At 37.2% G+C, this 117,970-nt stretch overlaps 5 protein-coding genes, 3 long non-coding RNA genes and 4 pseudogenes across 13 annotated transcripts; 4 read left to right on the forward strand and 8 right to left on the reverse strand.

Annotated features, from left to right (window-relative positions):
- The first annotated feature begins 6,200 nt into the window (after window positions 1-6,200).
- Window positions 6,201-8,649, forward strand: LOC125591547. Its single transcript, XR_007327605.1, has 5 exons — window positions 6,201-6,565; window positions 6,641-6,818; window positions 6,914-7,027; window positions 7,128-7,394; window positions 8,073-8,649. It is a non-coding gene; the product is annotated as an uncharacterized LOC125591547 (long non-coding RNA).
- LOC125591551 lies at window positions 8,002-12,533 on the reverse strand. 2 transcript variants are annotated; one of them, XR_007327612.1, is made up of 2 exons: window positions 10,173-12,533; window positions 8,002-9,783 (listed from the first exon to the last, which is right to left on the reverse strand). It is a non-coding gene; the product is annotated as an uncharacterized LOC125591551 (long non-coding RNA). The 2 variants fall into 2 exon arrangements; XR_007327611.1 differs by having other exon boundaries at window positions 8,002-10,042.
- A 1,107-nt stretch (window positions 12,534-13,640) lies between these two features.
- Window positions 13,641-14,066, reverse strand: LOC106442065. Its single transcript, XM_013883797.2, has one exon. It carries the CDS (start codon window positions 14,064-14,066, stop codon window positions 13,641-13,643), a length of 426 nt encoding a protein of 141 aa, XP_013739251.1.
- Window positions 14,067-14,546: 480 nt separating this feature from the next.
- LOC106442064 lies at window positions 14,547-23,139 on the reverse strand. Of its 4 annotated transcripts, none has more exons than XM_022711338.2 (8): window positions 18,668-23,139; window positions 16,921-18,576; window positions 16,206-16,831; window positions 15,848-16,132; window positions 15,655-15,760; window positions 15,156-15,581; window positions 14,785-15,075; window positions 14,547-14,708 (listed from the first exon to the last, which is right to left on the reverse strand). In XM_022711338.2, exons 3-7 carry the CDS (start codon window positions 16,220-16,222, stop codon window positions 14,791-14,793), a joined length of 1,119 nt encoding a protein of 372 aa, XP_022567059.1. In that variant the 5' UTR covers window positions 16,223-16,831; window positions 16,921-18,576; window positions 18,668-23,139; the 3' UTR covers window positions 14,547-14,708; window positions 14,785-14,790. The 4 variants fall into 4 exon arrangements, with proteins under 4 accessions (XP_022567059.1, XP_022567058.1, XP_048621902.1 ...); XM_022711337.2 differs by having other exon boundaries at window positions 14,547-14,711; XM_048765945.1 differs by having other exon boundaries at window positions 14,547-15,075.
- Window positions 23,140-62,952: 39,813 nt separating this feature from the next.
- LOC125591906 (60S ribosomal protein L7a-1-like) lies at window positions 62,953-64,425 on the reverse strand. The gene is made up of 4 exons (XM_048766826.1): window positions 64,333-64,425; window positions 63,397-63,450; window positions 63,165-63,314; window positions 62,953-63,066 (listed from the first exon to the last, which is right to left on the reverse strand). The coding sequence occupies exons 1-4, from the start codon at window positions 64,423-64,425 to the stop codon at window positions 62,953-62,955; spliced, it is 411 nt and encodes a 136-aa protein (XP_048622783.1).
- A 58-nt stretch (window positions 64,426-64,483) lies between these two features.
- Window positions 64,484-67,154, reverse strand: LOC125575499 (annotated as a pseudogene).
- On the reverse strand, window positions 67,035-69,041 carry LOC125591907 (26S proteasome non-ATPase regulatory subunit 6 homolog). Its single transcript, XM_048766827.1, has 6 exons — window positions 68,792-69,041; window positions 68,584-68,698; window positions 67,734-67,845; window positions 67,527-67,672; window positions 67,224-67,443; window positions 67,035-67,148 (listed from the first exon to the last, which is right to left on the reverse strand). The coding sequence occupies exons 1-6, from the start codon at window positions 68,928-68,930 to the stop codon at window positions 67,035-67,037; spliced, it is 846 nt and encodes a 281-aa protein (XP_048622784.1). The 5' UTR covers window positions 68,931-69,041.
- Window positions 69,042-75,508: 6,467 nt separating this feature from the next.
- Window positions 75,509-79,715, reverse strand: LOC106438847. Its single transcript, XM_048765948.1, has 3 exons — window positions 79,539-79,715; window positions 79,338-79,450; window positions 75,509-79,128 (listed from the first exon to the last, which is right to left on the reverse strand). Exon 3 carries the CDS (start codon window positions 77,032-77,034, stop codon window positions 76,147-76,149), a length of 888 nt encoding a protein of 295 aa, XP_048621905.1. The 5' UTR covers window positions 77,035-79,128; window positions 79,338-79,450; window positions 79,539-79,715; the 3' UTR covers window positions 75,509-76,146.
- Window positions 79,716-79,796: 81 nt separating this feature from the next.
- LOC106438846 lies at window positions 79,797-81,692 on the reverse strand. Of its 2 annotated transcripts, XR_007327614.1 has the most exons (7): window positions 81,533-81,690; window positions 80,961-81,157; window positions 80,721-80,849; window positions 80,432-80,601; window positions 80,170-80,346; window positions 79,979-80,078; window positions 79,797-79,884 (listed from the first exon to the last, which is right to left on the reverse strand). It is a non-coding gene; the product is annotated as an uncharacterized LOC106438846 (long non-coding RNA). The 2 variants fall into 2 exon arrangements; XR_007327613.1 differs by lacking the exon at window positions 80,721-80,849 and having other exon boundaries at window positions 81,533-81,692.
- An 8,825-nt stretch (window positions 81,693-90,517) lies between these two features.
- On the forward strand, window positions 90,518-92,183 carry LOC111210757 (annotated as a pseudogene).
- Window positions 92,184-111,114: 18,931 nt separating this feature from the next.
- On the forward strand, window positions 111,115-112,618 carry LOC106442063 (annotated as a pseudogene).
- A 1,484-nt stretch (window positions 112,619-114,102) lies between these two features.
- The window catches only part of LOC106442062, a 9,659-nt pseudogene continuing 5,791 nt past the window's right edge, over window positions 114,103-117,970 (forward strand).

The following is a 117,970-nucleotide window of genomic DNA, read 5'->3' on the forward strand; positions in this document are numbered from 1 at the left end:
TAATTATTAAGCATTTGTTATCATAAATACTATTGTATTTTAAAAGTCAGTTTTTTTAGTGACAAATGAAAGACAGTGAGAATAATTGAAGAGTGTAGAGTTGTGTATATTTTAACATTAGATATATTTGCTAAATATTATTCTTTTTACAAACCTATTCTGAAAATATACATATTTTGAAAATATCTCAAAGTTCTGAACGTTATTATTTATTTTGAAATAAAAAATCAAACAAAACTTAAATCACATTGTAAATCCTAAGTTACTTAACAATTCAATATACCTTCTCCTGTAAGTGTCATATCATAATATAAAAAGGCAAATAAAATATAATATAATATAGGTACACAGGGGTTTAGGATTTGCATGGTTAGTATTTATTATTTTCAACCGGAATGTAATATAGGGTCATTGTTTAGTAACTTAGGATAATATCATTGCTATATAAGTATTTATTTATCGGATAGATAGTTATGGAATAATATCTAAAAGGTTAATTTATTTAATAAAATTTATTTAAGGGCTATTTTCCTAAATAATCATTTTTAAGTTTTTGTCTCAAATGTATCCTCTCAAATTGGAAATCAGAATAATAGCCTTCATTAATAGAACTAAAGACTATAATGCCCTTCTTTCAACTGTAATATTGTCTCCACCAAAAAAATATGAAGTAATCTCCGGCGACGAGTCACTTCCGGCGACGAGCTGTTGAAGTCCGGCGAGGAACGAAGCGGTGATTATCCCTCCATGTCGACGAAACGAGCTGTGTATCGGTATGTTTCAATCAATATTGACAATGGTTTACAAAGAAAAATTTCAATCTCAATTCAAAAATTTCGGGTCGAATTGAAATTTGGGGGTTTCAATTTGTAGTTCTTCATATAATAGATTTGAGCTTGTTTGTTGTTCAAATCAAACCGAGAGAACATAGTCAAAATTACAAAGAAAGAATCTCAGGAAGTTTCATTTACAGAACTTGGCTTATGGAAGAAGACGAGTTCGTGACCTTACTTTTTGGTAAGCCATTTTGAATCTTTGATGTTCCTAGTTCTTCTTTGACCAATGCTTTATTTCTCTCAGATTCAAATTTTTGGTCTGATTGTGTCATCCAGGTAGATTGGGTGATATGATATTGTTTCAAACATGTGTGTGTCGATGTTGTAGTTCTCTTGTTCCTCTAAAATTTATAGCTTTTTCTTGTTAGGAACATACATAAAAATAAGTTAGCATTCAGAACATAGTATCTTAAGCTGAGTCGTATAGAGAATTAGTCGATAAGGCTTGAAATTTCATATTTGCACTTCTCTGGTACTATCTGAACATAGAAACAAAAACTCAATACAATTTGTTCAACTCATAACATTGATTTCGTCAGAACAAAACGTTTTGGAAGCATTTATACATTATCATGATAGCCTTCCTGATTTTTTTTTGCAGAATGAGACAGAGCCATCGAATGAAACACTTGCCTTTCCATTGTCTCCACAGACTGGGACTCAAGTTTTTTCTCCTAATATGACACAACACATATATGCTCAAATCTTGTTTTACACTTGGAGTTTCAAGTAGTTTTTAAGCTTTTGTACATAATCATGACAGCCTTCTTGATTTTGTTTTTGTAGAAAGACAGAGTCATCGAATGCGACACTTGGCTCTCCATTGTCTCCACAGACTAGGACTCAAGTTTCTTCCCCCTAATGAGACACAACACGTATAAGCTCAAATCTTATTTTACACTTAGAGTTTTTATGTAGTTCTGGAAGCTTTTGTATATAATCATGATATCCTTTTTGATTTTTCCAGAATGAGACAGAGTCATCGAATGAGGCCCCATCCAATCCAAAACAAGCAGAAAAATAACTTGACAATGAGGTAAGATTTATTCTGAAAAAAACTTTTATAGTTTTCTTTTGCCTTATAGGCTGAAAAATGAATATTTTTCACCTAATGTGCTTATTCTTGTTTTACAATTGGAGTTTTCAAGTAGTTTTGGAAGCTTTTGTACATAATCATGATAGTCTTCCTGATTTTCGCAGACTGACACAGAGCCATCAAAGGAGACGTCATTCAAGCCGAATCAAGCAGAAGTAAAGATTTCAAGGAAGGTTAGAGAAAGTGAACATTTCATACTCATTCCTGACCGCCTCGGAAATAGATACAACTGCTTGGTGATCCTCGGGGGCGGGCATAAGCAGCATTAAATTTCTTGTTTAGCTTAGACTATGTTTTTAAACTTTGTTTACTATTAATGTTGACTTGGGCAAGTACGAAATGTTCCTACGCAGTTTGTAATGAATTATGACGACTTTTGTTTCATTTAGGCTGTTATTGAAGAAAATTCAGGATTTAACACTTTTTTAATAAAATTACTGAAAATGCTTCAAAAAATTCGGAAATTTCTTTAATAACAGCCTAAATGAAACAAAAGTCTTCATAATTCGTTATAACATCGAACTGTGAATCGGTATATTTCAATCATTTTTATCAATGGTGTACAAAGAAAAGCCCAAGTTTACTTAGGGTTTTCAAATTGAGATTTGGGACTTTCGTGTTGTTGTTCTTTGGATGATACATTTAAGCTTGTTTTGTTGTTTGAATTGAACAGAGAGAGCATAATCAGAGTTACAAATAATGAATTTCAGAAAGCTTCATCTACAGACAATTTTGGCTTACATAGGAAGATGAGCTCGTGATTTTGCTTTTATGTAAGAAATTTTGAATTTTTGATATTCATGTTTCTTATATGATCAAGGAATCTAGTGAGAAGAGACCTTTGATTCTTAGAGTTGGTCTTCAGATACTGCAATATGTAATGCTTTTTATTTTTGGAAAGTAAAAAAATGATAACAAGTAAAGGAGAGGACGCATGTTTTAAGTTTACATGAATAAATGGAGTATTATATATCTTAAATACTGGAAGAGACAAGTGTGTCTAGTCTTTTGACAAACCTTGGAATAAATGGAATATTATATATCTTAAATATTGATATTTTTGGTAGGTTCGTGAATTTGCTTATGAAATTGTTAGTCGCTTGCTTGTGCTTGTGAAACTGTGTGGTTTTATTAATTTCAGGAATGATTTGTGTAGTTTCAAGATAGCTTTCCAGAAAATCTGATATTAATAAATTTGAAAAACGTTTTGCTTGGTTACTTGTTTGGCTTACGCATATTGATATCTTTGGTAGGCTCGTGAATTTGCTTATGACATTGTTAATCGCTTGTGGCTTGCTTGTGCTTGTGAAACTGTGTGGTTTTGTTAATTTTAAGAAGTATTTGTTTAGGTCAGGAAAGCTTTCTAGAAAATCCGATATTAACGAATTTGAGAAACTTTTTGCTTGGTTACTTGTTTGGCTTACACATATTAATATCTTTGGTATGCTCGTGAATTTGCTTATGACATTGTTAATCTCTTGCTTGTGGCTGTGAAACTGTGTTGTTTTGTTAATTTTAGGAAGGATTTGTTTAGTTTCAGGAAAGCTTTCCAGAAAATCAGATATTAACAAATTTGAGAAACTTTGTGCTTGATTACTTGTTTGGCTTACGCATATTGATATCTTTTGGTAGGCTCGTGAATTTGCTTATGACATTTCTAGACAATTTCTTGTGCCTGTGATACTATGTCATTTTTTTTTAATTTTCAGCAGGGATTTGTATAGTTTCAGAAAATTTTCTAAAAAATTCGATGTTAACAAATTTGAATTTTTTTTTACTTGTTTACGCAGGATAGTAACACGCTGGGAAATCATTACTTTTCAGAATAACACGGAAAACTTTCTAAAAAATTCGATGTTAACAAATTTGAATTTTTTTTACTTGTTTACGCAGGATAGTAACACGCTGGGAAATCATTATCTCTCAGACTAACACGGCCTGAGCTGAAGTATCAGAAGACCCAAGGCAAAACAGTTGGAGATTTATGTTGCTTATTGATATTTTTTAGATTTCTGAATGTAACAAGAAAGCATTTTACATATTCTGGATGACTTTACAAAACAAAAAAAAAATAGAAAAAATGTTATAGATGATTGGAAAGCATTTGGTAATTTTTGGATCTAGCAATGTTTAAACTTAAAAATGAACTTAGATAAAAAAAACTTAGTGACTTTAAGGTTTAGTAAGAATATTGGTTTAGACGCTAGGCTGAGGAGAATCATTTGTTAAGTCAAACACATAAATTTACTTAAACCTAAATTATATACGATAAAATTGGAAAACATGTGATAATTTCTGGATATGCTTCCAGAAATAATAACTTGCATGATTCAAATTGTTTTGGAAGGTTTAGTATATAATTAGGACAACTATCCTTAATAGTACTTAGTTGATATAAAATAACAAACCTTAACACACAACCAACATATTCCATGAAAAGCTCTAATCTTGTCGATGAAACTTTTGAGTTTACGAGTATTTTCTATGGAGATTGGGAGAAAATCTTCAACAATACTTTTTAACTCTAAAAAAATTCCATAGATCAAAGTTATAGCTTCCTCTTGAATACGGAAATCTTCAGAAACCATCTTCAGCAAATCTTCATACTGAAGATCTTCTTCTAAGTGAATAAAGGATGTAGTCATATTCTTATCAACCGAGAACTCCCACTGGAAATATTCCTTTAAACTCCATTCTCCACAAACACAAAAAAAACTTCAACCATATTTCGAAAATCTGTTAAAAATATCAAAACCAAATCTCAAAATGATCAACCACAAAGACATTTAACTAAATATTCCAAAAAAATACTGAAGATCTTCTTCTAAGTGAATAAACGATGCAGTCATATTCTTATCAACATAGAACTCCCACTGAAAAGATTCCTTTGAACTCTATTCCCCACAAACACAAAAAACTTCAACCATATTTCGAAAATCTGTTAAAAATATCAAAACCAAATCTCAAAATAATCAACCACAGAGACATTTAACTAAATATTCCAAAACAACTCAAAAAATTGTGAGTCTAGAAGATGAAGATGACGACAATCCAATTTTAAATTTCAAAACAACTAGAAATCTAATCACAGTAACAAATCATCAAGTTATAATGAACATGAAATGATGATACCTTGATCCGATGCGGAGACACGAAATAATGAGATGTGGAGACGGCGGCAGATCGGAGATGATGAGGAGACGATGAGGGATCGGAGATGACGATGGCGCGATACGGAAACGACGATGGCGCAATTCGGAGACGACGATGCGGAGACGACGATGGCGCGATGCAGAGACGACGATGGCGCGATGCGGAGACTGGAGACGACGACGGAGACACAACGGAGATGACGATGGAGGCGATGCGGAGAAGACGGCACAACTTTGTCTTCGTGGAAATCTTTATCAAGTTTTCAAAATATTTTGATTTTGTTATTATATAATTTAAGTTAAATTAACATTGTTGGTAATATAGTAATTGACCATCATTAAATGAAACATTTCTGTGAATTTTGGGCCTTGGGTCTATATTTGGAAGGAAAACTTGGTTTTGAGCTCTCTAGGGCATTTCTATTTATTTAAGAGAAAATGACTATGATAGCACTAAAATTTTTTTTGTCACAAATATAGCATCTAAGAATAAAAATGACCAAAATAGCACTTAATGTTTTATCAAAAGAGATAAATATACACTTATACCCCAATGGTAAATTAATTTAGACATTAGGATTTAGAGTTAAGAGGTGGGGTTTATGATTTAGGGTTTAAGATTTAGGGTTTAGGGTTTAGAGTTTAGGGTTTAGGGTTTAGAGTTTAGGGGTGGGGTTTAGGGTTTAGGGTTTAGAGTTAAGGGGTGGGGTTTAGGATTTAGGGTTTAGGGTTTAGAATTTAGGATTTAGGGTTTAGAGTTTAGGTTTTAGGGTTTAGTGTTGGGGAGTGGGGTTTTGGGATAAGATTTCAAATTTTGAAAAATAAAAAAAATTAAATTTTTCAAAAGATAAAATGCTATTTTGGTCATTTTAGTTTTTGATGGCTATTTTTGTGACATAAACTTAGAAATGTGCTATTTTGGAGATTTGTCGTTTATTTACTGCTGCAATACGTTAGTTTATTTTTTGGATCAAAATAATTAATATTATCTTATTATACTTAGAGGCTGCCACATCACTAATTGATCTCTTCTAAGCATGACATTTGTCCAGATAAATATATTGCAGCTTATCATTTGTTTATATTTTGGACTTTAACTTTAAAATGGGTTTGAGCCGTTCATTAAGTTGGCTGATGAAAATATTATTCGAGCCCGATAGTAACAGTAGTCGTCTTAAAAAATTGCAAGCTTCTGTTTCTAGGGTTTATGATGTTTTCAACTTCTGATTTCTTAGACCGGCCTTGAATTTTTGGGAAGGTGATAGGAGACAAATATTTACAACTAATTTCTGGCGAATTCCGCCGTTCGTGCCGATTCTGTTGGAGTTCTTCTCACCAACAAAGGGAAACCGAAACCATTACAGGCTGTATTCATCGTCGTCTTTAACGTCCTTCTTTACTCCTTCTCTCCACTCCTTCAACGATCTATCATTAAATGCACCTCTTCTTCTTCCTACCCGTGAATCTGCAGCTATAAATAGGTTAGTCTTGACCCTGTAAACTTCATCATTTCAATCCTCACAATAATAATAATCTTTAAAACTTTCTGTGAGTAGAATAGAATACGCCTCTCTCCTCCTTCAAGACTCCAAAGCCGGTCGCTGTACACGGACGAGGTGTAGCTGCTGAGGTTTTGGGAGACCGATAATGTAAAAGGGGCGGCTAGGTTATGGGTTTTCATGGCGGACAGTTTCAGCTTTCATCATCATCCTCGATTCTTATTAATGGCAATCAGTAAGTGAACTTTTCCTTTTCGTTCTTCCTGTGCACATGGAATTTACATTTGCTCAATCTTTTTTTGGCATCTGTGTTTGACGATTGAAAATCAGAATCCGATTTCAAGTCATAGATCTGAAAATTAATGATGCGCTGGCTATGGAAATTTTGTCTTGATACCAACATAATTTCACAAGTCGAAGGCTTGGTGATGTTTACGACCGCAGGTTAGCGTTTTGCATTTAATCCTTCTAACATTTTATATGTTTCCTCATACGTTTTTTATTCTTCGTTGATTTGGATTGGGTTGGTGATTTACATGTGAAGTTGTGGCTGATGCTGAGAACCAGAAGAAGTGGACTAAGTCTCCTTTTACTGGTTTCGCATAGGGTGTGGCGTGGTGTCTCTGGCTCTTTCAAGGTGATGTTAGATTAATGTCAGTGTTTGGTGGAACTCCATTATGTTATCTATAGAAGATATGATCCCACATTCTTTATGGGCGTGTGTCAAATACACAATTCTTTGTTATAACAATAAGCTGAGGAAGAAGACTTGAGAAGGATCAAAAGAAAATGGTCTATTTAAGAATCAGTGGTATCAGCTTCTAAAACTTTTCTTCTCTTTTATTTTTATAATAATTGGATATAATTTGAACTTTTTATTGACACGCCAAAGTAAAACAAACAGAGTCGATAGGCAGAGGAAAGAAAGAATAACAGAATTAAGGATTTTTCAAAGATCCTCTCATTCTCCTCTCATTCTTCTACATGTTTGTTCACAAATTTTAAATTTATTGTTTTTTTTTAAATGGGGTTGAAGTATATTCACGGCTCTGCTAAGAAATGTTCAGACTTGGTATTATATTGAATATTGTTTTTTACTTTCACGTTTCAAATCTCAAATGATGTACATCTTAAGGGTTTGATGTCATCTGCTAAATACAAATTTAGAACAAAAAAAAAACATTTAAGAATCTATGACCAATTAAGTTTGTCCTCTTCTCTTTTATGAAGGTCTTGAAGATATACATGGATCAACATCCCAGTTATAAATGTTGATGCATTCTCTTATGTATACATAAAGTTCTTACAGATGATTTCTCTTTTTTTTTATAATAAAAGGATAAAAGATTGAATCTTTTTCATTTGATTTCAGACAAGAACATAAATATATATATATATATATATATGGTGTGGTTGTCTTATCATTGTTCTTTCTTTATATCTTGATTTTTGCAACAGATTCCTCTAAAAGCTTTTTGTTTTTTTTCAGCTATTAGCTGGTGTATGTACTAGAAACTCTCCAAAAAAGAAAGACAGAGGTGGTTGCGTTTCTTCACAGATAAAACTCAGCAACAAGATTCATCAGAAGAAGCATAAACATGGTGGTAGACCTGGAAAATGCGGGGCCAAAAACTCAGCTACGATGCCCGATAAATGATTATAATGAAGGAAATCTCGGTTCCGGATCAGTGTCTTCTGTGAGCACTTCTGTGTGCTCAGGCCGAGACAACACAACATTTGTTCTTCAATTGCACTTACAGTACTCAGCATTCCAAGCTGAAATATATTTTATTTGGAAAGAGAGGAATGCTATACTTCATAACAATACTTCTCGACGGCCAGTGCTCTAACTGAAGACATCTCTCGACAGCTTAGAGCAAAACTTGACATTCTCTCTCCACGGCAACTGGCGCGTTTTGCTCCTGTTTCCTTTCTTGCCACTTGGATTTCTTTATTCTAGAGCTTCGGTTTATTCATGATTGAAGCTAGGAAACTATTTTTGTATGCAGATCCTTAGGGACTGAGAATTTGTGATGTAATCATGTATGGATGTTGGTTGAAATGAATGAAGTACTTCAAAAAAAAAAAAAAAAAAAAAACAAAAAACAAGGACACTACTTTGCTTTGGACATTGCTTTCACATGAAGCATAAAGGGAAGCCGAGACAGAAATCATTCTTCCAACGCCACCGGAGACATCTCAGTGACGACTCGAAGCGAGGAAAGAAAACGATGCAGCTTCAACGCTTACTTATATAATCAGCCTACTGGATCTGCGACCTATGTTAGACAAACTGAGTTTTCTCTGATCGCAGGATTATTTAGACTTTTCTGATGTGTCACTGTTCTCTGGCGTTCATCACAAGAAATCAGAAGAAGCTATGGTGAGTCCATTAGGCTTTAACGAAGGCTGAGACGAAGCCAAAGATTTTTCACACAAATGGGATGAATGAGGTATTACAGAGGACTGAGAGTGATACCAGAGTCGGTGTTCGAAGACTATCAAGAACAGAAAGAGTTAAAAATGAGAGAAAAAGAACTAACATTAGTTTTAGCCAGTCATACACTTCTTACCATATCTAAATTACAAATTTGTCTCAGTTGTGTGTTATGTTCTAATGTGAAGTTTAATTTGTGATATTATTCCTGCTAGAAATAAAAAAAATTGTGCACAAGTTAAAGAAAAGTTTTGAAAACAAAGAGGAAAAGGAACAACTACAACTTACAAAGAAACAAACAAAGTTTGAACATAGTCGGAAATACGGAAACTCCAAATTAGAACAAAAACACAAAATTTATAACAAGAGAAATGTTCACCATTATCGAATTATACTGTAGAGAAGATAATCTTTCTCCTTCTTAACCGATTTTTTTTTTTTTCAATTTATTCCTTCACTCTTACATTTTATATTATTCTTTTGAATTCGTAACATAAAGTAACAAAATGTAGTCGGCCAGAAGGAATGAATAAAATGTAGTTACGAGATTAGATGGTCTTTGATTAGATTTTATTTTTAACATTGGTTTTACTAAGGTAGAATAGGACTACAACTCCAAACTCAGAAGAGCACATATGAGTTCAATACTAAAGATTTAGAGAAAAGGCCTTTACCATAGGCAAACCAGAAATCTAAATGAAAACACCAGTAGGTGCTGTTGATATAGCCATCCTCAACAAAGGGTAGAGGAGATCTGCATAGACTGACAAACCAAGGAGTTGAAACAGCCGAACAATCAACTAAGATTCATGTAAATATTCGATGGAGATAAATCTTGATGAATGAGAGCACGAAGCCGCTGCTTTTGTTAGATTGTTGATTCACTTTTTCATTTTTAAGTATTGCAAAATAAATATTTCTTCAATTGAGGAGAAGATTCAGAAGCATCATATGAAATGGCTTTAAAGAAAGATAGAGCAGCCTTGCAATGCTTTTTTCCGACATAAGCACAAGCCTCATATCTAAGACAATTTGAATACATATATGTAGTTTTCGTACTCATTAGTCTTTAAATAGATGAATAAATTATGAATATGTGAATAAACAACAATGATTTATGTAACTACTATGTAAGTGAAACACAATGAGTACCTTAAGAACTAGAAACATTAGATGACGTCTTCTTGGCTACGATGAGGAACCTCTCCAGATAACTTATGCTACAAGAACAAATAAATTTAGAACTTTGAGAGACTGGGGAGAAACTTGAGACAACTCCACCAATTTTAACATAAAAGGCCGTAGAATATAAAGGTGAAAAAAGTGTAAGAACTTTTCCAAAACCCACCGAGCAGAAGACCTAATCCATAAAATCTAATAAGACTGTCAAGACAGACCAGCCTCCATCAATTGTCAAGGAATTTGTATCTGAAAAAGAGGAGTAGAGAAGCCAAAGGAAGAAGATCCAAAAAGAAGAAGAACCAACAAAATTAACAAAAAGGAAGAGGAGTTGATTAAGAAAAAAGAGGAGAAAAGAAAACAAAAGGAAGTGGCAGAGATGAAGGAGTAACATCGGTTGCAAGAAATATCAAAAGCTACAAAAGCAAGGGAGAGAGAAGGAATAATAGAGAAGAAAAGACAAAAACAAGGTCACTGAAGGGAAGCTAAAAGGCATGTACAAGAAACATAAATTACTAACTTCCGTAACACTTCTACAAAAATATATGAAATATGAAACAAGCAGAGGCTTGCAGTAGACTTAACAACATTTTCAAAATTTGACAGAATATTGCTTAGCAAATGGAATTTGAAGGCCTTCCATATTATCTTCGTTCAAACATATGTTTATTCTAAATAAAAAAAATTATGTTAGAACCAAGAAAGAAATAACTCAGGTATCTTTTAATTAACAACAAACGAATGAATTAATCTTTCTAAATTAAAATGAAGATCTATTATGTGTTTAAATTTGGATAAATGTTACGCTCAGTTTGTCTATTTAAAGTAATACATTTGTTACTTTTTTGCCATTTCTTTTTATTTTCTTTTTATTTTTTCCCTTTTCTGCCTTACTAATAACTTGTTAGTACGATTAATTACATACTCTCTCCGTTTCAAAATGATGCATATTATAGAGAAAAAATTTGTTTCTAAAAGATACATTTTTATATTTCCAATGCAATTTTTGCAACTTATAATGAAAAATTGTGAATTTCAAAAACATTAAATGCATTTTAAAAATCTTATTTTTTTTTAAATATAGGAAATATAAAATTACAAAAAAAAACTATGCATTTATGACTACATTTCAATATGTTTTATTAAAAAAATGTGAAAATTCTAAAATATGTATAATTTTGAAACGAAAGGGTAATTCATAAGCAAATTTAAGCAAAAATATCAAACAAAAGAAACAAAGAAAGACTAAGAAATTTATTTTGTAAGTCAAATATTCAACGTAATTAATCATATATAACAATACATTCAGAAACCACAATAACCCATTATAACATAGATACCAAAAAACCAACAACAATTGTTAATAATAGCAATTATTAATATTGTCCAAAACAACTATAATCGATAGGACAAAAAAAACTATAATCGACAGAGAGTTCATGTAAATTAAAACCTATTTTTTCACTTTTTTATAAACCCTCACAAAAAAAGATACAATGGTATTTGAAAACTCAATATCATTCTTTATTGATCGATTTCGGTTGATTTATGTATTTTATAGTGTTATAATACTTAAAACACTATAAAATCTTATAACTCTTAATTAAATCAGCAACAATACTAAGTATCCGGTTATCTTTAGTTATATTAAATTGGAATTCAGTGTAGACAACATATTTATACTCGTACCAAACTTAAACGGAAAATAAAATATACACAAAATTATATATTTTATAAAAATCGATATCAACTCCCACACGTAGCGTGGACCTGCCCTAGTTAGGTATAAATAAGGAAATTTTACTATAAAATTTTTATTTAATGAAATTTTTACATATTCCAGTTCCTCCGATATGTTATTGTAAATCTTTTGGTTGTGACTTCATTTAACAGATGTTATTTTGGTTATAGAACCCGTAGATTTGGTGAAACACGTTTTTAGCCATCTGGTTAATTATGCTATTTTAAATAATGTAAAATATTTCATAGCCGATTTTACCGCCGACAACGATAATTCTAATGAGAATTATAATATTTTTTTGGTGAAACACGTTAAGATATATTTTTTGCGATGATATATCGTAATGGTATAGTTTGAATTTATAATTGGTGTGGGTGTGACAAATTGTAAAGTTAACTAGAGTTTATCCCGCACATAGTGCGGGTATATTTTCATTTTATAAATATTTAATTTTAATATTATTATATAAATTTAAATATACAATTTATATTTTAGTGTTTAGTATTTTATAACTTTTTAATTTTATTGTTTAAGTTTCTTATTACTTTATTAATATAGGGGTTTGTTTTATACATTTTACCTTTTTTATTACGTTTTCGAGTTTTCATAATTTGAAATCATCAAATAAAAAATATTCTTCAACATATGATTTTTGAAAATATATAGCTGTAGAAATAAAATTTTAACATATGTTAATAACTTCATTTGTATAAAACAAATCTGACATGATTAACAAATTTGAACCCGTTTTAGTGGTAGATGATAATTTATTTAAATGAAAGCATTATATTATTTAATTACGAAATTAATTAAACAAATATTAAATAAAAATTATTAATCTATAGTTAAAATTAATTTATTATTAATATTCCTATTAATTATTATATCATATTATGTGATTAATGAAATGGTCCTAGTAGACTTCTAAATAGTAGATAAAAATGATACTTCTCTTTTAATAGAGAAGATATATTCAGAATATACTGAGGTATATAATATATTGATAAATGTGTCGTTTGTTGTAACAATTCAAATCTTCTTAAAATAGGACCATATGATATTGGTAAAGAATTTTTTCACACTTAACAATATGGAAAGTTTTTATTGTTGGCCAAGTCCTAATCTTTTCAAAAATGCAAAAATGCAGTGCGATTTGTAATTCATTATGTTTTTTTTTTTGAAAAAAATTGTAATTTATAATTTAATAATTTGTAATTTATTATGTTGGTCGCATAAATAAACCAATAAGAGTTTTTTTATTTCCTTTTAAAACAAAAACAAAAATATTTTTTTGTTAAAAAAAACTCTAGCTTACATTGCATATCAAATATATACACATTTCAGGCTTGGTTTAGCTTGTTGGTTATGTTTAAAGTACTTGGAGTAACAGAATCCTCATCGGAGAATCCAGAAGGTATTCCATGACGGCGAGTGTAGCTACGAAAAAGCAGCAGAATCTCTAAACAGACTGAGCTATTTCTTCCTCTGTTACTTTTTTATCTCCTGCTTCTTCTTCGTAAAATCTTATGAAGTTTTGTCCTAGAGAGCAAGCTTTTTTTTTTCCTTTTTTATTAAACTGTAAATATCATAAATGAAAAGAAGATTTTACAAAGTAATATCTTAAGTTTTGAGCCATCTTGGCAAAAAGAAATAAAAAACAAGATGGATCATTAATTTAAACTTACAAGAAACCAATTATCTCAGCCACAAGGCCATGAGGGAACAAACTTCTTTCTTTGTCTTCTTCCTGAGATAATGTTCCTTATCTCTTTATCAATGCCTCGGAAACAGCAGCAGCCGGGATTGATGTCTGGTTGTGAATGAGATTGTTCCTCTGCTTCTAGAGGTGGTAGACCACAGTTTGGGTCGCTAGTTTCCTTAATAGAACGATCTTGCTCGACGGTGCTCCTCTGATCCAAGACAATAGCTCCGCCCAGTTTGTGAGCATACTTGGTGGTGGCTGACATCGAAAAAGAACCTCCCTCTTGACTGTAATCACAGGACAGAAGGAGATGGTCCATGGTTTCGTCAGAGCGAGAGCAGAGAGGACAGGTAGGTGAGATATGCAAGCCCCACGCCGCAAGCCTTGACCTTGTTGGCAGGCGATCGTAATTTGCGATCCACATTGCACTACAAGAAAAATGTTCATTGTTAGCGCCGGTTATATGAAATGTTAGAGTTTTGATAGCGAATTCACAACTGCTGTGTATACGGCAGCCATCATATGTAGCCCCCTTATAATAGCGTTTTTCTTTGATGCTATGAAATGTTCGTTTACGATAGAATTAATTAGCTGATGTTATTAATGAATCTACGGCACAATTATTTTTTGTTACAAATTGATTATGATACATATTGCGTGCCATGGTAGCGACGTCTACAATAGCAATAGCTTATTTTGGTAATTGCTGTGGATAAGTGCTTTACTAAAGTTTTTAATAGCTTAGAAATATATTATGATAGTTTACATTATATGAAATATTTAATGCTATGCTTTACAAGCATAACTGTTTTTTTTTAGCTATTGTTATTTGTCCACGAGCTATGAATTTGCATTTTCGAAAATTTGTAATAAAAAAAGCAGAAACTTCATAACAAACTAACCCTTTCATAAAATAAGTTTGACATACATAAGTCATTACACATAAGTGTTACTGATGCAGTTCTAAAACACAAACCAAAGTCATAAGCAATAATATCATACATCAAGTTCATTAGCCTAGCTTAAACACTAGCTAAATCTGGACCTAAGTTCTTCATTCCCTCAGCTGCTGCAACAATGAAAACTCTGATCAGTTATGCAATTACATATGCAGGTTTAAACACACAAAACAGAATACTTACAGCAGCTTAAAATATGACCAATTTATCAATTGGCCATGCAATTGATGAACCGTGTGCATCTTTCAAACTCTCTATTTCATCTGATTTCCTCCAAACTTCTGCATCATCTACGAGCACTGCATCTACCCACACTCTAGCTGCTTTCGGACCCAAGCGCACAAAGTGGACCAGTTGAGTTGGGTCTGTTGAATGGATACGACCTTCAGCAACAACTTGTTTCCTCTCACCAATGTCCATCAATTTGCACTTCTGATTCTGTTTCATTGTCTGAGATCCATGCTTAAGCTGACACTTTACAATAGACATGCACACAATTCAAAACACAGATATTAATCTGAGCAGATGATTGAACATATAAGTTAAAAATTTACCTGATCAATTGCAGGAGACTCCTCAGTATGAATTGATGTTGTTGCTCCTGATTTTGCACCTTTTCTACCACTTGTATCAGTAGGCGACTTATAACCAACCGATGTAACTTTCATACCCGTAGGAGATTGTTCTCTTGTTGCTTCTGGTGGATTGTCAAAGACAACTTTGCTAGCAGGCCATGACATAAAAGAATGTAAGCAGTCCTCCAGGTAGGAATCTACCACCTGTGATGTATCTTTTGCACTAGCTCTACACACTGCTGTAGCCTCATAATAGACCCCACTATTCTGACTTTTCCTATCAACTGAAACTGTGTGAAACCTCTGCCCATTAACAATGAATCCTGTATATGATCTCGCAGAACAACGTGGACCATAAGCTATCCACTTAAGTGTGTCGTCATGTTCTGCAGAATCAAGAGGCACCTGATAAAGAAATAACAAGTCAATAACAAGTAGGCAGTCTATAAGAGGAGAATTGTATAATGTAATTCAGTACCTTCTCTTTTAGCCAGGAAGCAAAATTCTTAGTATGCATACTCCATAACGTTGATGCATCTCGCCGACACCTTCCATCTGTGTCTTGTAAATATTGTAGATGCTCACTAGTAGCAGATCAAAATAGAAATAAATTAGAAAAAGTTGTTGATTGTAAATAAAAACTATGTAATGAAAGATAAATTTATACTTACTCTACATAAGGTTCAACCAGAGCCATGTTTTGGATGATAGCAAGATGAGCAATCCTCTTTTCCGTTTCAGTGAGAGTTACTGAAGTAGCAGTGGTTATTGGACGACCCTCTAAGAAAGAATTGTTCTCATACTCTGTGTTTCTATCCTGTTTCTCTTGAACATTTGTTGTTTTCTTCAGGAACTCACTGCAAAACCGGATACATTCCTCAGCAAGGTAGCACTCAGCTATGCAGCCCTCTGGTCTTGCAGGATTTCTAACAAAGTCTTTGAGGACTTTCATGTACCTGAATCAAATCAATAAATGTCAGTTTTGGATATGTTTGTAACAGAATGAAAAAAAAAATCATATCTATATACCTTTCAAACGGGTACATCCATCTAAAGTGGACTGGTCCACCAAGCCGAGCTTATCTTCCTAGATGGACAGTCAAATGAAGCATGATATCAAACAAACTTGGAGGAAAGTATCTTTCAAACAAGCAAAGAGTCTCAACAATCTCAGCTTCCATAACCAGAAGCTTCTCCATGTCAATCACTCTCTGACACAACAGATTGAAGAAAGAGCATAATCTAAAAATTGCAAGCCTCGGTCCTTTTGGCAGCAACCCTTTAAGTGCAATCGGCAGAAGTTGTTGCATCAAAACATGGTAGTCATGTGATTTCAGACCAGAGACTTTACAGTCATCCAACGAGACACCTCTTGATATGTTAGAACAATATCCATCTGGCCCTTTGAAGTCAAATAGACGCCTGCAAAATATCTTCTTTTCTTGCTTGGACAGAGACCACGGTGCTGGAGGGAGATAGGTTCTTTTTTCTTGCACTCTAGGGTGCAAATCCGGCCTAATACCAAGCTCCTCCAGATCCTTACGAGCGGCAAGACCATCCTTAGATTTCCCACAGTGCAACAACGTTGAAACTAAGCTTGCAGCAACATTTCTCTCCACATGCATTACATCTAAGTTGTGCCTCACCGGGAGTTCCTACACATGAGAAATAAAACATCATATTTAAGTTAAGAAAATAACAGTGATGAGGAAAAAAAAATTAAGCAAATGAAATAATAATCTACCTCCCAATAAGGTAGCTTGAAGAATATTGACCTCTTCTTCCATCTAGATAACTCATCCTCATCTACTAGTACTTCTTCCTCTTCATCTGATTCACTCGACATACCCTCAATATCAGACCCTAAATCAGTTGAACCCTGCATCATTTTTCTCTTACTGGCAGACCGTTTAAAATTTCCAAAATCATTGTGAAAATTTCTCAGATTTTGAGAAATATCACGCCCAGTAAGTATTCTTCCCCTTCTCCCTTGTTCTACTTTTCCATCAAACCATTTCTTCTTTCCTCTAAAACTGTGAGTTGGTGGCAGACCCTTTCTATGACCCATATACACATGCTTTCTGCTGAACTTCAACCACATGCTCTCTGTATTTTTTCCACATAACGGACATCCCATTTTTCCCTTTACTTTGCAGCCTGCTAGATTCCCAAAAGCTGGTAAATCGCTGATTGTCCAAAGCAGCATCGCCTTTAGTGTAAAAGCTGATCGAGTAAGAGCGTCGTATGTTACCTCTCCAATGCTCCACAGAGTGTTAAGATCGTCGATTAGGGGTTCTAAATACACGTCTATGCTATTACCAGGCTGATGTGGACCAGGAATCAGCAAAGAAAGCATGATGTTCTCCTTCTTCATGCACAGGTCTGGAGGTAAGTTGTAGTTAACTAGCAGGACAGGCCAGCAACTGTACATCGAGTTCTTCATGTTGAATGGATTGAATCCATCTGTTGAAAGTCCCAGCCTCAGGTTCCTTGCTTCATCTGCAAACGTAGGGTATTTGGCATTCATATGATCCCATGTCACAGAATCAACAGGATGACGCAGCTTTCCATCACTGCTTTTGTTGGTAAAGTGCCACCTCAAATCCTTGGCCATTTCTTCAGACCGGAACATTCTCTTCAGTCTTGGTATTACAGGGAAGTAACGGAGAACTTTCTGTGGGACGCCTTTCTTCGTCTCACCCGTGTGGACATTAGTCTTTTACCTTGAAGCCTTGCATTTAGGACACTTATCGAGTTTCTTGAACCTCTTTCTGAATAGGCAGCAGTCGTTGCCACAAGCATGGATCTTCTCGTAGCCCATGTCAAATGATTTCAAGAACTTCTTCACGTCATAGAGTGATGTGTGCAAGACATTTTCTTCAGGTAACATGTCTGGCAAGGTCTCTAGCAAATCATTGAAGCTCTTGTCAGACCATCCATTCTGAGTCTTCAATCTGAACAACGAAACAATTGAAGATAATTTGCTATGGCTTGAACAGCTCGGATACAATGGTGTTTCAGCGTCAGCTAGCTTTGCCAAGAACTCATCTTCTTTCTTGTCCTCTCCCTCTGACATATCAGATAGATTCCCCATACCAGCTAACTCTTCATCAAAACACTCAGCAGCTCTGAACAACCCATAGATCTCATCGTTCCACTCACTTCCTTTGCTTTCATCAGCAACCTTTGCGTTCAACTCTCCATGTAGATACCAATCAGCCCGCATCTTATAACCCTCCTCCATACCCTAGTAACAAGATGATCAAGTACCACACTTGCTGAATGTCGAACTATGTTACGGCAGTCAATACACGGACATACAATAACATCAACCCCTCCCATTGCTGAAGCCACATCCCGGACAAACTTTGAAGCCCCTCTCTCATATCCAGGATCAACTCTACCATTAACAATCAAAAGAAAAACAAAATTAAACAAGTTAAGTCAGTAATCACCAAATGAAACATGAGATACACGCTTAAGCTCATTACCTGTTTAGATGTACCCAAGCTTTGTCCATAACGCTGTGTTCGAACCTAAGTTGAAACCTTTTGTAACAAAACGAACTTATAACATAACACATAAGAGTCAGAGGATGTAATGATATAGCAAAAATATTCAGAGCATGAAACGATACCAACCAAATAAAAAGATAACTGGAATAAAACAGGAAATCAAAGCAACCAACATATCAAAGCAACCAAGAAATTAAAGCAAAAAAATAAAACTTCGATTTCAGCTTAACACTGACAGAGATATCGAAATTGTGACTTCCTATACCTAAGAGATGTAGAACAGGAGTTGAATCGGAGCTGGGAGAAGCGGCGATGAAGGAGAGTGATGGAGAATCGAGGGGGAGATGGAGAATCGAGGAGGAGATGGAGAATCAGAGATGGATAATCGATGCGGAGATGGAGAATCGAGGCGGAGATGGAGAACCAGAGATGGAGAATCGAGACAGAGATGGAAATAGAGAGAGAACGATAGAGAAGGAGATGGAGAATCCAGATTGATTTCTCTTAGAGTTTTGTCGAGAAAGGGGGAAAATGAGAGAGAAGAGAGGGAACCCCGATTAGAGAGAGGGAAAACAGAAAATATTAGCTATTTTTTACTAAGTGTTTCGTGGAAAAGCTAATTTTAGCTTCCCGCTTAGAAAAACTCTATCATAGCATTTATATAATGCTAACCTATACTAGAAAAAAAATTCACTCATCAACGACAGCAGTTCAGTGAAACGTGCTATAACAATGTGCTATGAATAGCAACTTTTTTTGTAGTGTTGTGAAGCTGTGCTTAGGAATGGCTCCTTTAAACCAAACCACATCGACCCAATCTTGGATATCATTGCGCGGTCTAAGCACTTCCCAGGTTGTGGATGACCTGAAAACACGTATAGGGGAATTACCAGCAACCCATTCATATTCATCAATAACATCAACATCTAAGGGAAGGTTAATCGTTGTAAGGTGAGCATGTAAATCAACTTCCTGTTGTGATCTAGGGTGTGGTAGAGACCAAACCGAGTTTCTGATAGCGTCTGCCACTACAGCTTGCTTCCTGACTTGAGGGGATCTAGGTCCCGAAGGACCAATGTGCGTTATGAGCTGGCCCACTGGAGTCCATACATCATACCAGAAACTGGTCGCGAGTCCGTTACCAAGGCGAGTTCTGATGAATTGAAGGGTGAGCGGTCTCAGGTCAAGTAGTTTCCTCCAGGCTAAAGAGTCTGTAGCTGAAGCTGTAATGTTCCAAAAGGACTGGCCATTCAGGTGAGCGCTCCAATGCCAGTCTACCCACAGCGAGGGAGATTTAGATAATAAGGTCCATATAAACTTTAAGCATAGCACCTGGTTCCATGTCGAGAAGCTTCTAAGGCCGAGACCACCTTCTTCCTTTGGGAGACAGACAGTAGTCCAAGCAATTTTTGAATTTTCTATACTTCCTGACCACAAGAACCGGGAGCATAACGATTCAATGTTCTCGATACAGCCCTTAGGAAGAATGAAAGCTAAGATCCAGAGTTGACTGTGCCAAAGATGACAGTCTTGAGGAGATGCAATCTGCCCGCAAAGGACATGAGCTTTGCTGACCACGACTAGAAGCGCGCGGTGATCTTGGTCATCAGTGGAGCATACTCTGAGATTTTGAGCTTTCTGGCTATGAGCGGTAGGACAAGGTATCTAATTGGGAATTGACCGGAGGGGAAACCGTAGCTATTGATTACTGCTGTTTCAGATTGGCAACTCCAGAGGTGAACATGTCAGTTTTGGTTGTATTCATGTGGAGACCAGACCAAGAAGCAAAATCATCTAGGCATTTGATAGGCCATGGATTTTACCCATTATTAGCCATGGTTTATACGTGTTTTAAGATATATTTACTATTATATAGTGTCTATTTAGAGTAATTACAGGTTCAGGTACTAACTGGAAGAAAATGATGTATTTGGAGCTATTTGGAGATCTTTTGAGCTTTGCTGGAAATAGGAGATGGTCGACGGTTACCAAGAAATATCGACCGACGGTTACCAACAAATATCGATCGATGTTGAGCTCTTCTCATTGATCGACGACGAAGCCACACGAGAGTTAATGACAAATTAGAAGTTTCAAGTCTCACAAAAGTTTCAATAATTACATCTTAAGTCCCTGGCCGCCTGTTAGGCTATTTATTAGTGTTTTGTATCATTTTAGAGGCAGACTTGCCTAGAGACCTTTTAGACCTAATTTGGAAGAAGCAAGAAGCCACCATTGAAAGGAGAGAGTTTAGGATTAGAGAGATAGATCAATACTGCAAAACAAAGAAGATCTTGAACTCCCTTGCTTTCACTTATTTTGTTGCTTACTTTTATTGTTTATTTTATTTAAGTATTACTCAGACCATCATAACTATGTATTTCATGAATATGTCTGAGTAGTCCTTACTGTTAGATTTAGGTTTCTCAATAGGTTGATAAATGTATTACTGATACAAACAATTGTTAGGGTGTTTAAAAATATAGTTCTTCATAAGTTTAGGATTGATCACCATTTAAACTTAGATCTTAGGATTAATTGAGATCAAGTCATTGCTTGACTCAATACCTGAAAATAAACTAGTATGATCTAACTGACTAGATACAGACGAGAGTTGATCTAGTGAGTTAGAGAATATAAATTAAACCTGTCCGTAAAGCTTTCTGGAAGAAGCATCGATCGACGCAGCGATAGCCCTGTCGATCAATATTTTGAAAGGTGTATCGATTGATATTTGTAATGAATCATCGATTGACACTTTCTCGTGATTGACATACGAGAATTGAAATCCGAGATCTAGATTAGATAATCAGATTGATTATATCTTATTTTGAATTCAAGAACAATTAATATCAATAAACCCTAAAAACCCAATTTAAGTTTTACTTGTCGTACCTGAGAATATACATGAATCTAGCTATTCTCCCAACTGTTAACAACCTCAAAACAAATCAATCGAGCAATAAACTTGCTCACAAATCCATTTTCTGCTTTAAAACTTATAAACCAATTAATCTAGATTTATTTCAAGACCATAATCTATTGTGTAATCCTAGAGTCTCTGTTGATTTGATCCCTAAGTACTACATCTGAACCTCTTATTTGAGAGAGTAATTCACTCCTTAGGGTAATTTGAGTGATATCAAATTTGGCGCCGTTGCCTGGGACTCTTTCTTATTACCATTATATTACGTTTAGAATTCAGTCTAGATTTTGTTACTAAATTTGCTAAAAGTCTTCCCTCTTTTCCTGCCGACACAGTAACTTAAAGATGGAAGATATGAATTTCGGACGGATATCGATCAACGAAACAACAACAACATCGAGCAACAAGTCGACGGCAAAATCGATCGACGGCGCACATCAAACATCGATCGACACCCTGCCGGAAGCAGGTAAGTTTTCTCTTACCTATAATACTAATGAGGGAGTAGTCCTAGGAGAACCTAAAGGTAAACTAAGCAATGTAATTAACTCAATCATGAATGAACAGGGGACTGCAATCCCTGTTAAAATTAATTTGATCTCAAAACGAGATCATGAAATAAAATTACCTCTGCAAGACTACTTAAACCCTGGGAGGACCTATTCCAATAGGTCCGCCATTAAATTACCAAAAGATGGTACCAAGAAATCCGGGGTCAGCCTCGAATACTTAGTCTTGGTACGTCAAAACCCTTTCCGTGGAACCGTCACAGAACACCCACACGATCACATCGAATACTTAGAAGATATGATGGATGACGAGTACAATCGCTGTAAAATCTTTCCATTCTTCTTAGAAGGCGATGCCAGAAAATGGCTAGACCAACTACCTACGGGTTCTCTAACCTGCTGGAAGGAGATGAGGAATACCTTCATTAATCAATTCTTCGATGAGGCGTGTTACTGGGATGTAAGGAAGAAAATCTCCACATTCCGTCAAGGTCCACGGGAATCATTCAGAAACGCATGGGAGAGATTCAAGAGCTATCAACTTGAATGTCCCCACCATGGTTATTCAAAACCACAACTCATTAATACCTTTTACGGAGGTATTAACTTGCACTACCAAATCACGCTTGATACAGCCAGTGAAGGGAGCTTCAGTACCAGGAACCCTGAAAATACAAAGCGTTTGATAAAGAATGTAGCTACAGGTAGATCCTACGAAATGATGGACGTAGAGCGAGGAAGGAGAGTTGACTCGATGGATGGGCCACCTTTTGCAAAAATCAAAGAATCTCTAGATTCGCTTCATTCTGTTCTAGCGGGACAAAACCAATTTGGGATTTACCAAATTGACGATGATACCCTTTCTGAATTAGAACAACAAGTAAACTTCGTAGATATCCCAACCTTGAAAGATAGGTACCATATCCCTAATCCCAATAGCTTTACCCAAAATTACGATGCTACTGTTGGATCACGCCGAGGCAGAGCGAAATTTAGAATAAACTAAGCTTTCACGGGAAATCGCAAAATGGCCACTGATCTGAACGGAAAGATAGACATAATCTACAGTGAGCTAATGAGGAAGTTCGACGCTTTAAGTGAACACATTAAGAGACTGGACGGTCAAGTCGCGGAAAACGCGACCGCCATCAAAAGGGAGACAGGACGTCTCCCTGGGCGGACTAACGCGAATCCGAAACGTCAAGTTAATGCTGTTTTACTAAGGACGGAAAATGCCTCATCCCGAGCACAATAGAGATCAACAACGCAGAAAAACGTGCTAAAGTTGAGAAAACCGGTGAAAATAGGTCACGACCAATAATCCTCGATAGTCCCAATCCCGAATCAGATACACCTCGGGAGAAAGAGCAGTCCAATACTGAGGAAGTAGCCATTGACCTCGAGGAGGAAGAAGAGGAGTCGGAAGAAGATGTAGAAATCGATTGACAAGAAGGAACCAACGTCGATCGACCCACTACGGTAAATATCGATCGACAAACTGGGAACAATGTCGATCGACGCTCGGCTCCTGCTGAACCAGCCATAGAGAGAGTGTATAGGACTCTACCACCCTTTGCTCCTAAAAAGACACAGACTAAGCAAGAATTAGACAAGGTGATCTGCAAGAAAGCATTCGATAATATCACGTTGGAGATGCCATTGAGTGATGCCATAAAAGTTTCATCATCAATAAAGAAATATGTAAAGGACATGGTATCCAACAGCTTCCCAACTGCTGAACGCAGCGTCATGATGGTTTCTGAGGAAGTAAGTGTTGGGGTCAAAATCAGTCGCGACGGAATCAATGTTTAAAAGTCCCCGGAAAATATTTCTCCCAATATAAATTTCGTCTAATTTTTATTGAAAAGGTTATACGACGAGTTATTGATATATTTTATCGACAACAAGACGCAAACATTGTTGGGGTCAAAAACGGTTATCTCGAAATAAACATCCCAAAATTGCGTTTCGGTACGAAAGCTTTCTCAACACACTCTCGACAAAAGCTCTTGAGAAAAAGATTCGAGAGAAATGGATCACAGAACCAAACACGCAGTCCAACTCGTTCGTTCGGACCTTTTGAGGTGCAGAACTACACAGACGCGTCAGATGGTTAGCTATATATGAAGACCTTCCCATGGTTTTATTGAGTCTATATTTTGACACAAGATATATCTTTGAGTTAGCTTTCCAATTCCACCGGTCTGAGGTCAATCAGCATCATGTTGCATAAGTTATGCCCGTTTTATTGAAGGGTGGACATAGCACACCGTCCAGCTCGGCGGATGCCCGAGCTGGATCAACCAAAATGACCAGCTCGGTGTTACAGGCTGGAATCTGGGTCGCCCAAATGGTTGTTGGGGGTTCAAATCGGATCAACCAAAGATCTGACCGGTTGGTCGATATGGTCTGAAATCGATTGTAAAACCTGAAACAAATGAAAGATTAATGAGATTTGAATGTTATGAAGAATAAACTATGATAAATAAACAAAGGTAAATGATAGATATGGCGGAATCAAGCTGCTGGATGTGTATCACTCTCAGCTTGATCAAAAGATGGATGGAAGTGGATTTGCTGATGAATGTTTGATTGAATCTCTCAATCTGATGGATGATGCAAACGATGTGATTGACTCTCTCAATCTGTGTACTGAGCTTGTTTAATTTTCACAAACAAACTAGACTCACAAAATCAATAGAACAACAAAGAATCTCTCTTTGAATCCTAAAGACCAATATTTTATACAAAGAACAATCTTTGATAAAAACTGAATAAACTTCTTATTAACTTGGTGATTGAGGGTGTTATTTACAATAGACGTCTAGGAGCTTATATAATGCTCAGATACAAAGGTCCTAACGTTCTAAAAAGATAAAAAAGAAACAAATCAAAGACAAATTAAGAAATCGAAAAACTAGCCGTTGGAGCCTTTTGTTGGATTTTGGCTCCAAGTAAGAAACTTTTCCTTGTTTGAACCTGGACGGTTTTGAGGGATAAGAGAGCTGCCTTGGGACCTTCTTGGATGCTTGATAGGTGCTGATCTCGTCCACAGCTTGATAGGAAAAGAGCTGTTGGACATTAATGTCGGTTTGCTCCATATAAGGCAGGTTGGTGTAAATGAGGATCCTCCTGATCCAATGTTGGCTGGTGCATGGTATGAACTTGTTGAACTCCTTTTGGATGCCTATGATGTCTTCTGAAAGCCTTGGTTTAGTCTGGATGTCTTCTGGTCGGAATTGGTTGGGTTGGAAAGGATTAAACCGAAAGATTGTCCAATCTTTCCATAAATAGCTACGGTGGGTTTTATAACTTCTTCAAGGATCCGCCTGATCCTATGGGTTCTGGTGCAGATAAGGACTTCTGAAATACCTCCTGATTGGTTAAAATAATCTCCTGGTTCCCATAAATAGCTCTGGGTCGAACCAAACTGAATTGGTTGAAGACTTTCCATAGATGACGTCGGTTTGGCCGGTTCTGGGGAATTGATAATAACTCCTAATTTTCGTGGCCATTTCTCCTGATATTGGGCTTTATTTAAAGCTGATAAACTCCTATTGACTCCTATGATGGGCTTTTCTTCAGGCCGCTCCTTACTTGAGCTTGAATCTCCTTCTAAAGTCGGGTACTCGCAGATGGACGGGCTGAGAATCCTCTGATTGTAAAACTCATAACTTCTGTCTCCGTGAATATTTTGGCCCGATTCCAATTGGCATAGACTCCTTCTTGAGTGTAGAATCCATAAAAATTAGCCTCGTAATTTTGGCTCGTTCGCTGAGCTGGACCCGAGACGGATTCAGCTCGGCCATTTGCCGAGCTGGACCGGTCCAGTTCGGCGAATGGCCGAGCTGGATCGATCGGAGTCCGTTTTCGCCTCGTCCCCATAATTCCTCTCCCAAAGATTGCATTGAACTCATTCTTGTTTCTTTTCGATCGGAGTCACCGTTGGAACTTTACCATTTAAAAACCGCAAGAACTCGTTCTCTCGAATAACATTTGGATTGATCGTATAAAATGGCAACGGTTAGCTGAACACCTCGAATTGCCTAAGCTATACGGGGAATTGGATGTTCTTTGGAATCAACGTTGTTTCGAAAGCGCTTTTTTTATAAAATCGTAAAAATGCATGTCGGAAAACTGTCCGAAAGGGCCCAGAACGCGGCTAAGAGCCCACTTACGATTTTACACCAAATCAAGTCCAATCTTTATGACGGTTTATCTTTTGTTATGCAGGAGAAGATAAATGTCAAGTTCGGAGGATAAATGTGAAGTTTCCAAAGATAAACACGAAGATCGAAGGAAAATGTAATATTTCCGCGAAGTGATAAACTCGACCATGGGCAGAAAGGAAAAGAGTAAACCGCCTCAAGGAGGAGTATATAAGGATGTCGAGGTTGAAGAGGCAAGTGGACAATTCTTTTAAACTTAGAGCTCTCTGCACTTAGAAACTCTTAGGCATTATTCTCGACATGCTTTATTTCTATGACTGGCACCCGATTACCAGTCAAACGCGCACAACCAGTTCGATCTCTTGGTTCACTCTTGAACTACGTTTGGCTTGATCCTTGAAAGGGGTACGTAGGCAGCCTTTCATAAGGTTCAGTCCAAAATCAATCAAAACCTTGTTCGTATATTTTCCGTCTTCTGTTATCGAGCTGCGACTCAACTAGGTTTAAGGTTTTAGGTTGCTAGAACTAGGTAATTCGCTGACAGCTCTTGCGGCTGAAGCTTTTATGATCTCTTGTAATGATCGCAATGCTCTTACACGGATTCGAAATAAGATCTACCTTTTCTATAAATTTGTTTTGTTATCTTTTCATATATTCCACATTTATTTGGTCACTTTTCGTTGGCTCTCGCAGAGAATCCGGGACCTCAGGGAAAGTTAGGGTTTCCTGACTTTCCTCCCATTACGGAAATCGACGGTGTGAATTTAGATTCCCACAGTAAGTGCAATAATCCAAGGCCAAACCCTGGTCAAGAGACCTGATCCGGGCAGTTTTGTTCTAGATTGCAATATACGAAATAAAAGTTTTCCTCGATCCCTCTGTGATTTAGGTTCCAGCGTAAACCTCATGCCACACTCTGTCGCGACATCCCTGGGATACGATGAGTTCAAACCTACCAAAATAACTTTGGTTCTTGCCGATAGATTCGTTAGAGTACTTGAGGGAGTACTTGATGACGTGCCAATAAAGATTAACGACTGTCATGTACCTACGGATTTCGTGTGCTAAAATATCAGAATGAACCGAAAGATCCCCTCATTTTGGGTAGACCATTTCTAGCTACAGCTGGTGCGATCATCGATGTCAAGGAAGGTAGGATATGTATAAACATTGGAAACATTCCGATGATCTTAGACATGAAAAAGCTGATAAGACGACCCTTAATCGATAAACAAACTTCCTACGTTGACGATATCTTTGAGTTGGCTGAAGAATCTTTCATAGACATGTGCTTAGACGATCCCCTGGAAAAAGTACTCACGTCCAGTGAGGAAGAAACAATTAGTGTTGACTGCAGAGCTGAGGAATACACACGATTGATGGACGCAAGTTTGGAAGTAGCGAATGTTGATGACATGGAGGATGACACTTCGGAAATAAACGTCGATCGATATTTGGAAAAAGCTGCCGATCGACAACCATCTCCTTTAGAAGATTGGGATCCTGAAAAAGCACCAAAGATTTAGTTAAATCAACTATCCGCTGGACTCAAATATGCTTTCTCTATAAAAATTCCTACCCCGTAATCGTGAACGCCAACCTGACCAATAGAGAACTTGCGTTGTTGATATCACTCAAATTACCCTAAGAGTGAATTTGCTCTCTCAAATAAGAGGTTAAATTGCAGTACTTACAGATCGAAACTACAAGGAGCTAGGAAACCTAATGAATATAATATGATTTGTTAAGTAATGTGGTTTAATGATTTAAATGTAAAATTGCAGTTTTGTGAGCAAGTAATTGCTCGATTGATTGGTTGAGGTTTTGGTGCTTAAAACAAAATAGCTAGACTTAGGGTTTTTATTCATGAAACTTGGGATTATAATCCTACAGATGCCTAATGAGTTGCATGCATGATAATGTAAAGCTCAATTACTAAATCAACATGTCAATCATCTCTCGCATGTCTGGACTTGTCTATTAACTAGATCTAATGACCCAAACAAATGTGTTCGGTCAATAGCAGTGTTGATCGATGATCCTATAGGGATATCGATCGATACACCTTTCACTCCGTCGATCGATTATTCAGTTTTGATATCGATCGACGCGCTTCTAGTTAAGCTTTATGCGCGGGTTGAAAGATGCTTACTAAGCTCACTAGATCAGCTCTCGCCTTACTCTTAGCAAGAAACTTAGCTCAGTTAGAATAGTTTCAGGATGAGAATGAAGCTATCGCTTTTATCTAACAATCCTAGGTAGCTAATCTAGAATCAGACATTAATGACAATTCTAATGATTATTATCATAACTCAGCAATCTATAGTTGGGGCTAATCCCTCATAACCTATTTAAACCCTAAAATCTAACAATGAAACTACTCAGACATAGCCAAACAATTTATGAAAGCAATTAGGTAAGAAAACTTCATTAGAATAGTAAATAGATATTAATGGAGTTCCAATCACAAATATAACTTTGAATCTTCTCTCCAATCTATCAAAATCCTAAAAACCTTTTGCTGAAAGTAGTAAAAACCAGAAACGCAAGAAAAGCACACTTTGCCTCTAACATGGTGTCAAAGCTAATATATTTAGGTTAAAACTCGTCAGGGGTAATCTTGTAAATTGGTGAAGACTTGGGCTTCAAGAAGGATGTGACCAAACAGGCTTTCTGTGCGCTTCTCTGTCGATCGATGTTCTGATGTGAACATCGATCGATATTTGTTCCTCAATATCGACCGATGGTCGAGCTCGATGGTCATCTCGGGTGCTTGCTCCAAATATCTCCAAAATGCTCCAAAATCATCACTTATCTCCAAATCACTCATGATCTTACAAATAAAATAAATAGACTCTATAATATAATAATTAGTAGTAAAAACACCTATAAACCATGGGTGAAATTGGGTCAAATCCATGGTCTATCAGTTGCTATTGAACAAACTGCGAAAATATAGGAAAGCCCTCGGATACTCTCTCGAGGATATTCCTGGTATTTCTCCAGATCTTTGCATGCATCAGATTCACCTAGAAGACGATTCAAAATCGTCAGTGGAGCACCAGAGGCGACTAAACCCAAACTTGAAAGAAGTTGTTAAAAAAAAAAAATCAAGCTTCTAAACGCAAGGGTCATTTACCCGATATCGGATAGCAACTGGGTTAGCCCTGTACATGTCGTACCAAAAAAAGGCGGAATCACTATGGTGAAGAATGATAAAAAGGGGCTCATCCCTACGCGAACTGTCACCGGACATCGGATGTGCATCGACTATAGGAAGTTGAACGCTGCCACAATAAAAGATCACTTCCCTTTACCCTTCATTGATCAAATGTTGGAAAGATTGGCAAATCACCAATATTATTGTTTTCTTGACGGTTATTCCAGATTTTTTCAAATTCCTATACATCCTGACGATCAAGAAAAGACCACTTTTACATGCCCTTACGGAACATTCGCATACCGCAGGATGCCTTTCGGTCTTTGTAATGCTCCCGCCACTTTCCAACGCTGCATGATGTCAATCTTCACAGATATGATAAAGGATTTCATGGAAGTTTTAATGGCGATTTCTCTGTGTATGGATCCAGGTTCAAAAATTGTCGCGATAACCTATGTAAACTCTTGGCAAGATGTGAAGAAAAGAACCTCGTTCTAAACTGGGAAAAATGCCACTTTATGGTTAACGATGGGATCGTCCTAGGACATAAAGTGTCCGCTGCTGGCGTAGATGTAGATCGGGCGAAGATTGAGGTAATGACCGGCTTGCCTGCACCCATGAACGTAAAAGACGTGAGAAGTATTCTCGGGCACGCCGGATTTTACAGAAGGTTCATACAAGATTTTAGCAAAATCGCTAGACCTCTCACTTCCCTCCTCTGTAAAGAAGTTAAATTCGACTTCACACCATAATGCGTAAAGGCTTTTGAGGAAATAAAGAAAGCCTTGATAACTGCCCCCATCGTACAAGCACCTGACTGAAATCTTCCTTTCGAAATCATGTGCGATGCGAGCGATTTCGCTGTTGGAGCAGTTCTAGGCCAAAGAAAAGACAAAAAGCTACATGCAGTTTACTACGCCAGTCGAACACTCGACGAGGCACAAAGGAATTACGCAACAACAGAAAAAGAACTGCTTGCTGTAGTTTATGCATTTGAAAAGTTTCGCCAATACCTGGTTGGCTCGCGAGTCATCGTCCATACTGACCACTGACCACGCTGCGATTAAATATTTAATGCAAAAGAAAGATGCGAAACCACGACTCCTGCGATGGATCCTTCTACTTCAAGAACTTGACATAGAGATTAAAGATAAAAGAGGAGTAGAAAACGGAGTTGCAGATCATCTTTCCCGGATACAAATAGAAGATGGCGTTCATATCGATGACTTCTTACCAACGGAAAACGTTTACCAAACGGATTCATTCGTCGGAAATGTATGTCTCACTTCCGAAGAATTGTCGATCGACGACAATGATGCTATGTCGATCGATGACATAGATACTATGTCGATCGACACTCCAGATGATCTAAACAAAAATATAAATCCCATAACCCTCACCTTTGATATAAAAGTAAACGTCGCATACAACGAGCTGCACTCTGACCATGATTCACCCGTAGATGAAAGTCTGCATCGGGAAGTGCACGCAGTCAAAAAAGGTTCAAGGAGCAGACCTTGGTACGCTGATATAGTGAACTATCTAGCTGCTGACATAGAACCCGAAGAGCTGAGAGGGTATACAAGGAAGAAGTTTTTAAGAGAAGTTAGGAGATATCACTGGGACGAACCATATCTCCACAAGCACTGTTCTGACGGGATGTATAGGCGCTGTGTCGCCGAAACTAAAACACCCGACATTTTATTCCAATGCCATGGATCCGACTATGCTGGACATTTTGCAACCTTTAAAACGGTATCAAAAATTCTTCAAGCGGGATTCTGGTGGCCGACTATGTTTCGCGATGCTCATGCGTTCATAGCACAATGCGACAGATGTCAACGGAGAGGAAAAATCAGTAAAAGACATGAAATGGAACATAAATCTATTCTAGAAGTAGAAGTATTGGGGGATAGATTTCATGGGTCCTTTCCCCTCCTCCTACGGGAATAAATACATTCTGGTCGCAGTTGATTATATGTCAAAATGGGTCGAAGCAGTAGCTTCCCCAACAAACGACGCATCGGTAGTTATTAAGCTTTTCAAAAGCATTATCTTCCCGAGATTTGGAATTCCCCGAATAGTCATAAGTGATGGTGGATCCCATTTCATTAACAAAAATTTTGAAGGACTACTCCGGAAGAACAGAGTGCATCATAGAGTTGCTACACCCTACCACCCACAGACGACGGGCAGGTAGAAGTCTCAAATCGACAGATCAAAGAAATCTTAGAAAAGACTGTAGGAACATCTAGAAAAGATTGGTCTAGAAAATTGGACAATGCACTCTGGGTTACCGGACTGCTTTCAAGACTCCCTTAGGAACCACTCCATTTCACCTGCTTTATGGAAAATCATGTCACTTACCGGTTGATCTGGAACACAAAGCAGCCTAGGCTATTAAATTATTAAATTTCGACATCAAACCAGCAGCCGAAAGGAGGCTCATACAACTTAACGAGCTGGATGAAATAAGACATTTAGCCTACGAGAGTTCAAAGATATTCAAAGAAAAACGAAAGCATATCATGATAAAAAGATCATCTCCAGACACTTCGAACCAAATGATCAAGTGCTGCTGTATAACTCTCGCCTAACACTATTTCCTGGAAAACTCCGATCTCGTTGGTCAGGTCCTTTTACCGTTGTGAACGTCAATCCTTATGGAGCTATTGCGCTTATAAATAATAAAGGAGACGAATTCACGGTAAATGGCCAACGAGTTAAACACTATTGGGCTAAACCACAAATTAGCGGGCCTTTACACTTTGACCCCCCTCCCGATAATTAAATCGAATATCGAGTCAAGCTAAAGACTTAAAATAAGTGTTGAATGGGAGGCAACTTATTTCTAGTTTTTAGATATTGAGGATTTAGCTTAAATTTCAAAAAAAAAAAAAAACCTTCGGAAAACGTAAAGTCTGTCGATCGACGAAGACCCCTCTTCATCGATCGACATTAAATGAACAGACACGGGCTTATATTAAGTTGACACTTAAGTCGACATTCACACAAACCCAAAAACCCTACAAAAACACTCCCATCTCTTTTCTCTCTCATTTTTTCGGCCAAATCCAACGATTCTTTCGCTCAATCCACTCGATTTTCAACCCTCTATCCGCTTAGATCGCTTAACTCACACATCATCACGGTATGAACACTGAAATTTTCGTTCTTGCTAGGGTTGAAATAGAGAATGAGTTAGAACCGAGATTTTGGGGCCTATATCGATCGATTTGTGCTAAAGGAGTGATAGAATAAGGATTACTGATCGATTAAACCGATTATATATGCCATTCAAATCGAATTGCATCAATGGGTTTTTGCAGGTTCCCGTGAAGGGGAAATCGATCGATGATACACAACTTTCATCGATCGATTGTCACACCGAATATAAATCAACATCGACCCGTTACCATTGATCGATATTGCACCAAACCATCGAACCGAACTGAATTCCTATTTTTCGTTTATGGTTTTTGGTTACAGATGTATGAAAGGAGGACGAAGCGGAGGTTCGAAGTAGGCGGCAGTAGCACAGCTCCGCCACCACCACCGGGTCGCGACCAGTACCCTTGGCCACGCGAGCGCGAAGATGAACCTATCCCACTATTTGACCACTTCGAGGACACACACAAAGCGGCGAAGAGCTCGGCATGTAGAAACCGTGCGATCAAGGACACGTGGGACGACTATGACAGCATATTCTACAATGAGTGGCTGAAGGTCTCCATCGAACCGACGCGGTTCGTCGATCCAGACGTGATCCGGGCTTTGGGCATCAAATCGGACCTCGAGGACTTGTTCGAGGGGCTGGGTATGGGGAACATGGCCACTAACACACAGGTTCTCTACCCGGAGCTGGTTCGTCAGTTCATGGCCAGGGTGAATGTCTATTATGCCAACGAGAGGGCAAAGAGAGCTAACAAGGGTGTCTTGACCTTCTTCATTCGCGGCATCCGCTACAGAGTCCCTCTATCGACTCTCTGCACTATCTATGGGTTCAAGAACGAGCGTCAGTACGCCATCATACCCGACTTCGCAGGGATATCGACATTTTGTGGGCACATAGCCACCGGCTTCTTGGACTCCGCCAAGACTCTTCAGACGGACATCCGTCACCCGACTCTGCGCTACTTCATGAAGGTCCTTGCCAACACTATGTTGTGCAAGATGGAACCTAGTAAGGTTCGGGTGCAGGAGCTCACATTGGTCTATTACGCGGTGAGGAGTTTGGTTCACATGGAGGACATCGCGGAGCCCGCATATGACGTGTGGCCCAACATTGGAGCCGTATTGGCTGAGCATCTAGTCAAGCTCAAGATGAAGCCATTCCAGTCAAAGGGAAGGAAGAAGGAGACGGTCGGGAGCCTACTTACCCCAATTTTCCTACATTGTAGAGTCCCATTAGACGATGCTGAGATGGATGACCGGATCGTCTACATGGATGCAGCGCATCTCACAAGCACCCAGTGGCTCAAGGAAGACCGCGACTGGTGCTTCAGGGATGAGGACGGCACACGCTTGGCGAGGCTGCCATTTCGTACACTCACGGATTTCGACCATGGCCTTACCAGCATTAAGTTTCGCCCTGACCCACGCCTCCTCCGAGCCCCAGCGACCATGCCGCGACGCTACACGGTCCAGCGACCTGGAGGACCTCAGCCGCATCAGCCCGAGGCCGCACTCCCGCCATTCCCACCTATGCCAGACATGTCTACACGCCCTGAGGGAGATTTCCAGCGTGTCGTAGTCGATGCTCTCACTGCCATCTGGGCTAGAGTATCAAGATGTTGCTGTTTGAGCAGGAGGAGTGTGCGAGCCAGCCCACCGTTAGCAGCAGGACCATCACGCCAGCGCAGAGGCCCCTCCAGCGACGAAACAACTGATCAGGACTAGTCCTCATATCTCTATCCCTATCTTCTTATGTTTTCTTTTACTTTCGTACTATTAGGATTTGCTTTCGAACTTATTATTCTATGTTATGTATGGAATTTATCTATTTTGCTAACCTTGCATGTGTTTGAATTGTCTAACAGAGCTAACCTAGCTGACTGATATGATTCTATGATGAGTTAGACACCTTGATACACTGCAGCTATCACAGAAATTTTTGGTCTCTGCGCTATCGATCGATGAAGAGGTACTTATATCGATCGACGGTGATGCGCTTATGTCTATCGATGGAGAGTTGTTTATATTGATCGACACTCGAGACAGAGGGTACGAGCATTCTTTTCTTTTGTCTAACATCTAACTTAATACTTATTATTCATTCTCTAACCAACCAATCTTAGACCGAATATCACTGGGAACAGTGAAATTTAAGTCGGGGGGAGGTACTCACAAACGTTAGTTTATTCATGAATTTTTAAATCATATTTTCAAAACATAAAGTTTTTTATTAAGTCAAGAAGGGGATTATGGACTTATTAGATTTTTGCTTGTTATCTAACCACTCTTTAGCACTATTCTAGACTTACTGATTGCAGATAGTACTAAAATTACTAAAGTGGATCAACTTGTCAACTATATTACACTTGCTGAGATTGTTTGAAGGAACCAAAGCTGACCTCCAACACTAAAACTTGACACAACTGCTTGTCTTGGGGCTTGGTATACACGGGATCAGATTCTTCAAACAAGTCTGGAAGGTAAAGCCTTGTGTAGATAGATTTATCACCCTCTCTCTCTCTATTTTCGAAATTTTTTTTTATTATATATACATATCTATTAGAGATATATTAGGAAGGGATTCGATCATGACTTGGTGACTACAACCATTAAGGCTTGCTTCATAAGAATCCTATAGGTAAAGGATTAGAACATGACTTGTGGCTACAACCATTAAGGCTTGCTTCACAAATAATCCTAGGATATAGGTCAAAAAGAAGTGAATAGGACTTGGTGGCAACCACCATTAAAGCTTGATTCATGGAAGCATGTCCAATCTTGGTCAATGATCTTGCAAATATAAGCAGACTTTGACTAAGAGAGAAAGTTAGCAGAGAGAGAGAATAGGAATTAATGTTTCCCTGCAGGTCCAAATACTTGTTTGAAAATTCTTGCATCCTGTGATCGATACTCCCAAGTTAAAGTCTGCCCTTTTTTATTTATGCTAAGAAATGAGATTGGTAGAGGAGAATGTCAGACAAGATTTGCTAAGTTGTTAGCTAGGTGAATTTGGTTGCTATGCTAGGATATGGTATAATGTGCTTTTGTGATTAGGACTTCTTAGATGTGGATTGCAAGATTGTAGAAGTGATTATTCTAAGTTTAAAATTGTGTGAGTCTCTGCTGTCTTCAAACCTCTTTCAGAGAGACTGCTAGTATGTTTTGCTTGAGGACAAGCAAAAGAGTAAGGCTGGGGGAGTTGATAGGCCATGGATTTTACCCATTATTAGCCATGGTTTATAAGTGTTGTAAGATATATTTACTATTATATAGAGTCTATTTAGAGTAATTATAGGTCCAAGTACTAACTGGAAGAAAATGATGTATTTGGAGCTATTTGGAGATCTTTTGAGCTTTGCTGGAAATAGGAGATGGTCGACGGTTACCAAGAAATATCGACCGACGGTTACCAACAAATACCGATCAATGTTGAGCTATTCTCATCGATCGACGGCGAAGCCACCCGAGAGTTAATGACAAATTAGAAGATTTCAAGTTTCACAAAAGTTTCAATAATTACTTCTTAAGTTCCTGGCCGTATGTTAGGCTATTTATTAGGGTTTTGTATCATTTTAGAGGCAGACTTGCCTAGAGACCTTTTAAACCTAATTTGGAGGAAGCAAGAGGCCACCATTGAAAGGAGAGAGCTTAGGATTAGAGAGATAGATCAATACTGCAAAACAGAGAAGATCTTGAACTCTCTTGCTTTCACTTATTCTGTTGCTTACTTTTATTGTTTATTTTATTTAAGTATTATTCAGCCCATCATAACTATGTGTTTCATGAATATGTTTGAGTAGCCCTTACTGTTAGATTTAGGTTCTCAATAGGTTGATAAATGTATTACTGATACAAAAAATTGTTACGGTGTTTAAAAATATAGTTCTTCATCTATTTGTGCTTAAAGCTAAGTTTATGATTGATCACCCTTTAAAATATAGTTCTTCATCTATTTGTGCTTAAATATAGTTCTTCATCTATTTGTGCTTATACCTGAAAATAAACTAGTATGATCTAACTGACTTGATACAGACGAGAGTTGATCTAGTGAGTTAGAGAATATAAATCAAACATGTCCGTAAAGCTTTCTGGAAGAAGTATCGATCGACGCAGTGATAGCCCTGTCGATCGATATTTTGAAAGGTGTAGCGAATCATCGATCGATACTTTCTCGTGATTGACATACGATAGTTGAAATCCGAGATCCAGATTATATAATCAGATTGATTATATCTTAGTTTGAATTCAAGAACAATTAATATCAATAAACTCCTAAAAACCCAGTTTAAGTTTTACTTGTCATACCCGAGAATATACATGAATCTAGCTATTCTTCCAACTGTTAACAACCTCAAAACAAATCAATCGAGCAATAAACTTACTCACAAATCCATTTACTGCTTTAAAACATATAAACCAATTAATCTAGATTTATTTCAAGATCATAATCTATTGTGTAATCCTAGAGTCTCTGTGGATTCGATTCCTAAGTACTACATCCGAACCTCTTATTTGAGAGAGTAATTAACTCCTTAGGGTAATTTGAGTGATATCAGCATTCAGAAATTCTGTGGAGACTGTTGCTTGACCCGTCAAAGAAGACCATTACGTTGTCCACAAACATGAGATGCGAGATCTTGAGCTGTTCTGATCTCGGATGGTATCCAATGCTTCCTGCCTCATTGCGAGGGAATAGCAATCGGGATAGACACTCCATCGCAAGCACAAATAGATACGCCGATAAAGGGTCGCCCTGCCGTATTCCTTTAGTACTCTTAAAGAATCCTCTTGAGACTCCATTTACCGAGACAGAGAAGGACACTGTAGATAGACAATCCGAGATCAATCTGATATAGCTGTCTGGTATGTCCAGGGCTCGAAGGGATGCCAGAATAAAATCCCTTTACGAGATCAGTAGCTAGGAGCACATTTTCTGCTAGAAGCTGGCCCGGGAGGAAAGCCTGCTGTGATTTTGAGACCATAAGAGGGAGGATCTCCTTTAGCCTGGATGCAAGAAGCTTGGAGATAACTTTGTACACTGTATTGAGGCAAGATATGGGTCTGAAATCCGTAGTCAGAGACGCGTTCGGCTTCTTCGGTATGAGAACCAGGTTTGCCGAGTTCCATTGCTTAAGCAATTTGCATGTTCTAAAGAATTCCAAGATAGCTTCTGTATTTTCAGGGCCAATAACAGACCACACAGAAGTGAAGAAGTCCGCTGAATAACCATCCGGACCCCCTGTTTTATTCTTGGGCAGAGAGAAAAAAGCTTCTTTAATATCATCCGCAGAGAAACCCTTTTCGAAGCTAGCTACATGTTCAGCGTAGCATTTGAAATCAAAGAGGAGATGAAGGTCACTCTAGATGAACATATGGTGAGAAACCGGACTACCAAGAAGATCAGAAAAGTAATCGACACACAATTTTAGAATTCCCGCTTGAGAATCAACCTGTTCCCGAGACTCCGACATAAGGAAATGAATGTGGTTCATGGCCTGTCTTGAAGCAGCATATCTGTGAAACAGAGTTGTATTGCCATCGCCAAAGGATAGCCAGTTAATCTGCAACCTCTGAAAGAAGAATGCAGCCTCTGCTGTTGACAATTCATCCCTCAAGCTTCTCCTTTCACTTTCTCAAGCTACTCTATTCTTCTCTTGAATAACTTTTCTGTCTCTTTCCTCTTACTCACCTGTCAAAATGAAATTTTATACGATGATTAATATAACTTCTTGTTTTCTGAACTGAGTCTTAAGATTAGTTACCTTGTCTTCATATAGACGTATCAAGTTCTTGCTTATTGAGCAGCTCTTTTTCCTTCTCCTTCTTTGTCTTCTCAAGCTCTTCCTCTTGTTTCTTCACAGATTCCTCCAGCTCTTTCCTCTTTCAGTTGTTCATTTTACAACTGCATCCCTAATTTATAAAATCAATATAAAATTCAACTACTCGTCTGACATTAGAACATTCATTTTTCTGTCTCTGACGTTACTATCATGAACAATGACAAGCACTTCTTCAATCTCTTATTTGGTTTTCTCGTGTTCTTATTTCTCCTTCCTCAACATCTCTTCAGTTTCAACTCTGCGTCTCAGTTCCTCATTATTGTTTATCTTTCTTCCGTCCAGAATGATGCTAAGCGCGTCGTCCCTTTCTAGTTTAGTCTTCTCCAGTAATGTTCTTTGTTTCGCCAAAGCTTATTTACCTTCTTTCCTTAGTCTCTTTTCCTTACGGAAGATAGCTTCGTACTTTCTTGCGTTTAAAGTAAAAGTAAACAATTCTAAGCAAACAAAACAAAAAGAGAAGAACATTCTCAATACAAACATGTGAATGGTCTCAACGGCTGTGTTTTCAGGTTTGAGCTGTAGGATCTTAACGTTTGAGCTTATTTTTTTAGTTGAATTGTGGAGACGGTGATGACTATATTTATATGATTTGCAGGTTTAAGGTTTATACATTCGTATATTCGATATAGTTACGATATTCTTGAGCGTAAGATTAGGAACTAATATTCGATATAGTTTAACTATTTCCAATGCCGAATTTTGAGTATTAGTTATGATTAGGAATATTCATAAATGAATTTGGGATTATTAAAAAAAAAAACCCTCTTAAATTCAAATTGCCATAAATGTATGATGTCTTTGGACAAAGAAAACACTTTTTAAATAGTGGTCAAGATTTGACATGGAAATATGGAATATGAGAATATATTGTTAGGTATTTTTCATACATATTGATCGATATATGGGAGATATTGGTCAATGATTATTACCTAGGGCAATTCTCTAAAATATCTATTTTTAAGTTTTTGTCACAAAAATAACATTCAAGAAAGAAAATGATCAAAATAGTCTTTTTTATTTTGAAAATTTCAATTTTTATTTTTTATTTCTTTAATTTAAAACCATATCTCCAAAACCCCACCATAAGTTTAGATTAGTTAACCCTAAGGGAAAACATTTTAATAAAACTTACTTTGATCATCTTTTTCGTTGAGAACTATTTTTATGACAAAAACTTAAAAAAAGATATCAAAATTTCTCTATTACTTATTAGTATATTTAGGTTAATCAAAATATATTATTTCCCTACTAGAAAATGAGAAAGTAGTGAAAATTTGAAATGATTGAAATATGAAAACATAATATAATAATATAATATGATTCATGTTCGATGTCTAGAAATGTGCAAATAAAAAATAGAAAAAATTTCTAGAATATCCATTTTTAAGTTTTTATCACAAAAATAGTCTTCAAGGAAGAAAATAACCAAAATAAGTTTTATTAAAATGTAAAAATGTGTTTTTACCCTAGGGTTAACTAATCTAAAATTAGAGTTTAGAGTTAATGGGTGAAATTTTAGGATAGAATTTCAAATTTTAAAAAATAAAAATTAAAAAGATCAAAATAAGAAAGGACTATTTTAGTTTTTTTTAGGGTTATTTTGTGATAAAAATTTTAAAAATGATATTTGAGAGAATTGACCTAAAAATATGATTCATGTTTGTTGAGAATAATTTTGTCTCAGAAAATGTCGCATATTTTTAGAAGGCTGGGACGAAGAAGAGTCGAAGAAAAGAAGAGTCGAAGAGAACAATAGAAAAGCCAGTTTGTTTTCAAAAACATTTCCTATCATATATAATAGAGTGGCGCGTCCCACCACTTAATATCAGAAAAAAAAAACACGATATATATCCCCTACCCCCTATATATTAAAAGCAAATCATTTTTTAAGTTGCAACTTAAAGTACAAAGTTGACGTCTTAGTCTGTCAGTCTTTCTCAGAGTCATCAAATGCCCTTTTTTTTACTAGAGATTTACGTTTTGTGTCATTACATGGACCAACCTAATAATAACTAACGAAAACCACCTTATATTTTATTGTAATGTAACAGACGCACGCATGGTTCATGGAACCGGTTACCAAATTTAGCATTTTAATTCTGGTTTTTCTTTGAACCCGTAACATTAATAACGAAGGAACAATTAATTTTTGACAGGTTTAGTTCGTAACACTCTATCGATTAACAGTGTTCATTTGAAAAATGTATAGCTTTCAAGCAAGCACTAATACATTTCAACATCACACCGTTTTATTGTAAAATTGATATCCTCTATGTACAAGCATATATTTCAACATCATGCCGTTTTAATGTAAAATTGATATCCAGTTTTCTTTAGTTTATGCATTCTTCACAACATAGTTCGTATTATAATCCCCTATATATTAATTGAGATCATTTAAAAAGTTATAACCTTAGATTTATACTAATTAAAAAAAGATTATGCTTAGGTGTTACTTAATTAGGATGACAATCTAGCTTATGTGACAGCTTAAAAATCAATTGAAAAAAATGTTGGTCAAAAATCCAATTACTAAGGAACATTATATTAACCCAAAACCAAAATATTATAAATGTGTATTTTTCCTTAAATAAAAACTACATAGTTACCTAATATGATTAATATAAATGGTAATTAATGATTATGAATAATAATGATTTGAAAACAATTTTTGCATCCAACCTCATTTTTGATTAATTTTATATTATTAAAAGAAATTAAACAATCACATTAACCATAAAATAATAGATTTTTTCTTACATGTTATGTTTTGAATTTTTTAAAACGACTTTAAATTACAAAAATGTAAAAAATCCATTTAAAAATTTTGTGATCAACGGCTTAATTTTTTTGTTATAACAAGATACAAATGATCATACAATTGTATTAATATGAATTTTATTTAATAGATATTCATATTAGTTATATATATATATATTAATATCGTTTAAATCAAACTATGTATCATTTAAAAATACATAAATATGTTGATTTTGAAATTTGCATTGAAAGAGTATTGAGACGTTAATATTTTAAGTTTTAAGTTTTCATCGAAAAATACCACATCAAAGATTTTGAGATTAATGGTTTAAATTTGTTACATCAAATATGCAAATGTAATAAATGAGTAGAAAATCTCAAAAATATATATTTATATGAAAATATACTATATATTTATGTCAATATCTTTGAAATATTATTATATACCATATAAATTAATTATTTTGATTTATTTACCATAAATATATTGTAAATAAACATGAGGTATTGTTTCGATTTATGTGATTACTATAATCTCCTATATATTAATTGAGAAACAATTGATTACTCTAGGAAGTGTAAGATTTTATTAATTAATATTGTTTGAAAATCTTACAAGAGATCGATACAACTAAGATTTATTTAGATGTTATTGAAATCACCTAGCAAGAACATGGATTGCACAACAAATTTGTGTTTCTAACCCTAACCGCCTTTCTATTCGTCACAACACCGACATAGAATATTTTAAAGTGTCGATTGACAATCTGAAATTGTAACGTTTCTTTAAATTCAGCCAATTGTTTTTCTTAAATGGGCCTAGAATAGTTTTTAATTATTAACTAAATGAGCCACGTACATAGTAAAATGTGTTTTGGTTTAAAAAGTGTTTCATACCCAAAATCAATATGAACCATCATGATTTTCGTTTAAAATTTTGTCACAATAACACTATAGGGCTGAGCAAAAATTCTGAATCCAAAAAACCGAACCAAGGCCGATCCAAAAAATAGTACTGAACTTTAACCAAAATTGGTTAGATATTTTAATGAGTTCAAAATTTTGGTATATAAGATGTTTTTTAATTGTCTAAAATACTTGGAAATATATACAAATAGTTATAAGTACATGTTTACAATAGTTAAACGATACTTATAATGCCTAAAATACTTAAAATATCTATTGATTTCCTATCCAAATATTTAAGCTAAACCAATTTTTATGTTTTTTTATCAAAACCAATTTTTATGTTAAGTTTAAATATTTTGGCATACATAATTCAAATTTATATGTTATATATTATTTTTATTTTTATATTTTGAAAATTTTAAATTATATATGAACTTTAATTTTTGAAAAAAAATTAAATAGGTTTCTGAACCCAAACTCGAAACAAACTCGCAAAGATCCAAACCAAAACCCTCAAGGATCTGAATCGAACCAAATGGTGCTCGAATGTCCAGTTCTAATCAAATGTAAAAAATGTTATTGATAACAAAATGTATATTTTTTATAATATTTAAGTACAAAATATTTTTAAAAAATTTTACACCGTGCAAGACGCGGGTTATCATCTAGTTTATACAAAAACATATGTTTAAAATAAATCAATGGCAGTGTAGTGTAAATGTCTAAAAACAGGAGGGCACATAAAAAAAAGTCTTCTGTTTTAATAGTATTAACTTGATTTTGATCCTCGCTTTCAAAGCGCGGGATTATCTATTTCTTAAATATATTATTTTATAACATATTATATTTATAATATTTATATTTTTATAATTGTTTTTTTGTTATATGTGTGGTAATTGTTTTATATATTTAGGATGATATGTATTGAGATATAAATATAATAATATATATAATGACTCGCATTTTAAAAGCACGAGATTTGTTTCTTTTGAAAATTAAATATTTGTTAATTGTAACCTTATGTGTTAGTTGATAACTAATTTTTTAATAGTGTTGATGTTTTATAGTCATACAAAGTAATTCCGAAGAGTTGGTTTTTAAAAAGAGTTTCTTGTATTAATATTTTAGTTTATTGTAAACTATTAAATCTCAAATATCCTTTTCGTAGCATATTTTAAAAGGTGAATAAAAGAAATACGAACAAAAATTTGAATCCATTTTTATGTTTTACTGTTTTAAAATGGGTTTCTAATTTTTTTTGTCAGTAAAAATGAAGTATTTAAATAAGCTTCGGTCTATAAATTTGTGAAACCCACTCACAAGTAATCCAGCTTCTTCGACCGTCTTACCAAAAAGAAAAAGAAACGGAAAGTAATAATAAAAAAATTATATTCAGATTTTTGGCATGGCTAAAGTGCTAATACAATGTAAATAGCATATATGTCATAAATCGATTTTAGTATAGATCTTTAAAGTATACGTAAAAATGATTATAATATGATTGAGCTTCTAATAAAATCGAAATGGGCTTGAAAATCCCAGCTTTTATTATTGCCGAAATGGACTTATAAATTCGTTTTTAAATACTTGTTTCTGATTGATGCAATTAATGTGGCCAAAAACCATTTTTAAAAAAATCAAAAAAGTAATGTCAGTTTTTGTAATTAATTGGAAAAGTCTGGGGCATAATCTAAGAAGGATTATGCTTTAATAGTATAGATATCTAGAAATTCATCAAAATTCAAAAATCACAATACGTTAAACGGAGAATATTAGGGGGTGTTATTGGTTTCTACCTTTTAATGGATTTGAAAATCAAAGTCAAATATATTGTTTTTGGTTCTATGATTTTAAAATTCATTGTTATTGGTTTTATGATTTTAAAATAGATTTTCAAATCTTATTCAATTTTAAGGATTTGATTAAACATTTGATTTGGATTTGGATTTGGATTTGCATAGATTTATAAATGTTTTAAAGAGTAAAATACAAAGAAGCAAATATTGAGTTATATCTTGTTATTTTGAATGGATTTGCCTTATTGGTATTTTTCGAATAAGAAGTCTATACCGACAACCCTAGAGAAAAATTGTAGAAACCAATAACACCCCTAGAAATATTGGTTTTTCGATTGTTCCTTGTTAGTATAGATCTAGAAGTTAAAGCGACTATGGAAACAGATAAAAGAAAGACGTTGTCGTTAAGCTCTTGCGTAGGGTTGATCTTTTCGGCGTACCAACGCAAAACTCGGATTTAAAGCGACTTTACTCTTTCAGGTACCTTTGCATCACCACGAAACAGTGCTCTTCCGAAACGATGGACTGGTTGATTTGTTTCTTTGTGGTGGATGTAGACAGAGAAAAAAAAAATCAAGGATGAAAAGTTTCTGAAGCTGTTGTTTCTTGTGAAGAGATATATATTATTAGCACTTCTTCCACTTTTAAATTGACAGTAACCATACAAACGTGTCTTGCCTACCAAATAACACAGCCAATTTTTAAGCTTTTTGTTAAATGTATACATTATCAAATATGAAGCTAGAATTTCTTGGACATCAAGAAACTTCAGAAGAAGAAAATATATCTATACATCGCATGAGGATGATGTTGAATTAGTTGCAAATCCATTTCATTCATTTGTAAAAATCCACTTATTTTGATTTTGAAATTTATATCATTGATAGCGAAATCTGTTTGTTTGATTTTGAAATCAAGGGATTTGTCAATGATTTGTAAATCTAATTTTTTTTTAAATCCACTAAAATACTATGAACCAATAACCCCTAGTTAGTGGCTCGTCTAGTAAATGTCGAGAGTACGGGACATATTAATTACGTAAGACCCAAATATGCTAAGTAAACCGTAAACGATAAAAAGACGTTTAGACTTTGGACATCATCTTTCCAAGAACACTTGATATCTTCACTTTTTTCTCTTTACTTTCTCGTGAGTATCCCAATTTTCAGTTTATACTTTCTAAAAGGCTTTCAGAAGAGGAAACAAAACCTTGTTCTAAAATAAATGAAACCGTGGTCTAAACAGCCAAAGTAATATGTTCCAAAGTTTCTTTACCAGTGATTCAATCTTTCAGATTCTTGAAATACCCGTTGTAGTATTAATCTAGAGGAGATTCCTCACAATCTACCTTGAATACACACAAACAGCCCAAATGAGACATTAAACATCTTGAAGAAATATCAAAACTTCATATTCTCCACAATTTTTTAAAAATCTTGTTTATGGCTTACATGCTTTCTTAGGAAGCAATGCATATACGGACTAAAAAAGTATATACGGACTAGTTATTCTCTCGATTCCTTCCCCTATATAATAAAGCCAGAGTTGGTTATGTTAGTTTACCTAAGGAGTTTTGGTTTCCTAAGGAAAAAAAAACTGAAATATTGTAATACTATCTCCTTTGTCGAAAGTAAGATCAGTTGCTACAGGCTCCTCTATTAAAGCGCACAGCGGTAAAATTGCATACGCATGTATAAGATTATCTTCATGTTCTCAAGAGCTTTAAAATCTAGTGAAATGAATTTTCCAACTCTGAAAGTTATAGCTTGTCCTTAGTCCACCTTCAACAGCTTAGTGATCCTCTATTCATATGTAGCAAAATCTCCAACTTCCCTGATGAGACTCCTCGTAAACAAAATGCTTCTGTTTATTTTCTGAATACAAATCTTTATATCATAAAAGGCAGCCATCAGAGATGAATTATCAAAATTTTACTTTAAAAATGACAAAAGACCACAAACTTGAAATCACAAATAAGGAATATACAATACATAAGTCAGATTTCCCACTGAAAATGAGAAACATAACCGGTTGCATAATGAATGTAATATTTAGAGGCATGGCTACACATCGTCGATGAGATAAATTGATTTTTCAAAGACATGAGACATATTATTATTGTTGGTTTAACGTATTGTGGATCTTTGATGAAAGCATGAAGCATATCTAGATATTATATTAGTTAGAACGTGTTCAATAGGTCCAACTACAAAATACACTACAAGAAAACATAACCTTAACGACTACAATATTAGTAGCTATTTAGTCGTAATATAGGCTTTACGACTAATTAGCTTCGAAAAACGATTGGTCGTTAGAAGATGGTCGTAAATAATTATTCGAGGCACATTGGTCGTAAAGTTACGACTAATGGTGTTAGTCGTAAAGCAGACGTAAATGTACGACTCCATTAATTGGTCGTAAGTTAAACGTAAATGCATTAGTCGTAAACCAAACGTAAATGTACGACTCAGACACTTGGTCGTAAGTTAAACGTAAAATCATTAGTCGTACATGTGACGCACATTTACGTCTCATAAATTTGATGGACATAGGTCGTAAACTTACGACCAATTTGCTTCTACGTCGATGTTTATTTGTCGTAATGTAACGACCACTTTACATCGACGTTAGATGTTCAGCTGAAATGCGTCTGTGCTTCCAATACAATAAGGACAAGATAACTTTCCATGCGTCGTCCAACCTGACAACATCCCGTATGCAGGAAAGTCACTAATGGTCCACAAAAGAACTGCTCGCATTGTAAAGTTTGTTCTCGTTGAACAATCATATGTCTGCACGCCTGTTGACCATAATTCCTTCAACTCTTCTATCAAAGGCTGTAGAAAAACATCAAGGGACCTCTTCGGATGCTTTGGCCCATGTATCAATATACTCATGAAAAGCAATTCCTTTTCCATACACATCTCTGGTGGAAGGTTGTATGGCGTTAAGAAGACTGGCCAAAGAGAATATTGTCTTCCAGACATTCCAAATGGATTAAAGCCATCTATGCAGAGCCCAAGATAAACGTTGCGGGGGTTGCTTGCAAAATCAGGGTACACCGAATTCAAGTGTTTCCACGCTTTTGCATCAGAGGGATGATTGATCTCGCCTTCCTTCTTAGTATGTTCTGCATGCCATCTCATCGCTGCTGCCGTCTTTTCAGATTGATATAATCTCTTCAGTCTATCCTTGATAGGTAAGTACCACATCCGCTGGTACGGCACCCTATCCTGCCCACGTCCTTGCGTTTTATATCGTGGCTTCTTGCAAAATTTACACTCTAACAATTCTGCATTTTCTCACCAGTATATCATACAATTGTCTATACACACATCAATCATCTCCGAAGGTAAACCAAGGCTATGAACCAGTTTCTGAATCTCACAATAAGATTCATCACACTGATTATCTTCAGGCAAATACTCTTTAAACAACTCAGCCCATGCATCCATACAAACTTCAGGTAAGTTATGATCAGTTTTGATATTCATCATCCTAGCTGCCAAGGATAATTTAGAAAGACCTTCTCTACAACCTTCATAAATTGGTTCATTAGCTGCTGCTAGCATTTCATAAAATCTTTTTGCATCCAAATTAGGCCCCTCTACATTTTCTACCTCCTCTATTACTGATCTTGTTTCACAAAATGCATCTGTAACCATATCATGCATCCTATCATGATCTACCATATGATCCTCTTGAAGGTTACAACTTTCAGAAGGTAAATGTGGTTCCTCTCTGTTACGAACATTTTCAACCTGATTACTACTACTAGCTTCATTCCTATTATCAGCTTCTCCGTGGTTAAACCAGATATAGTAATGTGGAGTAAATCCTCTATTTACTATATGTTTCCAAACTGTTTCACTAGCAGAAAATTTGGTATTGTTGCATTTACGACAGAGACAGAACATTTTACCCGTTTTTAGTGTGAGAGACGTCTGTCTGGCGTGGTACATGAACATCTCTGCTCCGTCGAGAAATTCTTCTATTACTCTTCCGCTTTAATCTTTATGCGCATACATCCAACTCTGAAACTCATAGATATTTCTAGGCATTTTTTTTTACTCTTTCTCGTTTTTTTTTGTGCATCTTAAGAATGAGGGAGAAGATCATATTTATTGGGAAATTTCGATTTTGGTAGGTAACAATGTTACAACGAATTTACGTTTGATAATAACTTAACCACCAATGTGCAACTGCATTCCTCGTAAATTGGTCGTTAATCAGATGGTAGATTTTTGATGTTACTTAGTCGCATATTTACGACTACTTTACGACTACTTTAAAGTGTAGTCGTAAACGCGAAGTTAATTTACGACCAATTTTCGACGAGAACTATTAGTAGAAAACTTACGTCTAAGTTACGACGAACTTTCAGGTAGTCGTAACTTAGTCGTAAATGCGAAGGTAATTTACGAGTACACATTTGTAGTCGTAAATCGTAGTCGTTACTCCCACGTTTTCTTGAAGTGATATGACATGTCACACGCACACTAAATTCAAATGGGTTGCCTGCCTATTCCCCTCCCTAGATACACTGACCCTATTTATTCCATCCCAAACTATCAAGCTCTCCATAAACCCACCCAATCATATACTTTCTCTTTAAATTTCCCCCCCAAACTTTTTTAATCCCCCTCTTTAATCAATTTCGAAATCGCAATTAGATAAATTATAGAAAACAGTGATTATCCAATTTAAAAAAAAACAGACTCGGCTTAAATTAAAAAAAAAAAGTGAATTGTGTTATGAAAGATTAGCCGCAAACGTTGAAAAATAAAAAAAGATGTAGGGTCCGCTGCACTATTTGCACAGTGAATTTTCTTCTATATAAACGATCATTTCGATCGATTGTAAACACACCATTCCTTCTTCTTCTAATAACACATCCTCTCTTGTTATCAGTGTTATCTTCTCCTACGGGTATAAAATTTTGCCCTTATTTAAATTTCTTCGATACAATAAAATTCTAGTTTTTTTATAACACGTTATCAGCACGATCACTCTGCAATTCGGTAAAATTTATTTGTATCATTTATACCCTGCTATAATGGTCGGTATACCTTCTCTACTATTATTTATATCATGTTAAAATGGCCGGAATACCGCCTATATTATTTATTGATAATTTAATTAATTGGTCGGCCAAGTCGCCTTATATTCTGTTTATTGTTAATTGGTCGGCCGAGCCGCCATATAATTTATTTATTACTCTGCATTGACCGGCTGAGCCGTCGCGTGATTTGTTGTCATAACATAAATATTTCATTGCCATAATTTTTTTTACTTTTATTAATTTTTATGAAATTTTATAGATTTGATTGACCGTTTAATACAATATTTTCAAACTGATTTTTGGTGCACTCGATTTAACCCCAACGGTCACAAAGAATAAATTTCAAAAATTTTCCCCTTTCCAAACGGTTATGAACAGTATTTTTCATCTATAAATACACTCATTTTCACTTCATTTTCTCATCCAAAACATTTCATCTTCTCTCTAATATCTTCAAATCGCTCTCCTCCGATTTTTCATTTCAAGAAAGATGATTCGCGCATTTTTGTTTTTATGTGCTATTTTTATTTGTGTTTCTATTTATGGTTTATTCGTTGGAGAATTTACTCCGGGTGAATTTAAGATGAATATCGGTTTACTTTTCTTTACATCGCTTCTCCTTGTAATTGCTTGCATGATTAATGTAATCGATTCATTTTAATATTAATAATATTCTAATAATTTTTATTTATGTGCTTTAGAAATACAAATGGCAAACATCGAGAAACTCCAGTTCCCGGCGTTAAAAATAACTGGCGAAAATTACGCCGGATGGGTCACAAACGTGAAACCATATCTGGTGATGAAAAAGATAACCGAAACAATTGTAATCGGTAACAAATCACCACCCGAGCATATAGCCGAAGCGATAATCTTCCTGAAGAAGCATTTAGATGAAAATCTAACGCACGACTATGCAAGCGTCGAGGACCCAGCTGAACTGTGGCAAACTTTAAAAGAAAGGTTCGATAACCAGAGACAAATCAACCTCCCTCACGCTCTAGAAGAGTGGAAAAATCTGAGGTTCCAAGATTTTCAGAAGGTTGAGGATTACAATTCCGCTGTCCTGAGGATAGTTGCACTCCTGAAGTATTGTGGTAATCCTGTCTCTGAGGCAGAAATGATGAATAAAACATATATCACTTTCCACAAACAGATTCACTTCTTGCCCGAAATTTACAGAAAATGCGGGTACACGAGATTTTCTGAATTGATGGTTGCGCTCATGTTGGCTGAAAAGAACAATGAGCTCCTCATCAAAAACCAAAATTCCCGACCTACGAGAGCCAAAGCATTCCCTGAAGTGAATGCTACGGCGGTAGAAAATTCGGAAAGAAGGAACTAGACCGACCGAGGTTATGGTCGCCGTTTCAATAATAAACGTGGAAAAACTTACAATCCCAAATGGAAGGGATCTAACAAGTGGGTTAGAAGCGTGAGACAGTGTGTTACAAATGTGGTTGTAAAGGACATTGGTCCCGTACCTGCCGTACTCCTCCACATCTTTGTAAGTTATATCAAGAATCCACGAAAGGCAAAGCTAAAGAAGTGAACCTCACTGAAAACTTTGAAGGGACATCGTACCTCGATGCCTCCGACTTCGCTAATGAGCTGGACTAAGATTACTCCTGAAGAGAGCCGAAATAATAAGACTATTGAATAGTTTTCAATATTGTCATGTATAATTATTACATTTCCTGTTTTAAACAAATAATGATGTTTTAACATCACCTTAATGTATAATTATTGTGTTTTTCCTTATATGAATGAATTTTATTTTTTCTTTTATTAATATTTTGATAATTTCAGAAATGGATCAAAATGCTAATGGAGCAAATCCAAGAAACGGATTCGTGAAATATGCATACCAGATAGTGGAACAACGCACACTATTCTGAGACAAAAGAGATATTTCTCTGATATAAAACCGACAAGAATTGTCGTCAATACAATATCAGGTCCTGCAGACGTGATTGAAGGAACTGGTAAAGCAAACTTTATATTGCCGAATGGAACAAAATTTTCCATAAATAATGCTTTATATTCTCCAAGTTCTAAAAGGAATTTGTTGAGTTTTAAAGACATATATCTTCACGGATATGATACTCAGTCTGCAACTGAGGATGGAAAGAAGTACATGTATGTAACTTCTGATAAATGTGGCAGAAAACACATATTGGAAAAGTTTCCAGAACTTCCTTCGGGACTACATCATACTTATATCGATGAGATCGAATCAAATCTTGTAGTAAAACGGAACCAGAAAAGTTCACATTATGGCATGATCGCCTTGGCCATCCAGGCACTACAATAATGCGTAAAATTATAGAAAATTCACATGGTCATTCACTGAAAATCCAGGAGATTTCTCAAGGGAATAAAATGACATGTGTTGCATGTTCTCTAGGAAAATTGATCGTAAGGCCATCGCCAACCAAAATCGATAAAGAATCACCAAAGTTTCTTGAAAGGATTCAAGGCGATATATGTGGACCTATACACCCACCTTGTGGACCATTCCACTATTTTATGGTATTAATTGACGCATCTAGTAGATGGTCACACGTTTGTCTATTATCATCTCGAAATGTGGCATTTCCGAGATTTCTAACTCAGATAATCAAACTGCGAGCACAGTTTCCTGATTATACTATTAAAAGAGTTAGACTAGACAACGCTGGTGAATTCACATCCCAAGCATTCAATGACTATTGTATGGTAATGGGAATTGAAGTTGAACATTCAGTTGCTCATGTTCATACGCAAAATGGTTTGGCTGAATCTTTAATTTAGCGTCTGCAATTGATTGCAAGACCATTGATCAGGAGATCAAAACTTCCAACCTCTGTATGGGGACATGCCATTTTGCATGCAGAAGCACTCATTCGGATCAGACCGAGTGCATACCATAAGTATTCCCCACTACAGTTAGCGTTTGGTCGAGAACCAAACATTTTCCACTTTAGAATCTTTGGTTGTGCGGTATATGTGCCTGTAGCACCACCACAACGTACAAAGATGGGACCACAAAGAAGATTGGGAATATATGTTGGTTGTGATTCTCCATCAATTATACGATATCTGGAACCATAGACTGGTGACGTCTTTACGGCTCATTTTGCCGATTGTCATTTTGATGAGAAAGTATTCCCAGTTCTAGGGAGAGAAAACAAAAATGTAGAAAATGATATCAAATGGAGTGTACCTTCATTACTATATCTTGATCCTCCTACTAAAGAGTCTGAACTAGAAGTTCGACGAATCATGCATTTACAGAGTATAGCTAATCAGCTACCTGATGCATTTGCGGATACCAAGACGGTAACTAAATCTCATATACCAGCCGTGAATGCTCCTGCTTGTATCAAAATATCAAATGAGCAAGGAAAAACGGACGATACACGAGAGTCTAAAACACGCCTGCAGCGTGGCAGACCTACTGGTTCTAAGAATAAAAATCCTAGAAAACAAAAAGATGTCAAGGTAAATGACACATCCAAAATAGCAGAAAGTATTTTGGAAGAAACAAATAATGAGGATACTGAGAAAGTTGAGCATCATGAGTCGGAAAGTAATCATGAAATTTCTATCAACTACATCCATAATAAAAGGATATGGAATAGAAATGAACAAAATGATCTTGATGATGCTTTCTCATATATTGTGTCAAGTGAAATAAATGAAGAAATCGATGAATGTCAAAAGAGACATGATTGGGAACAATGGAAAAATGCAATACAAGCTGAACTTGATTCGCTTAATAAACGAGAAGTATTTGGATCTATTGTGCTCACACCTGCAGATGTGAGACCAGTTGGATACAAATGGGTTTTCGTTCGAAAACGAAATGAGAAAAATGAGGTTACGAGATACAAAGCCCGTCTAGTGGCTCAAGGTTTTCCTCAAAGACCTGGAATCGATTATGAAGAAACGTATTCTCCAGTTATGGATGCCATTACGTTTTGATTCCTGATGAGTCTAGCAGCTGATAAAAATCTAGAGATGCGTCTCATGGATGTTGTTACAGCCTATCTATATGGATCATTAGATACTAATATCTACATGAAAGTTCCTGATGGATTTAAAATGCCAGAAGCATTAAGTTCCAAACCTAAAGAGTTATGTGCAATAAAATTGCAAAGATCATTATATGGGTTAAAGCAATCTGGACGTATGTGGTATAATCGTCTCAGTGATCATTTAATAAAAGAAGGATACGTGAATGATCCTATATGCCCATGTGTTTTCATCAAGAAAACGATATCCGGATTTGTAATAATCGCGGTATATGTTGATGATCTTAACATTATCGGAACTCAAAAGGAAATACAAAAGGCATCAGACTATCTCAAAGGAGAATTTGAGATGAAAGATCTTGGACAGACACAGTATTGTCTTGGCCTACAAATAGAACATTCACAAAATGGTATATTTGTGCATCAATCCAAATACACTAAAAGAGTGTTGAAACGATTTAACATGGATAAATCAACTCCTCTTAGCACCCCGATGGTCGTTAGGTCACTTAATATTGAAAGTGATCTATTTCGACCACCTGAGGAGAAAGAAGAGATACTTGGTCCGGAAGTACCATATCTAAGTGCAATTGGAGCGCTGATGTACCTTGCAAATTGTACACGGCCTGATATATCATTTGCTGTGAATCTTTTGGCAAGATTCAGCTCATCTCCAACTCGAAGACATTGGAATGGGATTAAGCATGTTTTTCGTTACCTCCAAGGGACCATTGATTTAGGCTTGTTTTATCCTAAAAGTTCAAAAGGTCAAATGGTTGGTTTTGCAGATGCAGGATATCTTTCAGATCCACACAAAGCCCGATCGCAAACAGGATACGTTTTCACGATCGGAGGCACTGCTATATCTTGACGTTCTCAGAAACAAACGCTCGTGGCTACTGCTTCAAATCATGCTGATATCATTGCACTCCATGAAGCAAGTAGAGAATGTGTATGGCTAAGATCAATAAGCCGACACATCTGTTCAAGCAGTGGAATTGACGAAAATATAGAGCCAACTATTCTATATGAAGATAATGCAGCATGTGTTGCTCAAACAAAGGACAGACATATCAAAAGTGATAGAATGAAGCATATTCATCCGAAGTTCTTCTCATACACTCAAGAGCTCGTGAAGAAGAAAGAGATTGAAGTAAGATATGTCCAATCATGCGACAATGCAGCTGATCTCTTCACAAAATCACTTCCGACTTCGGTGTTCAGAAAACATGTCCATAACATTGGAATGCGTCATCAGAAGGATCTGTGACTGCTCATTCGAGGGGGAGCTTACGTAGTTGTACTCTTTTTACCTTACTATGGTTTTTCCCATTGGGTTTTCCTAGAAAGGTTTTTAACGAGGCAGCAAAGACGTTAAGCGAGAGTGGATAGTGACACCGGTCCCCAAGGGGGAGTGTTATGAAAGATTAGCTGCAAACGTTGAAAAATATAAAAGATGTGGGGTCCGCTGCACTATTTGCACAGTGAATTTCTCTTCTATATAAACGATCGTTTCGATCCATTGTAAACACACCATTCCTTCTCCTTCTAATAACACATCCTCTCTTGTTATCAGTGTTATCTTCTCCTACGGATATAAAATTTTGCCTTTATTTAAATTTCTTCGATGCAATAAAATTCTAGTTTTTTTATAACAAATTGGGAATAAAATTAAAATTAGAGTTTCTGTGTTCTTCACTCACGACACAGACGGACAACGAAGAACAGAGAGAGAGAGAGAGAAAGAGACGACGACAAGAAACAGAGACGACGACAACGAGAACCAGAGACAGAGACGACGACGACGAGAAACAGAGAGAGGACGGCGACTAAGAACAGAGGAGAGAGAGAGAGACAAAGAGAAGAGTGACCACGTACAGAGGAGAGAGAGAGAGAAAAACAATCCGAAAGAGTGACGAAGAACTTCTCCATTGATCATGAGCAGCTCAGCCTCATCTTCTTGGCGACAGAGAACAATGGGAGGTGAGGCTGTGATAGATGAGATAGGAAAGGTGGATGCAGAACATGATGAACTTGTGAATGATGTTCATGATCTGCGACAGAGTGTGATGAAGCACTTTGAGTTTCAAGAAACAAGGCTTGAGAAGATGGAAGAAGAAGCTATGAGAACTAAGATGAATGAAGAGATGATTGAAAGCGATGATAGGATATGGTAGAAAGGGGTCTGCTAACTGAAATGATCACATTCTCTTATGTGTTTTAGACTTATGAAAGACTCATATGTTATGTATTTAGTATCGAAAATGGTCATGTTCTTTATGTGGATTTGTGATGTTAAGTTCAGAACATGAGTTTGACTTGTTATGATCGAAAATTATGCTTGGTTTTGCATGTTTATGCTTAAAGTTTTAAGGAATACAGTGTTTGTTTTTCCTGTTCTTCTTTTCACTCTCTTCTTACGAACATCAATCTCATCCTGAGAGGAGTCATCCGAACTTTCTAGAATCTCTTTTCTCTCAGTTGGCATCTCATCCTCAAAATCAGCTACTGATTCCTCAATCTCATACTCAAATCGACCAAGATTATCCTCAGCTTCATCCATCTTATCTCATTTTCCAGATTGCATATCTTCCTCGTACTCTGTCTCATAACCTCCTTCTAAGTCTTTCTTCTTTGTTTCAACCATGGTGTCAGCACTTTCGTTTTCACCTCTTTCATCTCTGTAAAAAAAAAATTCAAACTCAAATCCAGACATAAACAATCACGAAATCTAAGTTAAACAAGCTTAAAAATTCTCCATACCTAAAAACAACAGCCCCTTCAACATTCCTCACTGTCTCTCTCTCCTCCGCATCTTCCTTGTTCCTCACTGTCTCTCTCTCCTCAGCATTCTCTTCTCTCGTTTCTCTCTCTCTCTCTCTCTCTTTTTCTGTCATCTTCTTCGTAATTGTCGTGAAGCAGAGGCTAATTTCAATTAGATGCCAATCTGTTTTTTTAAGTCAGGTCGGGTTTTTTTATATGTTGGGTCGGGTGTGGTTTTTTTAATTGGACGCGTTTTTAATTTATCTAATTGCGATTTCGAGATTGATTAGAGAGGGGGTATTAAAAAATTTTGGGGGGGGAGGAGATTTAAAGAGAAAGTATATGATTGGGTGGGTTTATGAAAAGCTTGATAGTTTGGGGGGTGGGGGGGGGGGAATAAATAGGGTCAGTGTAGCTTTGGGGGATAGATAGTGACCCAATTCAAATAGGACTCTAAATTAAGAATTTTTTACATCTAAAGACACTTTTTCACATTCAAATTACATTACAAGACACTTATCATTTGAGACACACTTTTTTTTGTCAAAAATATTCTTATGACCATAAACTAAAGAGAATCTCTCTCCTCTTCTTATTTCATTTTATTATTTTTTTTATTCTATTTTATGTATTTATTTACTTTTATCTCAAGTTCTAAAATATATTAAACAAAAATAATTGTCATAATAAACTATATATAAAATTTTCTATCTTTTAAGATCTATGTTCATATATATATTATATATATTAATGTGTAAACAAAATGTGGACGTGGACACGAAAGCGTGGATAACAGAATTATAAATTAGTCGTGGACATGAGCATCTTAACAGAATTATAAACTAGTTATGGACATGAACAATATTCATTCGATTACATTCATCATCTCGGGATCTAAATTCAATTCTAATCAACATTACAAGATCTATTACTCTCCGACAAAAGGTAAACGCTTCTTCGATTTTTCTCTCCGCTCATACTCACAATATCATCTCTTTCTCATCTTGATTGAAGTTTAAATGCATATAATTTATCAATTGAGCTGAAGAAGCCAAGTGTTTGTATTGGAGATAACAGAGTCTGTGTCCACGTTTTATGGTATAATTTTAGTAACATGAGTCTATGTCCACGTATTGTTGTATAGTTTTATGGAATCAAAACAGAGAGTTTGTCCACTTATCTACTATAAACACATTAACATCACATATCCACACATTACTCATCACTCATCCAAACATCACCCGTCCACAAATCACCCAACCACACATCACTCGTCCACAAATCACCCATCCACAACTATCCTTTCCATTAAGGACAAAATTGTCCATAATCTGTTGCTGGCCCACAACAAAGTGTGTCACATGTAAGAAGTGTCTCTAGGTGTAATAGAAAGTCAAAAAGTGTCTCTTAGTGTAATCAACTCGGTAAGGAGTCATGCTCCCTTTCGCCTCCAAAGTCGCTTGTTGTTGTTCTCTGAAGCACTTACTGGCGAGACACAGGATATGGAGTCCATACCTGAAGGGATCTGGATCCAGAAAGAAGATAGGGTTGAAAAGGTTGCTGCTTTGATGATGATGATTGAGAAACCTGCAAGGAAAGAAAAGGCACGCTCTGTCAAGGAGGTGTTAGAATATAGAATATTCTGTAAATAGATAAGATGCAATCTTTGTGAAATCTTGTAGTTACGATACTTGTGTAACAACCTTGGCTATTTATGCCGTGTGAATAGAACCACTCTCCTCAAGGAGATTAACCAAACTTTCATGGTATCTCTCTTCTCTATCTTTCTCTTTTCCTCTTTATCGCAATCTCTTTTATTTTTTCTTCTTGATGGTTGTTCCTCAAACTCATCTCGATAGAGCTTTTGGTGTCACAAACATCAAAACTCACATTCCAATCATCCTTGATTTGGAAGATCATAACTATGATGTGTGGCATGAACTCTTCCACATGCACTGTCTCACGTTTGATGTGTCGGGCCATATCGATGGTACGTCGCTCCCTGATGGTGACAATGATGCGGCTTGGAACAAACGTGATGGACTTGTCAAGCTCTGGATCTACGGTACATTGGCTAAGAAGCTATTCCGAAGCTCGTTCAAACCAGGTGGCACGGCAAGGGATGTCTGGATCCGCATTGAGAATCAATTTCGCAACAACAAAGAAGCAAGGGCGATTCAACTCGACAATGAGTTATGTACCACTGAGATTGGAGATACGACCGTTCAGACTTATTGTCAGAAGCTGAAATCTATCTCAGATCTTCTTGCTAACGTTGATGCTCCTGTAACTGGCCGAACTCTTGTCATGTATCTCTTAAATGGACTTAACGAAAAGTTTGATAACATTCTAAATGTCATCAAACATTGGGAGCCATTCCCTACATTTGACCAACGCAGTCTATGCTTGAGATGGAGGAAAAGCGCATCACCAAACCGACAAAAACAACAACGTCTCCATCTGACACAGCCTCTTCCTCTACTGTTCTCACGGTCACAGAGGACAAGCCAGTCAACAACTCTGCTCAACGCTCCAACAATCCGGCATACAACAACAACAACAGAGGAAACATGCGTAATAACAGAGGAAACATGGGTCATGGCAGCAACAACAACCGCTACAACAATCAGTCTTGGGGTCCTAATGCGTTCTGGCCACAACAATTCTTTCAATGGCAGCAGCAACAACTTCAACCATGGGCTATGCCGCCGAACCAGTTCCAGCGCGGCCTGTTAGGACCATGTCCCTCAGTCGCTCATCAGGCTAATATGGCTATAGTTCAACCTCAGCTTACAACTGATTTAGCACACGCCTTCAATACCATGACGTTAACTGATCCATCCGCAGGCGAGTGGTATATGGATTCAGGTGCAACAAGCCATATGGCCGCAAGTGAAGGTATTCTTGAGTCTAATCTGAATAAAAATATCAATCATTGTGTAACTGTTGGCAACGGTTCTCGGATTCCTGTAATCTCCTCTGGTAACACCTCTTTACCTTCATTCACTCTCCCCTTATCTCTGAATAAGTGCTTATCAAACCTCAAATTGTAAAGAACCTGATCTCTGTTAGAAAAATCACTAGAGATAACTTTTGTTCTGTTGAGTTTGATCCTTTTGGGTTTTCTGTGAAGGATCTTCTTTCTCAGACGGTTCTTCTCTGCAGTAACAGCTCTGGGGACCTCTATTCCATTCCTACAAATCTGCATCAACCATCCAACTCATCTACTGCTTTTCTTTCTTTCACGCCCAATGTTTGGCATACGAGACTAGCTCACTTGAATAATAAGTCTCTCTTTTCTTTACGTGCTTTATATCAAATTGCTTCTACTAATGACAACCTCTCTTCTTCTTGTGAGGTTTGTCAACTTGGCAAACAAATAAAACTTCCATTTCAAAAATCAGATTCTTTCACTACCAAACCTTTTGATATCATTCACTCTGATATTTGGACTTCTCCTCTTACAAGTATCAGTGGTTTCAAATATTATGTTATTTTCTTGAATGATTTTTCTCATTTCTTATGGGTATTTCTTTTGAGAAGAAAAAGTGAAGTGTTTTCTAAGTTTCTGCAGTTTTTTAAATATGTTGAAACTCAGTTTAAAACTCGCATTAAAGCATTGCAGTGTGACAATGGAGGCGAATATCAAAACTCCAACTTTCAGACTTTCTCTCACTCAAATGGGATGCAATTTCGTTTTTCTTGCTCTCATACATCTCAACAAAATGGAAAGTCAGAACGTTTGCTCAGAACTATAAACAACTCAATCTGGTGCCTTCTTTTCCAAGCTCACCTCGCATCCGGTTATTGGGTTGAAGCTCTTCACGCTGTGGTGCATATTCTTAACATCTTACCGTCAATGGCTATTCAAAATAAAGTCCCTTTCTCTGCTCTTTTCAAACAGAAACCGAGGTACGATCACTTAAGAGTTTTTGGGTGCCTTTGTTTTCCAAATCTAAACCACTCCAACCTTCCTAAATTGTCTCCTAGCTCAACTCCTTGCCTGTTTCTTGGTTATCCTTCTCAACAAAGGGGATACCGTTGTCTTGATCTTAAGACAAACAGGATCATAACATCACGTCATGTCTACTTTGATGAAAGTGTGTTCTCTGCTGCAGAAAAAGCTACTTCTCCTTCAACTTATCACTTTCTGCAACATGGAGATGAGCCATCCCCTATCTTCAAAGCCATTCTTCAAAACAACCAAAACACAACTTCTCAAGTGCCGGTTGCTTCTGTTCAAGCGCCAGCGCCTTCTCAACCGCTTATTCAACAACCTCAGGCAGCTCCACCGGCTTTTCAGTCAATGCAAACAAGAGGTAAAGCGGGTATCACAAAGCCAAAGAAGAAGTTTTCTCTTCTTTCAACTGTTTCGCCAATTCCCACTAGCCATAAAACTGCTTTGAAGGATCCGAACTGGACACCGGCAATGGATGATGCCATTGATGCTTTTATTGAGACAAAGACTTGGGATCTTGTTCCAAGGCCAATGAACACTAACATTGTCAATTCGATGTGGCTGTATAAGCACAAGTTTGATGCAGATGGCAAACCTTTTAAACACAAAGTGAGGCTTGTTGCTAATGGAAAGTCTCAAGAAGAAGGTGTCGACTACAATGAAACGTTTGCTCCCGTTGTGAAACCAGTCACAATACGCACGGTTCTTGATGTCAGTCTTGCAAATGGATGGCCAATACATCAGCTTGATGTCAAAAACGCTTTTCTCCATGGCCTACTTGATGAAACTATATATATGCATCAGCCACCTGGATACACAAACAAGACTCATCCAGACTATGTTTGCAAACTCAACAAGGCCATCTATGGTTTGAAACAGGCTCCTTGAGCTTGGAACTCTCGCTTCGCCTCTTTTGTTACTAACATGGGTTTCAAGTGTAGCAGGAGCGACGCATCTCTGTTCATCTACAACAAAGGTTCAAAGCGAGTGTACTTTCTACTCTACGTTGATGACATTATCCTGACGGATCAGACGATCACTTCCTCAACAAAATTGTGACAGACCTTCAGACTGAGTTTCCCATGTCCGATTCAGGAAAACTGCACTTCTTCCTTGGTGTTAAAGCAGAGTTCATTCATGATGGGATCTTTCTCAGTCAACAGGCGTACACAACTGACATCATCAATAGGGCAGGCATGAAAGACTGTAAACCTCTTGCGACACCAGTAGACTTGAACTCGAAACTAAAAGCAGAAGAAGACTATTTAATTCTATAAAATTCTCGATTTTTTTAAAAAAAAATAAAGGGTAAATTCGTCATTTCGCGCTCCTTTAATGAATCAGGGGCATATGGGATTATGTAGACCCATAGGAGATTTGCGAATTACATGGAGGGGCAGGCGAGCCATTTCCCCCCAAGTATTATGGATTTCACGAGTATAAAAGTAACAAAACTAACCCTTTTTATCTTATCATGAATGCTTCAGCTTAAAAAAAAAATGTTTCAGCCTTTTTTCAACACGGCCAATCTCTTTCAGCTTTTCTTGGGAGTTTCATTCACGACTCTTGGAGCTGGCTCATCTGACCAGCAAGAATCAATAAGTAGGTCAAATGGTTACTAAAACTCTTAGATCACCTAGTAGAAATCTGAAAATAGATACGATCTTCCTTGTGAGGAATCTATTCTCCTAAATAATGAAAGTTAAACTTGGTTTGGGCCACTTCCTATGATAATGTATAAGTCTTCTAGTCATTCAGAGAAAAAGAACAATCTTGTACCGGAAAACCAATGTATAACGATAGAACCAGGGACGACAGATGAAAGGATACTTGAAGGAGATAACGATAGCCTACGAGACCTTCATTTGTTACACTGTGCTGACGAGCATCATAACTCTCGATAGAGTTTGTCTTAAGCAAAAGGTATTTTTGGATGTCTCAGTTCCCTACTTTGAGTTTTCTATTTAGAGATAACACTCAGTATGTAGACTTAGTAGTGAAGTAATGTGAGACTTGTTTTCTTTTTTGTTGAAGTTCCTCTGTGAAGAGAGGATGTGAATCTTTTTTTGAGTGAAATTCTACTAATTTGATAGGTTGTTGATGCATGGAGTAATGTTTTTGCCTAGTAGCGGTCAGATAAACCAGATGAAATTTGATTACAAGTCACAGAAGATAAGTATGATAAGATGTGGAGCAAAAGAAATAGTCGGTGAAATAAAACTCACTAGCTTCTTCTTCTTTACATATAGACAGATGTAACTGAGCAAGACAAGGAAAGTGGGATGGTATGTATTTGTTTCAGGCCACTCCAAAACCGCTCGTTCCATAATCATAAATGATTACTCTCACACGCTGAGTTTTAGTTAACTAAACACTAACCCTGTTCGTTTACAAAACGCGGCCGCAAGCGGTGGCGACTCGAAATTGCACTATAAACTCCGCGAATACAACACAGGTTAGTCAACACCGAATTGTTTATTCAGTCGCTGCGGTAAGTTGAAGCCAACAAATCTGACGCGGAAAATTTCTGCGGCAGTTACATCTCCATTTTCTTAACTCCGATAGTCCAGCAGCGATTGCTTTTAGTTTCAGCACCATTAAATTTGTTTTCGTTGTAGCTTTGTTGTTCGCCGCTGCGGCTGATCTCAGCGTTTATCAAACGAACATGACTACTATGTAACATGAAAAGAGAAGAAGAAACAGGGTGGTCCAAGCTTTGCTATTTTCTTCAATATCATGGATTCTTTACACATTATTAAAGGACCAATCAACATTGTAAGAAGCTAATGTAGACTACGAATTGGCAACACACAGTTTTTGTAGTCCATTACAAGTGCAAAATGTTTTATTGGTCAGTAGCACATAGATAGTACATAAACGAAGACCTTTCTTAAAATAGAGTTGAGAGAGAGATTTCAAAGATTGAAGGATTGAGAATATAAAAGTTTACAGTGACGAGTTGAAGTTAACATATATCCAACGATAGAAACACCGTCTAAGAATTCATTTTACAGAAACCAAACACGCATAGCCTATTGAATTTTGCTGAATTTAATTCGAGCTTGTCCTCGTTCTTTATTGTGGTCAAACACAAGCAAGCTGCTGTTTTCTGGTGAACAATCTGCAAACAAGTCATCAACAAAGGAATGAGAGAACAAAGATCAAGTACAAGATTCTTTTTAACAGTAAGTAAACAATCATAGTTACCGATCCCAATCATAATTTTCCTTTGATAATGCAGTAAGGAACTTCCATTTTCCTGCACAATGCTGGCAACCAGACAACCAACTCAATTGGGTCCACATCATGAGCAATCACAACTACCTTGTTCTGCAATCGTAAGAAAACAGAAAGAGTTTCAGGCAAGAATCCTGCAGAAAAGCTTTAGTTCCTCTGGAGTTACAGATCTGGTCAATGAGGTATGTAACATGGTTAAAATCATACTTCAAAACAATTGGCTTCTTGGACTGAAGAGGCTTTCCCTCGGCTTCAGACTGAGCCTTCTTGAGAAGACGTACATTCTTTGGCTGCCCAGTCTTCAGGCCTATACTTGAGGAGAATCTTGCACAGAGAAGTTGCTGCAGTTATACAAATATTGCGTAAATTAGCTACAAGGTAACCAAAACAGAGCAAGGAAATGGAAAGAGATGGAAGACGTACGTTCTTGTCAAGGGTCTTAGTGAGCTTATTGAGTGCAGGTGGGACCTTCAGCCTCTTTATTACAACAATATGAAAGATTAGGAGAACATCAGGTGGCCTAGCGGCAGTACTAACGTTTCTCACACACGACTATACGGGGTCGCCAGTTCGATACTCGGAGACAGCGTGATAGTACTGGGTTAGCTAAAAAATCCCTACGGGAATTTCTGGCGAGATGGCTCTTCGGGATGAGCCCATTCACTATAAAAAGTTCAACCTATACAGTATTAGAGAACGTCAGGTGGCCTAGCGGCAGTACTGAACGTTTCTCACACACGACTACCCGAGGTCGTCAGTTCGATACTCGGGGACAGCGGAATGGTACTGGATTAGCTAAAAAATCCCTACGGGGATTTCTGGCGAGGTGGTCATTTGAGGTGAGCCCAGTCACTATAAAAAGTTCAACCTATATAGTTTTATTTTACCAAAAAAAAAATATATATGAAAGATTAGAATCCCTTTAAAATAAAGTTTAATTCTGTAACAGAAATAAAATGTTATTATATTAGTTTTATAAATACATTGATATGGATTTAAAATATTTAGATAAAGCATGTCTTCACTTTTAAAATGTAGCAAGCTTACAAAATCTGATCAATTCAAAATCTAATGGACTTGATTTCAACATAAGCAACCAATAACACCCCCTAAACAGACACAATCCTTCCTCTCTTCTTATTATTATCTCTCACTCTCATCACATTCGAAGACCGGCAAGTCAAATAAGAAAATGAAGTCGTACTGGTCTCTCATTATCAGTCTTGAAGGAGTTCCTCATCTCATGTGTATCACCTCTGCCTCTGCACATGACCCTATCGTGTTGGAGAGAGCATCAGCTTTCTCGGAGGGTTAGTTTTCCACAAACTCAAGAGCTTCTTTCACCAGTGATATCCGAACCTGCACATGAGCTTTTGCCTGTTTGCACGGTGGCACAACATCACTCATCTGATGCTTAATCGCACGTGAGGACTTTCCTCTCTTTTTTACCATTTTTTTTTCTTTATAAGAAAAACTTCAGTATGAATTAAGAGTAGAATGAACACAGAACTTGGTTTACAAAAATACAAAATCTTAGTAAAATTATTTTAGAACTTTTCATAACGTAAATAGAATGTCATAGATAATCAGTGTTAGATGAAAACTCAGGACTCGGTGGTTTTAACAGGTAAAAGAGTTGAAGATGTCTTCCATCACACCTTTCCCATCTTGGGCATCATAGTAGAAGAAGTTCTTTACTGGGTCTCCTTTCCCTGATACTGCTTTGATCACTTCCTGCAATACCATCAAACCCCTCTCTTGTCAAAATTACAAGTTTCCAGGGAGAAGATATACAAATATGCCAAAAAGAGAGAGAGAGAAACCTGTGCTAATATTCCTCCTACAATGGCACAAGCTGGTGGGAATTCGATTGTACCACTGATAAGTCTCTCCAAGAGAGTATCCGGTATATGGCTCTCGCTCACAGACTGTTGCAATATTTAGTTTCTCAGTGAGCTTTGAGTGAGATTTATAAAGACAGAAAGAAAAGAAACACTCACGTTAGCCTCACAGAGTTTCTTTTTGGTTTCCAAGACTTTAACAAAAGATCAAGCAGTGAGCATTCTCCATGTTTACGCCCTTCATTCTCCTCAAACACTTCTATTACTGAAATATTAACACCAAAGTTTACTATGTTGTATGTATCTCTCTCTCTTAGGATCCCAAATATCAATTGTAGTAATAACTGTTAGCTGCAGTAGTAACTAGTAATCACCTCTCATAGCAAAGTAGAGCTTTGCTGTTCTCCTAGGAATCAGCTTCCAAGGTACTGATATAGCTTCCTGTGTCAATGAACCAACTTCTTACTTCTTATTCACATGTAAACACTATTCATAGCAACACTTAGTGTTAGAAGTACCTGAAAACTCGGAAAATGTTGTTCACATTCAACTGTCTCTTTAAGCTGTTTCTGTGGAAAACAATTTTCCAAGGAAAACAATACAAATGAAGATCAAATAGCGTATTGAGGGAACTGTTAATGGAGTCTAAAAATCTCCAATGGAATGTAATATGTGGCTGAACGCCAAAACAGAGTATATAATGCGTGTAAGAGATGCAACATCAAAATCATGTAAGTACCTTTGTGTACTTGTAATCTTGAAGATCAAAAAATATCTCACCACATGAGTCTCTACAATCTATTGTATAGAATGCCACACGCTTTGATAACTTCCGACATTGTTCATTGACAGACATCTGCAAAAGAAAAGAGAGAGGCAACGTTATACAGAAATGTATGGAGCAACCAAAAGCATGAAATGGATTGGGAGCTATACTGAAGATTTTATCAATACCTTGGTGGCACGACAGCCGTAGCCAATAACGACCACATCAAACTTCTCAAAAAAATCCAGTGCCAAGTGTTGTCAAATCACCTGAAAGATTTTGAAAGAATGATCAGATGATCAAAGTCATTATAGTCTGAAGCTATAAAACCCGTTTTGACGAGAGAGGTAAAACCTTTCACTACAGAGACAAGGACCATAGGGTTAAAGTCCCTGAGTGAATCACAACAGATCTCAGTCAAAGTTTTGCCTCTGTAAGCATTTTCATCGGGAGGAATCAAGAAGTTTGCGTTCAAGGCCTCCTCAGTCACTAACCGATCATCCATTAACGTCACACTACCAACTCTTGCCAGCACAGTGTTTTTGCAATACTACACACACAAATGGAACCAAAGCCAAAAAAACAATGTATCACTTCCAATTAAGTAAAGCATGACATCTAAGAAAAAAGATGAAAGAGTTACAGCTACCTCAGCAACAGTCCCCTTTATTCCAGATGCTAAGATATGAAATTTGGTCAATCTGCAAGCAAAAACATCAACCTCACAGTATATCATGAGGTGCCAATGTAAATACATGGACTGTATAGTATCAATAATAAAAGCTTCAGCAAAATGCAAATTGTGAATGAAACGAGTATTGCATCTATCAGTAGTAGTACCAAGAACATATCAAGTTAATACTCTACTAGAACATGAACTCAACACTATGATAATGTCTCATCTCAGACCAAACATAACGAAACTCAGAAGTTACCAGTTTACTAGCCTAGGAGTAGAATCCAAACTCTGTACTAACACGGAATGCGAAGTGCATAAAAAGAAATCGACTTTAAGAGTTTAGCACTCGAACCAAAGCGAGCTGAATCAAAACTGGATAAAGGCTGAAAGACACAAAGCTTTGAGAAATTGAGAGAAACTAGAATCAGTGTTTTGGAGTGAATGAGAAAGAAGTTACCTTCTTTGAGCATTAGCGCCCCCAAACCCTAATATGGCGATCGTACAAGGCAGTCTCCTGCTCCGTCAGCTCTTCTCCCTCCATTTTCAAACTCAATCTCACAATTCAGCAAATCTTTGCCTTCAGAAAATGGAGCTTGCGAAGTCTTCAAAGGTCTAAACTTTTTGGTCCAAGCGGTCAAACTTTATCTGCTCTGCCATTCCAGCTGAGAAAAAAATACACCAACAATGGAGCTATTAAAATCACACAGAGAAAAAGCAAGCAAAATGCATACACAAATAAGACAGTTCAGCAAGCTAATCTGGACACTGTATTGTACTAACCAAATGCTGAGAAAAACGCCTTGTACTGGCACTCGTACAGGGAGTTCAAGAACTCAGAAAGGAACGGTATCTTCCCAAGAACGGTCAAGATCTCAGGTGCATCAACAACCTGTCCCAAATTAGTAGCAATTTAGCATTTTACCCAAAAAGATTCACAGAGGAACTGAGACATGGATAAAAATACCTTTTGCTTAAGAGAAACTCTGTCCAGAGTTATGATGCTGGTCAGGACGGTGTAAAAAATGAAGGTCTCGTAGGGAAAGATCTCATAAGTCGTGAAGGTTGATATAGAATCCAGAAACAAGCTGGCAGCCTTCTTAAAATTTCTGGTGGACATGCAGTACAAGCCTTCATAGACCTTTAGTCTGTTCTTCCTCTCCCAGTCACCACCCTCTTCAAACAACCTGTCATGGGAGAACCGATCAACGGTTTTATTTTCCCTTTACATTAAGGGTAGTCACAGCCAAAGAGCCTAAGCAACACTTACTTTTTGGCTTTGTCAATGCTCTTTGATACCAGATCAAAGTCCATGTAGAAAAATGCAAGCTGCAGTGTGTAGAAGACAAGGTCCATCTTTTGCCCAACAGCAACAGTTTTTCCTTCTGTGAGTTTTAGTTGCTCCAGAGCTTTTTCCTAGACTCACAAAGCAAAAAAATATTTAGTGATTTCTCTGAAGTGCGTAGTGAATACTAACTTTAACAACATGCTCAAGTACCTTATCACTAATCCTAATGAAATACAGCGCTTTAGCAAGATGAGCTTCACGGACTTCACTTTCTCCCAAATTTTCTTCTGCATCTGCAATCCTAAACAAAAAAAAACAGAAGGAATAATGTAAGTGAACATCAACACCACCTATATGTAAGAAAGGGATGGAATTTTAACATCGAAGGTCCAATATATATATATATTGTATAATGTTGTTAGCCTTCGATAGAGCACAACAATATGTAATGATGATTATCTCCAATTCAAAATGCAAAGACATCATGTTATGATGGAAAAGCTCAGTCCAATCTTGAAGAAGATCATTGGTAACATCCAATTCAATCAAGACCTAACTCCACCCAATACGCCTCGTATTCTAAACACAGGACACTTATTGATCATTCCTTTCCATCAGTCTAAACTATAGTCAGAAACTATAGCTACATGAATCGAGGAAGCTGAAGATATATAGAAGCAAGATGAAGAGGGAAGCTTAGCTTCATTACATCACCTACACCTAACTCCACCCAATCGGCCTCGTATTTTAAAAACTGCACATAGCTCTGTAACATCCAATTCAAGACACCAACTTATCATAATGCTAGAGTTGCTCTCCATCAGTCTACACCAAGAGACAGTAATACGAGAGATTGACTTGTAATGCACTACCGATTATATCCATACGCAAAAAAAAGTTGCAATTTATTAGTCGGAAACTATAGGTACATGAATCTAGGAAGCTGAAGACGTAACAAAACTCTCCAGAATGGTCTAATTGGAAACAAGCAGAAACTTAGATATAGAAGCAAGAGGAAGAAGGAAGCTTATTAGCTTACTTCTCGTCGAGCTTTTTAAGCTCTTCCTCGTTACTAGCCCGCATAGAATCCAACAAGCTCTGATCCAATTCCAGCACAGAAGACGCCGCTAGGGTTTCGTACAAAGGAGCCATACCTTATTTAAAAAAAAAAAAACATCAGTAAACGAAAACCCACATAGAAAGTTTCAAACTTGTGTTCAGAGATTAGAGAAAGGAAGCTACTTTACCATCGGATTTGATGGAATCCAAGACGTCAGACTTGAGCTGGACTTTCTCGATGTCTTGGACATCGGGGTGAGTGAGGAGGAAGAGCTTGTGAGCTAGAATAAGGTGAGGTTGCTGAGTTCCTTCTGCTCCACCGTCCATGGCTGCTTGCTGCTACACACTCAATTGAAGAAGAAAAACTTGAGACTGATCTGAGAATTAGAGGACGAGTATAAATGAAATTTGTTTTCTTGTGAAAGGAGGAAGAGCGAACCGGACCGGTTATTAAGTTATTATTTATTCATATATATTGAAAAATACTTGTCTTTTTTTTTTTGTAACCACGTAAATTTTATTAAATTGTAAAAGGATAATACAAAAACTTAACAAACCAAACACAAGGTAAATGATAAAATAGAGTAGAAGTACTTTGATGAATAGCATTTTTAGCAACATCATCATCAGCCGCTTGATTCTTTTCCCTATTCACAAAATCCAGTGAGCTTTTCAGAAGAAGTTGTATCCAATGACGTATGTCACACGACAGATTCCTCCCCAATTCCACATGCTCTTTAACTTGATTAATAATTGTACATAACTCTTGATTATCTCCTTCAAACCACACTCTTCGCAAACCACGAATCCAAACTTGTTGAAGAGCTATAAGGAAACTTAGAGCTTCCCCTTCTAAAGATGTCTGCATCCTTTGTACTTGAACATTTCCCGCACCCAATAATTTTCCTAAATCATCTCTTAAAATCCATCCAACACCATCCATTGTATCTCCAGAAACAGAGCTATAATCAAAGTTACACTTAATCCAGCCTTTCGGAGGAGGTTCCCATTTTGAAGATTTTACAACTTGTTGTCTTGACCCAGAATTATAAAGAACAACATTCCTATACCATTTAGTATTTGCATCAAAAGCTCGCCAAAGATCTTCTATAGGATGGAGGTTCCTCTTCTCAAAAATGAATTCGTTTCTTGACTTCCATAATAACCAAAGAATCCAAAACACCAATTGTCTTTCACTTTCATTCTCAAGTAAGGATTCCATGAATCCAAATAAGGCTTGTAGATTATCTTCCAAATTAAGTGTAAACACATGAGATGGTAAAATACCTGAGCATCTCCACATCGCCTTTGCATGAGGACACATAAACAAAATATGATTGATTGTCTCATCATCTTGACAGCATCTTTGGCAAGTCGGATCAATATTTATTCCCCGAGTACACAACTTTGTATAGGTAGGAAGAGCTCCAGAGACAACCCTCCATAAGAAATGTTTGATCTTCGGTAAAATATTGAGTTTCCAAATATTTCGTTTAATAATCAAAGAGCCTTCAGGTCTGACAATGGCTTCTCCCTCTTGATAGAAATGAGTTACTGTCCAATAACCTGACTTGACTGTATATCTCATATCCTTCGTGAAAGGTCAGACCAATCTATCCTCATTAGCGAATCTAGACAGCTTGATCTTTAACACTTGCTCTATATCTCCCGGCTGAAGATGTCGTTCTAACATCGGCACATTCCAAGAATAAATATCCTTATCAATGAACTCCTCTACTCTCATGTTTTGATTGTATGACACCTGAATCACCTTACGAGGTGGGATCACCGGTAACCACCGATCCAGCCACACATTTGTATTTTTTCCATCACCTATCCTTACACGAAGTCCCTGTTGAAGTAGTTCTTTACCTACTTGAATAGACTTATAGCCATAAGAGGCATGCTTAACATACGAAGACTGTAAGAAAGTCATCAAATTAGTTCTTCCTTTGTATATTCTACTTAAAAGAGAGTTAGGGTTTTGCCATATCATCCAAGCTTGTTTAGCAAGTAAGGCTTTATTAAAGCTATATAAATCTCGAAAACCCATTCCACCCTCTTTCTTTGGTAGACATAATCTTTTCCAAGATACCAAAAAATTCTTTCTTCTTTCATCTCCTTTTCCCCACCAGAATTCAGAAAGAATTGCATTTATCTCATATCAAGTGGTTTTTGGAATCAAGAAACAACTCATTGGGTAAACCGGTTTGGCTTGAAGGACATACTTGATTAATACCTCCTTGCCAGCCTGAGATAAGAACTGATTATGCCACTGTGAGGTAATTCCTTCAAAATCCTTGACTTTACTTTTACCAAATTGTTCAGGAAGTCCTAAATATTTTCCCCCTCCACCAATGACATGAATATTTAAAATATTTGGAATTTGAGTTCTCCTTTGTTTATCTATTTTCGACCAAATATTATCGAAGACTTCTCCAAATTGACCTATCAGCCATACATGATGCATTCTCCTGATTAGCTTTGCAGAAAAATAGGGAGTCATCCGCAAATAATAAGTGAGATACTGATGGACACCGTCTTGCTAATTGCATTCCTTGAAACTTATTTTCTCTTTGTGCTTTATCGATCATCTGACTAAGAGCTTCTGCACAAATGAGATAAGGATACGGAGACAATGTATCTCCTTGTCTTATACCTCTTGATGGTTTGATCTCCCCAAATGGTGTTCCATTAATCAATACCGAATAGGTAACATACTTGACACAAGCATTATCCAAGAGATACAGATCGTATGGAAACCCAACTTAGACAGAATAGCTTCAAGAAAACTCCACTCTACCCTATCATAAGCTTTGCTAATATCTATTTTTATTGCCATATATTTCTCAGAGCAGTCCTTCTTTGATTTCAAAGCATTTATTAGCTCATGAGCCACTAGTATATTATCAGAAATTTGTCTTCCTGGAACAAAAGCAGCTTGTGATTCTGAGATAATTACTTCCAAGCAACGTTGAATTCTCAAACCCAAGACTTTCGAGATCACTTTATACGCAACTGAGCACAAACTTATAGGGCAGTAATCACACATACTTGCAGCTTCAGGAAACTTGGGAATGAGACATATATTAGTATGATTAATTCCATTATCCATCATACCAGTTTCAAAAAATCTCTTTACCATCTGACACACGTCCGGTCCAATAGACTCCCAAAATTGATGATAGAATGCTGCAGTAAACCCATCAGCGCCAGGGGCTCGATCTGCACCAACCAAATTCAGAGCTTCTTTGATCTATGTATCTGTAATCAAAGCAATGAGTCTCTCATTCATCTCCATCGTCACCTTAGGTTGAATATTAGGCAAGCACTCATCAAGAGATATTGTAGGAGATGATGAGAACATTTCCTTAAAATAGTCTTCAGCCACCTGAGCTATTGTTTCTTCTTGATAATGAATCACTCCATATTTGTCTCTCATTTTTAAGATTTTGTTCTTGCTTTTCTTCATTTTAGTAAATCCATGATAAAATGGAGTGTTTCTGTCCCCAAGATTCAGCCATCTATTTATGCTCTTCAGTTTCCAATACTCCTCTTCATCTCTATAAAATTGATTAAGACTGCCACATGTTAGAAATTAAAGAACATAGTGAAGAACAAGAGAGAGAGAGAGTAAAGAAAGATAATCTTATTCACTTGATTGATTTGCTTATGAGAACATCTCATATATATAGTGGTTACAAGTATGGTAAATGGTAGATGAGATATGATAAACTAATAACCCATTGTTTTGAGACCTTAACCCACCATGCATGCTTGTCCCTTGTAGTGGCATCTCCATTGTCTTGAGACCTTAACCAACCATGCATGTTTGTCCCTTGTAGTGGTATCTCCATTGTCTTGAGACCTTAACCCACCATCTTGTTTCTTATTGCTTCATTTTTACACTCCCCCTCAAGCTTGACCATAGGAACTGGTCAAGCTTGGAAACCATGAAGCATTCCCTCATTAAAACCTTTAGCTTGGAAAAACCTCATGGGATAAAAACCAAGCCAAGGAAAAAGAGTAGAACACTTCATGACTAAGAGGATCAGTGTGATGAAAAATCTACGAGTCCTAACTTGGAATGTATGAACTCGCAAACCTTGGTGCTTGCAGCCTTGGTGAAGATATCAGCTAGTTGATCCTCACTTCTTGTATAGCAGGGTAAGATGATCCTTTGTTCCACTGCTTGCCTAACTTTATGACAATCCACCTCAATGTGTTTAGTCCTCTCATGGAACACATTGTTGGAGGCTATGTGTATTGCCGCTTGATTATCACAATGCATGGTGATTGGAGTTGATGTCTCTATACCAAAGTCTTGAAGTAGGTTTCTGATCCAAATCAACTCACTAGTGAGCTTCCTCATTGCCCTATATTCAGCTTCAGCACTTGAGCATGACACTATCTTCTGTTTCTTGCTCTTCCAAGTGACAAGATTGCCTCCAATGAATGTACAATAACCGGTAGTGGATCTCCTATCCACTCTGTCTCCTGCCCAATCAGCATCACAATACCCAACTATCTCTGTATTTTTGTTGCATCCCATCCACACTCCTTGCCCTGGCGCCTCTCTTAGGTATCTTAGGATCCTTTCAACCATGTTCCAATGGTGTATCTTGGGAGCTTGCATATTCTGGCTTACTTGGTTAACTGCAAAGCATACATCAGGCCTGGTGATGGTGAGGTATATCAGCTTTCCTACCATTCTTCTATAGTGTTTAACGTCAGCATAAGGCTTATCTTCAATCTCCCCCTCACGCAGCACCTTATACCCATCTTCTAGTGGAGTCTTGGCTACTCTCGCTCCAAGCTTTCCTGCCTCATTCAAAAGATCAAGTGTGTACTTCCTTTGAGATAAGAAAAGCCCCTCTTTAGAGCGGCATATTTCTATCCCTAGAAAGTACTTTAGCTCACCCAAATCTTTAATATCAAAAGTAGACTTAAGAAATACTTTGGTTGAGATAATACCTTCCTTGTCACTTCCTGTGATGATAATATCATCTACATAAATAAGAATCACCACAATTCCTTGCTTGCTTGTGAGTGTGAAGAGTGTATGATCAGCTTCTGATTTTACAAACCCTCTTCCATTGAGAGTTGTACTCAATTTGTGGTACCAAGCTCTTGGTGACTGTTTTAATCCATAGATTGCTTTCTTCAACCTTAGGACATTCCCTGGCTTGACCATGTCTTCCATACCCGGAGGTGGCCTCATGTAAACCTCATCCTCCAGCTCTCCTTGAAGAAAAGCATTCTTGACATCCATCTGCCATAAATCCCATTCCAAGTTTACTGCCAATGAGAGTAGAATCCTTATGGTGTGGAGTTTAGCTACTGGTGCAAATGTATCGAGATAGTCTTCTCCATAGACTTGGGTGTATCCTCTTGCAACTAGCCTTGTTTTCTTTCTTTCTGGTTTCCCATTGGCAAGGTACTTGATGGTGAAGAGTAGACGGCTTGTAACAGCTTTCTTTCCTTTGGGGAGCTCAGTTTCATACCAAGTATCATTCTTGATCATGGCACCAACTTCATCCCCAACTGAATCTCTCCATTCTTCATGCTTCATGGCTTCTTCATAAGTCTTTGGTACATACTCTTGATCCAGGTTGCTGATGAAGACTACATGCTCTTCAGATAGTCTCGCAAAAGAACATGTTGCTTGGATAGGATGAGCTACTGCATTGTTGTTGAAGTATACTTTGGTGTCCATCCACTGAGATGGTTTCTTCACCCTTGTACTCCTCCTTAATGGTCGAACTTCTTGTTGCATTCCATCTTGATCATTAACAACTTCTTCTTGGATATCTTTTTCTTGGATAGCTTTCTCGTGGATGGCTTCGTCATGGATAGCTTCTTCATGGATAGCATCCTCATGGATGATAGCTTCTTCATGGATTTGCAAATTAGGTTGATTTCCCCCCTCATGATCAGGATGGACTGCTTCTTCAACTGATGCAGCTTCATCCACAACTGGAGGTATAAGTGAAGTGCTCGGTATGCTTGTTTGAGGCTGGCTGATGCCTAGGTTTTCCAGAATGATTCTCAAGTTGTTTGCCCTATCTGAAGATCCTTGTGGGAGATCCTGAAGACTGTCCCAATTCTTCTCATCATAGTATCCCTTTGATTCCACAAACTTAACATCCCTTGAGACCATAACTCTTCTTGATTCAGGTATGTAGCACTTGTACCCCTTCTGCGCATGAGTATATCCTATGAACATGCCTTTGGCACTCTTGGCTTCAAGCTTATTTCTTTGTTCCCCTGGTATCAAGACATAGCACACACACCCAAAAACACGCAAGTGATCAATTGGAGGTTTTATTTTGTTTAATACCTGAAAGGGAGAGATATCTTGGAGGACTTTGGTGGGAATCCTGTTGATCAAATAACATGCTGAGACCACAGCATCTCCCCAGAACCTCTTTGGAACATTGGTATGGAACATCATGCTCCTTGCAACCTCCATAAGATGGCGATTCTTCCTTTCAGCAACTCCATTCTGTTGTGGTGTGTATGGGCAACTTGTTTGATGGATTATGCCATGTTTTGCTAAGTGATGTTTGAAAGCAGTGCTTGTGTATTCCCCGCCATTATCAGACCTAAAATTTTGATCTTGGAATTGAAATGGTTAGATACATAGTTTTGGAAGTTAATAAAAGCTTCTAAAACTCTATCTTTAGTTTGAATCAAGGTGATCCATGTATATTTTGATTTTTCATCTATGAATGTAACAAAATATTTATGGTTCTCCCTAGACACACAAGGTGCTGTCCAAACATCAGAGTGCACAAGATCAAAGCAATTTTCATAAATAGTCTTAGAATTAAGGAAAACAGATCTCTGATGTTTACCAAGAATACAAGCCTCACAACTTCCATTCTTTAAAGATAATTAGGTAACATCAATCCTAATGCACGAGAATGAGGATGACCTAATCTAGCATGCCATAAAACATCACTAGCTAACACAGAAGCAGAATTGAAAGCACAAGATAAATCTGAAAGCTTGGTGTTTTCAAGCAAGTAAAGCTCTCCCTTGCTCACACCCTTTCCCAGCATCTTCCTGGTCTTAATATCCTGAAAGCACACATCATTAGGACTGAAAATAACATTGCAATTTAAATCATTGGTTGCTCTCTTGACAGATAATAAGTTGGATGTGAAAGTAGGCATATAAAAAGCTTGAGACTCCTTATCAAACAGTTTCAAGTTTCCTACTCCTTCAATTGGAATTCTATCACCATTAGCAATCACTACACTCCCTAGAGCAGGTTTAACATCACTAATCAGTCTAGCATCCCTAATCATATGATGAGAAGCTCCAGAATCAATGATCAAAGGTCTAGTAGTATGTGAAGCACTGTGAATAGAATTTAAAGCATTGACACTGATGTTACCAGAGTTTGCATTGATAGCCTTGATAAGCGCTTCAATGTCTGACTTGCGGATGAAGGCATCATCAGGGGATGGCTGAGACATGGCATGGGATGTGGATCCACCAGTGTGGGTGGTTGAGATCATAGCTCTTCCATCTTCTCCTATGTGCATGGAGCCTGATATTGTGGTTTCGTGAGCTCTTGCTTCATGTGCTTTGGCCTGGTTGTATCTGTTGGTTGAAGCAGGTCTGAGGTGAGGATGGAGGATCCAACAATTGGTTTTGAGTGGCCTAGATTCTTGCAGTGCTCACAAGTCACAGACTTGTCTCCTCCTCTTCTTGATTTGAAGTGTGCTTTGTTGCCTGAAGCACTCTCCATCTTCTCAGCTTTGTTTGCCATAGACAGCTCCTCTTTTCCACCAAAGAGACCATCTGAGCCTAGCTCCTTCCAAAGTTGAGCACACACATCATCATAGCTTGGAAGCTCTTTAGCTCTCAATATGTGTTTAAGTACATCATTGAAGCTTGGGTTGAGTGTGAGAAGCAATCCAAAGACCTTGTCTTGCTCACGCCTCTCTTCTAGTGTACTAGGATCAGTGGTACTTGGTCTCAGCATCTCAAGTTCAGACCACAACTGGCTGTACTTTCCAAGGTGTTTGGTGAAGTCCATCTCCTCTTGCTGCAAGTTGTTGATTGCCCTCTTAACCTCAAATATTCTGGTGAGGTTTGAAGTGTTGCCATATACCTTGTATAAGGTATCCCATAGCTTCTTTGCAGTCTCACAGTGTGAGTAAGACTCCATGATAGGAGTATCAAGTGAGCCTTGCAAGATAGACAGCACCATGAGATCCTCCTGACCCCATTTGCCTTCATCTACCACTACAACCTCCTTGCCATCTTCTCCTTGGGTGATTTGTCTTGGGGCCTCACTTGTGGTGATGTGCTCCCATAGACCTCTTCCTCCAAGAGCTGTCCTGGTCAATCTCGACCAAGTAATGTAGTTAGGACCCTTCATGGTGACTGGAATCCTCACTAGCTGGTGTTGCTCCATCTTTGCTTGCTATTGGGTAAAAGAAAATGAAAGAGATTCTGAAGAAAGTAAACCAAACAAGTGAAAGAGTAAGGTGAATAGAATAGATTTGCGGAAGCAGTTTGGTGTTCAAGAGCTTTGATGCTCTGATACCATGTTAGAAATTAAAGAACATAGTGAAGAACAAGAGAGAGAGAGAGTAAAGAAAGATAATCTTATTCACTTGATTGATTTGCTTATGAGAACATCTCATATATATAGTGGTTACAAGTATGGTAAATGGTAGATGAGATATGATAAACTAATAACCCATTGTTTTGAGACCTTAACCCACCATGCATGCTTGTCCCTTGTAGTGGCATCTCCATTGTCTTGAGACCTTAACCAACCATGCATGTTTGTCCCTTGTAGTGGTATCTCCATTGTCTTGAGACCTTAACCCACCATCTTGTTTCTTATTGCTTCATTTTTACACCACAGAGCTCATGAATATATTCAGTTGACATAGTATTATCTCTCATAGATTGATCCAACTGACCACGGATCTCAACTATACAGGCAGCCGAGTTTGTTTGGTTCCTTCTTTTCCAGTTAGTTTAATAATCTCAGTACGACAATGACCAAGCTTCTGATTCCATCCTCTAATAAACTCTGTTTGACCCCAATTGAAAAATACTTGTCTATGCAACTAATTAAACACTTTATTTAGTGATTAAAGATTCTTTTTTTTTGTCAACTTCAATTTTATAAGCCTGGTGGGCTAATCAAGTACAAAGGCTAAGTTACAAAATTAATCCTGGCCCAACTACATAACCGAAATTTTATCAAAAATATCAGTTCCGAATACAAACGTGTCAGTCATGTAGAAAAGGCTTGCTACGTGGCATTCATCTGAGTAAAGGGGGGACACCAAGCTTTTTCTCACCTCCGACGAAGACGCAAACCAACCGGAGATGCTTTTCCGATAATCCACCACAAGCTTGGCTCTACCACGATCTTGACTCCACTCAACCTTGTACCCTTGATATACCTCCCACCTTAACCTTGATTGCTTAAACCAGAGAGGCCTTTTGATCCACCGTAATTTACGCCGGAGAAAACAAAAGTTCGATCGAGAGAAGACCTTTTGCCGGACCGTCAAAGTAACGCCGACTCTTCTGAATCTATCTCATAATCGACTTCAGGAATCCATCAAATTCAATCATCCTTCAAGAAGAGATGCTTCACCCTTACGCCAATTAAAGGCTATTTTTTTTTTGGTAAAGACTGATTCTCTGTGAAAGGGATTGAAGTGAACCGTGAAAAAGGTTTCTGCTTAGAAATCAACGGGATTAGAATTAAAACGGAGTGGAAGGTAAAAGATAAAACCGATCAAAACATGATCGGGATTTTATTAAAATTCAAACCAAACCGGAAAATAAACTTGAAGAACAGATCCTAATTTGGTTTGAAAACCAAAACAAAATCACCTATGCAAAATTTATTATCCGCTATTCGGAAGAAAACATCGACATCGATCCTAAGATCGATAACTATATTACAATAAAAACAAAGAGGAGACGGAAAGAGGAGAGAACCTATTAAAGATTCAATAGTAGTTTCATTAGACTCGAACATCAGAGAATACAAGTAAACAGTTATTATATAAATTAATAAAAAATAATAATAATTTGGTGGCACATTATTCAATTTCTCATGGTTTTTTCACACAAAGTGTTTAGTGTTATGCTCCCATCAAAGATAGTTTTAACATATATATATTCTCTCTGTATCTTGTAACTAGCTGCAGATTGACTTGGAGCTGCAAGGCCGATGAGAAAATTGTAACGAGGATGGTGCCTCCTGGTGTTTCAGTGCTAATGAGTCTTTCAACTGAATGCTCTCTCTGTCTAGAGTGAGGGACTCTAGTTCTTGTACAGCTCCAAAGAGGATGGTGCCTCCTGGGGTCTCATATACACCTCCTGATTTCATCCCAACCAAACGATTCTCCACCATGTTGATTCGTCCTATTGTGTTTAGCTCAGAGAGGAGGGTAGCAGCCAGCAGGAGAGAGAAAGAGAGCCTTTCCCGTTGAGTGCCACGAGGAGTCCACATTCTGTCCCGATCTCAATCTATCTGTTTAAGTAGAAGAGAACTTTACATCATGGAGAGACTTGATTAACAAGAGCTCCTAGACAAATCCTGAACTGCTGCCTATACTCTTTTTCAAAGCTGTGAGCTCTTTAGGTAACACAACTCAATTACAGTTAGCTGAGCTGTTAACAAACTACATACAGTCCATTATGCTCTTTCCACTATACTCACACAAGGACTTGTCAACATACCAAACAAAACTTTAGAGAAAGAAAGCAGGCTGATCACGAGCATCTTCGGGATCTGCACTCATCATGTACATATGTTTCTTCCGCTCGTTTGCTAGATCTTCCAATATATCACCCTTTCAACAAAAGAAAATAGAAACTGGAGCATGAGAATATCTGGATCATTTGCATCCAAGAAGGGAATATATATGAATTCTATATTACCTCATGACTAAGGTGCCAGAGGTTTCCTGTCCCTGCTGTAAATAGACAGGAACGTCATGCTTCTTGGCATACTCAACAGCGTCTTCCCTGCCTAGGATTTCCCATTCTCTCCATGGTGCCACAACTTTAAGTTCAGGGATTCAACGAGAAGAAGATGAGCTCTAACCGAACCTGGTCACTCATTCAATAAGTGATGCAAGAATCGATAAGCGTGCTTTCCCGACGTGACACTTTAGAAATAGCAAGACAATCCAAGTACTTGCCTGGTCATCATTTCCTTAGCCAGTACCACCCATGTGAAACGGCATCAGCTCCAACCTCTGCTACTACATCTACCATTGCCTCCCTAATCATTTAGAAATTGTATTAGTGATAATAACAGAACATTCAAAAGATGTAATCAGATAGTAGAAATATTTGGGTTCGTTCATATATGGCACCAGCTCTAAGACAAGGGAATATGTAATCATTGACAAACTCCTCTGTGAGAAGCACCACTAGCCTTAGCCTTTTGTTCCAAACCATCCAACACTTTTATGCCTGTCATATCAAAGCATTTAGAGGTTAATCTTGGTTCAAAAGCCTGCACGGAAGTACTCTATACCCAAAATGGAAAGATAGACGTTTTCACCTTGCAAAGAACCCAAGGTTAATATCTGAGACTAACTAAAGTGCTGCTGACTTGAGACAGCTTCTGGATCCTGTTTAGCTAGAAATCCCCTTGCTTGATTGTTGCCTGGTAAAGTGCATTCTTTGTCTCCAAAACACCTGCAACTTTGACTATCTTGCAGTGAAGCATGACAGCTCCCTGGATAAAAATATTATTTCATGTCAGTTATAGAAAAAAGAGCTCGTAAATTAAAAGTTACCGAGCGTATGTTAGTGTTGTTTACTGATCAATGAAGTCCACTGAAACACCAAAGGCCTTTGCCATGGCATCAACCGTCACGCTCTTGTAAGATTCCAACAAACTGAGAGTACACCACCGTTCTCACTTCCCTCATGTAGAACCGGAAATGTGGGTACAAGCAAAGGTCAAACTTTATCTGCTCTGCCATTCCAGCTGAGAAAAACACAGCAAAATGGAGCGCTATTAATTATCACACAGAGATAAAAGCAAGCAAAAAGCATACACAAATAAGACAGTTAAGCAAGCTAATCTGGTCCTTGTATTGTACTCACTAAATGCTGAGAAAAAAATGCCTTGTGCTACTGGCACACGTACAGGGAGTTCAAGAACTCAGAAAGGAAGGGTATCTTCCCAAATTAGTTGAGCAATTTAGCATTTTACTTCACATCCTCAAAGAAAAACTTCAACAAAAAAAGAAAAAACAAGGTTCACATCACTATGGTACTAAGTCCAAAGACAGAATGTTATCTATAACTAAATTCAAAATAGAGGAGTGAGACATCGATAAGTACGTTTTGCTTGAGAGAAACTCTATCCAGAGTTATGATGATGGTCAGCAGAGTGTAAAAAAAATGAAGGTCTCGTAAGGAAAGATAGAATCCAGAAATAAGCTTAAAGTTTCTGGTGGACATGCAGTACAAGCCTTATAGCCTGTTCTTCCTATCCCAGACACCACCCTCTTCAAATTTTCTCGTGCATCTGCAAAATCCTAAACAAAGCAGAGAAGAGAAGGAATAAGTAAAGGTGAACACCACATAAATATAAGATACGGATGGATATTGAACACCAATAACAAAGGCAGGAAAGGTTTTATACAAACAAAAACATTAGGCAATGAAAAGAAACTAATCTTTGATGAAGAAGCAAAAAATCATTAGTAACATCCAGTCCAACCAATCTGCCTCGTTTTCTAAAACTGCACACTAACTCTGTAACAATCCAATTCAAGACCCGAATTGACGCACTACCGATTGTATCCACCACATACGCAAAAGTTGTAAATTTTTACATCGGCGCCTCTTTTATTTAGCAACAATCGGTATATGAATCTAAGAAGCTGATGAAGAGGAAGAAGGAAACTTACTTCTCGTTGTGATTGGAATCCAACAAAAGCTCTCTGATCCAATTACAGAACCCGCAGTTGAAGAAGAAGAATATAATGAATCGCCGATAACCGGTGCTATAATGATCTGGTTTAGCTAAGCCATTTCCCAAACCGGTAAGTCATAAATAAAATCCAATGCAGAGTCAGTTAGTTAGTTAGTTAGTTAAATACCAGATTAAACAAAAGTCTTCTTCTTTTTTTTTTTAAGCTTAAAAGCACAAAAATGGGAAGCGTTTGCTTGAGGCGTCTAAAGGAGAGATTGGCGAACGTGAACGATCTGTTCTTGTTGATTTAGCATGTGAGATGCTCAAATCTGCAAGGAAGATTGTTCTTCTTGGGAGAAGAAAGCTCTTTTCACCAAAAGAAGTTGAGAGAGTCATAACTTGGCTTGGTGACAGCTTATTTGCCAAAGGTATTAAGCAAATACTTTTCTCTGCTCTGAACTTGGTTGGGACTTGGGAGCTTTCTGACAAGTATTGCCTGTTGCTTAGGAGAATTTGTCTTGGCTCTTAAGAATTTTAAAGAAGCCCTGCAGATGCTTGAGCATACCTCCTTCTCTCCAAACCAGGCTAAGCTGTATGCTCTTTTTACTCTTGTTTTATCCATGTTTGTTTGTGTGTGCTTGTTTGTTGACGTCAATTCTGTAATTTTCAGGAACTTTAGCATACGTCTGTGCCTTGAACAGGCAGGCAAACATCTTGATGCTCTGAAACACTGCAAATAAGTGTTGCCATGTGCAAAGAGTTGATGAAGAAGATGAAGACTGTCGATGAGGAGATTGGAGACTTGAGTACTTTGGCTCAGAAGAAGCTTAAAGTTCTAACTGATGTTGTTGAGAAGCTGAGGCTGAAAACCGCTAGGCTCTGGGTTCGTGCTAGGGATGTTGAAGGAGAAAGAGAAGAGGAACCTGCTACCTTTTTGGCCAAGAAGAGGAGGCTGGAAGATGTGATGTCTTTGACCCGTGTGTTTGGCCCGTGAATCAGATACTTAGTAGTCAAAAATAGAAGAGAGAGTTTATTTTCTTTTGTCTCATCAACCCAACTGTTCATGCATAGACATAGACTTCTCTGTTAAATAATCTAACCTAAAAAAAAAGCAAAGACAAGACTTGATTTTGCCTTGTCTTATCAGCGAAATGTGTTCACTGTAAACTAGAAGTCGTATCTTTTGAGGTCCCAACTAAAAAAAGTAATTGGGTTTGATTACTAATTCACCGTTTGTGTTCTTTTCCTAACTTCACCCAATAACAATTTCAAATCATAAATAACTCTTATTGAGAGACTAACCAATTTATTCACTCTAAGTTGAATTAGTACTTTATTCAAGACTGATAGAGATCCATATTCCTTTGTATAGATAGACCTTTGTTGTTTCGTTGTAAACATTTTCCTTTGAGTGCTCAAATAATATTTTTGTAGTCCCACTGGTGACAATTAATCTTTGTGCTAAATTTGAATACCATCGTTTCAAGAATCTATTGTCAGTGAGAATCTTTGTGCTAACTTACAATATACCATCGTTTTGTTGTAACCAATTGTTCAAATAATTTTGTCACTTTATATATCAAACGAATATTAGGGAGATCTCAAACAACTCATCATGCGTGATTCTTATTAATATGATTATGGGTGTATACATAGGAAAAAGACTATTTGATCAATATACTACGTAACAGGCTATTGGATCAATAACAGTAGATTCTTTAATTTAACTTCTTCTTCTTTTTTTAATTCTAAATTACACATTCTTATACAGGAGAGTGGTCACTCTCCCTCGAGACTGGAGAGCAGGTCAGACTGTGACAATATATCTCTAGCTAGACCACCAGGGTATCAAATCAGCACCTTAAAAAATATCCCAACTTTACTTTTCGCAAGAGAACAATGAACAGAAGATATCCAATAACAAATTAATACGAAGATTAGAAAATAGCAAGGTGGTTCTATATATACATTTTTTTAAAAGATTTTTTCCTTAAGTCAATATGCTTTCTACCTTATCGAAACAATCATAAGCTGCTAGCGTTTTAGCAAAACCTTTTTATTTTTTTTGAACAAACAAAACCTTTATATCTAACCTAGTATTTGTGTGTTCGTCGATTTTTGATTGCATGTCAATGTCATGCAATTTTCTTGGGCTCCTTAACATGTTCAGTATGTTTTTAGCATTATCTTATACTGAAGTTTTTTATATGTCAACCTTACATTCAAGTTACTCACCTATTTTCACAGAAACATAATATATATGACCGATGATTGATGAGAGGTCATGTGATTAAGATATACATTTGTTATATCATTTACAAAGTCATTTGATGGTAATGCAAAACCCTTGGATCCCACCTGGTCCTCCAGACAGCTCGTCATCCCTCTCTCCCCAACACTTTCCACCACTATCCTCTCCACCTTCTGCTCCAATTTCCACTGGTCTTTCTACAGTACGTAAAGGATCTAAGTACGCTCTCTCTACTACTGATGTCACTATGGCACCGGTTGATTCTCTGAACTCAGCTCTCCCTCAATTTGGTACAATCTCCTCCATACCAAAAGAGGGGCTCGAAAACCAAACTGGTCCAATTCCTGGATCTGAGAAAGTAACTGTTCCACACTCTCGATCTGAACCTAACATTTCTGAAACCCTAAAAACTATCCCACCAAAAAACTCCCCCATTTTCACAAACAAGGCCTCTTCTCACCCAACTTCCCCTTTGGCATCAACTACCTCTGAGCTCAACCCTATTGAACATGTCTCTTCATCTCCTCCGCCTTTAGCCACTTCCTCTGCTCCACTTCCCAAACCCTCTTCCCAACCAGTGCGTCAAACTCTAGTCGAAAGACTTCGCCTCTCTGGGGACAAATCTCTTCAGAGACTAGCCCCTGTTACCATAGCCCCCTCAGGCAGACCAATGGGGCTTATTCCAGATTCAGTTTTCCAAAAAGGTGTTGATATCCATAAGGACTTCATCATCTGCTACTTTAATGGTAAAGCTCCGCCCTTTAGTCAGACACAGAGCGTTTTCAATCACCTGTGGGGAAAAGGGAAACGTTTGGAAATTCACAACAATCCTGTCAACAGAACGGTTTTAGTACGTATACAGAGTGATTAGCTTAGACAGAAGATCTTGGAGAAGAACATATGGTATGTAGGAGACTCCATGTTCCACACTGCTCTTTGGTCCTCTGTCCACTCAAAGAATACTCCACCCTTGAAAGCAATCAAGATCTGGGCTCACCTCACGGGTGTACCGCTAGACCTGCGCTACAAAGAGGGTCTTAGCTTATCTCCAAAGAGATAGACGATTTTAACTTGAACCTTGTAAGCTTAACTCTGGCTCATGTGAAGGTTGAGGTCGACCTAACTAAACCACTACCCTCTGTTGTTGAATTTGAACGCCAAAGTGGAGAGGTGGTTGAAGTCTCTGTCCATTATCCTTGGGTTCCATCCACATGCTCTCACTGCCATGAACTTGGTCATATTGTGCGGAATTGCCTTCTCTATACCCCTCCAGCTGAGGACTCCACTGCTGACCAGGGAAAGAAAAACACTGAACCTGTCAAGCATAACAAGAAGTACCAGAGTGTAGCTAAACCCAAACAAGGTACCTATGTAAGAAAATATCAGTTACCTTCAAAGGTTGCTGCTCAAAATCCAGTACCAATGGGATCAGAGTCTCCTAATATTAATCTGATCAACAACTTTGCTTCTCTGGCCTCTAACGAAGAGGCCCCTCAGATAGTGATGTCCAGTGGTTGTATTGCTGGTTCCCAACTTCTTTCTCTCCCACCCTCATCCAACCCTTTCTTATCTCCTCATCCTCCCCCTAGACCCTCCTTAAAACGATCTCGCTCCTCACCCACCCTTTCCCCTCCTTTAACTTCCCAGCTTACACCTTTTCACCAATTTAAAACCCCTTCAAAAACCTCTCAAAACCCTTTGTTTCCCTTCACGAACTCCCCCTCGCTTGATGTCTTAAACCCCGACCCTTCAACCAGACCCTTTCCCTTACTCTTCCTCCTCCTCTCCCCTCTGCCCCTGATCCTACGACAACTTCTTCTTATGTTTTTCTAGTCTCTTATATTCTTTCGGGAGAGCAAATCAACATTTCTTAATGAGTGTAAAACTCTTTTTTTTGGAATGTCCGGGGACTTAATGAACCGGCTAAACACAGACCTTTTATTTCTTGGCTTAATACTCATAGACCCCTTTTTGGTGCTATTCTTGAATCACATGTTAAAGAACCTTCTCTAAACCCTATCTTATCTAGCCTTTGCCCAGGATGGTGCTTCACTTCCAATCACACCTCTGATCCTGATGGCCGAATCCTTTTAATTTGGAGAGACTCCATAAAGGTCCAAATCCTTGCTCAATCTAACCAATGCATCACTTGCAAGATTGTTTTCCCAAACTAAGCGCCCATCATCTACTCTGCCATATATGCCTCAAATCTAAGTGCTGATCGAGTTGACCTCTGGGCAGAGCTCATACAACTCTAGTCCTACCTTGATTTAGAAAACTGCTGCTGGGTTTTGGGTGGTGACTTCAATCAGATTCTCTGGCCTTCTGAACACTCAAATGGCCACCTTAATACTCCAGACAGCCTCATGTATCAGCTCCAAGACTGTCTACTCCAACTTGGAGTCTTTGATTTGCGCTTCATAGGTCCTGCTCACACCTGGACAAATAGCCAACCCTCAAACCCTATCTCAAAGAAACTCAATCGCCTCCTTGTTAACCCCTATATTGTCGCAACTTTCCCTAATGCCCTAGCCTCCTTCCTCCCTCCCCTCATCTCTGACCATGCTCCTTGTATCGTAGACTTAGCTTTCTCCCTACCAAAAGCTGGAACTCAGCCCTTCAAATTCCAAAACTACCTGACAGAACACCCAAAGTTTGTTCAGCTAATTAACGATGTGTGGTTCCAAGCCGGTTCTGCATGCCAAACCCTTACTCAGCTGTGTTGGAAATTGAAACTGATAAAACAAGATCTAAGACAACTAAACAGAGATAATTTTTCACAAATTCAAGAGAGAGTGAGTGATGCTAACCATTTGCTTCAGTGTGCGCAGGTACAAGCTCTTCAAAATCCTTCTCCTTTGACATTCCAGGCCGAGCGTGATCTACACCAGAAATGGATGTTTTTGAGAGAGATTGAAGAGTTGTATTTCTTACAAAAATCAAGAATAAATTGGCTTAAAGAGGGGGACTTAAACACAACCTTTTTCCACAGAATCTGTCAAGTTAGAGCGAGCTATAACTGCATCCGAGCCTTCTTGTCTCAGTCAGGTACCTCCGTCACTGACCCACTGGAGATGAGTGCACTGGCCATTAACCATTTTCAATCAGTTCTGGGACCACTTCATCTTATCTCTCCACTTATCTCCACTGGCCCGTACTGGTTTATGGATCTCACGGCTTTCACCTTTCCCGAAGAACATAGACAGCCAATGATCTCAATCCCAACAGCTGATGAAATAAAGGCACTGTTCTTCAAGCTTAACCCAAATAAGGCTCCTAGGTCTGATGGTCTTACCTCTGGTTTCTTCAAAGCTTCTTGGGACACTATTGGTGCTGAATTCATTATCTCTATCCGACAGTTCTTCTTCTCCGGCTTCCTCCCTGCAACAGCATATGCGACTATTTTGTCACTAATACCAAAATTTCCAGGAGCGGTAAAGATAACAGACTTCAGAACAATCTCATGCCTAAACACTGTATACAAGGTGGTCTCGAGATTGCTAGTCAAGCGCCTGAAACCTATCTTGCCTAAACTGATTCTGCCAAGTCAAACAGCTTTTGTGAAGGACAGATTACTAGTGGAAAACACCATTCTTGCCAGTGAATTAATCAACGGTTATCACAAGAACAATGGGGCTAAGAGAATTACCATCAAAGTGGATATTGCAAAAGCTTTTGACACCCTCTCTTGGGAATTTTTGTTCTCCTGCCTCCAAGGACTCCAACTACCCCAATAGCTGATCTCCTGGATTAAAGCGTGTATCTGCACAACAAGCTTCATGATTGGCTATAATGGTATGGTCAATGGTTACTTTAAAGGCAAGAGAGGTCTCAGACAAGGTGATCCACTTTCACCTTATCTGTTTGTTATAGCTATGAACTCTCTATCTCATATGCTAAACAAAGCTGCCTCTCAAAATAGACTCAAATATGATTCTAACTGCAAGTCTACAAAGCTGACTCACCTCTCCTTTGCGGATGATCTTCTCATATTCATTGACGGCTCCATTGAATCTGTCCAGCTAGTCCTACAAATCCTAAAAGAATTTGAGCTCAGATCTGGTCTAGCTGTCAGTATGCAGAAAACAAGTTTCTTTACCTCAGGTCTATCAGTTGTAGAAGTGGAGACAATTCAAGCCTCAATGGGTATGACTCTAGGTTCCCTTCCTGTCCGCTACCTAGGTGTTCTTCTCAACTCGAGGAAGCTCTCCCTCATCAACTGTGAGCCCCTAATCCAGCAGGTTAAAGCCCGGTTCTCCTCCTGGTCTGTCAAGTCTCTATTGTTTACAGGTCGGCTTCTCCTTATCAAGACTGTGATAGCTGGAATAACAACATTTTGGTGTCCAGCTTTCATTTTACCCAAAGCCTGTATCGCAAGAATAAATTCCCTATGCAGTATGTTCCTGTGGAAAGGAAGTTTAGAAGGTCATCACACAGCTCGTGTCTCTTGGGAAACAGTGGTTCTTACAAAACGACAGGGTGGACTAGGAGTGAAGGATCTTTATACTTGGAATAAAGCGTGTTGTCTGCGACTAATATGGATGTTGTTCTTCAGGGAGGAGCAGTGTGGGTAAAGTGGTTCAAGGAAGTTATTCTCAAAGGCTCGATTCATAACTACTGGACAACAACTCCAAAGCAATCATACTCATGGACTCTTGATATAACTTGATATACTCATAACGTTTTCCGTGAGATTCACCTCTTGAGCCTTTCCTTTTATGGACTCTTGATATAACTTGCACAAATGTGGGGGAGTACGACATGTACGGGACCAATGTCCTTTACATCCACATCTGTAACATACAGTCTCACTTTTCTTTGTGGTATCCTCTTTGGTTTCTTTGCCTTTAGGAGGTTGTTCAGATCTAACCCATTTGTTAGATCTAATACTTTTAGGATAGTAAGGCTTTCCACGTTTGTTGTTGAAACGCCGACCACGACCTCGGTTGGTCTGGTTTCTCCTTCCCGAATATTCTACCGCCGTAGCATTCACTTCGGAAAATGTCTTGGCTCCCGTAGGTCGGGAATTATGGTTTTTGATTAGTAACTCATCGTTCTTTTCAGCCAACATGAGTGTTACCATCAATTCAGAAAATTTGGTGTACCCACATTTTCTGTAAATTCGAGATAAGACGTTGTGTTCTTTGTGGAAAGTATTGTATGTCTTGTCAAGCATTTCTGCTTCGGTGACAGGATTACCACAATATTTTAATTGTGCAACTATCCTCAAGATAATGGAATTGTAATCTCTAATCCTTTGAAAATCCTGAAACCTCAGGGTTTTCCACTCTTCAAGAGCGTGAGGGAGATTGATTTCCTTTTGATTATCGAATCTGTCTTTCAAGGCTTGCCATAGTACGGCTGGGTCCTCAACGTCTCCATAGTCGTGAGTTAGATTCTCATCTAAGTGCTTCTTCAGGAAGATTATCGCTTCGGCTATATGCTCGGGTGGCGATTTGTTACCGACTTTTATCGCTTCGGTTATCTTTTTTATTACAAGATAAGGTTTCACATTTGTGACCCATCTGACATAGTTTTCGCCGGTTACTTTCAGAGCCGGGAACTGGAGTTTCTCGATGTTTGCCATTTGTATTTGTAAAGCACATAAATAAAAATTATTAGAATATTATTCATATTAAAAGAAACCATTTACATTAATCATGCAAGCAATTACAAGGAGAAGCGATGTAAAGAAAATTAAACCGATATTCATCTTAAATTCACTCGGAGTAAATTCTCCAACGAATAAACCATAAATAGAAACACAAATAAAAATGGCACATAAAAACAAAAGTGCGCGAATCATCTTTCTTGAAATGAAAAATCGGAGGAGAGCGATTTGAAATTTTTGAGAGAAGATGAAATGTTTTGGATGATGAAATGGAGTGAAAATGAGTTGTATTTATAGATGAAAATCACTGTTCATGACTGTTGGAGAAAGGAGAAATTTTTGAAAAATTTTCTTTGTGACCGTTGGGGTTAAATCGAGTGCACCAAAAATTAGTCCGAAAATATCGTATTAAACGGTCAATCAAATCTATAAGATTTCATAAAAGTAAAAAATTATGACAATGAAATATTTATGTTATGACAACAAATCATGCGACGGCTCAGCCGATCAATGCAGAGTAATAAATAAATTATACGGCAGCTCGGCCGACCAATTAATAATAAACAGAATATAAGACGGCTCGGCCGACCAATAAATAATAAACAGAATATAAGGCGGCTCGGCCGACCAATAAATAAATTAAATTACTAGTAAATAATATATGCGGTATTTCGGCCATTATAACATGATATAAATAATAGTAGAGGCGGTATACCGACCATTATAACAAGGTATAAATGATACAAATAAATTTTACCGAATCGCAGAGTGATCGTGCTGATAACGTGTTATAAAAAGAACTGGAATTTTATTGTATCGCGGGAATTTGAATAAGAGCAAAATTTATATCCGTAGAATTTTTAACACTGATAGAAAGAGTTTATTATAGAAAGAAGAGAAGGTTGAGGGATGCATTACAATGAACGAAAACATTCATATATATATAGAAAGAAAGAAATTTATTGTACAAATAGTGCAACGGACCCCACATCTTTTTATATTTTCAAACATTGGTGCTCCTCTTTTTTTTTTTTACTTTTGTAACAAATTTTATAGTTTTGTTCCTTATTCGGATGGAGAGTACCCTTTATGTATAAGTTGGAGATGCTTTCTCTTTGGAAAAAAAAAAAAACATGATGTCGGTTTCTGGGAAAGAGGGTAGATACAAAGCAAATCAAAGCACGAGGAGGAGGAATTGCGGGAAGAAACAGAAGAAGAAGAACTACTGTGTTGCCAGATGAAATCGTAATGAATTGCTTGGCCTTTGTCCCAAGATTGGACCACGGATCCTTATACCTGGTCTCCAAGCTGCACCGCTCTCTAATGCTTTCCCCGGAGTTATACCAAGCCCGATCCCTAATGGGTCGCACCGAACACTGCATCTATTTATGTTTAAGAAACGCTTCAGACCCGTTTGTACGCTGGTACGCCTTCTACCCAAAAGCAGCAGCCGTAAATCATCCTAGTCCGCTGGTACCGATCCGGCCACACTTGTATCAGCCTCCGGCTGCATCTTCCGTGGTGGCCCATGGTTGGGGTATCTATGTCATTGGTGGGATGATTGGCGGGAAGAGGTCGTCCAGGGTCTTTTTCCATGATGTTAGCTCGAGCTTGTGCTGCAGCAGGCGTGGTGGACGGGAAGATATACGTTGTTGGAGGTGTCAAGGAACCAAATCCCCGCAAATGGGTAGTAGAGGTTTTCGATCCAAAGAGGCAGACATGGAGTACCCTTTCAAACCAACCACAGACGCAGCCAGATGATCTGTACTCTCCCTCCTTAACGCCCGAAAGCGGGGTGATAGAGGTGGAGAAGATGAAGAAGATTTTCGGTTTGAATGAGAAAGGTAATGTTTGGCTTTACACTCCGAGTCAAGGCATATGGAAAACAGGGAACTCGGATACCAACAAACTTAGAAAGGGTTGGCATGTGATAGACAATGTCATCTACTCTTGTGGGTGGATATTGTGGTGTGAGGCAAGTGATTTGGAGGAGTCCGCGGGGGGTGGGATGAAGTGGAGACAAGTTATGGGCTTGGAGGATCTTAGGGTCGCCCTTTGTGCCTCCAGAGTGGTCAACTATAGTCGGGGTTTTATGCCATCGGAATACCTCGACGATATGCTTCCCGGTCACAAACTGAGCAACTCTGGTCCAAACATGTTACTCTTCTGGGACTGTCTTGCTGACTGGAAATGGGAGATTAGGTGTGCAGAGATCTCTTTACAAAGGCGCAAGGGAACTGGCGAGATTTGGGGGACTGTTGAGTGGTCCGAAGCCGTCACAAGGATCGATCGTCCTCTAGATCAGCATCCTTATCACTGTAAAATTTTATATTCTCTATCCTTCAATCTTTGAAATCTCTCTCTCAACTCTATTTTAAAAAAAAAGTCTGTCTCCTCCTATTTACAAATAAAACACTCTACACTTGTAATGGATTAGAAAACTATGTTGTTGTTCCTGAAGCACAACATTTGTGTACTTGTTCATCTATTCTTATACCTTTCAGGTTCACTTTCTAAACGATCATCATCTCCAACAATCCCGTTGCCATTCATGTCCTCTTTTCTGTTTTTCAATCAGTGTAATATCAATAGTGGTATATATTAGCTTTGACAAATCTTTGGAAAAACATTGTTCTGTGTTGCAATTCGTAGTCTACATTAGCTTCGTACAATGTTGCTTCGTACAATGTTGCTTGGTACTGTAATAATGTGTAAAAGAATCGATGATATTGAAGAAAATATCATAGCTAGCAAATATGATAACGTTACAGATGATTTGGACCACCCTGTTTCTTCCTCTCTCTCCATGTTACATAGTGTTAGTTAAACTAAAACTCAGCGTGTGAGAGTAATCATTTATGATTATGGACATTTGATGATGGTTTTGAGTGGCATGAAACAAGGTACGTACCATCCCACTTTCCTTGTCTTGCTCAGTTACATCTGTCTTTGTAAAGAAGCTAGTGAGTTTTATTTCACCAACTATTTCTTTTGCTCCACATCTTATTATTTAATATCACTAGTTGCTTCATACTCGTGGTATTAATGTCTTCTTTTACCACGTACTTCTCTGTGGTCTACTGCGAAAAAAGTTTAATTTTCACAGTGATGTATATAGATCCTATGTTTCCATGCCATTTGTTTCCGAGCCAACTGTTTATACTGCAACATATCCCCCTTCTTTACTTAACAAGTTCATGTTAGTACTCAGCACTGGAAATACTCCTCTGGTACATGAGAACCAACAAGACAAGTCCCCTGAGATATCTGATTAAAGCGAAGAGAAAGAATACTGTTTGGTTACTGTGTTGTGTTTTGTGCAGAAGACAAAGAGAGGCAAAATTTTAGTTAGTACAGAGATGATCTCTGCAACTAAATAAATCAACAAGTATTTTACACGATAATTTTGTTTCAAAAAAAGAAACATAATGCTAATAACTTTGCAGTGTAAGAAAGAAAAATCATGAAGCTCATGTGGTGGGGTCGCAGGTATCGTGAGTGCAAAAGCCAAAACAGTGCAAATGAGTCTTGCTCCAAATATTATGACCAAGTTATGATGGCCTAGCCTGTATATGTATCTGAAAACCAAGGGATTCCAAGTTTCGAAAGTACATTAGTGCTCTTGTTTAGATGTTGAGAAGAACAAAAAGCATATTAAAGATATCATACAGTACTTGTATTGTTTTGTCCTCTCTATTCCCGAACTAAAACTGATTATGAACCTCAATTTTTTTTCTAAATTGGAAAGGGAATTTCATGTTCTGTTTTGGGATCAAGGAATTATAAATCTAGGCATGGTCAACGAAATAAAAAAAAAACAATTCTAAGATTAGCCAAAAGTTATGGAGGAAAAAACATTACTCGTTTGATAGTTTGTTATATTACAGTAGAACAACTATAAATTAATATTCGATAAATTAATAATCTCTATAAATTAATAAATTTCTCTACTCCCTACTTGAGCCGGTTCAAAATTTGACATAAATCGATAAAATAATAAGATAATAATTTTTTAGAGAATTCTATGTAACGATATGGTCCCATTAAAATTATAAATTAATAATTTATATGTATATATATTTTATATATTAAGATCCTATCATTATATTGTTTGTTTTATATTCACAATGAAATTATTTTTATATTTTCTTAACACTTAATATATTTTTGATGAGATTTAGTAATATGATATCTTAAACCATATTTAAATTCTATACAATATATATTATATACACCAAATAATAAAATAAAATTAATATAAATGTAAAATTTCAAAAAATAATAATTAATATCTATACACTAAAATCAAATATATTTTTTTATCCTTGAATAAATATATCTTAAAATAAGAAATCTAAATAAGGAAACTTTCATAAATTAATATCTCTATAAATTAATAAAATTTCAAAGTCCTAACATTATTAATTTATAGAGGTTCCACAGTATATTGATTGATAGTTTGTTACTACTGATAGATACATTACTCGTTTCATTCACATTTTGCCTAAGAAGCTCAACAAGATGGTTTTGCCTCTATCGAATGCTCTCTTCATGACGGTGTAAAAGCCTAAAATAACACACATTCACATCTAAATTGGAAAATCTTATTAGATCTTAAATCTAAATTGGTCTAACAGGTTCGGGTTTTAAATGATATGACTCATAAATGGTATGGGTTTAAATAGAGCGGGTTTACTTATTCCAACATCCATAATATATAGTTGATATGTTTTTTATTAAATTTTTATAATGTAAAATATTGCGCAATTTCAAATCGCAGATCAAAATCTAGGTTCCGATTAGTAAACATCGCTTAATCGTGGAATTGTCGAAAAATACTTAAGCTGCAAAAAATTTAATTAAGCGGCAGAAAATTTTTAAATTTGCGGAATGGCGGAATGTATATTAGATTTATTAATTTTTTTATAATTTACTTTTATTATAAGACAAAATAAATTTCAATAATAAACTAATTACTACAAAATGTGAAAATAACGAAAATTAACTAAAAATACTTTACTTCTTATTATAATTATTTTACTTATTTTCAATACATTTTTAACAATAGATTGACATTTTATAATATTATAAAAAATTTTAATATAATTTTATCATCAAAATATTTATTACTATTTATTTCTTAATATAGATGGATTTGTTTTTAATTAAATTTTTGCAATGTAAATATCCCGCACTTTTAAAGGAATAATCAAATTTTCAAATTAACGTTAGTGTTTAATTAGTTGCATAACAAAAAGTGTTTTTATATATTAAAATATAAAAACAATAAACTCATTGACCTTCTTAATAACCGGTCCGGTTCGCTCTTCCAAATAAGCCTTGTTCGTTTCTTCGACGCTGACTCCGGCGGTTGCGTCAAAAAATTAAGTCATTAATGACAGAAACACACAGCAGTTGTGAAGCACGATTCACTGATTTCCAGTCACTGCGGCAACTACTAGCCAATATAACGGACGCAGAATAAAGCAGTGTCATCAGCGTCGAAGTTTCTGCGTCTCTGACAATGTATTAGCCACTACTTTGGGTTTTCTACGTCTCAGATTTTGTTATTTTTGTCTCTGTTACAGAGCATTTTTTTGACGCAGCCGCCATACGCGGCGACTATGAAACGTATATGGCTATAGTTGTTGTAAAAAGGTAAAGTCTTATAGCTTCTTCGATTTTCTGAACTCTTTTAATGCGGGAAGCACAATGTCGAAAGTAAAAAACTTTATTAAAAAAAATCTCAATTATTGATAGGGTAAATCTTATTGAGAAAGGTAGTCAAAAAATAAAAAAAAAACTTATTGAGAAAGAAAAAGGAAACAAACATAAACTAAGAAAGAGAGAGTAAATATTATAGTTTTGTTCCTTGTTCGGATCGAATTAATATTCAGAGTATCCTTTATATACAAGTTGGAGCAAGTGCTTTCTCTTGGAAAAAAAAATAAACATGATGTCAGTTTATGGGAAAGCAAAACAAAGCACGATGAAGAGGAATTGTAGGAAGAAACAGAAGAACTACTGTCCGCAGCAGGCATGTAAGTTATCTATATTGCCAGATGAAATCGTAATGAATTGCTTGGCCTTTGTCTCAAGATTGGACCACGGATCCTTATATCTGGTCTCCAAGCTGCACCGCTCTCTAATGCTTTCCCCGGTGTTATACCCAGGGCTGGTCCTAGGCAAAGCCTAACGAAACATTGGCCTTAGGGCTATAAATTTATAAAAAAAATATTTTAGCTGGAATTTTTTAAAAACCGCCTACAGCCCCCAAATCTCAGGGCCGGTCCTGGTTATACTAAGCCCGATCCCTAATGGGTTGCACCGAACACTGCATCTATTTATGTTTAAGCATCCCTTCAGACCCGTTCGCACGCTGGTTCGCCTTCTAATACATTAAAAGTGTGAGAACGATATATTAATACCATATTACCATGCATGCATACAACTAATGTATTTTTGTTTTAATACATTAAAAGTGTGAGAACGATATATCATATTTAAAATATATACTGATAAAAGAAAATTTATGTTAACTAAAATTATTATAAAAGATAAATTAAATATTAATATAATATGGCCTTTAAATTGTTTTGCAAATTGAGCTTACACTACAATAAAACCTAATCTTAACGAGGGCGGTTTTCCTCGTTAGTTCGTCGTAAAAGAGGTTTTACGACGAATTAGCGAGGAAGCACGTTTGCTCGTTACTCATCTGTCGTAACACATATTTCCTCGCTAATTCGTCGTAACTTAGCGAGGAATATATTTCGTCGTAAAGACGAAGTAGAGCTTTTCGTCGTAAAGACCACGTCAATATTCCACGTAAGGACGTCGCTATATTTCCTCGTAAATACCTCGAAACGAGTTCCTCGTAATCTACACGTAAATACCTTGAAAGCGGTTCCTCGCAAAATACACGTAACAACCACGAAAGGATTTCATCGTACAATACTCGTTTATCTTTCCTCGTTATTTTCTCGTAAATGGTTCCTCGTAAAATACTCGTTTACTATTTCTCGTCATTTCCTCGTAAGGTTTCCACGTTAAGAGGTCGTACATTAGCTACGAATTTACTTCGTTTTTATTATTTTACAGAATTTAAAAATATAATTAAAAAATAATTAAAATTATTTAATTTAATAATAAATTAAAATTTAAAATAAAAATAAATCAATATGAAAATATTTTATATATAAATAAGTTTTAAATTTATATAATACAACAACCGGAAAAAAAAACTAAGGGTCATTCATCGCCTGGTAGAATTCATCACTCCTCCTCGTAACATCCGCCTCGTTATGTACGTCGGATGACTCGCCTTGAATGGGATGCTGTTGTCGCATGTTCCTCAACATGGACTCCCATTCCGAATTTGTGGCCGCAATAACGTCCAATAAGCCCTCGACTCCAGCCATACGAGATTTTGTCGCAGTCAACTCGTTACGCAGCTGAGCAGACTCTCTACGCAGCTCAGTGACTTCATCATCCCGTCGCTGACCATAAGACGATGTCGCTCTCGGAACATCGTTGACGGAACCAATCCCCTACGTTCGTCCCTTTTTTTTAGGGACAACCTTAAAAACAAAAAATAAATATTGTAAGTAAAAATTTAAAGTTATATTAAATGAATAATAAAAAATTAATTTTTTTGAAAATTTACCTCCTCGTAAATCTTATCCACTTCAAGTGTGGATAAGGTGACGGGTAATCCGTCGGTAGACTGCTGGGTCAGCTGAGTCTGGCGGTGTTCAACCCGAGCAACTACATCGTTGAAGATTTGCTCGGACTTGCCATCTACAAATACGCCCGCCTTGTTCTTGTGGGTCCTCTCGTAAAGTTCCATAAGAGACGGGAGATGTCCCGTCTCTTTGGCCTAAAAAACATTTAAGAAAGTTAGAATAAAATATATATATTAAAAAAATTATTTAATAAAATATTTAATTACCATTTCCAAACGGACACCGGCGTGGGGTTTTTGGCCCGTAGTGTGAAGCATCGGCCCGTTTCCGTGCTCATCGACCGTGTTACGGGAGTTAGAGCAAGCCTGGGCGATTCTAATGGAATCAGGAATGCGCCAATAACGGATGAGGCCATCCCACACATCCGTGGTGAGCTCAGCGGGTTTGCCACGCTCATACCCCTTCACGATCTAGTCACCCTTCCAGTTGGAGACCGTGTCCAACAAGCGAGCTTTCGCCTTCGCGTTAAACTTCTTCCTCACCCTCTCAGTGATCCCCAAGGCCCAATTATATTTTTGCTGTTGGAAAAAATAAATTAACAATTAGTTTTTTAGAAAGTATATATATAAATCATGAAAAAATTAAGGTATATATAATTAATTAATAGAAACTTACAGCGTAAATTTTGAACCACGTCTTTCTAACGTAGTCAGGCGTCTTACTCCATTTTGGATGTGGCATGGAGAAGTAACTCTTGATCGTGTCGGTTACGTCCGATGCAAGACATCCGTCAACCCCCCACCTAGAAAATACAAATTTAAAATATAAATTATTTTTTAATGTTATAAAAGAAATTTAAACGAATTAAAAAAAAAATTAATGCAACATACCACAAAGACTGAGAATGTCCTCTACAGTGTACTGCGAGTAAGGAGCACTCGGAGGCACCATCAAATCAGGATGAATATCGGCGGCCATCGGAGGTGCCATCGGAGGAGGCACAGGAGGAGGCATCGTCGGATGAGCCATCGAGGAAGGCACATGAGGAGCCGATGGTGCACTAGAAGAAGTAGACCCAGAGACTCTCTGAGTGTACTGAGTCTCGGGGACAGTCTCCTGATCCGAAGAACCAGGAGCGGAAGAAGAGGTCGGGTCTAAACGACTACCCAGCTCACCGAAGATCTCTCTGTAATGGGCAGTAAGTCTTCCTTTTCGAACCTGGGAAAAAAATTAAATTTTTAAAATTAACATCAACAATATATTTCCCAACATTATCCACCTAATCAACACTAAATAACATAAAATCCGCAAACCTATCTAAATTCCCTATACTAACCACCTAATCTATCCTAAACTAACCAAATTAGAGAGGAATCAGAGAGGCTTACCATTGCTACGAAATGGAGAGGAAGTAGAGAGGAAGTAGAGAGGAAAGAAAGAGTGAGCGCTCGGGTGTATATATAAGATTACATATCGTCGCAAATTCCTCGTAAGTTTACGACGAAATCGCGAGCAGTTACAAAGGCCCGTGTTTTTTTTACGAGGAAATTGCGAGGAATCACAAAGGCCCGTGTTTTTTTATACGAGGTATTAACGACGATTTAGCTTACGAGGAATTAACGAGGCTTACTTTCCTATAAATATACCCACAACTCTCATTCTCAAACTACACACAAACTCCCAAATCACACCTTATCTCAAATCACATTCCTCAGCAAAATCCTATTCAAATTATAAATATTTGAAAAAAATAGGAAAAGGAGAAGATATTAGAATTAATGTGGGCGAGACTTACGTATTATAATTGCTGGAAGTCTTGCCACATGTTAATCTGGTATTTCTCTCCTTTTCCTTTTTTTTCTTGTTTTTACACTACGAGATATTTACGACGATTTGTACTTACGTGGAATTAACGGGTTTTATGTTTAAATCCTTTTACGTGGTGTTTACGACGATTTCTGCTTACGTGGAATTAACGAGTGTTTTGTTTAAATCCTTTTACGTGGTATTTACGACGATTTCATCCTACATGGTATTTACGACGATTTCATCATACGAGGACTTTACGACGATTTGTGCTTACGTGGAATTAACGAGTGTTATGTTTAAATCCCTAGAATCCGAAATCCGAAACCCGAAACTCTAAACCCCAAACCCCAAACCCCAAACCCGAAACCCCAAACCCGAAACCCGAAACCCGAAACCCCAAACCCAAAACCCCAAACCCCAAACTCCTAAACCCCAACCCCCAAACCCGAAACCCCAAACCCGAAACCCCAAACCCGAAACCCCAAATCCGAAACCCCATATTCCTTATTTTCTACTTCATATATTCCAAACCCCATCTTTATTTTTAAGTTTTGTCGTTATTTTTAACGAGTGTTATGTTTAAATCCCTAGAACCCGAAACCCGAAACTCGAAACCCGAAACCCCAAACCCCAAACTCGAAACCCGAAACCCGAAACCCCAAACCCGAAATCCCATATTCTTTATTTTCTACTTCATATATTCCAAACTCCATCTTTATTTTTAAGTTTCGTCGTTATTTTTAACGAGTGTTATGTTTAAATCCCTAGAACGTTAGGAAAGGTTACGTTGTAAGTACAACTTAGGACCAAACGAAATCATTAACAATGTTAATAAAGGATAACAAGATCTCTAACTACTTTTGAAGCTCAAAATTTATAAGTTTGTAGGATAAAATTTTCAAATGGTATTTTAATTTATAAGAAAATATTAAAAGAAAATTATATACAACCACACAAATACAATCTGCGTATACGCGGACACTGACCTAGTATTATTGATAAAGAAAAAATTAATCATGTCACACAAAAATCATTTTGGAAGATACACACGGAAGGGAAAAGGACATTTATCTATCTAATAGTATTAAAAAAATAATATATATATATTAATTAAGTATAAATACAAAAAAAAATAAAGATATGATAGTTTAGAATTAAAAATATTAATACATAGTCAACTGAAAATATTAATTGTATAAAAGTAGAAAGCAACAAACACAAAAACATGAAACTAAAATATGACTATTAAAATTAATAAAAATACAGTATGGATCAATCTCATATAATTTTTTTCCTTTGATAAAATGTTTTTATATCAATTTCTCTTTTTCCAATTGTGAATTGATAAATAAAACCAATAGGTAGAAATATACGTAAACAAGATTATTATTTACATTATTATATATAAAACCAAACAACTCCGGTAATACTTTGATATAGATGTAAAGTTAGGACTGAGACTTTTATCCGAGATCCGGATTCGATCCGAGATTCGATCCGGATCCGATCCGAAAATCCGGATATCCGGAGGGGCCGAATCGGATCCGGATAGTAAAATGCTGGATCCACCAAAGCCGGATCCGGATATCTTGATTTTTTAGTCCGAATATCCGGATCCGTAAGTTTTATTAATAACTATTTCAAAAATAGTAATATCTATATATAAAAACTAATTTAATTTAATATATTTTTATTTTTATAATAATATATGTAAATTTTATGTAAATTTTGTAAATTTATACATAGAAATAATTCAAAACATTATATATTTTTTGTTTTAAATTATTGTTAATATTTTATATATGGTGGCCGGTGGGGCATAATGAGTCCATATAGCATAAATATATTGTTCAGGTTTTTTTTTTTTTTACTTTGCTGCAGACATGTATAAGAAACCAAATCTTATTGAAGAATCAAATAAATTTCTGGCTGAGATTTGTTCGAGTGAAGTCGGAGAAGTTACGTTGAAGATGAATGGAGTAGTTAGGTAAGATGCAAACCGTTTGACTTTTCAGAATTCCATGTGAAAAAAATAATCGTTTGAGAGCCTCATGTGTCAACTCAAAACTAATAAGTTAATTTCTAATCATTTTTGTAATTAATTTTGAATTTTTTTCAAGTTTTTAGTGGATAGTTTAACAGCTATCTAAAACATAAAAGAAATAATATTTTAAATAAAACCAATTATCTTTATAAAATCGTTAAATAATAATAAGAAACTATTTAAAAAAATCAAAAATTAATTGTAAATTTAATAGTAAAAAATCCTACAAACTATCAAGATAAGTAACGTGGCTTAACTTTGTTTAAATGCATGACTTTTAAAACAAATATGTTTACATCTATTTTGGTTATTCATAGAAATATTTTGTAATAAAAAACCTATGTTAATTATATTTTGATTATTCATGGAAATTTGTTAGATAACTTATATTATTCATTAGTTTTCAAAAACATACATCCCTTTCAAAATAATATCAAAATTAATGTTTAAACTTTTCAAACGTTTTGTTTTACTGCAGTCAGCCTCTTTTCATAGCCTCTGGTCATAGAATATTTGAAGAAATTAACAATTTATATGTTTTAAATTATAACAACTTGGCATAAACTGATCCGTGCTGCGCACGGGAGATTATACTAGTTATATATAAAACCAAACAACTCCGGTAATACTTTGATATAGATGTAAAGTTAGGCATGAGACTTTTATCCGAGATCCGGATTCGATCCGAGATTCGATCCGGATCCGATCCGAAAATTCGGATATCCAGAGGGGCCGAATCCGGATCCAGATAGTAAAATGCTGGATTTGCCAGATCCGGATATTTTGATTTTTTAGTCCGAATATCCAGATCCGTAAATTTTATTAATAATTATTTCAAAAATAGTAATATCTATATATAAAAACTAATTTAATTTAATAAATTTTTATTTTTATAATAATATATGTAAATTTTATGTAAATTTTGTAAATTTATACATAGAAATAATTCAAAACATTATATATTTTTTGTTTTAAATTATTGTTAATATTTTATATATATTAATATTATTTTTTTATTTATTTTAAGAATCCAAATCCGGATCCGGATATCCACCGGATATTACAATTTTTAAAAGGATATCTGACGCCCAAATATCCGAAAACCCCGGATCCGGATAAATATAGTAAAATTATGAATCCACTAGATAAAGATCCTGATCCGAATAACTTGACTTCGGGAGTTCTCTGTCTTCTTCTCCGTTCTCACACTTCTATCCTTCACGGAGAAGGAGATGAGACACTTATTGTAAAAAATCTTTTTTTGTTGTAAAATCTTCGATCGTGAGATCGAATCTCTTCTTCGCTAGGCGAATTTGATTTTCGTTTTGACAATTTTTGTTGTGTTATTTCAAACCAAATCATCATGTGCTTCAAGATCTCTGTTCTTACTGAATTGGTTTGAACCAATAAAGTCCCGATCTTCTATCGGTGTTTGAATCAGAGCGGTCCTTTCTTTATTTTTATTTTTATTCCGTTTGGTTTTAAAAGAGTTAGTCTCTCTATGTTAGAAAAGCTTGGTCCTTGAAGCTGTAGAGGAATCAATCTTCGCTAATAATGAGTGGAGTCTCCTTGAAGATCAAGGCCTGAGATGTGTATAAGCTAGGAGGATTGCGACGCAGATCCAGATGAGACGGAGCTTCCATTAGAAAGCGTTCCGGCAAGGCTCTTTACTCGTTCTTCTCTGAAGCTTCTCTTGGAACAGAAATCTAGTAAGGGATGATCTGGTAGAATCGACGGCAACAAGAAGAAAGAAGAGCATACAAGCAGTTTAAACGAAGCGGGGACGGAGTCCGACGTTGAGTCCGGCAGAGCTCCGGCAACGCTTTCTTTCTCCTCGTTTCAGCACGAGACGAAGCCACGTGGTGCAACGTGTCGAACATGCGACAAAGCGTATCTTGTTATTTTGGTTTTCGTTATGGGCTTAAAATGTATCTTGGGTTTGGTGTGCTTGTAATACAATGCTCATTGGGCTTATGAATGAAATTCTAATGTTAAAAAAAAAAAAGAAGTAAATATAAACGAAAGGCATCTCGAAGTATAAGTATAACCGAACCTAGTTTTACAATATTCAAATAGTTACGTTATCTATATATAATAGCAAACTCACAGTATCCGATGACATCAACTTTTTTTATAGTAAAATAAAAATAAGATCATACGGTTGAGATTGTTAATGCTATGCAATCTAACGGATAAAAAATATAGTTTCATTTAAAAGTCTTACGTCATGAATACTCATGCAAACGGTATCTCCCCTTTCCTTTCTTTGAATCGTCACTTCTTAGGAGACGCAACCTTTTTTTTTTTGCAACTGATTTTAAGCAACATTTTGAGACACAACCCTTCACTTCTTATATTTTGTTTCTTTATCCCATCAAATTATCATTGTTCTTATTTTTGTTCAGTTTTATCATCATTTCTTCAAATTTCTCTAGGTAGATTTTTTTCATTATGGAATATTCCTTATGATTTCACCACCACTAAACCTACGTCGTGAGTTTGTTGTTTCTTTGCCTCTGACTCCCTTTGACTTTCCTATGCTTTTGATCTATCTCTAACATTTTCTTTTTTGATGACTTCAACTCTTATTTTGCCTATAGGATCTGCTATTCAAAACCACTTGTTTTTTTTCCGTGTATCTCCAAATAGAAAATGTATCTCTCCAGACTGAATGGCCGTCAAAACATCAGTGAGAAGAAGTTATATTTACAACAGGTTCTAAAATAACGCGGCTAAGACGGCCATTTGAGCGGAGAAGCCTGTCCGGTGGCCGGTGGGCTACGTGGCGTTTTTATCCAGTCAACAAATCGGGGATATTAATGTAATCCATTTTCCATGTTTTAGGTTCTGGTAGTTTGGAATCGAGTGTCTGGTTATGTGTCTTTTAAAACTGTGTAAATGTCAAAGATATTCAACAAGAAGTTACAATGAAAAAAACCGCAGAGACGGCATAAATTTAAGTTAGGAAACAATTTAGGTTAGGAAATCGCATGACGTAGTAGGTAGGAGACGTGGGCAATTGGTAAATTACAAATTCATGACACAAAAGCGAAAAAAAAAAAACTAGCGTAGCCAAAAAACAAAAAGTTCAAGAGACATATATACGTTTGATGTTGCAATTATGAAGTATATATATGAAACAGGAAATAGTAGTTTCCATTAATCTCAGATTAAACATCACCTAATTGATTCAGCGCTAGCCCCGGGTCAACCGAACTTCTTGTAACAAGCGCAGTCTCGAATAGCCTAAATTATTTCAGTCAACAATATTTTCCAAACGAAAAGTTATGATTTTTTGCTGTACATATGAATATCCGAATTTGATTATCCTCATCTGTCTGTTTAATTTTCTGAATCATTACTTTACTAAATTTGTAGATTGTGTATGTTACATTGAAATGCTGTTTAACTGATTGCACTTCCAAAATTTGCAGATTTTGCAGATGTAACAAGTTTGAGTAAATGACATATCTTTCACCAACGTACCCTTTTGCACGTTTCTTTTTAATTTTTAAATGATACACCCTTTCAGACAAGGGCCGTCTAATAGCATTTGCTACTGGAGCGGTCGAACATGCCCCGACTCTATAACTAAAAATTATTAAGATATTTTTAAAAATAAATACATATATTTGGTTTAAGATTTTAAAATTTTAGATATATTCTTAAATTTATAGTTTATAATTTAAAGAGAAACTTCAAATATATATAGATAAGCTATTAAGTTTTAAAACTACTTCATTATATCATTAAATATATAGTTAATATTTTTTTTGAACAGGACCTTAAAATTTTCTGAGATGACCTTGTTTCAGACCCACCTTTTAATTTTTAAAATACACATTCTTCTATTTGGTTGATATGACTGTTAAGGAAAGGACATTTTGTTGAAAACTAAACTTGATTTGGATCAAACATCATTGGGTTAATCATGTGTTGATCCAAAACTTAGCCCAAATTCTATAAAAATCATCCACCTCCTTAAAATAAAAATCTAGATATTCTTATAGAATTATCTAGAAAATTAGGATAAAATAATCTAGATATTATGTTAGAATTATCTAGATTTAGGATTAAAATATTTGAGATATTTTGTATAATGGAGGCTATAAATACCTCCACTCCCCTTTCATTTTGTATCACCAAGAAATAAACAAAGCTTGTAACAAGTAATAAAAAGCTTTCTTCTTCTAAGTTATAAAATTTTTCTTCTTCACAAAGCTTGTTTTCAAACACTTAAACACTTTCTCCATCTTTATAAAATTTTTCATTCCAACAAAGTGGTATCAGAGCTACAAGTTCCTTTTGAAGATGGCAAATAATGGTGTTCCCTTCCAAGTTCCATTGCTCACTAAAAGCAACTATGACAATTGGAGTCTTAGGATGATGGCTATCTTAGGAGCACATGATGTGTGGGAGATAGTCGAGAAAGGCTTCGTTGAACCGGAGAATGATGGTGGTTTATCTCAAACACAAAAGGATGGTTTGAGAGATTCAAGGAAGAGAGACAAGAAGGCTCTCTGTCTAATCTATCAAGGATTAGATGAAGATACATTTGAGAAGGTTGCTGGAGCAAAGACATCCAAAGAAGCATGGGAGAAGCTTCAGACATCTTACAAGGGAGCGGAACAAGTTAAGAAGGTACGTCTTCAAACTCTAAGAGGAGAATTTGAAGCATTACAAATGAAGGAAGGAGAACTCATCTCAGATTACTTCTCAAGAGTCTTGACGGTTACTAATAACCTAAAAAGAAATGGTGAGAAGTTAGATGATGTAAGAATCATGGAGACATTTCTTAGATCATTGGATTCGAAATTCGAACACATTGTTACCGTGATTGAAGAGACAAAAGACTTGGAGACTATGACAATGGAGCAACTTCTTGGATCACTACAAGCTTATGAAGAAAAGAAGAAGAAGAAAGAAGATATTGTGGAGCAAGTTCTCAAGATGAGAATTGATCACAAGGAAGAAAGTGGCCGAAGCAATCTAAGACGTGGTGGCGGTCATTTCCGAAGATGAGGTTGTGGTGTAAATGGACGAGGTTGGAGACCATATGAAGACAACTTCAACCAAAGAGGAGAGAATTCATCAAGAGGTCGTGGAAGAGGAAACCCAAAATCAAGGTACGATAAATCAAGCACCAAATGCTATAGTTGTGGGAAATTTGGACATTATGCTTCTGAGTGCAAAACTCCAAACAACAATAGAGTTGAAGAGAAGTTCAACTATGTTGAAGAACGGCGTAAGGAAGAAGATATGCTGTTGATGGCTTACAAGAAGGATGAACCAAATGAGGTTCACAAGTGGTACCTTGATAGTGGTGCAAGCAACCACATGTGTGGAAATAAAAGCATGTTCGTGGAGCTTGATGAATCGGTGAAAACTGATGTGGCTTTAGGAGATGAATCGAAGATGGAAGTGAAAGGTAAAGGAAATATTCTCATCCGCTTGAAGAATGGAGATCATCAATTCATTTCCAACGTTTACTACATTCCAAGCATGAAGACCAACATCTTGAGCCTAGGACAACTCTTAGAGAAAGGTTATGACATTCGACTAAAAGATAATAGCCTTTCTTTAAGAGATAATGCAAATAATCTCATCACAAAGGTGCCAATGTCAAGCAATAGAATGTTTGTCCTAAACATTCAAAATGACATTGCACGATGTCTCAAGATGTGCTACAAGGAGGAATCTTGGCTTTGGCATCTTCGATTTGGGCATCTCAACTTTGGAGGCTTAGAGCTACTTTCCAAGAAAGAAATGGTGAAAGGATTACCTTGCATCAATCATCCAAATCAAGTGTGTGAAGGTTGCTTACTTGGAAAGCAATTCAAGATGGGTTTTCCAAAGGAGTCGGAGACAAGAGCAACAAAGCCACTAGAACTCATACATACAGATGTATGTGGCCCAATCAAACCAAGTTCACTTGGTAAGAGTAACTACTTCCTTCTCTTTATTGATGACTTTTCAAGAAAAACATGGGTTTACTTTTTGAAACAAAAATCAGAAGTGTTTGAAAATTTCAAAAAGTTCAAAGCCCATGTTGAGAAGGAAAGTGGTCTTAAGATCAAGTCCATGAGATCAGATCGAGGAGGAGAATTCATGTCCAAGGAGTTTCTGAAGTATTGTGAAGATAATGGCATTCGAAGACAGTTGACGGTGCCAAGAACCCCTCAACAAAATGGAGTAGCGGAAAGAAAGAATAGGACAATACTTGAGATGGCAAGAAGCATGCTCAAGAGTAAGAAGCTACCAAAGGAGTTGTGGGCAGAAGCAGTTGCTTGTGCGGTTTATATATCAAACCGTTCTCCAACAAAGAGTGTTTTAGAAAAAACACCACAAGAAGCTTGGAGCGGAAGGAAGCCTGGAGTCTCACACCTAAGAGTCTTTGGAAGCATTGCTCACGCTCATGTTCCAGACGAGAAGCGGAGCAAACTAGATGATAAAAGTGAGAAGTACATCTTCATTGGGTATGACGCTAACTCCAAAGGCTACAAGCTCTACAATCCTGAAACAAAGAAGACAATCATTAGTCGGAATGTCATCTTTGATGAAGAAGGAGAATGGGATTGGAGATCAAATAATGAAGACTACAACTTCTTTCCATCCTTTGAAGAAGAGAATGTGGAGCAACCGAGAGAAGAGCCAGCTACACCACCAACTTCACCAACAACAAGTTCTCAAGGAGATGAAAGCTCAAGTGAAAGGACTCCACGTTTTAGAAGTCTACAAGACATCTACGAGGTAACTGAAAATCAAGACAATCTTACTCTATTTTGTCTATTTGCGGATTGCGAGCCTATGAACTTTGAAGAAGCCCAAGAAAAGAAGTCATGGAGAAGTGCAATGGATGAGGAAATCAAGTCGATTCAAAAGAATGATACATGGGAGTTAGCTTCACTTCCAAATGGACACAAGGCAATTGGTGTGAAGTGGGTGTACAAGGCAAAGAAGAACTCTAAAGGAGAAGTTGAAAGGTACAAGGCAAGATTGGTGGCAAAAGGCTATAGTCAAAGAGCCGGGATCGACTATGATGAGGTATTTGCTCCAGTTGCTCGCTTAGAAACGGTTAGACTAATCATTTCATTGGCAGCCCAAAAGAGTTGGAGGATACATCAAATGGATGTCAAATCAGCCTTCTTAAATGGAGACCTTGAGGAAGAAGTCTACATTGAGCAACCACAAGGCTACATAGTTAAAGGAGAAGAAGACAAAGTCTTAAGGCTGAAGAAGGCGCTTTATGGATTAAAGCAAGCACCAAGAGCATGGAACACTCGGATTGATAAGTACTTCAAGGAGAAAGGCTTCATCAAGTGTCCATATGAGCATGCACTTTATATCAAAACTCAAAACAATGATATATTGATTGCATGCTTATATGTTGATGACTTGATATTCACTGGCAACAATTCGATTATGTTTGAAGATTTCAAGATGGAGATGACAAAAGAGTTCGAGATGACCGACATTGGATTGATGTCATACTACCTTGGCATTGAAGTAAAGCAAGAAGAAAATGGAATCTTCATTACTCAAGAAGGCTATGCTAAAGAGGTGCTTAAGAAGTTCAAGATGGGTGACTCAAATCCAGTTTGCACGCCAATGGAATGTGGAGTCAAGTTATCAAAGGAAGAAGAAGGAGAGAGTGTGGATCCAACACTCTTTAAGAGTTTGGTTGGAAGCTTACGATATCTAACGTGCACAAGGCCCGACATCCTACACGCAGTTGGAGTTGTGAGTCGATACATGGAGCATCCAACAACAACTCATTTCAAGGCAGCTAAGAGGATCCTACGCTATATCAAAGGTACAATCAACTTTGGCTTGTACTACTCTATCTCTGAAGATTACAGGCTTATTGGATATAGCGATAGCGATTGGGGTGGAGATGTAGATGACCGAAAAAGCACAAGTGGCTTCGTGTTTTTCATTGGAGAAACCGCTTTCACATGGATGTCAAAGAAGCAACCAATAGTCACCCTTTCTACTTGTGAAGCGGAGTATGTGGCAGCTACTTCATGTGTTTGCCATGCTATTTGGTTACGAAACTTGCTAAAGGAGTTGAACCTACCACAAGAGGAGCCAACAAAGATCTTTGTGGATAACAGGTCGGCAATAGCATTGGCGAAGAATCCAGTCTTCCATGATCGGAGTAAGCACATCGATACTCGTTATCACTACATAAGAGAATGTGTTACCAAGATGGATGTGCAATTGGAGTATGTGAAGACAAATGATCAAGTAGCTGATATCTTCACCAAGCCACTCAAGCGAGAAGACTTCATCAAGATGAGGAGCTTACTCGGAGTAACCAAATCAAGTTTAAGAGGGAGTGTTGAAAACTAAACTTGATTTGGATCAAACATCATTGGGTTAATCATGTGTTGATCCAAAACTTAGCCCAAATTCTAGAAAAATCATCCACCTCCTTAAAATAAAAATATAGATATTCTTATAGAATTATCTAGAAAATTATGATAAAATAATCTAGATATTATGTTAGAATTATCTAGATTTAGGATTAAAATATTTGAGATATTTTGTATAATGGAGGCTATAAATACCTCCACTTCCCTTTCATTTTGTATCACCAAGAAATAAACAAAACTTGTAACAAGTAATAAAAAGCTTTCTTCTTCTAAGTTATAAAATCTTTCTTCTTCACAAAGCTTCTTTTCAAACACTTAAACACTTTTTCCATCTTTATAAAAATTTTCATTCCAACACATTTTTCTCCGACACACCGTAAACTTTTTAAAAATATATATGAACAATATACCCTTTCACATGTATTTTACAACGATGCACCATATTAAATAGATTGATACATTGACGTGTTTAGTTGTTTTAATTCCTCATACACACCACCGTTGTTGTCAAATTAGTAAATTTCTGGGTTTTACGCTGATATATTCAACTAATCTCATAGTGAAAAGGTTCCTGCAATTCTTCAATTTCTAAACAAATTTATATTTGCAAACGGGTATTATCTGCTTCTTATATTGACATTTAGCAAATGGATATTTTCAAAAGCCTCTAATGATCTATAAAAAGCCTGGTATTTGCCCCTTTTTCTTCATCCCTAAACTTGGCTTAATATTCAGCAAAGTAGAAGACAAACAATGGCCCTCAAAAAATTACTTGCCCTTGTGGTTCCTCTTGGTGTTGTTGAAGTCTCCATTGCAAAGCCATATGTGAACCCAATTAGGAACCAAAATGGACAGAGGAATCTACAAATGCATGTTGATCTTTACCTTGACTACTACTGCCTCAGGTGTCCCCAAGTGGAGTCCATTGGCCGCAGTGTCACATTTCAATACGTTTCTCGCAGGCCAATTCTTGCTGTTGCGCTTCTAATGATGCATTTTCAAGACTACTGTCTGAGTAAGTTAATGATTTCTGTTTTAGTAATACATGAGGATTCATGAGTGGGGAGGCTCATGTTCTTTACATAGTAATGTTTGCTCGTTCATAATTCACATGTGGATATTCATGTACATTAGGGATGTGATGGTTTCATTCTTCTAGAATATTAGTTATTTGCGAAGTTACCAAGTCAAAATTATGGATTTTATACTAAAATCATCTTACTGGCAAAATAAGTATTTAAATTGGAAACACAATTTATAACAAAGCATGGTTCCCTTTCAACAAGCGTGTTAGAAACAATTTATTTTTCTTATTTTATAAGTGTATTCTATAAATATATTAATCTTTATAAGTTGAAATTTTCATTTTAAATATCATCATATTTCATTGTAAATAGTTAAATATATAATGTATTTTTAGGTTACATTTAGAATTAGTATCATTTCCCCCGCGAACCGCGGGGGTCCATATCCTAGTTAAAGTAAGACCGAACCTAGTTCTTGTTGCAAGGTAAAGCAGCTTCTTCGATTTTTTGAACTCTTTTAATGCGGGGACCACAATGTCGCAAGTAAAAAGCTTCATTAAAAAAAAAAAACGAAAAAAGGAGTACGGTATTAGACAACAAAAACGGATCTGGTGGTCGTAAGTTAGATAAAAGAAAAAGTTAAAAAATCTCAATTATTGATAGGGTAAATCTTATTGAGAAAGAAAAAGGAAACAAACATAAAAAAAAGAGAGTAAATATTATAGTTTTGGTCCTTGTTCGGATAGAATTAGTATTCAGAGTACCCTTTATATACAAGTTGGAGGAAGTGCTTTCTCTTGGAAAAAAAAAAACGAACATGATGTCAGTTTATGGGAAAGCAAAACAAAGCACGATGAAGAGGAATTGTAGGAAGAAACAGAGGAACTACTGTCCGCAGCAGGCATGTAAGTTATCTGTGTTGCCAGATGAAATCGTAATGAATTGCTTGGCCTTTGTCCCAAGATTGGACCACGGATCCTTATATCTGGTCTCCAAGCTGCACCGCTCTCTAATGCTTTCCCCGGAGTTATACCAAGCCCGATCCCTAATGGGTTGCACCGAACACTGCATCTATTTGTGTTTAAGCATCCCTTCAGACCCGTTCGCACGCTGGTTCGGCTTCTACCCAAAAGCCCCCGTAAATCATCCTAGTCGGCTGCTTCAGATCCGGCCACACTTGTATCAGCCTCCTGAAGCATCTTCCGTGGTGGCCCATGGTTGGGGTATCTATGTGATTGGTGGGATGATTGGCAGGAAGCGATCATCCAGGGTCTTTTTCCTGGATTGCCGATCTCATACGTGGACCAATCTCCCCTCCATGGGGTTCGCTCGAGCTTCTGCTGCAGCTGGCGTGGTGGACGGGAAGATATACGTTTTTGGAGGTTGCAAGAAACCAAATTGGGCAGTGGAGGTTTTTGATCCAAAGACGCAGACTTGGGATGCCTTGCCTCCTCCGCCAGATGATCTGAACTCCTCTTCGGCCTTAATGCACGAAATCGCACTGATAGAGGAGGAGAAGACAGAGAAGATTTTCGGTTTGAATGACAAAGGTGATGGACTGCTTTACATTCCGAGTCAAGGCATATGGAAAACAGGGAACTCGGATACCAACCAACTTAGAAAGGGTTGGCATGTGATAGACAATGTCATCTACTCTTGTGTAACCGGTGGTGGATATTGTGGTGTGAGGCAAGTGATTTGGAGTCCGTGGGTGGGATGAAGTGGAGACAAGTTATGGGTTTGGAGGATCTAAGGGGCACCCTTTGTGCCTCCAAAGTGGTCAATTATGGTTGGGGTTTGCCATCCCTACACCTTGACGGTATATTTCCCGGTCACAAACTGAGCAACTCTGGTCCCAACATGTTACTCTTCTGGGACTGTCCTGCTAATAGGAAATGGGAGATTTGGTGTGCAGAGATCTCTTTACAAAGGCGCAAGGAAACTGGCGAGATTTGGGGAACTGTTGAGTGGTCCGAAGCCGTCACAAGGATCGATTATCCTCTACATCGGCCTCGTCACTGTAAAATTTTATATTCTTTATCCTTCAATCTTTGAAATCTCCCTCTCATCTCTACTTTTTAAAAAAAAAAAATTCTCCTTTTATGTACCATTGTTGTTCCTGAAGCACAACATTTGTGTACTTGTTCATCTATTCTTATACCTTTTAGGTTCACTTTCTAAACGATCATCATCTCCAACAGTTGCCATTCATGTCCTCTTTTCTGTTTTTTAATCAGTGTAATATCAATAGTTGTTCTATAACACCATTTAGTTTGCTGTACTTTCCATCTTTCCTTCTCCTGGGTGTTGTCTCCACTTGCCACAAAAAAAATTGTGTGTTGCTTTCTCATGGTTTATAGCTGTTTTCTTTGTTAATCTAGTGCATGCATATTGTAACTAGCCTATGTGTTGTGCAATTAATTGTGTAGCTTTTCTCGCTCAGTAATCGACCTCAAGTGGGTTCGTTGAGAGCGGAAGGTCTGAAAACAAGTTCTTTAACAACTAGTATGAAGAGCATTTGGTTATGATGAACAATGATTATGCGAGAAAGAGGACACGTTTTTTTTTCTTCCACACACTGTTCTATGTATGAATGTTATTATTTAATATCACTAGTTGCTTCATACTCGTGGTATTAATGTCAACAGTGGTCTACTGACAAAAAAGTTTAATTTTCACAGTGATGTATATAGATCCTATGTTTCCGTGCCATTTGTTTCCGGGCCAACTGTTTATACGGCAACATATCCCCCTTCTTTACTTAAAAAGTTCATGTAGTACTCAGCACTGGAAATACTCCTCTGGTGTTGATATGGAAGGATGAGAAATGTAGTTAGTATGTCAACAGTGGAAAATTTCCAAGCCAACAACAATGTAAGTCGACTAGATATACATTATACAACTCATAGTTTTGTCATACAAGGTGTTTAGTGTTAATACTCCCCCATCAAAGATCGTGCCCTCAAAGTTGATGAACTTGATATCACTTGAGAAGCAACAAGACAAGTCCCCTGAGGTAGAGATATCTGAGTGAAGAGAAGAGAAAGAATACCATTTGGTCAGTGTTGTGTTTTGTGCAGAAGACAAAGAGAGGCAAAATTTTAGATAGTACAGAGATGATCTCTGCAACTAAACAAATCAACAAGTATTTTCCATGATAATTTTGTAAAACCTGTATCAAAAAGAAACAATAATGCTAATAAGTGTAAGAAAGAAAAATTATGAAGCTCATGTGGTGAGTGCAAGCCAAAAACAGTGCAAATGAGTCTTGCTCCAAATATTATGACCAAGTTATGATGGCGTAGCCTGTATATGTATCTGAAAACCAAGGGATTCCAAGTTTCGAAAGTACATTAGTGCTCTTGTTTAGATGTTGAGAAGAACAAAAAGCATATTAAAGATATCATACAGTACTTGTATTGTATTGTCCTCTCTATTCTCGAACTAAAACTGATTATGAACCTCAATTTTTTCTAAATTGGAAAGGGAATTTCATGTTCTGTTTTGGGATCAAGGAATTATAAATCCAGGCATGGTCAACGAAATCAAAAAACAATTCTAAGATTAGCCAAAAGTTATGGAGGAAAAAACATTACTCGTTTGATAGTTTGTTATATTATATTGATTGATAGTTTGTTACTACTGATAGATACATTACTCGTTTCATTCACATTTTGCATTTTGCTGAAGCTTATACTTGATTGAATGGTATCTTACTACATTGTTTTTTGGCTTTGGTTCCATTTGTTTGTGTAGTTTTGAAACATTGTGCTGGCAGGAGTTGGTAGTGTGACGTTAATTGATGATCGCTTGGTGAACGAGGAGGCCTTGAACGCGAACTTCTTGATTCCTCCTGATGAAAATGCTTACAGGGGCAAAACGGTGGCTGAGATCTGTTGTGTTGTGATTCGCTCAGGGACTTTAACCCTATGGTCCTTGTCTCTGTTGAGAAAGGTTTCCCTCTGATACCTCTCTCCTTACCAGTGACCACTATAATGACTTTGACCATCTGATCGTTCTTTCAAAATGTTTCAGTTGATTTGTCAACACTTGGGCTGGATTTTTTGAGAAGTTTGATGTGGTCGTTATTGGCTACGGTTCTCGTGCCACCAAGGTACTGATAACAGCTTTAGTATAGCTTCCATTTCATACCTTTGGTTGCTCCATACATTTCTTCATAACTTGTCTTTCTTTTGCAGATGTCTGTCAATGAACAATGTCGGAAGTTATCAAAGCGTGTGGCATTCTATACAGTCGATTGTAGAGACTCATGCGGTGAAATATTTGTCGACCTTCAAGATTACAAGTACACAAAGGTACTTTACATGATCTGATGTTACATTTCTTGTGTTCATTATATACGGTTATATCTTTTCATATCTATGATTTTACATTCCATTTGAATATTTTTAGACTCCATTCATAGCTCTCCAAGTATGAGTTTTGATCTTAGTTTGTATTGTTTTCCTTGGCAAATTGTTTTCCACAGAAAAAGCTCGAAGAGACAGTTGAGTGCGAACTAAGTTTTCCGAGTTGTCAGGCACAGTTGTACAGTTGAATAGTGGTTACATCTTCATGAGAAGTAAAAAAAAAAATAGTTCATTCATTGCCACAGGAAGCTATATCAGTACCTTGGAAACTGATTCCTAGGAGAACAGCAAAGCTCTACTTCGCTATGAGTGGTGATTACTAGTTAGATACTACATTACTACATACAACATGACGGAGCAGAAGTATCCGTTAGTAACCGATAATGCGAAGGTAACGTTGAATTCTGAGAATACCCGTTATCTTAGCCTTCTTAATACCGTTGAATTCTTAAAGAATGCCCGGAAATAAGGATTCAAGAGTTGTTTAACACAAAGCTATAAGTTTTATAAATTCAATAATCAAAAGTTGTGTCTCTTACAAACCAAGAGCCCTTTATATAACAATGAGAAAAAACCTAAGTACTTTAAGGATTAGGATTTAACCTTCTATCCTAAAGTCTTTCATCCTTATCTCGGAAATAATAGAAATACTAATGTTTATCTAGAATAAGAATTAGAAAAGGAAACTAGAAAACCAAAGCTCGAGAGGATAACGATGTACGCTACATCAGGTCTACCCTCCTAAGGACGATTCGTCCACGAATCCTGTCAGTATGATGTCATCAGGTTCGTATTTGAACAAATGTCGAACATTGAAAACGTCAGCAGTGTGCACGTGAGGAGGCAAAGCCAAACGGTAGGCATTATAATTCATCTTCTCCACGATCTCCAACGGACCTATCTTCCGTGCCTTCAGTTTGTTATACTGACCGACCGGAAAACGCTCTTTAGTCAAAACAGCCCATACAAACTCGCAGACTTGAAAATGAACTTCACACCTGTGCTTGTCTGCTTCTCGTTTGTATTTGATCGTCGTACCCTGCAAGTTATCTTGTGCCCGCGCATGGATGGTAGTCAACTCATCCACAAGCTCGACCGCACGACCATGGAACTTTCCAGGATGCGGAAGAGTCGTTAAAGACAATGGGCCATGAGGCAAGACTCCATAAACGACTCTGAAGTAACTGAAACGAAGGCTTCGGTTGTTGGCATGATTATGCGCGAACTCTGCTTGACAAAGCATGGCATCCCATGAACGTAGATTGTCACCCACCAAGCAACGCAACATATTCCCCAAACTTCGATTGGTGACTTCAGTTTGACCATCAATTTGTGGATGATACGCGGAGCTCAGACTGGTTTTGAATAACTTCCACATAGAACGCCAGAAGTGACTAATGAACCTGGAATCGCGGTCAGATACGATTGACACAGGCAGACCATGCAAACGGTATATCTCGCGAAAAAATAATTGGGCGACTTGCACTGCATCTGTCGTCTTCTTACATGGAATAAAATGAGCCATTTTTGAGAATCGATCGACGACCACAAAGATTGAATCATTACCGCGTTGAGTACGGGGAAGCCGAGGATGAAATCCATACTGATATCGCTCCAAGGTTACGTCGGAATCAGTAATGGAAAGTAAAGTCTAGCATTGGATGCGTGTCCCTTACTCTGTTGACAAGTCGTGCAACGATTCAAAAATCTTTCCACGTCGACGCAAGGCCAGCCAGAAGTAGGAGTTAGTGACAAGTTTCAACGTTCTATCGCGCCCCACATGACCCTCACCATGCAACTCCTTGATAATATGTAACCGCAAGCTGCAATCGGGAACACAAAGACGATTGTCTTTAAAGATGAACCCGTCCACAAGTGAAAAATCTGATCGCACGCCATGACGAAGATCTATCCATATAGAAGAGAAGAATGGATCAGATGGATACAGTTCAGCAAACAGTTCGAAACCCGGTACCAAGACCCGTAGTGTAGACCCCAAGGCGTGCCGACGACTTAGGGCATTCGCCACCTTGTTTAATTTACCAGATTGATGCTTGATGACGAACTTGAATTGCTGGAGATAGGCTGTCCAAGAAGCATGTCGAGACGAGATTTTATCGTGCGTCTCTAAATACTTCAAAGTGACGTGGTCTGTAAATAACACGAACTCCTTATGAGCAAGGTAGTGACACCAATGTTTAATAGCCTGAACTATTGTATAGAACTCCACGTCGTATGTACTGTAACGAGCGCGAGCCCCTGCCATCTTCTCGCTATAATAATCAACCGGGCGGCCCTGCTGGCTTAAGACCGCACCAATGCCCAATTTACTTGCATCACAATGAAGTTCAAACGGCAGATCAAAATTAGGGAGTACCAGAATAGGGGCCGTTGTTAACTTGCTTTTGATGTGGGCGAATGCTTGTGAAGCTTCCGGTGTCCAGGTCGTTTGTTTCATACAATCAGTGATCGGAGACATTATTGTACTGAAGTTATGCACAAATCGCCGGTAAAAGGACGCCAGGCCGTGAAAACTTCTGACCTCCGTAATTGTAGTTGGTGTCGGCCAAGAGGAAACTGCGGAAACCTTTTGTGGGTCAACATGGAGACCAGTAGCGGACACAACATACCCTAAGAACAACACCTCCGATACTCCAAACTCGCACTTATGTCGGGCAACATAGAGTTTCTCACGGCGAATCGCTTGTAACATGTCCCGAAGATGAAGTAGGTGGTCGTCTAGCGTGGATCTAAAGATGAGAATGTCGTCGAAATATACGACCACAAATCTACCAATAAACGGACGCAGGGCTTGATTCATGATACGCATAAACGTACTAGGAGCGTTTGATAATCCGAATGACATGACAAGCCATTCAAATAGTCTTTCCCGTGTTTTGAATGCTGTCTTCCATTCATCTCCAGGGCGAATCCGAATCTGATGATAACCGCTCTTTAGATCCAGTTTCGTGAAGATCGTCGCCTTACCGATCTTGTCCAAAAGATCATCGAGACGTGGGATTGGAAACCGGTAACGAGTTGTGATCTTATTGATTGCTCGACTGTCCACACACATGCGCCATGTTTTTTTCTTCTTTGGGATGAGGAGTGCTGGGACGGCACACGGACGGAGGCTTTCCCGAACGTACCCTTTGAGAAGCAATTCCTCAACTTGACGCCGTAATTCTTTGTGCTCTGCTGGACTCATCCGGTAATGAGCTCGACTGAGCAAGGTGGCGTTAGGGACGAGATCAATGCAGTGT

The sequence above is a fragment of the Brassica napus genome, chromosome C8 (genome assembly GCF_020379485.1).
Source record: "Brassica napus cultivar Da-Ae chromosome C8, Da-Ae, whole genome shotgun sequence".
Taxonomy (NCBI): domain Eukaryota; kingdom Viridiplantae; phylum Streptophyta; class Magnoliopsida; order Brassicales; family Brassicaceae; genus Brassica; species Brassica napus.

Coding starts and splice junctions, on each gene's coding strand:
- LOC106442064 (XM_022711336.2), bottom strand. CDS start 17,808: ATGTTCCGGTCTGAAGAAATGGCCAAGGATTTGAGGTGGCACTTTACC. Junction 16,832..16,920: donor TCAAGCTACCTTATTGGGAG/GTAGATTATTAT, acceptor TCTCATGTGTAG/GAACTCCCGGTGAGGCACAA.
- LOC125591907 (XM_048766827.1), bottom strand. CDS start 68,930: ATGGACGGTGGAGCAGAAGGAACTCAGCAACCTCACCTTATTCTAGCT. Junction 67,673..67,733: donor TACTTGAGCATGTTGTTAAA/GTTAGTATTCAC, acceptor TTGTGAGTCTAG/GAAAAAGCTCTGGAGCAACT. Junction 67,149..67,223: donor GAGTTTCTCTTAAGCAAAAG/GTATTTTTATCC, acceptor AATTTGGGACAG/GTTGTTGATGCACCTGAGAT.
- LOC106438847 (XM_048765948.1), bottom strand. CDS start 77,034: ATGGAGCAACACCAGCTAGTGAGGATTCCAGTCACCATGAAGGGTCCT.
- LOC125591906 (XM_048766826.1), bottom strand. CDS start 64,425: ATGGTAAAAAAGAGAGGAAAGTCCTCACGTGCGATTAAGCATCAGATG. Junction 63,451..64,332: donor AGGCAAAAGCTCATGTGCAG/GTTCGGATATCA, acceptor GTTGTAATAAAG/AGGCTGAAGGTCCCACCTGC. Junction 63,315..63,396: donor CTAAGACCCTTGACAAGAAC/GTACGTCTTCCA, acceptor GTATAACTGCAG/CAACTTCTCTGTGCAAGATT.
- LOC106442065 (XM_013883797.2), bottom strand. CDS start 14,066: ATGTGGATCGCAAATTACGATCGCCTGCCAACAAGGTCAAGGCTTGCG.